Source organism: Bos mutus, chromosome 3, assembly GCF_027580195.1.
Source record: "Bos mutus isolate GX-2022 chromosome 3, NWIPB_WYAK_1.1, whole genome shotgun sequence".
Classification (NCBI taxonomy): Eukaryota; Metazoa; Chordata; class Mammalia; order Artiodactyla; family Bovidae; genus Bos; species Bos mutus.
Window position 1 is genome coordinate 117,046,207 of NC_091619.1, and position 121,896 is coordinate 117,168,102.

The window sequence follows — 121,896 nt, forward strand, 5'->3', positions numbered from 1 at the left end:
ATTTCTGATTCCACCCTAACGGCCATCTGGTGCTTCCCAGTCCCCGGCGCTCTGGAGCAAGGCCAGCATGACCACTAATGCCGTGTGTCCTGGTGCCACTACCTACGCCTCGACGGCTCGGGGGTGCACGGGGGTGGGGGCGGACTCCACGCTGTTAGAACGCCTCCCAGAGCGGCTCCCCCAAGTTTGCACTCAGGGTCTGCAGGTTCCCCTCCTCCCACCGCCGGCCTCGTCTGTGGGGCCTCTTTGCCCACCCGCCACTGCGTCTGGGTTCACTGTGGCTCACACACACCTCCCTGTTTGCTATGAGACCAGGCACGTTTCTGTGAGGCTCATGGCCGTTTGGCGTCCTCTCTGTGAACTGCCGGCCAGGGCTCTGCCTGCTTTTCTGGCCTGTCGCCTGCTGTTTTGTGATTGCTTGGAGAGCGCTCTTTACATATTCTGGACCCAAAGCCTCCTCCGTTCTATATGCTACTAACGCCTTCTTCCATCCGGTGCCTTGTCTTCTTCAGGATCTGGGGACACTTCCTTCCCTTTTCACTCAATCAGTGCTGCTCAGACGTTTGAGGTCTGGTGCCAAGTGGGAGGGCACGGTGCTGCCCCCCAGGACACCGCCAAGCGGAGGTGATGCCGGACAGAGCTGAGCCTGGTGCAGCGGGGAGGGGTCGCCTGCAGGGGTGGGCCTTGAGGAGGGAGAGCATCACATAGACAAGGGGGCCAGATTTTTACCCGCGAGCGGCTGGCGAGCGGTGTGCCCTCTGGAGGGCCTTGGAGCTGCAGCTCCCATGTGGCCTGGCTTCTGCGCAAGAGTGAGAAGACATGGCTGGCTGTCTGTGTGACTTGTCCACAGGGTACGGCCAGGGCTCAGAAGCGAACATCCTTTGGGGAAGCACCCTCTGGATGCCAGGTCCTCGGCTTCCCCCCGCCCCAGCTCCAGGAAGCTGACCCAGCTTGCAGCCAACCCGGGGGGGACAGCGAAGCCAGGAGAGGTAGGGGGCCAGTTTCAGGTGCAGAGGGGTGATGCTGGGCACCCGAGAGCTCAACCAGCCACTCACACAGCAGGCGAATGGAGTCCTCTCTGCATCCGGGGCAGGGGTCCTGGACACACACGGTCCAGCCCACTCTGCTCACAGGAGTGCAGACGGCCTCATGCCTCACGATTGCAGTGTCTCAATTACCACGCCAGGCACCAGAGCTGCAGGGTACAAGGCCACCTCCTTGCCACCTCTCCCGGGGTGCTCAGCCCTCCTCAAAGGCCAGAGCACAGGCTCTCCACCATGACAGCCTTGCACCACGTCAGCTCACCCCAAAATCCCGAGCGCCACCCAGTCCCGCCTCCCAGCCCTGGCCCCTGACAACCACGGCTCTTCCTACTCTCTCCACAGTTGTGCCTTTTCAGAATGCCATCGAGATGGAAAAAGCCCACAGGGAGCCTTTCCAAACTGGCTTCTCCTCTCACTCAGGCACATGCATTCAGGCCTCCTCCGTGTCTTTTCACAGCTTGAAGGCTCATTTCTTTTTAGTGCTGAGTAATATTCCACTGTCTGGATGTGTCATGGTTCATTTATCCAGCACTGAAGGACATCTTGGTTGCTTCCAGTCTTGGCAATTATGAATAAAGCTGCTATAAACATCTATGTGCAGAGACAGCTCATTTTTTAAACGGGCAAAAGACTCAAAAAGGCACTCAGAGAACAGCAAATAAACACGTGGAGAAAAGTGCTCCATATCCTTAGTCATCATGGAAATGCAAATTTAAACCCCGATGATCGCCAGAATGGCTCAGACGAAAAGGTTCTCATGAATGCTGAGCAAGGGGAGTGCTCATATGCTTTCCCTGAAGTGTGAATTGGTACTGTAGTTTAGAAAGCCGGTAGATGGTATTTTCCAAAGTTGGAAATGCTGCGTCCCTGTGATTCCTTTCCCAGAAATGCTTGCATATGTTAACAAAAGGACACTGGCACGGAGGCACAGCAAGGGCATTCATCATGGCCCTGAACTCTCAACATAATCGTCCACTGACAACACTGCAGAGAAACACTTTCAAACAATTCTATAGTCATCCAGGGGGACAGCAGTGAAGAAAGGATAGACCTCTGCCTGTCGTAACCTGGAGGAACTTCACAAATACAATTGGAGCAAAAGAACCACACACGAAAGAGCTGGCACTGTATGAATTCGTTTAGGTAAAACACAAACCCAGACAAAACCCACTGATGGTGACGGAAGTCAGAGAGTGGTAGCCTTTGGCGGGGGAGGATAAGGGAGGGGCACCGAGGGCTGGTGGGAGTCTGTTCGGTGCCTTCGTCTGGGCGTGGTTCCGTGGGTGTGCTCGCTTCTCAAATGCGTCAGGCTGCAAGTTGATAATCTGTGACCTTGTCTGCATACATGTTATTCTTCAGGGAAAAGCTCACTAAAATACCCTGCCCATGAAAACGTATGCGCAGCGTCTGAAGTTCAGGGATAATTTGCTCGCCCCAGACGCCGCTGCAGTCCACAGCAAAGACGGCAACTGCTGAGCCCACAAACCAGCAGCCAGCAGAGACGGCGGCTCCAGGCCCGCCGGAGCAGCCCGCCCGCCCAGGAGCTGCGAGTCTGCGTGCTGCACTCAGGCGTGTCTTCACCAGTCCTCGGAGACAAGGGAGAGGAAGGGCTTGGGAGGCTTCTCACGTGCCGTTCTTGCTTCGCCACTCAGTCGCTCCCTGCCAGGAGGTCAGCTCTGCAACGCAAACCTTGCCGTCCAAGGGTGAAGCTGTCTTTCGGCTCCACGCTCTGATGAACCTGAGCGGGGAATCACTGCTCAAGATCAGAGCGTCCTCCGTGCAGCCCACAGCCAATTCTAGGAGACCCGGTGCTGGACGGGCCCAGGGGCCAGCCCCAAATGGGGTGAGTGGGGGCCTGAGGGCACCTGAGCCAAAGCAGAGCGGCCGGCCGAGGGGGCAGAGGTGCGGGTAGGGGCATAGACGGGCACAGCGCGGCCAGGCTGCCCTGGGGGCCACGTCCTTCACGCCTCTCACCCCCACCACTGGCCAGGCAGCCAAGAGGCCACCAGCAGCCTGCCGGTCACCGCGCGGCCCTCCTCACGGCCAGCCCCTACCTGCACCAGGAAAGGGAGGCCCCCTGGCTGCGCCTGGCTTCCTCCCGGTCTCTCAGCTCAGACTCAAGCCCCGGTGCTGCCCAGCCCCGCCTCCAGAAAGCGCATGCTCACTGCCAGCCCAGGACGTGGGGCTGCAGGGTCAGTGGCGGGACGCCAGGTACCGGGACTCGTCAGAGGGAGTCATCAAGGAGCCCTGAAGGCCGCCAGGAGCACCCACCGCCCCGGGAGGAGCCGCTGCGTCCCAGCCGGGACACTCGGCCCCAGCAGGCTACCCTGGACGTGCTGTCTCACCGTCCCTTCCCTTCTCTTTGCCGTCCTGGTCTCTCGGCTGGCCGTGGGTCCCTGAGGGTGGAGCCCGTCTGGCACCCTAGGCCTGCCGTCAGAGCGCGACACTCACCCGGGTCTCCAGGGGAGTGAGCAAGGGGCTGAAGGGCAGGCCCAGCTCCCGGGTCGGGCCAGCCGGCCGTGAGGTCCTTGCAGGCCGCCCCTGTGAGGAGCAGCGTGCAGGGCCCCGCTGGACACGGCCAACACCTGCGTGTGGCGGCCTCCCCCACCCCCACTGTGCCCCCGCAGGCTGCCTGCCGGGCGGTCCCGGGTGGGCCTTGGGGTCTCCTGGGCCTGGGAGGCCGCTGCTCCCTGTGCTCCGGCCCCAGCATGGGGCCCTCAGTGGGTGCGGGAACAGGTCTGGCGGGGACGCCCTGTCCTCAGGGCTCAGGACACAGCTTGCAGCAGGCCCAGGGTCAGGCCCACCCAGGGGCGCTCCCAGGGCCCACGGGGGAGGGAGCCACGTGAGGACTGGGGCGGGCATTGTTCTAGGGGAAACACCGAGTGAACCAATTCTCAGTACATCAGCTGCGAACACGCCCCTCACAGCAGGCCCAGAGGTGGAAGGAGACGCTGGGTGCTCACTTAAGGACAGGAAATGGGGGTTCCCACAGGACCCCACAGCCTGCCTCACACCCACCGCCAGCCTCAGCCCCACCCCCAGGCCCCTCCACACCGGTCCTGGGCTCCCTTGGGGGCAGGCCCTCAGCTGCACAGCCCGGCCAGGCTCCACGTGGGTTCCGCGATGGCCCGGCTCCAACACACACAGCATGTCCTGCTGTAGGAGCAGGGCTGGGCCGGCCTGTGAACACTGCCCGGCTGGGAAGGCTCACGGCGCCAGGCCAGCCCAGAGGAAGCCTGTCAGCCCTCCCCCAGCCCTCGGGCCGCCGCAGGCCTGGAGAAGCAGGTGGCAACGGGGGTGAAGAGGACTGGGGTTGGGGGGCCTCGGGGCGCCCGAGGGGTCGCCCACCAACAGGGCACCACCACAGGGGTCTGTGGCCCTCCCGGGGGGAGGCACAGGAGTGCGATGACCCCGGGTAGCCCCCCAAGGGCTGTGGGGGACCACTCCAGCCTGGAGACAAGGGGGCAGGAAGGAGACTCCAGTCCTGAAGGGACTGGCAATGGAGGAGCTCTTGGAAGGTCTTTGGAAACTCAGGGGAAGCGGGCAGCCCCAAGGCCAGGTCAACACAAAACGTCCAGGACAGCACGCGTGCAGAGACGGACAGCGGAGGGGTGGTGGCTGGGCCGGGAGGGGCGGCAGGGAGGGACCGCCCCAGTCGCGGGGGCTCCTTCCGGGGTGATGGAGGTGCTCAGGGACTGGATGGTGGCAAACGCTGCACCACTGGGTGTGCACACGTAAAAGCCCCTGAGCTGCACGCTGTATGTGGGTGAGCTACGTGGCGAGTGAATCATTTCTCAAGGAAGCTGCTATTAAAACAACAGGGCGAACGCTTTCCCTGCTCCAGACCTGGATGCGGCCACTTCACCAAAAATCCCTGGGAGTGCCCGTCCGCACAGTGCTGTCCAGACCCACGCGTGGGCACGTGTGCTCAGGCCGTCAGCTGCCTCCGATTCCTGCCTTTTCTGGGCCGTAAGCTGGGAAACACACGTGTTTGAGAAGAAAAAAAGATGAATTCGTCCTGACACAACTCAAGCCTGACAGTCAGGATTTTAACAAACTTCTCTCCTACTGTGTCTCGTCTTTTTCACTAAAACCCTTGGCTCCTCATCACTGAAGCACTCCTCTTGCATTCTTCTACAACAGATATAAACCCTGGAGGAGGAAATGGCAATCCACCCCAGTGTTCTTGCCTGAGAATCCCATAGACAGAGGAGCCTGGCGGGGCTACAGTCCATGGGATCGCAAGAGTTGGACGTGACTGAAGTGACTGAACACACACACACACCAGATATAAAAACGTGCACACACGTGGTAAGCATTCACATAGGGCTTCTAACAATTAAACTAAGATTTCTTTGCAGCTCTGTTATCCTAGAACAGTCAGATAACTTGAAATCACAGATAAACATAATCTTGGCATTTCAATCAGAACATTCATGTTTCAATCGTATCTGAACACTGTGAATAAAAAAGCCTTAATGTCTACCAACACATTTCAAGACTGATGAATCACCGAGCTTTAAAACAGTCGAGTCATGCCATCACAGACGGCTGGATTATAAACCTGACGACTCCTGAGTCATCTTCAACTCCCAAGTCACCACGTCCCCACCCGCAGACCCTCAGGGCTGGAAAGGGCCCCAGAAGTCGTCCCCACGGGAGAAAGCCTGTCTGGAGGCCTCTGGCCAAGGCAGCCCCCACGCTCCCACTGGCCGTGGCCCCACAGGGGGAAGGCAGCAGGAGAGGGGGAGAGGGGGCGGCCCAGAGCAAGAGCCCTGAGAAGCAGCTCCTGACACGCCGCCACTGGGACCCTCTGCAGCCACTGGGGGCCCAGGCCCTGTGCCCACTCTGAACACACAAGAGGAGACTTGCTCAGGCTCAGGGAAAGAGGGGGCGGGTGTAGGCCCTGCCAGGTCAGGAGCACCTGTTCCTCCCATGGAAGTTGGGCCCCACCTGGCAAGGCATGCAGGCCCACCTCCCCTCTCACCGAGCCCGCAGGAGGGTCCTCTCAGACAGAAGACACGCCAAAGGTGGCCAGAGCTGCAGGCCTTCCACAGACCAAACCCGGCACGGCCAGCGCCGTCCACCCCAGACAGCGTCACACAAAACAGGGTTCCAGCCTCCTGGCCGCACATACAGGGAAACGAGGCGGGCAGGGGGGCCAATGCCCCCAGCCGTCCCGCATGGATGTCAGAGCTGTGACTTGCAGTTCAGCCCCGAGCAAGCCGTCCAGAGGGAGGTCCCGCCGCCAGGCCCCAACAAGGACCGTGGGGGCTCACCAGGCCCACGCAGCAGGAAGGCAGGACCCTCGGGGCCCTGAGTGGCCTCCAAAGCCTCCAGCTGGGGTGGGGGATGGCCAGGACATCAGGTGGCCCTGGCCCGGAATACAAAGGGTCAACGCTGGGCTCCATCCCGAGGGTGACCCAAGCCCTGCCGCTCCTGGGGAGGACCTGTCAGGCTGCTGCATGGAGAGGGCCTGTGGCAGGGCCATCCGGGGGCTGAGCAGGGAGCAGAGATGACCAGGCCTACAGAAGGCAGGAGCTGGAGCTGGAGGAGAGGGGATGCTCCTCTGGAGTCCCAGGGAGCCTGGCTTCCCCTGAGGGCGTCTGGGGAGAAATCCCGGCAGTCACCACGGAGAGGTGTTGATGGCCAGGGTTCCCCAGCATCAGGCTGTCCTAGAGGCTGTGGAGAAGGGTGGGCCCGGGAGCTGTGGTTGTCCAGTCGTACAGCCGTGTCTGACCTTTTGCGACCCCATGGACTGCAGCACGCCAGGCTTCCCTGTCCATCACCATCTCCCAGAGCTTGCTCAAACTTATGTCCATTGAGTCAGCGATGCCATCCAACCATCTCATCCTCTGTTGTCCCCTTCTGCTCCTGCCTCAATCTTTTCCAGCACCAGGGTCTTTTCCAATCAGGGTGGCCCAAGAGAGGGGTCCCCAAGTGTGTCCCAGAGGTCAGGCCTGGCTGCCTGATGGCTGTGGACAGCAGGACTACAGAGGCCTCCGTGTGGCCGGGCAAAGGCTTAGGAACAAGCATCCCGCACTTGAGGGACACAGAGCCCCCTGCTTCCTTGGGGGTGCCCATCGGAGCCTCCCAGTCCCCCAGTTGCATTCATGCAAAGGCAGGAGCATGGAGAGCAGACAGTCTCATCTTATAAGATCAAGGCCCAAAGAGCTGGGTGCGGGAGACCCGCCCGGAGCTGCCCAACTTTGTCGGGGTCCAAGAGACGTCCCTCACGCTACGGATTCGGTCTGACTTCGGTGAGCTGCGTGAGGGCTTTGGGTGCGGGCCTGGGGCGGGGCTGTTCCAGCTTGTCTCTGGGGAATGACCTCATCTTCAGGGGTGCTGAGCGGGGTGAGCCAGCCCCCCATCATCCTACCCCGCCAGTCCGCCAGGGCTGGGGACACAGGAGGAAGCAGCCACAGCACGGGAACAGCGCCAGCAGCGAGACCCGCCTCTTAAGTGTCCAGGACAAGCCTGGGCATCCGGGGGCTTCCCGAAGCTTCTGTCTGACTGCGATCACCCCAGGGAGGGCCGCGGGGTCTCCAGGTCCTTGGCCATGGTCCTCCCCTGATCAGAGGCCAAGTCGCCACAGTGAGAAATCACCACAAAAAAAGTCCAAGATGTACAGCGTTTGGTCCCAGATCTCTGAAGCTACTGTCCAGTAGATGGAATGTACTTTATCTAGACATTTATTCTCAAGCAGCTTAGTGGGTTGGAAACTTAGATGGCAGAGCCCAAGATGCCAACCAAGAAAGCACCATCTCCCCTCCAGTTTAGGAACAAACCAAGCTCACAGGAGACCCAGGCCAGCGGTGTGATAGGAAGGGGGCTCCCCAGGGCAAGGCGAGTCCTTCAAGGGGAGAGGGCCCCCGACACCCTCCCGCACCTCATCTGAGGGCCAGTGGGGTCTGTGCTGGACGTGGGATGAGTGCTGGGACTGTGGACTTTCCGGTTTATTTTAGAATCCATGCTGAGCAACCACAGATGCGCTGATGCCTGGGGTCTCGCGTCTCCCCACCAACACTGCCTTCTGCAGCTTCGGTGATGGGGGGTGATGTGCTAGGGGCCCCAGCGCGGGTCCTGGGTCTCCTGACCTTCGGCACCACCATGGGGACACGCAGAGTGACCTGGGCAGTTCACTAATGGAATCACGTCCCCCACCCACAAAGGTGACACAGGGTGTGTGCAGAGCCCAGGGAGCCCCGCACCCCAGGGACCCGGGGGCACGCAGCCAGCTGTGTCCCGAGATGGTGGCCCTGCAGCGGGCCTGTGAGGCCTCTGTAGTGGACGCTGCATTCGCTGCCCAGACACCCCTGCAGGACCGGGGGTGCGTGAGAGGGAAAGGACGCATCCTGCACCTCAACCAGGCCCCGGGGCTCCCACCCAAGGCCACTGGGGGCTCAGCAGGCAGTCCCTCCCAGCGGGTGGTCTCCTTGAAGGAGGCTCCTCCCCAGCCCGGGCTGTGAGCTACCCACTGTCCACCTCCACCTGACAGGCTTGGCCGCCGTGGCCGGGGCAGGAGAACGCCGGAGAATGGCTGCATCTCACCCAAGGGTCTGAGGTGCAGGTGCGGAGCTGTGTCTGTGGAAAGGACACAAAAGCTCCCAGCTGCCTCCTGACCTCAGCCTCATCGCTCGCACCCCAGAGGCGGACCTCTGACCCTGGTTGCACTAGAGAGCCTTGGAGGGGAATCCTGGACTCAGATGTCCAGGGAAGGCGAGGTCTGGCTTCCCTCTGACCCCAGTGAGTTAGGGCTCTCCCAGCTGCCTTGGTTCCGCCCCAAACTGCCCTGCGGCCACACGCCCTCCAGGGCTGAGTGCGGGCTCATGGCTCACCCAGCAGGCCACGGGCTCACGGTTAGGTCTCCATCCCTGAGCTGCTCTGAGACCTCGTCTTCCAGCAAGATGGCTGGTCCAGCCAACATGGGGGCCAGGCCCATACAGACAGGGGCTCAGACACAGGATGTTGGGACAGGGGCCCAGCCAGGCCGGCCCCGTGGGCAGGCAGGGCTCTGTGGAACCAGCTTCCAGATGTGTAAGGCTGGGGTGGGTGCCATGACCCCGCAGAGGGGTCTTGCTTGCAAAGGTAGGGGTGGGTACAACCTGAAGCAACACAGGGCATGCAGGGCTCCCAAACAGGGTCCAACCACCATGTGCGGGGCAGAAACGTGATCAGAAACTCCACACTGCCCCCACCCCCGGACATCAGCTCCAAGCAGGCCAGCCAAGGCCTGGGGTCCTCAGACCTGCCCCCTCGGTCCCGGGGATCGAGGGCGCTCACGCTTGAGCACACCCTGGGGAGCCAGTGAGGAACACCGAGCCCTTCTGCGCGAGAGCAGGGCTCACGGGCCCTCAGGGGAGAGGGGAGTGATTCCCGGCACCCCAGGACACGCCGCCCGGCCCAGGCGGGCAGCACCGCTCTGCGGCTCTGCCCTCGCTCCTTCTGGAAGCAGGGCTGGCAGAGTGCGGAGGCTCAGGGCCGGCCCCAGGAGGCCGTGCTGAGGTCTAGGCCCACCGCCCCTGCCCCAACCACCCCCACTTCCAGAACCAGCCCCACCCTGGGCAGTCCTCCTGAGGTGCCCCCGCACCAGCCAGCAGTCCCCCCGACTTCCTGCAGGCAGGCGGGGGCTGGGGCACCGGCTGGTGGACAGATGTCGTTAGATCGACTTTTCCTCTTCCCTCTGCTCCCAGTTCGACTTCTGCCCCTGACCCAGCCCCAGCCAGAGACCAAGGGGAGAGGCCGCACGCCCTGAGGACCTCGCCCTCCCGAGGAGCTGTGATGCGGTCTTCCCACCTTCACCGGGAGAGGCTGTAGAGAGAGGGTGAGGGCGAGAGGGGCCAGGGTCGTCCCCTCCCCGCCCCGAGTGAGGACATGCCCACCCCTGTGGGGCTCAGAGCCCACCCCCCAGGGCTGTCCTCCACCTACCTGGCCACAGCACTGTCTCTTTCAATGGCACCTTCCTGCCGAGTGAGCGCACGGGCCAGGGTCCCACGGGGAGGAACCCCACCTGAGTGACAGCAACAGCTCAGAGAAGACGGGGCCACACGTGTGATGCAAAAGTGCCTGGCACGAGGCGGGTTTGGGGAACTGGGCAGCGTGAGGGCAGCTGCTGCAAGGACTTCCCAGGGCCCCTCTCCTGGCAGCCCCTCCCCGCCCTGTGCAGCTGGGAAAGTGGCCCATCAGGCGCTGTGGAGGGTTCAGCACATGACCTGGGGTCAGCGCCCTCCGGGGAAGGTGGGGCAGGCGGAGGGGAGCCGCAGTAACTGACAGGCTCCAGGGGAGACCTGAGCACAGTCGGCAGGTCCGGGAAGCCAACCTCCAACCCACAGCCCCAGGAGGGCGCCCCAGGGCGGTCATCACTGCAGCAGGGCCCTCGGCCTGCCAGGAGGGAGCGGGGTCCTGTCTGGACCCACAGGCCCCGCAGACTGGCATTCCCCGCTGCAGGCCCCCAGCCTTGCCCATCCAGGCTCAGAGGCCAGACAGGCCTGGGCCCCTCCACCCACGCCCACGATCCCGCCTTTGTTCCCACATCTTCAAAGCGAGCACAGGAAATGCCGCCCGTGTCCCTCCCTAAGCCTCCTGACATCTTGAACCACTTGGCGGATTCCAGCCCCGCTGTCCACATTCACTCCCTGAAGCCCCAGCTCCCTGGGAGCGGCTGAAACAGGGTGTGACCCGCTGGCCCCGCGTGGGTCCTGGGCCCTGTCCACCGAGGCTGAGGGAGGGGCCTGTGCTGGTCCCCGGTCACCCGCAGGGCAGAGGAAAGGACTCCGGGCGGGGCAGAGGAGCGGCAGTGAGCACCCAACACGGCAGGCCTGCCCCCGCTGAGCTCCTGGGTTTCCTCTCTGCCTTCTGTCTGGAGCCGCGTCTGAGTCTCTTTCACAACAGGCAGGACTGCAGAAATTCACACAGAGCCGCAGCCTTGAAGGGGCACCGCGGGTGGAAGGCTGGCATCGCCTGGGGCCCAGGGGAGGCAGGTCGGGGAGGCTCAGGACGCAGGGCCAGTGCTCCCGTGGGGCATCGAGGAGCTGGGGCAAGATGATGGTTCCCTGAGGGCCAGGCCAGGCCAGCCCCGTCACAGAGCCCCCAGGGGCTGCTCCACGGGCCCCGTGAGGCCTTAGGCAGGAGGGCCAGGGGGGCGGCCCCTCCACTTACGTATGGAGGGTCTCCCGCCAGGCCCTCTAGCTCAGGCCACTTACTTCAATTCAGTTCAGTCGCGTCCAACTCTTTGCGACCCCATGGACTGCAGCACGCCAGGCCTCCCTGTCCACCACCAACTCCCGGAGTCCACCCAACCCATGTCCATTGAGTCAGTGATGCCATCCAACCATCTCATCCTCTGTCGTCCCCTTCTTCTCCTGCCCTCAATCTTTCCCAGCATCAGGGTCTTTTCAAATGAGTCAGCTCTTCACATCAGGTGGCCAAAGTATTGGAGTTTCAGCTTCAGCATCAGTTCCTCCAATGAACACTCAGGACTGATCTCCTTTAGGATGGACTGGTTGGATCTCCTTGCAGTCCAAGGGACTCTCAAGAGTCTTCTCCAACACCACAGTTCAACAGATCAATTCTTCGGCGCTCAGCCTTCTTTATAGTCCAACTCTCACATTCACTCAGGCCACTCAGGCCTCCACAGACCCCAAGAAACCCAGGAGCTGCTATGTGCCCACCTCCACTCAGCCCCCGGGAGCCTGGAGCTCCAGCACGGTCCTGCTCCCATGGAGGGTCATCCCCCCGACCTAGGAGAGGGGACAACAGTGAGTGGGATCCCGAGTGCACCCTCCCCTGACGCCCACTCCCAGGGGCAGGGCTGGGGCATGCCCCACCAGGGTCCCCTCCAAGCCTACGGAGGGCAGGCGCAGCCAGGCGGGGAGGCCGCGGGCATGGTCCCCTAGGGGCAGGGTAAGACCCAGAAGCGGTGTCAAGCCCACTGGGGTGACACCAGCCCATCACTTACCGAGCGGGTCACTCAGGCCGGCAGCTGGACCTCTGAATCTGGTCTGCAGGGTGATGCCCGCTGGCCCGCGGGATCTGGAGAAGACTCAAGGAGCAGCTGTGCAAAAGCTCCGCTTCCCCAGCCGCCACCACCATGACCACTGGCCCCGCAGACCAGGCATCCTGTCCCCCAGATGAAGCCAGGAGTCGGAGGAGGTCCCTGCCCAGGCCCTCTGCCCCCACCCCCCACCCCCATAAGAGGCTCGCCTTCTCTAAGGACAGAGGGCAGTGGGCGGAGGGACCTGAGATCCCAGGAGAGCAGGGTCTGAACTGGGAGGGGGAGGCCCAGCCTGGTACCTGCCGCTGCTGCAGCCCCAGCCCGAAGGCGGGGCCAGCATGCCTGCCCAGGCAGGGCCCGGCCGGGCGGGACCTGGGACACAGACATCAAAGGCGCCAGGCTGCGCCTCGCAGAGCAAGACAGGCTGGAGCATGGAGGGCCACGACGAGCTGGTCCCTGAGAGCCGGGGCGCCCAGCACCCCAGCCCCACCCCGGGTCAAGGCCGCCTGCCAGTGGGGCCTGCCCAGAGACCCTCTCCCTGGGAGGTGCCACCTCGGGGCGCTGAGCTGCTACGGGGGGTGCCCGCTCTCCGAACGGCCTCTCCAAGGAGCACACGCGGGTCCTCAAGCGGATGTTTCAGAGTACAGCCAGGGGCCCCCCTGCCTGCCCCAGAGGTGCCCCATGTGCGTGGACATGGGCACCCCCAGCCCTGACCCCCAACACACACACAGGCACCCACGGGGACAGCCGGTGCATCAGACCGCAGCACCCGAGGGTCTGGGGACCCCCTGCCCGCCTCCCCTCACCTATGGACAGGACGTGAGGGTGCTGGGGTCCCTGGCCGGGCGAGTCGCCTGTCTGACCCCCCAGAACAGGGCTGTCACCTGCGATCCAGACACCCTGCCTTGTGCCCAGCAGGCAGGCCAGAGGCTCCCCCCGGGGGAATGGGTGCCTGGGAGGGAGGGGCCAGCAGGAGGGGCAGCAGGAGGTCTGGGTGCCACCTTCCCAGCCGCCCAGACCCCCAGGTGCCTGGGCAGGAAGCTGATCCAGCCCTTCTACCCCTCGGGGCAACCCCGGCAGACAGCGGCCCATGGGCTCCACACAGGGGCAAGAATGCACTGGGAGCAGCCCCCAGGGATGGCAGAACCCGGTCCACAAGACATCCCCATCCTGAGACTCAGAAACCACGACCGTGTCCCCCCGAGAGAGAGGACACTGCAGGTGGGACTACGTGGAGGCCCCCGAGGTCCCACTGTCCCCACGTGGGGCCTTGTGAGAGGGAGCCCCGAGGGCCAGAGAAGGAATCAGGCCCCGGGTGAGGGGGCCTCGGGTTGCAGGCACCTCCAGGAGCTGGAGGAGGCCAAGAAGGGACCCCATGGCCCCGCAGGTTGTGGACTCTGACCTCTGACCTGGAGAGAAGGCAAGTGCTGCCTCAGCCACTTATCTGGGGGGTCAGCCCCCAGGGGAGGCCGGGGAGGGGCTGGGGGCTGTGCTCTTTGCTCCGCCCACCCCAGGGTAAGTGGGGGCAGGGGCAGGAGTGCCCACCCCCGGGGCCAGGGCGTGTCACCTGGGGAGACTGGCGGGTCTGGAAGGGCTCAGCTATGTGGTCTGGGTGTGTCCCGATTGTGAAAACTCAGCCACCGGACACGTCGATTTCACACTTCAGGAATATCAGGGGTGAGATGGAGGCCAGAGAGGGCTGGGGGGGCAGGGGGCGGACAGGCGGGACGCGGGGGGCTGGCCGCACACCTCCGCTCAGTGCAGGCACCGGCCGTGGACAGGCCCTGGCTCCCACCCTGCGCCCACCGCCAGCCCCCCATGGACCCCTGGACCACGAGCGCCCACCCCGCCTGCGGTCAGCGCCCCCGAGGCTCGCAGCACAGCCGCGGCGGGGAGCTGCTCTGACCCCAGAGTCCGCCCCAGGCCCAGGTGCTCAGTCAGAGCCCAGGGTGGGGGACAAGCCCTTGGACCAGCCCTGGGGGCTCCGCAGAGGCTAGACTCTGCCCCCTACGCCCCAGGGACCCTCCGTGGGCTGGGCATCGCTTCTCTCATCCCCAAAGATAAGGCCCCACCCCGGCCCCACACACCCGCATCTCCTCTCCCGGAACCCCTCACCCAAAAAGCCTTGATTTCCAGCCTGGCACCCCGCTCTCCTCCTCCTCGTTGCCTCCCCGTGGGGCTCTCCCCACGCGTCCACCTCCCCTATCCCCCCACCCGGGTCTTCATGCACCCGCCCCGCAGGTCATGCCCGGCCCTGGAATGGGGGTGCACCCCAGCCTCCGCCAGCCCTCTCACCCCAGCTCCCAGGCAACGGGGCGACGTGAGCGCTGAACGCTCGCTCGGCTCAGCATGTGCAGCCCTGGAGAGCTGGCAGCGTGGACGGAGCACCAGGAGCGTGAGCGCGCACAGCCAGGGCCGGGACGCGCACGTGTCAGATACCGCGCACATGTCAGATCCCGCGCACGTGTCAGATCCCGCCGTGGAGCTGTTTCCAAAACACACAGAGTCAAAGCAACCCTGAGTGATTAAAGCATCTGAGATGTGGGAAACAATTCCACGTATCAAAGACTGAAAAAACCAAGGAGCAAGATTTACAAAAGTTTGTCTTAACACCCAATGTGATCCTTTGCTATGAAACTGTTCTTTTATATCATATGCCGTGCTTTACTTCCTGAATACATTAATCAAAATTCAGACTGGCTACCTACGGCTAACCAACTCATTGGAAAAGACCCTGATGCTGGGAGAGATTGAAGGCGGGAGGAGAAGGGGACGACAGAGGATGAGACGGTTGGATGGCATCACTGACTCAATGGACATAAGTTTGAGTAAACTCAGGGAGATGGTGAAGGACAGGGAGGCCTGGCGTGCTGCAGTCCACGGGGTCACAGAGTCAGACATGACTGAACAACAACAACCCACATTCAGCGTTCGCCCAGAGTGTCCAGCTGTCCTGCAGGCCTCCACATGCTGGGGACTGTGACCAGCTTTTCCTAGAGGACTCCTGGAAACACGTCCAAAGTTAAAACGTGCAGACCTTTGACCCTGCCTTTCTGAGAATTGCTTTTAAGAAAACAATCGTGCAAAGATGTGTATGGCAGGAGCCTTTGCTATAACAATGGAAAAACTGGAAAAAAGCCCCCAGAACCCAGCTGGTGGAGGGAATAAATGGTCTCCCCACAGGGTGGGGTGGGTTCGCTGTGTGCATGTGGCTGGGAAAGCTGCTCCTGGGTTCCAGAAGTTACAGCAAGATCTCAGCTATGTTAGGAGGGAGCTGCAGTTCTCAGCCAGGGACAGGTTCCCACACCACCCCCACCCCCCGGGGACACGGCCACATCTGGAGACGCTGTGGGTGTCACGACTCCTGCGTCTAGTGGGTGGACAGCACCCTCCCATGAAGCACGTCCCCCACAGAGTCAAGGTTGAGAGACCCCAGAACACAGCCTTCGGGGAGTCTGAAAGTCTGCCGGCCACACCATTAACAAAGTTGGAATCCGAGATGCAGGGATGAGAGTGGAGGGTTCGGATGAGACTGACTGTCTACATATTGTTTGAATTTTCAATAAATTACTGTTTTACATGATAGGAGATTTGTCTCCAAAACACTGCTGTGTGTCCATTTCCCTCAAGGCTCCTACTCGGGCACAAAACAGCCTCAAGGCTCCTACTCGGGCATGACGTACTGCTTCACGTGACCCCGACCCCTCCTTCCAAGGCTCGTCTCTGCCCGTTCGGATGAGAAGGCCATGTGCTGAGGCTGTTTCCTTTCCCCCGTTCCACTGGCTTCGCTGGGCTATAATTCACATAACCGTGAAGTCCACTCAACCTAAAGCGCACAGTTTGATGGTTTTAACACCTTCACAGAGTCGTTCAGCCGTCGCCACCATCTCTCTTTAGAACGTCTTCATCGTCCCGAAAAGAAGCTCCGTTCCACATTGCCCGCGGCCCTGGCCAACCACACCTGCTCTGTCTCTTCAGATGCGTCTCCTCTGGATGTTGCGTAAATGGAATCGTACAACCTGTAGCCTCGTGGGACTGGCTTCTTTCACTTAGCATAACGTGTGCTGGGTGCACTCACGTCATAACTCGGATCAGAACTCCAGTCCTTTTTGTGGCCGAATGATATTCCACTGTACGAATAGATGACATTTTGCTTATCCATTCACCCGCCGTCGGACATCTGCCGTTGGGCTGTTTCCTCCTTTCGGCTACGGTGGATGACGCTGCTGTAATCGTCCGCGAACAAGTCTCCGCAGGAACATGTGTTTTCATTTCTCTTGAGCACACGCCCCGGTGGAGTGGTGCTGCCGGGTCACGGGGTGACGCCGTGTTTAACCTTCCAGTGAACCGTTTTCCAAAGCGGCTGCACTAGCAATGCACGGCATCCCCATTTCTCCGCCTCAGACGCGTCCTTCTGCTCTTAAACAGGAACGTTCCAGGAGAGCAGGCGCTTGACAGCAGCCGCCCCACAGACCCTGCGAGGAGAAAGCGCTGGCTACCTTGTCAAATCTGTGGACATAAATGTGGAAAAACTGGATAAAATGGGCACTCTCCTAGGAAACATAATTTACCAAAACTAACAAGAGTGGGGGGAGAGATCTAAACAGAACAATTGCCAGAAGAAAGAGAAATTCATTAAGCAGCAATGTTCCAAAAAGTACGAGACCCAGGCTACGTAACCCAGGAAGGCTACCCGACCCCCACCCGCCTAGAAAAGGATCATTCCGGCATCATTCAGAGTCTTAGAGCGCACAGAAAAGCTCCGGTCACGCCCAAAGCAAGCACGATACCAATGTCAAAATCCAACCTCTTCATAAAGGTGGATCTCTTCTATGAAGATCCACGCAAAAATCCCAAATAAAACGCAAGCAAGCAGGTTCTAACCTGTCTGCACATTTGAAACACCACACTCCATGAGAAGCAGGGCTTACTTCAGGGGCAGTTACTGGCATAGCTCATGGATTTGATGAAGACGTTTGATGAAATGGAACATTCATTCTCATTTAAAGTTTAAAAATGAAATAGAAAAAAACGTTTTAATGAAGTTTTAATGAAACAGGTAGAAACCCCTGTCACATGATAAAGACACCTATCTCAGCCCCACGCCAGCATCGTGCCTGATCGGTCTTTGCCCCCAAGACCTAAGCAAAACAAAGCCACCGTCCGCCCTATGTTTGGTGAGAGAAGCATGCGTGCATGCCCGCATGCTGTTGTGTCCCACTCTTTGTGACCCCATGGACTGCAGCCTACCAGGCTCCTCTGTCCATGGGATTCTCCAGGTAAGAATACTAGAGTGGGGTGCCATTTCCTTCTCCAGGGGATCTTCCCAAACCAGGGATCAAACCCACATCTCTTGCATCTCCTGCACTGGCAGGCAGATTCTTTACCACTGGAAAGCCTGAGAATAGACCAGGGGCATTCAAATTGAAAAGAGAAAGGTACAAGTAGTACTATTTTCAGATTACATGATTGCATACTTGCAGAAATAAATAAAATCAACTAAATATTGTTATAAAACAACGGAGAATCTTGCATGATGACCAAGTCCAAAAATGTATAGGAATCTGTTCAGTTCAGTTCAGTTCAGTCGCTCAGTCGTGTCCAACTCTTCGAGACCCCATGAATCGCAGCACACCAGGCCTCCCTGTCCATCACCAACTCCCGGAGTTCACTCAGACTCACGTCCATCGAGTCAGTGATGCCATCCAGCCATCTCATCCTCTGTCGTCCCCTTCTCCTCCTGCCCCCAATCCCTCCCAGCATCAGAGTCTTTTCCAATGAGTCAACTCTTCGCATGAGGTGGCCAAAGTACTGGAGTTTCAGCTTTAGCATCATTCCTTCCAAAGAAATCCCAGGGCTGATCTCCTTCAGAACGGACTGGTTGGATCTTCCTGCAGTCCAAGGGACTCTCAAGAGTCTTCTCCAACACCACAGTTCAAAAGCATCAATTCTTTGGCGCTCAGCTTTCTTCACAATCCAACTCTCACATCCATACATGACCACAGGAAAAACCATAGCCTTGACTAGATGGACCTTTGTTGGCAAAGTAATGTCTCTGCTTTTCAATATGCTATCTAAGTTGGTCATAACTTTTCTTCCAAGGAGTAAGCGTCTTTTAATTTTATGGCTGCAGTCACCATCTGCAGTGATTTTGGAGCCCAAAAAAATAAAGTCTGACACTGTTTCCACTGTTTCCCCATCTATTTCCCATGAAGTGATGGGACCAGATGCCACGATCTTCGTTTTCTGAATAGGAGTCTGTAGCTTTCATCAATACCCCCAATAAATAATTGTAGAAGATAAAATAGAAGACCCCACTTGAAATATAAGCAACAAAAGTTGATAAAATCCTAAAGAATACACTTATGGAGACACGTACAAATTCTACATGAAGAAAATGTTTAAATACGTCTGGGAGACACAGATATGTTTTGAACAAATAAAAAATCAGTCTGTGCCCTTGTGTAGATATGTTCAACATCATAAAGATGTCTGTTCTCCACGGCTTCATCTAAAACATTAACGTGATTCCAACAAAAACCTCAATAAAACATTTGAAACAAAAAAGGAAAAGTTTAAACTAAGACGTGTCTCAAGGCATCACTTGAAGATCGGGAGGTCCGTCACCCGCCTAACCAAGTAGGTGCTGGACGACGCAGTCTTGGGACCCACCCCAAACACACGTGACCACGTCATGCATGCAGAGATGGGCTGTTCGGCGTGTGACAGGGCATGCTGGGACAGATGGAGCCGGCTGGGGGACGGCTGAGATACGGATCTCACATCTGACACCAGAGAAGTCCCAGACATTAATACAATGAAAGCATGAACATTCAAAGGACCCGTGGGAGAATATTCCATTTCCTCATCTCGGGGTGAGGAAGGCCTTTCTGCACAAGGCAAAATCTGAAGCCACAAAACAAGTGTGGTACAAAGGAACTGCCCAGGGGCCTTTTCTCATTTAGGATAGAAGAGGTGACGGGGAACACCACTCCCCCGAGACATGAATAAGCCTTCAGAATCATCGTTGTGGGGTCCCTGGGCGCAGAGGTGGAGGACAGCCAGGGGAATCCAGAGGACAAGACCACCTCTGGCAGAACAGCCAAGCTGGGAACACCAAACGACTGGCATTTCGGCAAGTTCTGAGGACCCCACAGGGGCTGGCGTCCGTGTGGAAGCCCAGGAGTCCAGACCCAAGGGTGCGTGCGGGGGCGGCCACGCTTTTTTAGGTCCTGGGGTCCGCCCTGGGCTGGAGAGCCGCCCCGCGGGACAGGGCAGGGGGTGTCCAGCCAGCCGGGTGGGGGGTCAGGCTGCGTCTGCTGGCAGGCAGGCATCCTCTGAGGCAGGGGACAGGGACCCTCTTGCCTTCGGGAGCAGGATGGGGTTCAGGTAAACCCTGGCCTGGGTACCCAGGGGTGGGGAAACAGGCAGAGAGCGCCCTGGAGGCCCGGCACGTTCCATCTCAGGCAGCGGGTCCTGTGTCTGCCGTTTAGGTCGGGGGACCACGAAGGCTGAGTGTCAGTGTGGACAGAGGGACTGTCCCGGCATTGTGCGAACAGTCTCCCGGAACTCTCCAGTAGTCAGCACCCACGTGCCGACAAGTTAAACAAACGCCAGCACCGAGGAGCGGCTCCCACGCTGTTCCCCTCCTGCAGCCTCCATCCAGCGCAGCAGAAAAGGCAGCGGTCCTGCCTCTCAGGCGGCGCTGGTGGGAAACAGCCCGCCCGCCAAGGCCACATACACAGGAGGCACGGGTTCCATCCCTGGGTCGGGACGATGTCCTGGAGGAGGGCATGGCTACCCACTCCAATAGTATTCCTGCCTGGAGAATCCCGTGGACAGGGGACCTGGCGGCTACAGTCCAGGGGGTCACAGAGTCAGGCCCGACTGAGCGCTGCTTGCCAGTGGACACCGGCGCACATCCTGGCACGGGCTCTCCCCGCCTGCTGACCCTCGGGCGCTCGGGGCACCAGCCCCCACGACCGCCACCCCTGCCCCCACCCCGCTGCCTCCAAGTTGACAGCTGCATTTCGAGCCCCCGCTCTCTGGTTCTCGCCCTCCCCTCCGCCCAGGTCAACCAGAGACCTTCTCTGCAGACCCCAGAGCTGCACGGGATGTTCCTGGCTGGAAAAGGAGAGGGGGTCCTTCCAGGAGGAGGACGGGCAGGTCAGACACGGGGGAACCAAGGGCCCGCTGGCCCTGCCCTGGGAGCCTGTGGCCTGTTCAGACCTTCTCTCCCTGTCACTGATCCCAGGCCGGCCAGGAGGGTCTGGGGAAGCTGGGCACGTGGCCCCCTGGGGCCTGTGGGCTCCGTGAGACCACAGCAGGACGTGGTGTCCCAACCCTCCCCGCGGTTGCAAGCCCCCAGCTCATCCAGTCAGCACCCCACAGGGCACCCCTGCCATCCTGCCTTCCTTCCCTTCCCATCCCTCACTGGGTACAGTTCCTGAGACCTGAAGCAAAAGCCACCCTGGCTCGTGAGCGCCCTGCCCCCGGGGCCCCAGGCACCTCAGCCTCCAAGTCCTCATTTCTAGGCTGGGGGTGGCTGCTCCTTCCTCCAGGTATTAGGCTGTGGAGGGAGGGGGAGCAGGTGGGGGGTAGAGGGGGGACCCCGGGAGAGGCATCCGCCACGGCTGCACTCACCGCCCCCGCAGCAGGCTGCCCCAGCAGCTCAGGCCCAGCCTCAGCCTCCTGAGGGGCCTGGCCCACCCTCTCGCAGTACAGCCACCCCCGCTTCCCGCCCGGGATGTGGCCGTGTCCCCATCCCCGGCGTCTGGGCAGAGTGGGTGAGGGGGCTTGCTGTGACCTCCCCACTGCAGCTCATCTTTGCCATCCCCACTCCCGAGGGTCCAGGGATCACGAGGTCACAGCAATCATGCCCTCGAGACCTCAGACACGCAGGCGTGGTCCTCCCCCTGCAGTCTCCCCTTCCCACCAAGGGCGCGGCCAGAGAGGAGTGAGACCACCTGCTCCTCACCACCCCCAGGGCGGGAGAATCCCAGGAGGGGCCCAGGCCAGGCCTCGGTCACCGGGTGGATGCTGGCGGGGAGGGTCAGTCCAAGAGGGGAGACGGAGGGCCCCACGGGACACTGTAGGGCCGGGCTCCCATGTGCTCAGTGGGGCGGGCAGCAGCTGGAAGGACACAGGCTGAGTCCAAGCACTGGACCCCAGCCTGGCCCTCCCCCAACCAGCCACATGGCCCAGCCGTGGCCTCATGTGGAAGGTGAGTGGCACAGGCCTCTGCCATAGGATGTCTGCCACGGATGGGGTTTGAGGTTCAGAGCCCCCCAGAGGCCATGGACCTCTGGGTTCAGCGAGGGGTGGGCGGGGGAGAGACTCTCAAAGACGGGTCCTGGGCCTGCGGGGACCTGTGTGGACCTCTGCCTGTCCCGTTCCCTCTCCGCTGTCATCAAGGGGCTGTTGCCCAGTGACAGCCAAGGGTCCTGGAGCAGAGTTGGGTGGGGTGAGGGTCCAGGTCCACTCCTCGGTACAAGCGTGGGGCCAGGGTCTGCCCTGCCCTCCCTCACCAGGCCCAGGGTCTGCCCCACCCTCCCCGGCCCCCACCTTGAGTCCAGGTCCCCAGGGACACCCTGGGGACGGACAGCAGAGGCTCCTGTGGGGGGTCCTGGAGCTCGGAGCCCGGGCGTCCTGGGGGCAGTGATCAGTTCACGTGACCGTTCTGTTAAGCTTTGGTCCCCGTGGTTCAATCACACCGGAACCCAGGTGCTGCTAGGAAGGCATTTGTACGCAGTACCAGCGTCCAAGTCAGCTGACTTCAGTGACCCCCACACTTCTGGGCGGCCCCCAGAAACCCAAAGTTGCTGATAACAGGTGGTCTTGTTTTCATTTCTCTGACACAGCGGGTTTTCAAGGGCAGGGGAGAGCCCCCTTCCGGTGTCACCCCGAAGATCTGCGGGCCTGTCCTCCTTATAGACTGAGTGGGGATCCCGGGGAGTTACTCTTCAATTAAGGCTTCTCTGCTAAAAGCAGAGCTTTCAAGCCACTGATGGAGCCAGACCTCAGCAAGGCCCAGAAGGAGGCCGGGCTGGTCCAGGACAAAGCCAGGCGCGGCACTCCTGCGCAGGTAGCGCGTGGGGAGCCGGCCGTGCGCGCTGAGGTGGGAGAGGGACCCCGCGGAGATCCACCCGCGGCTGCGCCAAGCTGCCCGCCTTCCCCGCTGGCAGGCAGCCCCAGGCCCGTCTTCAGTCCCCAGGGAGGATGGAGCCGCACTTCGGGAGGACTCCACGCCGGCCTGCTTCACTGCTCCCGCTTTCTCCAGAAGGCAGCTGGCGGCCCAGAGCTGCAGGTGGCCCACTCCGTCCCCCACCTGCACTGACCTGGGCGGGGGCTCCAAGCCATTCCCCCCCGGGCCCACCCCACGTTCATCCCGGGGGGTGCATCCAGGGCCTGGGGAGGAGGGATGGCGGTGGTGGCCCCGGGGCTTAGGGGCTGCTGCCCGCCTGCTGCCCGGGAGACAGAGCTGGGCGCTCCACAGCCTGCCCTAGGGACAGGCCAACCCCAGTGCAGTCTGGGGCCCACGGGGGCTTTGAAGCCCCAGCACTCTCACCCCAAGGGGCCTGCTCCCGTTCCCTCTCTGCTCTCCACTCTTCGTCCAGGGAACCCCTGGGAGGGCAGCCCCAGAGAAGGGGTGACCATGGGGAAACACACAAGAGGCAGAGACGCCTCAGAAGAAAGAATGCTGGTCCCAGTGGGTCCCCAGACACCCCCAGGGCCAGCCCGCCTAGCAGAGGCTGTGCCTGCACGCTCGGACGCTCAGTCGTGTCCGACTCTGTGACTCCATGGACTGTAGCCCGCCAGGCTCCTCTGTCCATGGGATTCTCCAGACAAGAGTACTGGAGTGGGCTGCCATTTCCTCCTCCAGGAGATCTTCCTGACCCAGGAATCCAACCCACATCTCCTGCATTGAAGGCATATTCTGTACCACTGAGCCACCAGGGAAGCCCAGCAGAGACTCTGACCTCAGCCAAAACAACCGGCCACTGCCCCCGACTACCAGGAGGTGACCTCTGTGCCCTTTCAGGTTCCACCTGGCGGGGCGCCTTTGTTTACCTGGAGACCTTGGGCCATGCCAGACAGTGCCAGTGGGGTTTGGGGTGCTGCCTTGGGGTCACGTGGTATCAGTTGCCCTCACAAGGGCCTGGACCGTGAGGTCAGCCACTTGGACAGTGAGTCAATGAATGCTCACATAAGGGCCCCAGGAAAAACCTCTGGACTCAGGCTGGGTTGACAGTCCTCCCCCACCATGTCCAGGACCCCCAGGACAGTAGGACAAGTCTTCCGCAGCAGCTCTGGGGGGTGGGGTCCAGGGTTTTACCTGGCACAGGTCGGCAGGACCATCCCTGCAAGACCACTTCTGACATGAGTGGCAGGTTTGTTTTGGGAGTTGGGGCAGTGGCTCGGTTGTTTTGGGCAAAGTCAGATTCTCTGCTGGGCTTCCCAGGTGAGTCAGTGGTAAAGAATCCACCTGAAATACAGGAGATGCGGGCTCAATTCCTGGGTCGGGAAGATCCCCTGGAGGAGGAAATGGCGACCTACTCCAGTCTTCCTGCCTGGGGAATCCCCAGGGACAGAGGGGCCTGGGTGCCAGGAGGCGCGCCATCCCAACTCCAGGAGAGGATCGTGGAGGCTTCCTGTCCGGCATTCTCCTGGGCTCTGCCCCCAGCGTCTGCCCAGGCTGCCTTTAATCTCTGTCCTTTCCTGGGAGGAGCCATAACCCCGAATACAACAGCTTTGCTGAGTTCTGAGTCTTTCTAGAGAATCACAGCACTCCAGGGGGGCCCAGGGACACACACTTGGCACTACTGTCGGGAGCAGCATCATGTGGATGGTTCCCTTCAATCCGTGCCAGGTAAACCCCGGATCCTGGGCTTCCCTGGTGGCTCAGTTGGTAAAGAATCCCGCCTGCTGTGCAGGAGACCATCTGCAACCCAGGAGACTCAGATTCGATCCCTGGATCGGGAGGATCCCCTGGAGGAGGAAACGGCAGCCCACTCCAGTATCCTTGCCTGGAGAATCCCATGGACAGAGGAGCCTGGGGGCTACAGTCCATGGGGTCGCAAAGAGTCAGACACGACTGAGTGACTAACCACCGCCGCCTCCCAGAGCTGCTGCGGGAGACTTGTGCTGCTGTCCCGGGGGTCCCGATCGTGGCAGGGGAGGCCCTGGAGATGGGCCACTTGCTCCCCTGAACACAAGCGCCTGCGTGGTGGGTGGGGTGAAGGTGCAGAGGGGTCTGTAAACACCTGAACGAGCGCTGGCACTGCCCCTCCAGGACTCAGGGTGCCAAGCTGGAGGATGGCACGGGAGGGGAAGGGTGGGGGTCCGCCCACCTAGGCCACCCCCCAGGACACTGCGGTCACACTGGGGGGCCCGGCCCCAGGCTCCACCTCTGCCCGGCGGGCCCATCTGCACAGACCTCAAATATCAAACAGAATCAAAGTCTTCTTAGAGTTTGGGCAAAAATCTTGTGATTTTTTTTTTTTTCAAATAGTTTGGGCTTGGCAACTCCTGAACTAGACTCTGCCAAGTGCTCCTTCCTCCTGTAATTTAAAGAAGAAAAAAAAATAAGAAGCAAAACCACTGTGCATTTCAAGGGAAACGTGGTCTGCGGGCCGGTTCTGCAACGTCATCAAAATCACGGTTTGGAGAATCGGCATTGGGTCCAACTTGTCTCAGAGCCCTTCCCCAGCTTCGTTCGTTTTCTATTTGATAGTTTTAATCCACCAGTGAGGCGCTGTCTCTGCAGGGCATTAGGAGCTGGCCAGGCCGCAGGGAGCCAAGATCCCCTCCTCGGGGCGGCCAGGGAGCCAGCGGGCTGGACCCCAACCCTGGGCGGGGTGGGGACAGCCAGTGAGGGGGTCCTGGGTTGTGAGCAGCCGCCCTCGGTCGGCCTGTCCACTTCAGAGGTCAGGGACCCAACACACACTTTGCTGATCCCCTCCACGTACCGGGTCAGACAAAGACTGGCCGCCACCACCCACGGCGCCCGGAGGGCCCCCAGGGACTCTGCTCAGTGCTCCTGGGGGCAGCAGGAAGGGGCTGGGGAAGGACGGATGAAGGCCATGGGGTCACAGCTGTGCTTGACCTGCATCTTGTCCTCTGAGGCAAATAAAGGCTAGAAGGACAGCCTCCTGGGTAAGCAGGCACCAGGCAGAGAGGCCCGGGGGTCTGGGACCCCAGAGGACTGGTCACCCCTGGAGAGCTGGGACCCCGGAGAGCTGGGACGCCGGGGGGCTGAGACCCCTGGAGAGCTGGGACCCCGGAGGGCTGGGACCCCTGGAGAGCTGGGACCCCAGAGGGCTGGGACCCCTGGAGAGCTGGGACCCTGGAGGACTGGGACCCCTGGCTGAACTTTATTTCAGGATGGTCAGGCAGGGTCCCGAAGATGCCTTCGCTGTCTGGGTTGCCCACCCCGTGCTGCGTGTCCTTCACTGGCAGGTTTTCTGTGGCCCTCGGGGGAGGCGGGACCCGGCAGGCCCCCCGACAGCTGCCGAGAGGCGGGTGCCAGGCCCCAGGGAGCCGCCGAGCTACACGCCCACAGGTAATGACAGGGCACCAGCCCGCTCACAGGTCCAGGAGCCAAGGGTCCCCATCTCTGAGCTGCGGTCTCCAGTCGGATAAGGGTTGAATGGTTTCATTTCCGCCGTGTGGCCCCTTCTGTGGATCTACCCAGGGCGCCGGCCCGCTGGGCACAGCAGGCCCACGAAGCCAGGCGCAGGCCGGCATCCAGACCTCATGAGGGGAGGCCTCCGCCCTCCAGCCCTTGGGCAGCCCTCAGCTGTGCACCCTGCCTTCAGTATTCCAGAGAACCAACTAGGAAGACGCAGGGGGAGAGACCGCAGGCCCCTGGGTCTCAGAGGCTGGGCACGGGAAGGTGGGGGGACTCCGCCCGCTCGGGGTGCCCAAGGCCCTGGACCTGCAGGTCCTCCGCTGGGCTTCTGCTCAGAGACTTGCTCGGTCAGGAGCCCCCCTCCTGAGCAGGCAGGGGACACAGAGTCCCTCCTGCAGGCCTGCACCCGTTTCCAGGCAGTCCCTAGGAAGGCCACGCCAGGCTTCCTGAGGCAGGACGGCCCACCATGAGCACAGACGGTGCTGACCAGGGACACTGAGTGGGCCACGGGAGCCCAGGGCAGGACGGGGTGGGGGTCAGGGCTCTACAGGGCGCATTCCAGACTGGGGGACACTCAGGGCTGGAAGCTGGCTGAGGCAGGCCAGGCCCGACAGCATCCCTCACACCTTGGCCAAACAGCAGCCAGAGGGACACGGGGGACAGAGCCACGGACGCCCACCACCCCCTCCCACCCGACTAGTCCCGGCAGAGTGACCACCTACCCTCAGCCCAGCGAGGAGGGAGAATTCACCCAGACCATCGGAACTGGGGAGCTTCGGGGCTGGCTGCAGCAAGCCACAGCCCCACAGGATGGGGTTGAAAATGCCTGTATTCACATAGGGTTCAGTCCTGGGGTGGAAGGACGCTCAGTATCAGTAAATCTATAAATATAACCCACGAGGCTCAGTGAGGAGGAAAAAAATGACATGATCATCTTGAAGGTGTTGAAAACATTCCAGATCCTTTCCTACCAAAAACTCTGAAAAGAGCTCTCTTAGCAAAAAAAAGAACGCAGTAAACTTGCCCGCCTTGATAAAGATTTCTTCTAGAAACCCTCAGCCAAAGTTGTGATTAACAGGAAAACTTTAAAAGTACCCCCTTAGAGTCAGGGGGAGGGGCGGCTTCCCTGGTGGCTCAGATGGTAAAGGATCCGTCTGCAATGTAGGAGACTCGGGTTCAATCCCTGGGTCGGGAAGATCCCTGGAGAAAGGAGCAGCAACTCGCTCCAGTATTCTTGTCTGGAGAATCCCACAGACAGAGGAGCCTGGCGGGCTACAGTCCATGGGGACGCAGAGTCGGACACAACTGAGTGAGTAACACTTTACAGTCAGGAGAACGGATGAGGGTCTTCACCATTCACGATATTTTTGATACATTTATCTTTTACCAGTATTATACTAGAGGTGAGAGTCAAGGCATTAATAAATGTGCTGTTTTTAAAGAACTGAAAGGCTAAAACGCTTGAAAATAAAAAGACCAAGCCATGACTAACTGAGAAATCAGAAGTGGACCAACTGAAAAGCTGTTAGAACTAATTACATAATTTATTCAAGTTGTGAGATCAAAAAGCAACATTCAATAGTCATTAACTTTCCTGTACAAGTAATGACCAGTGAAAATACACCTTCAAAGCTACTGCTTACCAGAGTCCCCAAAAATCTAAAAATAAATTTAAAAAAATGTAAAAGGCTTCAGTTCAGTTCAGTCACCCAGTCGTGTCCAACTCTTTGTGACCCCATGAACCGCAGCACGCCAGGCCTCCCTGTCCATCACCAACTCCCGGAGTCCACCCAAACCCATGTCCATGGAGTCGGTGATGCCATCCAACCATCTCATCCTCTGTCGTCCGCTTCTCCTCCCACCTTCAGTCTTTCCCAGCATCAGGGTCTTTTCCAGTCAGTCAGCTCTTCATATCAGGTGGCCAAAGTATTGGAGTTTCAGCTTCAGCATCAGTCCTTCCAATGAACACCCAGGACTGATCTCCTTTAGGATGGACTGGTTGGATCTCCTTGCAGTCCAAGGGACTCTCAAGAGTCTTCTCCAACACCACAGTTCAAAAGCATCAATTCTTTGGTGCTCAGCTTAAAAGACTTAGATAGTAAAAATTATAAAACTTCACTGAAAAGCAATTTTGAAAAACTGAATAAAGTGAGAAATTTGCAATACACAGGATTCTCAATTTTGATTAAAAAAAAAAGTCAGTTCTCCCAAAACTAACCTACAAATCCAGGGCAATTGATGAGACTTAACAGGTTGAGCCTTAAGTTCTTACAGAGGATAACATCTGAAAGAAGAACCAAGAAATTTTAAATTTTAAGAAATGTGTGTCCAGGATTCCCCCAGTGGTCCAGTGAGTAAGACCCCATGCTCCCGAGGCAGGGGGCCCAGATTCAGACCCTGCTTGGGGAGCTAAGATCTCACAGGTCACAGTGAAGTCTGTATGCCACAGCAAAGACCCAGCACAGCCAAAATAAACGCTAAAAAAAAAACGAAGCTAAAGAAAAGTGTGTCCATGAAACTGTGATGAGGTCTTGGTGCAGATGGAAATCTGCAGAGACTAGAGGATGGGCGTCTGGGAACGCACGCATGTGGGTCAGAAATTGTCCAGACTAATTCACGTGGGGAGAGGGGGGGTAACTGCCTCCGGGACTCAAGTGAGAGGCTGCATTTTGATCCACGGAGAGCTCCTCAAATATCAATACAGGAAAACAGTCTGGCACCTTCCTAAACACATACAGTTACAGCTCAAATTCTACTTCTAGCTGTTTACTAAGGACAAAACACACGACCACCAAAAGACTCTTGCACGTTTAAGGCAGCTTAACGGGCAAATAATGTAGGTGGCCTCAGTAGATGGATGGATGAACTGTGGTCTGTCCACAATGGAATCCTACTCAGCGATAAAAACGGAATGCTTGCCAGTACACGTAATATATTGGCAGCCACAGTTGAGGGAGAGAAGCCAGACACAGAAGAACACCTAGCAGGAGATTCTGCTTAACATACGCAGAAGCAAAACTAGTCTATGGCATCAGAAACTAGATCAGTGTTTTCCTGGGTCAAGTAAGCTTCGGGGAGGAGATCCACTACAAAGACAGAAGTTTCTGGCATGATGGGAGCTTTCTGTATCACGACCTGGGTGATATTTACATGAGTATATACACTCGTCAAACCTCAACAAGTTGTAAACTTAAAATGTGTAGCAATGATACCTTAATAAATTTGACTACCAAGAAAAAAAATATCAACACAGAAAGACCAACAACGAAGGTGGGAAATGGCAAAGGGCTCGGATATCGGACCCTGGGACACTCTCAGGGTGTGAGATGAGAGCATCTAACCTCCGGTTCCACGGGGAGCACGGACAGATTTACTCGGGAGGATCACCGGTCATCCAGGTTGGCATAGGACAAGGGGCTTCGCCTGGCCCGGCGTTCTGGGGAGACAGTTTGGCCATGTTCATTTAAAATATTAAAACACACACCACGTAACTCAGCGGATGTTTTTCTGATCATTTGTTCTATAGAAGAATTCCTGTGCTCACACAGAGTGCCTGGCGGGTTTTTAATGTCGCTTTGTTTGAAATAACAAAACTCTGGGGCTTAAAATAGAGGGAAGATGCAGCCCTTTTTCGGAAATCAGGCAACAGATGGAAAGGAACAAGGGGGAATCACCAGGACATGAAAGTGAGCGTGGTAGCTGCTCAGTCGTGTCTGAGTCTTCGTGACCCCATGGACTGCATCCCGCCAGGCTCCTCTGTCCATGGGATCCTCCAGGCAAGAATCCTGGAGTGGGTCGCCAGACCCTCCTCCAGGGGATCTTCCCGACCCAGGGATGGAACCCAGGTCTCCTGCATTACAGGCAGGTTCTTTACTGCCTGAGCCACCAGGGGAGGAATCAGTGCTCAGCTAAAAATGCACCAGGACAATGTGCCTAGCAGACCTGAGCTACCAGGGTCTCTCGGCTGCCCAGAGACGACTCACAGAAAGTTCCAGAAGGGCACGCCTGCAGTGTTAACCTCAATACTCTGGGTGGAGTGTGATTTGAGTTGTGAACAGGGACTATTCTTTTTCACACTTCTGAATTTGGAGTTGTAGCAATCACGCATACATTACTACTAGAGACATTTTTTTTAAGTTTTTAGGAAGTTTTAAATTCTGGCTGTTGGTCATGCAAACTGGATCCTGTCTGAGAGCAGCAGCCTTCAGCCTCCTGGGGCCTCCGCCCACTCAGGCAGGGGCTGCAGCAAACACTTCCCCTGCCTGAGACCCTCCTGAGGGTGGTGGACCCTCCTGAGTGGGCAGGCCTGTCACCTGGAAGCCCCAGGGTCCCAGCCCACCTGCCACCCTGCACATGACAGCAGTCTGAGTGTCACCTGGACCCAACCCAGGCAGGGGACACCCTGGCTAACGGCTGTAGGGCTGGGTGGCCAGGCCCCAGGCGAGGGCTCTGGTTTTGAAGTGTATTTTCTACAACTGCAATTTAGTCAAAATACCCCACCTGGACAGTCTGAAGGTGCAGACCAAGAAATGGCCTTTTGGCGAGACTAGTTCCTTCTAGGAAAATCTGCAGTCAGGGTGGGAAGGAGCCTGAGGCTAGCGGTCTCTCTGAGGCAACGAGAGGGTCGGCACGCCTGCTGGCCGGAGACCACGGCTCTGAGCCCCATTCTGAATGACTCTGAGTGGGCGTGTCCCCTCCCCACAGGGGAGGCCCCCGAGGATGCAGAAGCAGGATGTGTGGGGGTTGCCTTCCGGGTCTAGACCAGAGCACAGGGCCCTCGTGCAGGGCGAACGCTCGGGAGAGGGCCAGCCTGTGGGTTCAGGGCAGAGGTGACTGCCCCCCAGGAGCCACCGAGCTGGGGAGCCAGAGCTGGGGTCAGGGTAGGAAAGGAGGGGCTGCAGCCTCGCTCACCTGCGGCTGGAGGAACAGCGGACACATCAGCTCCGCCGCGAGCTCCAGGCCCCCCATGGCCCGTGGCCTGGGAGGGATGGGTCAGCGGCACCCAGGGCGGCCTCTGTGGCTCTAGTCCATTATGCAAGTGTCACTCCATCCCCGGGGGCTGGGAGAGTAAACACTCAGAGTTTGAGAAGCTCTCCTCTTGCCAGGCACTGCCCCTGCCCACCCCGAGCCTCTCTCCATCCAGGGAACCTGCCTTCAGGGGCCCGGGGAGCTTCGAAGTGACAAACGCAGCTCCCCATCAGGGCTGGAGCCACGGTGGACACACTCCCAGCTGCTGTCCCCATCCTGGAAGGTGCTCGTCACAGGGACGCCCTGGGGGATCGCTGACACCAGGCACACCCTCAGGCTTCACAGAAGTTAACCAGATGTACGAAGGACAACAACCCTGGTTTGGGGAGGGCGGGGTGGGTTAAGAAAGCTCACAGAGTATGAATGAACAGTTTTAAAGACTCAGCAGCTTCTGAGGCACTTGCAATGTGGTGCAACCGCCTCCTCCACCTGGTTCTAAAACTCTCTCATCACCCCAACAAGGTCCCCCCAGCTGGCCTCACGAGCAGTCAGCCCACGTCTCAGCCCCAGCCCCTGGCTCCCACCAACCTGTGGGCTGTCACCTGGGATTTCTCTCCTCCAGACGTTTCACGTTAGGAGGGGGTTCCTGTGACCTGCTTCTTTCGCGGAGCCTAACGATCTCGAGGTTCAACCAGGTTGTCGGCTGAGTCAGCACTTCCTTTTTATGGCCGAATACAACTCGCTGGACGGCCAGAGCACACGTGTTTATGCTGTCATTAGCGGGGAGACATCTGGGTTGCTCCCACCTTTCATCTCCTGTGAATGACGCTGCTATAAACAATCGTCTGCGAGGTTTTGCTTAATCACTGTTCTCATCTCTTTGGGGTACGTGTACTTAGGAGCTAGGTCAAACGGTATTTCTGTTCTTCGTTTTAGGACCCGCCAAACTGCTTTCCTAGTGGCTGCACCGTTACACACGCCCATCAGCAACGCATGGCCTTTCCAACTCTGCGCATCCTGGACCACGTCGGTTACCTTCCATCTTTTTTATTACGGTGGGTATGAACAGGTGCCTCATTGTGGTTTTGATTTGTGTTTCCCTAACGGCCTAACTGCGCTGAGTCTCTTTTTATGCACTTTTTGGCTATCTACATATATACGCGTCTATCAAACCTATCTATGTGTTAATTTCTTCATACTATACATACACTAGATCTTTATCAGTGTGAACTGCAGACATTCTCTTCCCCGCCAGGGGCTGTCCTTTCCTTGCTGCATAGAAGTTTCTAGTTCTGACGAAGCCCAGCGCATCCGTGTTTTTCTCTCATCGCCTGTGCTTTTGGCGTCCTGTCTAAGAACCTATGGCCAAATCCAAGGGCATTAAGATTGACCCGTTCTCTTGGGAGTTGTATGGCTTTAGCTCTTCATTTGGACCTGGCTTTTGCGTGTGGTGTGGGGCAGGGGCCTCCCTTCGTTGGCCTAGCCCCACGCGCTGAAGGCACCAGCCTTGCTCTCGGTGAACAGTCTCAGCACCCGTGGGGAAGCCGACTGGCCACAGGCCCCGCGGGCTCCCCCATCTCAGGGGCCTGAGTTTATGCCAGTCTCAGGCTGTTTCATTACTGGCTTTGCAGCACGGTCTGAAGTTGAGAAATGTAACCCCACACACACTCTGTTGCTCTTTTGTAGGTTATTTGGCTGCTTGGGGAACAACCCTGTATTGTGCCCATTTTTCCGAGAAAGTGGAGAAAGCAAAACACATGTCGCCCTCCTGGGCGGCTCAGCTGGTCACTGTCGGTGTTGGGGCCAGCAAGGCTGCAGGGGAGGAAGGAGCGGGCCTGGAGGCCAGGCCAGGGTCTGTGGGGCCAGGAGCTCCTTCGGGGACTGCCTCACCCCAGCTCTGGGCTGCCAGGGCTGAGGCCAAGAGCGCAGCAGACAGGCATCCCTCTCTGCCCTCCCCGGCTCCAGCCCTGGCCTCAGGCCTGGGGAGCACTTGGATCAGGGCCCCTCAGGAAGGGCCAGACTCTCACTGAAGGGCTGGTGTCAGGAGCCACGCATGCTGGTTTAAGCGACCACCCACCTCTGGGGAGGGGACGCTCGACCTCCAGTGCCCCCGCCTCCCAGGAAGGGTGGACCACTGCCCTGTCCCACTCGCCCAGAACCGACCAGGGCTGGGCACTCGGACTGAGCGCGGCCGTAGGGCTGACCCCACGGCCAGTCATGGCACAGGCTGTGGCCCCAGGCCTCCCCTTAAAGTCCAGCAGGTGCCGCTTTACGTGTGGGGATGGCCTGGCTGTGCTGGGGGACAGAGGGGCTGCAGCCTCCCACGAGCAGTGCTGGGGCCGGGACCTCCCACCCTGGGCTGCACCCACGACAGCCCCCTCCCCCAAGACCTGCAGCATAACCTTGACTCTGGAAGCGCCCCGCCTTCCACGGGCTTCAGGGCCTCCGCGTTTCGCCTGCAGCCTGTTCTCCTGGGCCGGGGGACCCAGGCTCAGCATCAGATGCCCCCCCACCCAACTCTGAAGGGCTTTCCTCTTGCACAGTCAGGCCTCAGCAGTCTCAGCAGCAGACCGCGTGGGGCTGGAACCTTCTTGTCTTGCAGCCTCACTTGCCAACGCCTCCCCTCAAGGTCCAGAAGAGCCCTTAGTCTGCACCCAGGTCTCAGCCCTCCTGCTGAGGTTGCAAGACCCTGCTCCTGGGACCCTGCAGAGCAATACCCAACTCCACCCCAGAGAAGGCCCTGCTCTGCCCCCCAGCATCACAGCTGGCAGGCGGTTCTGGGCCCTGACACCACACAGGTGGGGTCCTTCTCAGCCTGGTGTTCAGACCCCCAGTCTGCGGGCTGCCCGCCAAGGCCACCGAGGCCACAGTCACCTCCCACTCGCCAGTCCATGGTGCCTGGCTCCCAACAGGGGGACGGCTCCCCCCATGCCAGCTGACCAGGGCCCCACCCCAGCCCCCTCCCCTGCCCTCCCTGGAGAAGACCCTCAGAAACACGGCCCTGCCCCCACAGCCCCTTCGTACGGAGTGGCAAAGGTGGGGCCAGGTAGCCAGCGTCGGTTCCCAGGCACCTCCCTGCAGCCATGCGGCCCAGCGGAGTCCCCGCATCCCAAGCCCGTCGGCATTTCGCCTGCAGGAGCCCAGGGCACACCTGGGTGAACGAGCAAGTCCCCTCCGGGGGTAAAGGGGATGGCCTATTTCAGACACGGGTTTGTTTCTTCCTACAAATGACGGCTGGGATCCCGGGTCTCCTCCAGCCACATGGTGGGGCTTCTGGGCCAGCTCCGCCCCAGGGTGAGTCCTCCACTGGCTTCTCAGAGGGCACCTTGAACTTGGCCAGGCCCTGGAAACTGCTCTTTGTTTGAGGGATCCAGAGGGCTGTGCACACCCTTTGGGCAACGGTGATGAAGAGACGCCGGGAGACCTCACATTCAGACCGCCTTCACCAAGACCCTCAGGTGCCACCCTGCCTGGACACACACGCCCTGGGCCCCAAACCTCTGGAGCTGGAAGCAACCTCAGACCTGCCTGAGACTGGTGGAAGATTCTGGGGCAAGCCACGGACGCCTGGGGAGGAGAGGCTGGGGAGGAGAGGCTGGCCTGGTTTGGTTCAGTGGGCTGGTTGGCCGGTCGGCCGCGAGGTGAGGAGCAGCTGGGAGCTCTCCGGCATCACTAGCAGGCATGGAGAAGGACTGGAGATGGTGCAGGACGGACAGACAGAAGCCAGGCGGGCAGGGAGGGCTGGCAGGGCCCCAGGAAAGCAGCAGCTCCCATACCGGGCACATCAGGAGGGCTTCCCCCAACATGTCAGACAGTGCCTGGGCGCCTGGGGTCCCAGCTCAGCCCTTCCTCCAGGGCCAGGCCAGGAACCTGGCAAGGAAGGAGGCTCAGGGGAGGCTGTGCCAGGCGGGCCCAGAGCTGAGCACGTGGCCACCTCCTCCTGGGGGTGCGCGGACCCCACACTCAGGCACCCGCCCACAGCTCCTGCCCAGCCCCGCCCGCGTGCCTGAGCCTCGCGAGCTTGGAAGGCCTGCCCAGGTTTCTGGCTGATCAAAGGGCCCCCACGGAGCTAAGCGGGCTGCCAGGATGTCTGCCTGAGGTCCGAGCCCCTGCAGCAGTTGGAGCAAGGGACGGGGGACGGGCAGGACCACCCTTGGGGGATGACGGCACCCCCGTTTCGTCTGACCTGCAAACCCCGTGCTCAGCGTGGGCCTTCTCCACCCTCCCTGCTTCTGAGGGGCGTCCCCCACCCCGGTTTGGAGGAGTAGTTCAGACTCAGAGCCGAGTCAGCCTTCTGGGGGTTGGGGACGAGACCCTCGCTTGCGGGGCCTCCAGGACACTGCTGGGCGGAGCCCAGGCCGGGGCCACACCTTGGGGACTCTGCACTGGGGCGATCCTGGGGCGAGATCTTTTATAAGGACAAGAAACATGTTCCCAAAGGGATGCGTGAGCAACTAGAAGCGTTGGCCCACCTCCCCGTAGAGGCAAGGAGCAAGAGAAAACCAGCAGCAGCCACGAGGCCTGGGAGGGCGCCCCCTTCACCCCCAGGCTCGGGGAGCCGTCAGGGACCCCGATGACGCCTGCCCACAGAAGCCTCTGCTCCGCCAGAGTCCCATTCCTCTCCTCCGGCCACACCCGGGGTGCCCACTCCCTCTCTCAGCCTGCTGCCTGGCGGCCCCCAGCGCCCTACGGAGGTGGGGGTACCCTGTGTCCTCTGCAGACCCCCAGGGCATCACAGCAGCTCTGGGGCCGCAGCAGGTCAGCGGCAGCCCAGCTGTCCTGGGCCCAGCACCCCCTGACCCCGCCCGGTCCTGCCAGCGGGACAGGGTCTTGCTGGGGACATGTCGGGCAAAGACAGTTCTGTGGATGGAGGCGACCTTAACTGCTCAGTCTACCTGGACACTTGCCTTGGGGGTCCCGAAAGGCGCCCACCAGAACACAAACCCCGTTACTCCCCAGCGGCCGCAGGGGGAGCCCCAGCTGTTAGGGCTCCACCGGGGTGGAGCCCTAACAGCTGGCTCCCATGGCTTCTGAGCAACCCTGGCTGCCTGCCCCTCACCGGCCAGAGACAGGAAGTGGGGGGCAGGAAGTGGGCTGCCCTCCAGGACTCGGGGTCACTCCTCGAGGAGACGGAAATGTGGGAGAGCACACGCCCCCTTCTGAGATGACTCTAAATGATCCTTTTCTTCTAAGCCCGCACTCTGTGTCAGCAGAGGGCAAATCCAGCCTCCATCACACACCCACTCGACGGGGATGATGCTGTTTTCTCTTTATGAGCAAACCACTCACGCCTTCCTCCCTTCGCACATCTGTGCCCAAACGTCTGGCAGACCGGGACCCCAGAGCAGAAGATGGCGGTCTTGGCCGGAGCCACAGCAGCCACCTGTGGGCTCATGAGGCCCTCCCCAGTGCAACCTGGCCCTAGATCCTGGAGACCCGGGCTGTGCGTTCTCCTGAGGGGGCGCTCAGTCTGCACAGCAGGCCCAGGGCCATGACTGGGGGCAGGGCACAGGCAGCTGTGTCTTAGGAGCAGTGGACTCCCAGCAGCTGGCACTGGGGTGTTATGACCCCGAATGGGGCCCCTTCCCTCGCCCAGTAAGGGGTGAGCATCTGAACTCAGAGAGCACACCCCTGGGTGGGGCAGCAAGGAGGCAGGCTCTGCAGGCCAGAGAGCGGGAAGGGAAGAGAGGAAGGAACATGGGGGTGCAGATGGCGCCTCCTCTCCAGGCCCCAAGGCCTGTGACCTGCCGCCTTCAGCAGAGCCACCCGGAGCCTCGACCGCCTAGCAGTCAGCTGCCCCTGCGCCTGGCCTCCAGCTCCTGGTCACAAGGCTCCTGGCAGGTGCTGGACCCATCCGGAGCCAGGGGGACAGTCCCCTGCCTCCCCGTGGACACGGGCCAACACCAGGCCCTCCACAGCGTCCCCTGGCCCCGAGGACAGGCCCTGTACCGGGTCTCTGCAGCAGCTCCAAGCCTGCTTGGGCACAGCCAGGCCCCGCCCTCAATCCTCACGAGGAGACACGGAACCTGGTTGAGTACGGTGTCTGCAACCACATGGCCAACGAGTGTGGGGCTGGGACTTGAACTCGGGTCTGCAGCTCTCACTCTGGGATGGAACCAGGGAGCCCGCTGGCGCCGGTGATGAGACAAAGCATGGGCTTTCCCTCCCACCGCTTTCTGTTACCTTCAATCAAAGACCTGGTGATGGAGAGCCGGAAAGATGGTACCTGCGGGAGGCGCGGTGTGCCCCGGGGGACCCTGGTCCTCAGCCCACACCGCACCCTGGCCGCCCTACCACCTCCCCAGGCAGCCCCCCAGCATGGGATGGAGCAACAGGGGCACAGGCAGAGCCCCACGCTCCCAGGAGGTGGGGGGGCCGGCGGCCCTCGCAGCTATCCTCCAGGGGGGACCGTGCCCCTCGCTTGCCTGGCTCGCCCCCACGTCTTGGCAACAAGACGTCAGAACTGCCTGGGTACAGTTCCTCACTAGTGGAAGGACCCTGGTTCTGAAGGGGAAAGAACACAGGACCTTAGGGGCGGTGGTGAGGGCTCCTCTAAGGCATGGAGTCAGCACACACCTGGGAGGAGCCGGGGAGGGACTGTGCCCACGACCACCACATCCGGGAAGCCAGCCGCATGAGAGCGGCCCCCCAGGCTCTGGTGCACTGATCCCACCCTGAGGAATCGCACGGTCTGGCCGACTTGACAGGTGACAGACCCCAGTAACTACAGCGAGGGTGGGTGACCCCACCAAACCAGGTGGGGTCAAGTTTAGCCCTCAGGCCAGGTTTAGCCCCCCACCCCCCTCCTGCCTGATCCGGAAGCAAAGATGGAGGGGGGTCCTGGAGCGGCCGCCCGAGGGCTGCACCCTGAGTCACCCACTGCACAAAGCAGCAGGTGCACGCCGAGAGCTGGAGGCCTGCACACCGCGGGGGCCTCACCCCTGTCTCCACACAGTGACTCGAAGTCTCTGGGTGAGGGGCTAGGAGACACTAGGGCTGCGGCGCCCACCACTCTGGGAGCCCCAGGGGAGGGATGGGCCCCCCTTCCTCCCACAGTGAGCAGGCTTGCTCCTGTGAGATGAGACAGTAAGGCCCCAGGTTCAAGGTCCAGGAGCCTTCCTGGCTCACGGTGGTGATTCGGGGTCCTCTCCCAAGGGTGCGGGTTCATTTGCTTTCACCCCATTTCTGCCCATCAGGCATCTGGGCTTGGAGCCTGGTGGCCTCTGGGTTCGGCGCTCACAAAGCAGGAGAGCAGGAACGCGAAGCGGGGGAGGGCAGCCGCTGGGAAGAAACGAAGGAGCCCTCTGGGTGCCAGTGCCCAGCTTCTGATCTCCCTTCCCGCGCCCCCCACCCCGCCCCTTCTCCCTCTCCCTGCGGCCGACAGCACTGCGAACCCCCAGCGCGCGGTCCCGGCCACCCCCTCGGTCTGCGAGCGCTCCCCCCCCCCCCACCTGATCTGCTCTTGGCCCAACCCCATCCCTTCCCCAAGAGGTCACCTGCCACCACCCGGCGGCCCCAGCCCTCGGACAAGCCTCTGCCCCGCTCTCGCTTCTCGAGCATCCAGAGCATCACGTGGAGGGGACAAAAACCGGCCGACGATCTCCGGCAACTAAGCAGCGGGTTGCCTCTGCGCGTGAAGGCGAGCGGGTGCGGGCTGCACTCTTGGCTCGTTTCCCGCGTACAGCCCCCCACCCTCCTCAAAACAATCAAGACGGGGCTGGAGCCGCGGGCGAGGAGGCTGAAACGGGCGCGAGGGTGAGGGGCTGGTGAAGGGGTGAGGGCCAGGTGCGGACGACGGACACTGGGGGCAGAGGAGGCTGCGGGACCCGGCGCGCGCGGCACGCTGCCAGCAGGGCGCAGGCCGGCAGGGCCGGCGCGGGGCCGAGGGAAGCTGGGAGGGAGGCCGGCGGGGGGCGGGGAGGCCCCTGATAGGCGCGCGGGAGGCGTGACGTCACGTCCGGCGGGGGAAGCCCTGCCTCAGCGCCCCCGCCCCCGCCCCCGCAGGTGGTGTCACCGCCCCGGGCGCCGGGCGTGGGGGGCCCGCCCTGGGGACCCCGGACGCGGCCCCGCGCTCTCCGCCACCCCGCTCTCCTCCAGCTCTTGGCAGATCCGAGCGAGCCGGGCAGGCCCCCGCCCCAGGCCAGGGAGCCGGAGGGGCGCCCCGTGCGCCTGGGATCGCGCCCCCGCGCTGCGCCCCGCCCCGCGCGCCCCGCGCGCCCCGCCCCGCTCGCCCCTCCCCGCGCACCCCTCCCCGCCCCTCTCCCCGCCGCCCAGGGGCCGGGCCCGGACTGCGCGCTCGCCTGCCGCGCTCTGGGGCCGCCCGAGCCAGCGGCCGGACCTCGCGCCCCGCCGGCTTTTGTTGTCTCCGCCTCCCCGGCCGCCGGCGCCTCCGGACCGCCAGCCGAGTGCGCGGGGACCTTGGCTCTGCCCTTCGCGGGCGGGGGCTGCGCGGGCCCGGCCGGGGGCGCCGCCGGCCCCGCCATGGAGCTCCGGGCCCGAGGCTGGTGGCTGCTGTACGCGGCCGCCGTGCTGGTCGCCTGCGCCCGCGGGGACCCTGCCAGCAAGAGTCGGAGCTGCGGGGAAGTGCGCCAGATCTACGGGGCCAAGGGCTTCAGCCTGAGCGATGTGCCCCAGGCGGAGATCTCGGGTGAGTGACCCGTGCGCCCGGAGCGCCGCTGCGCCCCCTCTTCTCTCCCGCCCTGCGACCCCGCGCCCCGCGCCGCCCTCCCTCTGCCCGGGTCTCCTCCACTCCGCCCGGCCTTCCCCGGCCGCCGGCGCGCACACACCGGCCCCTTCCCCACGGAGCTGTCCTCGCCGCGCAGCCAACGGGGCGCTCCCCGACCCGGCGAGTCCTCCAGGGCAGCCTGGGCTGAGCCGCTGGGTCGGCTGTGGGGGCGCAGCCGACCGCGGCCGTGGGCTCGGGACTCCCCCGGGGTCGTGCGGGCCTTCCCCGGAGGCTCCTGGCGTCGGCCCGGTGATTCCTGGGGGTCCCCAGCAGAGACATCCTCGGGGCCCCGGCGAGGCAGGGAGCGAGCTGTGCGCTTGGGGAAGGGCGAGGGCCGGGGCGGACGGGCGCGACCTCGGCCAGCGGGAGCGGAACGCCACCTCGCAGGGACTCCTGCCTGGGGAACTTGTACTCGCCTGGCGCTCCGGGCCGCCTCCGGCGGGGAGTCCAGCTGCAGGTGGTCGGCGCCTTGGATCCCGCCCAGGGGCCGTGCCGTTTCTTTGTAAGAGCAGCGCCGTCGCAGGCGGCCTGGGCCCTGCAGCTGCCCGCAGTCCTGCACACCCTCCCTGCGGGCCTCGGAGGAGCTGTAGGGACCGGAGAGGGGTTGAGAGGGGAGCGCGGAGTCTGCGGAGCTCGCAGACACTCCCCCCACCCCCAGTCTCCTTCCTCAAACTGCAAACGTGTCCAGAGCCGCACCGGGTGTGCACGGCGGTGCAGGGTTCCCGGGACCCAGGGTGGAGGGGGGCGGCCGGGAGCAGAGCTCCAGGCTCCTGTCCTGGGGACGCCTCCCAAGCCGGGGGGAGGGGGGTGGCGGGGAGAGACCACACTCAAGTGGAGACACGGGGACAGGGAAGGACCGCAGCCACAGCAATTCTGAATGAGAGAGGAGCGTGAGGGCCGCGTCCATGGCCGGGCCTGGCTGGGGAACGGGAGGGGGGAAGTCAGCCAGGCCCTTGACCCCTGCCCCCAGGAGGACAGAACCCACAGAACACTGCCTGGGCTCCTTGACAGCCCCCTGCCCAGGGCTCTGGAGATCCCCCCTCTCAAGTCCCCCAGGCAGGCCTTCCTGTGCTTCTGCTGACGGAGCCCTGCCATTGATCGTCAGAGCTGTCTCCTCCCTTGGAGGGGCGATTTTGGTGGGTGCATTTGGGCACCCCGGACCAGCACAAGACCCCCTGCACAGTCGGTTCAGGCTCTCCCCCGACCCTGCCCCATGCAGGGGCCGGGTGCCTGGAAATGCTTGAGCTTTCGGGTGAATCCCCGAGCCCCAGGGTCTCCCAGCCCCAGTCTCGGCTGGCACGCCCCCAAGTCCCCTGGACCCCACAGCCCTGCCTCAGATGTCCACTCCCAAGCGGCCTTTGTGCCCTTGGGGGCCATCCTACTCTGGATCGCATCCACAGGCCTCTGTCCCAGTTAGGCTGAGACACAGAGTGGCGGAGTTTGGGCCGCCGCCAAGGGCTGGGAGCGCGACGGGCAGGCTGGGGAAGGCGAGGCCGGTTGGCGGCCGGGCCGAGTCTCGGCCTCCTTGGGCTGCAGGGTGCAGGGCTTCAGGGCCCAGGACCGGCAAAGCGCGCTGCTGTGCGTGTGATGGGGGACTTTGCAACTGGGGAGCGTGGTGCCAGCCGGGGCTCAGGGTGCCGCCCTCACGGAGCCTTCCTGCCTGGACTCCCTGTGACTCCTCCGCCCCAGCTCCCGGGGGTCCTGTGGCTGCACCCCGCCCCCCTTGAGTGCCCCGCAGGGCCCAGGCACCGAGAGGAGTGCCAGCGCCACGTGGGGTGAAGGAAGCGGGGTGACCTCCCCAGGCAGCGGCCGGCCCTGTACGCTCCTCCTGCTCCGGCAGCTTGGCGCGGCTCCGCGGGCCTGGCGCCCCCTGGTGGCCGCGTGGAGGCACGACGCTCTCCTGGAGCCGGGCCTTCCGTGTAGTCTTGGGGGCCGGTGGGTGGACTCCTCTGGCCTGGGGTTCCCCCGGGGGTGGGCGCCCGAGTTGGCTGGTGGGGTGGAGGCTCCGTGTTTCCCAGGACTGGAGGGGAGGGAGGGCAGCCCTGGGCCTGTGGGCGACCTTTCCAGCCTCCACCTCCCCAGGGGGTAGAAACTCCGTGGGCTCACGAAAGAGGGGCCATCAGAGCACAAGGGGCTTCTGTTCGTGACGTGTGTAGTTTTTTGGAGGGACAGCCAGGCCCAGCCAGGGTGAGGAAAGCAGTCATCCCATTTTACAGGTGGGCCTCCCCCCAGCCAGAGCCCTGCATAGAAAGTGAGAGGGAGCCGCCCCTCAACCTCAATCCGTCTGCAACGGCTGGGAAAAGCCCAGCCCCAGGCTGCATCTCACTCACAGGACATGCACACACTCGTACACACATGCACACACACACATGCACACACGTGTGTGCATACACGTGATGCACATGTACACACACCTGCAGGCCCATGCACACATATATCTGCATCTGTGCACGCGTACACGTGCACACACGTGCATACACATGTACACATACGTATGTATAGGTGCCTGTGGTCTCCCGGCCTTTGCCTAGGGGCTTGCTCCCGGGGCGCCTGCTGGCTCTCCTGACCCTTTGACGCCACGGTTCATCATGATCTCTCTGACCCTTCGCTAGGGTCCTGGGGCAGAGGCGCATCTGTCTGTTGTGTTCTCTGCGGCAGCCGCAGAACCTCGCCCGGTTCCTGGCACGGAGTCGGTTCTCAGTCCACACCCACACACGTCCCACTTTATGCCCGGCCATGGTGGGGGCCGTGGGAGGTGGAGGGCCCAGGCCGAGGAGGAGGGACCTGGCTGCCTGGCTTTGAGGTTGGAGGTCAGAGGGGGAGCCCGGCGCTGTCAGCGGCTCCTTGGCTCCGGGACAGGGGCCACCGCTCAGGCCTCCCAGCAGAAACCATTGCTTCTCCGTGCGGCCTGCCCAAGGCTGTCTCTCGGTCATGGTCAGCGGGCCTCGCAGAGACCACCTGGTGCCCAGCCCAGCCCCAGACCAGACAGTGTGCGCATCCCGCCCCGTTGAGAGGGCAGAGGCCCAGGGGCCTGCCCTGGGTCCCCAGGTGGTCTCCAGCCTCCGCTGAGCTGCTGCTCTGGCCCCTCACCCCCGGAGCCGCTACGGTTTCATCATCCCCAGCCTGAGGACAAGGCTGGAGGGAGGGGGAAGAAGGGTGGGGGCCCAGGGGAGCCAGGAGCCGACAGGGCCACTGCATGATGCAATAGCCTAGGCCCCTGCCGGAGCCCCGGACACACCACCGTGCTCCTCAGAGGGGCAGGGCGTCCTCCCTGGGCCTGGGCGCAAAGGCCAGCCCTGTTGCTTCGCCCGCCCTCTGCCACCTGGGCTTTCTGGCCCCGTTTCTCCACGTGTGACAACGGACATAGGACCGCCCCAAAGGCCGCAGGAGTGGGGAGCGTGCCGACCCTGTGCGCTCTGGGGGCTGCCTCCAGCCCTGGAGCCCATGCAGGCCCTTCCGGCAGTGGTGTCTAGCAGGTGGGAGCTCTGTCCTGCCCTGGACTCGGGGGGTCACTCCCCAGGACCGTCTGGCGGGTGCAGTGAGTGGGGTGTCTGGACCTGACTCAGGGGTCACTCCCTGGGACCGTCCAGTGGGTGGGGGGTCTGGACCTGACTCAGGGGTCACTCCCTGGGACCGTCCAGTGGGTGGGGGGTCTGGGCCTGACTCAGGGGTCACTCCCTGGGACCGTCCCGCAAGTCCAGGGGTGGGGGTCCTGGACTTGACTCAGGGGTGAGTACCCGAGGCCACTGCCACTTCTCCAGCTCCACACGCACCCACTGGGTGCTCAGGTCCAGAGCCCGGTGTGCTGACCCCCAGGCCCATGGCACTGCCGCTGAGCAGTGCTGGGCTCAGGCTTCTGGCTGCCTCATGCCACCCCAGCCTGGAGGCCTGCCGTGGGGCCTCACGGCCCAGGCCTTGCTGGGCTGCCAGCTGCCCTCTCCGCAGCTCCCCCAGTCCTGGCCCACCTCTCATGCCAAGTGGGAAGCCTCTGCACTGACCCCTCCCGGGTGCCTCCCTGCCCCTCCCTCACTGAGCTGACGGCGGCCCGGCCTTCCCAACGGGTGCACTCCTGGCCAGTCCCGGCACCTGGCCAGTGAAGGCCCGCTGCCCCTACCCTGCTCAGGAGGGCTCCTCCAGGGGCATGACCCGAGGGCGGCACAGCTGTGACCCTCGGGGCAGGCCTGGCGTATCCCCAGCACCACAGCAAGCCAGGTCCCCCGGCAGTCATGGGGATGTCCTGTCCACTCTGGAGGGCTGGCCGGCAGTCTCGGTAAACTGGCCCCATGCTGGCCCTAGTTAGGAACAGCATGAGCCTACAGTGGACAGGTCTCCTGGCAGAGGGGTTGGGGCACACTGGCCAGACGGCAGGTGCACCCTGGAGCCAGGGAGGGGAGCACAGAGCGGGTGTGGGTGCACCGGGCCTGTGCTGGGCCCCCCAGAGACACGGGCACAGGTGTCAGCCAGGCCGGGCCAGGCCAGGAGGACAGGCCAGGCCAGGGGAACAGGCCTCGCTGGGTCAGGTCGGGCCCTGGCCAGGACTCGCCCCCTGGAGAGAGGCTGGCCGGCTCTCCCCAAGGCCTCAGCTTATTTCCGGAGCGTTTCAGACCAGGGCTCAGGACCAGGCCCATGCCTGGTGCCCGCCCTGACCACGTCCAGCCACCAGGCTAGTCCTGTGGGGCAGGCCCCTGCCCACGTTCGGGCGGGGCTCCCGTGCAGGGCCACCCACCCTGTACCGGCTGGCGGCCTTCTCATCGCGCGCATCTAGGAACAGGCCTGGGCAGGAGTCCCGAGCTGCCTGCAGCCTTTGGGCAGGGCTGGTTTGGGCGGGGTGGGGGCCGCGGTCGTCCCCTGTCTCCCCCTGTGGGGTAGGGGGTGCTGGCCTGTCCTCCCTGCCGTGGCCTCTGCCCTGGGGGCACAGCCGGGGCCTCCCGCTCTCCTGACTATTCCTGCTCCAGCCGCAGGTGCGGGGGCACCCTGGGTGTGAGGGGTGCGGACCTGCTCTGCTGGCAGAAGCGTGGGAGCCTGGGCAGGTCGGGGAGCCCCTGCGGGGCCAGGCCAGCCTCAGCCCAACCCGCGTCTGCCTGTGGCCTTGGCATCAGCTCCCACTGTCCTAGCACACATGCCCCCTCCCACAGGCCGGCCCCCTGGCCCACCTGCACGGGCATCCCTCGGGGGCGTGGTGCCCGGCGTCCTGAGTGCCCCCCCCACTCTGGGGGCTCTCTGCCCCCCAGGGTGCTCCCCAGACTGGACAGCCTCAGCAGTGAGGTCTCTGGGCACCGGCTGCATGGCGCCGGGCTGGGCTGGGCACTGGGACCCGGGCATGAAGCCGCTTCCCCGGGGCTGCCCATGGAGATGCCCCAGGCTGGGCGGCTCCACGGCAGGGGGCTGCGGTCTTGCAGTGAGGGGGCTGGAAGTCCGAGATCTACGTGGTTCCTCCCAAGACCGTTTGGGAAGACTTGTTCGGGTCTCTGCTTCTGGAGGTGGTGGGCAACCCTTGGTCTGGGGGTCTCTGCTTTGTCTTTACGAGGCCTGTGCCTGCCTGCGTGCAGATTCCACCTTATGGAAATAAGGACACCGGTCCCTTCAAGTTAGGAGCAGAGCACTTACGTCTGCAAAGACCCCACACTCAAACGAGGCCCCATCCTTGGGTCCGAGGGTTTAGGACCCAATGTGTGGACTACAGACAGGATTCAGTCAAGGTCAGGGGCGCTTCCCATCCAGTGAGCAGGGCTCCTGGGCTCTGGGTGTTCCATGGGGGGTGGGGGGCTCCCTGGGCCAGGGCCTCAGTGCAGCTGTGGGGCCTTGTGACGGGGTGAGAGGGTCAGGCCATCCTTAGCTTGCTCCTCACCCCCACTGGCCCACAAGCGTCTCAGGAAGCAGCCGGGGCCCTGCCCCGTGGGCCTGAAAGTCTCCATCAGAGTCGGGTGGGGAGTAGGGAGCAGGGTCCTCTGCCTCTGACCTTCCCTGGCACTCAACCTGCTGAGGTGTCTCCCTGGTGGCAGGGACCACCCAGAACCTGGTGGGCAGTGAGGGCCCGGAGTGAAGACCTCCACAGGAGGCAGGGCCACCGGGCCGGGACCGTCGTGACTCAGTGGTGCCGATTTGCGTGGACAGGCTTGGGGTCCCTGCCGACGCATGGGAGGCCCTGGGAGGGGACACTGTGGCGGGGCGGGAGTGAGTGTGTGTGGGGCGGGGCGGGAGTGAGTGTGGGGGGGCGGGGCGGGAGTGAGAGTGTGTGGGGCTGGGCGGGAGTGAGTGTGGGGGGGGCGGGGCGGGAGTGAGTGTGGGGGCGGGGGCGGGAGGCTGGCTCCTGGCTCCGCATCCTGAGGACCCAGGCTGCTCCTTTGTGCTGAACGCTCCTGGGTTCTGGAGGCTTGGCCGGATGACAGGACAGCTCTGGGGGCTCCCCCACGAGCTGTCCCCCCACCCCCGACCTCAGCCCCCAAGAGGCCCAGAGCCCCACCCACCGCCCCCGCCTCAGCTGGAAGGAGGAGCCCTGGGAAGCTGGCGGGGACGGCCAGAGCTCTGGGAGGCTGTGCTGTGCCAGGCCCCGGGCGCCGCAGGTGGACGGCGTAAGCACAGCCAGGCCTGGGGCCGAGGGGAGGACGGGGCCGGAGCTGGCCATGCAGGAGGCCCTGCGGAAGCACCAGCTCTGGGCCCTGCCTTCCGCAGCCCGTCTTCCCACCAGGTGCCCGTGAGCCAGGCCAGGCCCGGGTTTGTGGCCCTGCCTCCTTCCTCCACGCCCTGGCCTCTGCCTGGCCCTTGCCTGGCAGCCAGCCCCACCCAGCCTTCCGGAGCTGGCAGGTTAGGGGGCTTGCAGGGCAGGCTGAGCGCCACCTGATCCAACTGCTTAGTCGGTCGGGGCAGAAATTGGGTCCCAGCGAGGGGTCCCCGCTGCTCAGGGCCCTGGTCCTGGAGTGGCTGCTCCCCCATGGCCTCCCTGCCCTGGCCTCGCTGTGCCCCCGGTGCCTGGTGTGAGCACCGACGGGGTGCCCCAGAAGGGAGGAGGTCAGGGGCGGGGCCGTCACGCAGGCCCCATGGGGGCGCTGGGGGGCATCCGTGTGGCTCTGTCCATGGGCTCTGGGCACGCGTTCCAGGTTGCGGGGCATGGTCGATCAGAGGATGGAGCTGGGGGTGAGGTCACAGAGCCCCTCGCACTTGCCCGCAGAGATGGGCCCTGGCAGACCCCGAGGACTGACTTCTCCAAGGCTGGGGGGCAGGTGGCGAGTCCCAGGTGGGGCCGGGTGGGGGTGGGGGCCAGGAGAGGAGCGGGGCCCATGAGAGCCCCACGTGGACCTGGGCCACAGGACAGCCTCCTGAAGTCAGAGCCAGTCCTGCTGACAGTGCCTGAGGTTCGAGCCCCACCCACCAGGAAGTTCCAGCAAGAGGCGAGGACCCTCACCCTCCCACCCATCCATCCTTCACTGCTACGCACACACCCGTAAGCCATGGGCCCCCTCCACGAGGTCAGGGTCTAGTGAGAAGCTCAACCAGGGCTGCGAGGCCCCCCAACCCCCACAGTCCAGGGCCTGGCCATCAGCGGCTGTACCACCCGCCTTTGTGCCCAGCTGTTGGCCCCGCGGTGCGTGTGACCACAGTCACACCCTCAGTTAGCCCAGCAGCCTGAGGGGTAGGTCGGCACGTCTCCCTCCCACGTGGGCAGCCAGCCCTGGACAAGTGCCCCTGCGCCTCCCCGGGGGCGACTTTCCTTAGGCTCACTGTCAGCCCCAGAGGCTGTGGGCGCCTGGGGCCCACGCACACCTTGGGGCACCTTCCCCAGCACCAAGGACACTGTCTGACCCTGGCGGTGACCGCCCAGGCTCATCCCTGTGTCTAAACACGTCCTGGGCACCCAGGGCCGCCAGCAGCACTCTGGCCCCGGGGTTGAGCCGCGTGCTGCAGCTGTGTCCTGCAGCAGTGGGGCTCCGGGCGCCCATCCAGGCTCCGGGCCGCAGGGAGTGCCTCCCGCCACCTGTGACCGCCCGCAGACCCCCCGGGACACAGATTACGCCACCCGCTGCAGGGCTGGCTCAGGCGTTCACACCCGACTCCCACCGCCTCGGAGCTCGGGATGCACTGGACCCACAGCCGTATTTTAGAGGCTCTTACAATGTTTAGCCCCACCATCCCCGACCCCCTCCCTTGGCCTGGCAGTGGCTGCCCCCAGGGCAGTCAGGCACCATGGCAACCTCTCTTCAAGTGACCTAATACCCAGGTGACCTCCCTGTCACTGTGTATTTGGGGGCTGGGGGGACACTGGGGCAGCTGCGGGTCAGACGCACAGCTAACCACCCTCCCCCTAGGGTAAAGCGGTGTCCCCAGCCAGGAGCAGTTCCCTGGGGCCATGTTTGGTCATCACAGTGTGCAGGGCAGGGGACAGGGAGACCAGGGGCCCCGTGAAGTGCAGGTCACTCCTGAACAGGTCAAGGGGCGGCTTCCAGAAACACCGGTCGCACCACACGGGAAGCACTTGAACCACAGCTCTAGATGGGACGCAGTCAGCGGCCGGGGGAGCAGGGCGGAGGGGGCGGCCCTCTGCTTGAGGCCAGGACAGGCTTTGGGGTTGGGGGTGGACTCAGCTCTAGAAAGATCGGTGAACTGCGGTGGACAGATTGAGGTGTGAATTTGAGGCTGGGGTCCTTAACCAGGGTGCCCAGGGGAGGCCCAGGCTTAGAAATCCAGGAGTTCGTGAACTCGACTGAGAAAGACAGTACATCTCCTTTTTTGCTCACCTTTAGCCAGAATTTAGCACCTCTTGTCATTATGAACAACGTGGCGATGGCATTCTGGAGTCCAGGGCTCGCTCACCGTGGACCGCTGGGTCCCCATGCCCCTTTACTTCTCGAGCAGATGTCTCCAGGTGCCGCTTCCACTCATGCAGCTTCGCGTTCCCCCTTGCTTGCCCATTTATCACATTTCAAAAGCCGCGTCACCGCACCTGCGGCTTCCTTCACTACACCCCGCACAACCTTTCTTTCCTAAGCGTTATTCTGAGAAAGGGTGTGCTGGCTTCAGTGGACACTCAAGGGCGCAGAGGAAGGAGGCCTCTGCGTGGTGGGCTGGACCCTCAGCCCAGGTCGAGTGCTGGCGGGGCCCTGTCTGCTCCAGGAGAGCCTGTGGGCCAGGGGTGGGGGTGTGGGGCACACAGTCTGAGCCCTTCGGAGTGTCCTTGAGCGCCTACTGCATGCCTGGTGCTGTCCTTGGTGCTGAAACATAGCCACAGTGCTCTCTCTGCAGGCACTGGGCGGCCGTCAGAGGTCTCATAAGCTGCAGCTCTGCCGGCCGTGGTGACCACGTGTTACTTTTGTAAGTTACAAGTAGAGAGAACCCGTGCAGGGTTAGATGGATGCATGTGGTTTACAAGCTTCACAGCTGGCAAAGAACCCACATGCCAATGCAGGAGACAGACCCAGGTTCGATCCTCTGGTGGGAAGCTCCCCTGGAGGAGGGCATGGCAACCCACTCCAGTGTTCTTGCCTGGAGCATCCCATGGACAGAGGAGCCTGGCGGGCTATGGCCCATGGGGTCGCGCAGAGTCAGGTATGACTGAGCGGCTTAGCGTGCACACGTAGTGCACCATCATATATGTGCCCCCACCTTGACTGTAAGCAAAGACCTCTCCCAGCCTGGGGTGGCCCGGGACCCAGCGCTTCATGACCACTCTCGCTGAGACGTGGTCTTCCTGCCCTGTCCTCCCTGGGGACTTGAGATGCTCGTTCGGCCACAGCTACCTCCCAGCCCCAGGGCCCTGCGCTGCCCGTGCAGGACTCTTGCCCTGGGTGGACCACCCACCCCCGGCTGTTGCTGGTGCACGGAGTCCAGCCCCCACCCCCTCTGCTATCTGGAGTTTCCACCTGGAGGCCAGGGGTCGTGGGTGCACTTGGTGTGCAAGGCCAGAGACTGAGGAGGAAGATCCTGAGGCTGTCCCCCACCCAGAGAGGGGGACACAGAGGACCGCTCTGAGGAGGGTGGGCGCTGCCCACAGCGCTCTGAAGGAGGCAGCCTGCTGGGCTAATGGGCAAAGCCCCTCCCCTGGCCCAGAGCCAGGTCTTTCAGATCCAGTGGCCATTCCCAGTGGCCGATGTCTTGGGAAAGAGGTGGGGCCGTAGCAGAGGCTAAAAGCTGGCTGCCCGGACCCAGCCGTCCTGCCAGCATTCAAGCCCAGCTCCCCGCTTGAGCGCTGTGTGACCTTGAGCCAGTACTGAACCTTTCTGAGCCTCAGAATGCCTCTGTATAATGGGGATGGTAGCAGCGCCTGCCCCGTGGAGTGGCTGTGAGACTGGGCTCTCGTGTGGCACGCACAGCACAGGGCAGCCAGGTGCACGTGCGTCGTGGGGGCGTCATGTCAGGGCACACCTGCTGGAAAGGCCGGCCCAGCCCGTGTCCAGAGGCGGGGGACTGCCTGCTGGGGTGAGGGAGATTGGCCAGCCCCAGGGCCCTGCTGGGGGTCGGCAGGGCACGGGCTGGAGGCGGGGGGACTGCCTGCTGGGGGTGAGGGAGATCGGCCAGCCCCGGGGCCCTGCTGGGGGTCTGCGGGGCACGGGCTGGAGGCGGGGGACTGCCCGCCGGGGGTCAGCGGGGCGCGGGCAGGAGGCGGGGGACTGCTTGCTGGGGGTAAGGGAGATCGGCCAGCCCCGGGGCCCTGCTGGGGGTCTGCGGGGCGCGGGCAGGAGGCGGGGGACTGCTTGCTGGGGGTAAGGGAGATCGGCCAGACCCGGGGCCCTGCTGGGGGTCTGTGGGGCAGGAGGCGGGGGACTGCCCGCTGGGGGTCAGCGGGGCACGGGCAGGAGGTGGGGGACTGCCTGCCCTGGCCAGGCCCCGGGGCCACACTGGGGGTCAGCAGGGTGCAGCCTGGAGGCGGGGGACTGCCTGCCGGGGGTCAGTGGGGCGCGGGCAGGAGGCGGGGGACTGCCTGCTGGGGCGGAGATGGGCCAACCCCGGGGCCCTGCTGGGGGTCGGCGGGGCACGGGCTGGAGGTGGGGGACTGCCTGCCGGGGGTCAGCGGGGCGTGGGCAGGAGACGGGGGACTGCCTGCCCTGGCCGGGCTCCAGAGCCACGCTGGGGGTCAGCGGGGTGCAGACTGGAGGCAGGGGACTGCCCGCTGGGGGTCAGTGGGGCGCGGGCAGGAGGCGGGTCTCCCCGTCGCCACCGCCGCGTCCTGGGCGGCGCCATCTCTTGGTGTCTCTGCTCCCACTCGGCTCGTCCAGAGAAGCTGGGAATTTCAAGAAGCATCAGCTCTGGGCCTCCCAGGAGGAGCAGCCCACAGTGTAGGAGGGTCCCTTCTGCCCCCGCTTCCAAGCCCAGGGCCAGCCAGGAGGGCTCCTGGTGCAACCTTGAGAGTGGCAGCTGGCTTTCAGAAAGGAGTCCAGCAGAGTCTCAGAGGGTGCTACAGAGAGATGGGAGGCGATGGGGAGAGGTGCCCACAGGACCCTGCTCATGGTCAGCCCACGGCCAGTCTCGGGCCCTGGCGGCCCACATCAGAGGAAGCCTGTCCTTGCCCAGCTCACTGGGGCCCACCCCTCACTGTCCCTTTGGCCCCTTTTGGGGATGGGGTTGTCTGCCCCAGGAATCCCGGCTGCCCCGGGCGGGGCCATCCTACCTCTGCCTGGTGGACATGGCTGGACAGAGTGGGGACCGAGACACTCACTGGGTGCCTGGGGTTCCAGATTCCCTGCCAACCTAGAGACCGTCTCTGACAGATGCTTCAGCTTGACCATCCCTGAGGAGCTGAGCTGGAGAAGTCAGGAAGCAGGCAGGTCCCACCTTCCCACTTGCCCCCAGGACCCAGAGGAGGCCAGGGTCCCACCTCTGGGGAGCCGGGCAAGCAGCACGTGCTGAGCTCAGCTGGCTGCCCAGAGCTGGGAGCCCTCTGCGTGTCAGCTTTGGGGGCCCTTTCCAGTGGCTGTCCTGGCCCCTGTCCCTCCCGGGTGCAGGTGGGGTGGCTGCTGGCCCTGCACGCTCCTGCCGGTGTCCTCGGTCACTGAAGGGATGGTGCAGCCAGCAGGGTGGCCAGGGCTGTGTCTGGTGAGGCCCACTCTGCCCTCATCTTCCAGGAGGTTGGTGGGCCCCTGAGTGCCCGGGACATTCATCTCCTCCCCGTCAGTGAAGACAGGGAGGCCTGAGGGCCAGTAGAAGGAGGCAGCGTTAGGCAGCAGGTCTGAGCCATCGAGCGAGTCTCAGACGCCTCCAGCCTTAGTCTTCTCATCTGTGAGATGGGGATAATTGTATCCTCCTGTTGACAGAGACGGTGAGGCCCATCATTCTCCAAGGAGGCTGGGGGCTGTGGGAGGGCAGGCCCCCTCTGACGTCCACCTCCCTGCTTCTGCTGCTTGCCTGGGCGGGGTCTGAGGGCCTCAGAAAAGAGTACACACGTGTGCACACCCACACATGGTGGGGAGCATGGGTGACTCAGTCAGGCTTCTCCCCACACCCCACAAGGACTGCCAGATTTAGCAGATAAAACTATCGGAGACCCGTTTAATAAATTGGTATTTCAGGTAGGTAATCATTTGAGGGCATATATCTTGAACACTTAAATTTTGAATAAATGACAAATGCGTTCTTAGGATAAACGTCTCCACGTATGTAGTGCAAGTATGTCCCAGATGTTGGGGAGGGGGTGTGCGTGCATTTTTGTGGTGAAATACACATAATAAAATTTCCCACTGTGGCGATTTTGAGCGTATGCCCGGTGGCACTGCGGCACTGACGCTCGTGCAGCTGACCCCACCATTTGCAGAGCTTTCCTCTTCCCCAACTCCAGCCCCACTGAACACCCCCACGCCCTCTCTCAGTCCCTGGTCATCACCACGCCGCCGTCTGTCTCTAGGGGCCCTCGCTGAAGCAGAATCCTAAGTGTTTGTCGTTTCAGGACTGGCTTTCAGGCTCCACGCTGTCTTTGGGGTTGGTCCACACTGCGGTGGCTCGGCGCTTGGTGACTCCCTAAGGCTGTGTGGCGTCCGGCCCCTTGTCTGGCTGGGCCCCCGTGTCTATCACTTCACCGGACGGTGAAGTGGCCGCTTGAGCTCTTTCCACCATTTGGCCTTCTGCCCAAAGCTGCTGTGCACAGCAGTGGACAAAATCGCATTCAGGTCCTCGCTGTCAATGCTTTGGGGCCAGATACTTTTATTCTGGAAAATAACGCATCGTTAATCTGAAGTGCACGTGTAACTGTGTCCTGACCATATCTGTGCCCCACCCCAGTCGTGCCTTCCAGGCTGGGCTCGGAAGCGCCCACGCGCGGCAGGGAGGTGGGCGATGCTGTGCCTGGAGGTGCTGCCTGGGTGGCGATGCTGAGTCAGCACCGGGGGTGGGGGGCACCCCACCTGCTCCTGCCCGGGGCCCTCCAGGCAGGCGGGCCACGGGTGACCGGCTCGGTGGCAGAGCATGTCGGCTCCTGCCTCGGCCTCCGCCCTCCTGCTCAGGAATTCCCCTGGGACTGGAATCAAGGGCAGCCTTTCGCTGGGAGAGGCGGGGAGGCCTGGGTCCTTCCGGGTCCTGTGCAGCACTCCGGGCTGAGTGCCCTGGGCCCGTGGCTCGAGCTCCCTGAGTGGCTCCAGCAGGAAGAACCGGAGGGGACAATCATGAGTGTGAGAGGACCCTCGGACCATGCGGGCCCCCAGTGCGCTCTGCACCTCGTCGGGGGGTGGCGGGGCCCCTGGAGGAATGAGGGGGTCCTCGTGGGTGGGGGAAGCGCCCCACCACCCCCCTCATACCAGCAGGAAGCAGACCAGCTCTGGGGAGGGGTCAGGTCAGGGGGGTGCTGGCTTTCCAGTGGAGACGCAGGCCCGAGGCTGCAGCTTGCGGCCACGCTGGTGTCCAGCCTTGTCTCCCAGAATGCTGGCACAGCCCAGAGAGTCTCTCTTTGGACACAGGTCCCTGAGCACCAGGTCCAGCTTGGGCCTGGGCAGAGAGGCCCCCACCGGCAGGCCCAGCAGCTCACCGGCTGCCAGGGAGGGTGGCCAGGCAGGAAGCCCCCACTGAGGCCGCTCACGCTCCGAGAGGTCAGAGGCTGCGCAGGCGCTTTGGCTCAGAGGAACCTGGAAGGCTTCCTGGATGAAGGGCTAGACGAGTGGGTCTTGAAAGAAAAAGTAGGGCAAAGGGGAGGGTGCATGCGACCCGGGGGCTGGGGGAAGCAGCAGGTCAGACGGGCGCCAGCAGGGGCGGCTGTGACCTTGGACTTGGCTGCCAAGTTTCCTGGAGCGGCTGGGTTGGGGGGATTGGTGAGGAGCCGAACCCATTTGTCCGCTCTGTCCTCATTACTGGGCATGGCCGGGGACAACTGCTGTCCCCAGAGGCTCCTGCAGTGGCACCGGGGTCTGCTGTGTTCTGGCCCAGCCGGGGCTGTGTCCACTGCCTTTCCGGGGTGGACAGACAGGCCAGCATGGAGACTTTGTGGGGAACCTACCGAGAGGACCCTGGGGCTGCAGCACCCCCTTCTGCTACTCTGGGATCACCCGGGCAGACGCAGCAGAGGTGGGTGGCACCAGTCCATCTCCTGGGCTACTTCCGGCCCAGAGGTGGGGTGGTCAGGCGAGAGAGACGGGAGAGCCGTACGGAGCCCATGTTCCTGGGGGCCCCTGTCAGGGACGGGTCTGCACCATCTCGAGTGAGTGCCCTCTGCAGCCTGGCCTGGGCCAAGGATGAGAGAGCCGCACGGAGCTCACCCTGGTGGGCGAGGCTTCCGAGGGGTACCTCACTCCCGGGCCCCGAAAGGCTCCCTGGGCCTGCGTCCAGGCCCACATCCGGGGGCCCTACCACCTCACCAAGGCAGCCCCCAAGGCCAGTGCCCACTGGCAGGGTGGCCTGCTCAGGGGTCTCTGAGCAGAAAGCAGGCCGCAGGGAGCACCCTTGTGAGCTGCCTGGTGGGGCCCCCTGCTCCTGGACCGTGGGTGCTGCGGGCTGCCTTGGAGAGGCCGCTTTGCTGAGAGCTGCCTGTCCAGCAGGTCTCTTTGCAGGCCAGCCTTGGGGCGGGGGGCGTTCCAGGGCATGCGGCGCTGCGGGGAGGGGGCCTCGGCTGGCAGGCCCTGCAGTGGGTCTGGCTCGTGCTGTGGCAGCCAGGCCCAGAGCTGGGGCTGCGGGGAGTGGCGGGGACGGGGGAGAGCCAGCCATGGTGACCGCCTAAGCGTGTGGGAGGGGGGCCCAGGAGGAGGTGGGTACTGGGCCGGAGCAGGGCGTGGCCAGGCAGGGGCCTTATATTTCGCAGGGGAAGCAGACAGGACGTTAGCATGCAGACCGGGATCACCGACTCAAGACTAGGGGCGGGTAGAGAGTACGGGTGGCTGATGGTGGCCTTTGAGCGCCCAGCGTAGGGCTCTGGTCGTTGTCATGGGGAGAGGGGGCTCGCTGGCGGGGGGCTGCCATGCTCCATGGGGAGCGAGCTGGCGCCCCCCTCGCATCCCCACGCCGGGAGGAGCCCCGTGGGGCAGGAGCCAGGCGGAGGCCCGGGCCGCGGGAAGCTCCGGGGCTGAGTGCGGCCGCCGCGGTTTCCGGGGGAAGGGGACGGCGCGGCGCGCGGCGGGGCGGGGGCTGCGGGAGGAGGCGGCCCCGGACCGTGCGCGCCCGTGCTGCGCAGGGCTGCGCGGGGCGGCGGCCGCCAGTGCGTCCTGCTCTGCTGCGCTTCCGCTCGCCCGCTCCGCAGCCTCTCCCGGGCGGACCCCAGACCTCCATGCACCAGCGCCTGGAGTCGCACGCCGCCTGCCGGGACCGCCGCCGCCGAGAAGGGGGTTCGGGCTAAGCCCGGGGCTGGCATCCAAGCGCGGGGACCCGCCGTCGCCCGCGTCCCTCCGCACTTCCATCCCCGGGCGCGTCACCCCGACCCTTCCTACTGATCTTCCTCGCCGCTCACCCTGTTGCCCCCATCACCACCGCCCAGACCCCACCTTCAGTCCGGCCTACCCCACCTTCGCCCCCAGCGCAAGCCCCTCGCCGTCTCCGTGTGCGCCCCATCGGGCCCCCGTCCTCACCGCGCGCATCCGTCCCCCACCTTCGCCCCGTTCCCACGCCCCACTCGGCTGCCTCCTCGCCACCCATCCGCGTTTATGCCGCAGCCCCCTCCTGCAGCAAGCCCCCCTTCCTCCTCCATCAAGCCCGTTCCCCTCCCCTTCGCTCTCGGCAGCCCCCGTGCGCGCCCCGCCTGCCGCCCCCAGCCAGGCCCGCCTCGCCCACTGCGGCAAGCCCCTTCCCCGCCAATCACAGCGCCCCCGGCCCCCCTCCTGCGGCGCGGCCCCCCTCCCCTCGGCGCTGCCGCGCCCACTGCGCCAGCGCCCGCTCCTCGCTGCGCCAGGAGCGCGGCCGCCTCTCCAGACCGCGCCGGCTGCGGCTCCGCGCGTGCGGCCCTCTGTCCCTGGCCGGCGGCCGCTGAAGCCCGGGCGCTCGGCCTTTGTCCCGCCGCCCGCGCTGCCGCCCCGGGGCGGCGGGGTCCCGGAAGGGCCGGAGGGACGGACCCCTCCCGCCGGGCGCCGGGGTGTCGCAGGCGACACCCCTGGGTTTCGGGTCCCCGCCGGTGACGGAGGCTTGGCGGCGGCTGCGGGCCGGCTCGGTGATGCTGGCAGGTGGCCGGAATGGTGGAGGGGCTTGGGGCCGGCGGTGAGGTGCTCCGAGGGGGCTAGGGGAGCGAGGCGGGGGCGGTTGCGGGGTGTGTTGCCGCGTTAGGAACCGGGGGTGGTGGCGGTTGAAAAGCCCTGTCCGCGGTGGGTCTGTGGCTGCCCCCCGGGTGGACCCCAGCCCTCAGGGCTGACCTGCCGCAGACAGAGGCCAGGCTCAGACGCCTCTCGGGTGGGAGGTGGGGCGGGGTGAGAAGATGCAAAAAGGCGGCCTGGGGATCCCACGGTGGGCGGTGCCCAGGGAACCCGGGGTTGCTTGTCCGGTGCCTCCCCACCCACCACGTCCAGCCTGATGGACATGCCCGGGGGGTCCTGCAGACCATCGGAGCAGGAGTGGGCACGGACAATCGTCCAGAGAAGGATCTGCGGCTCTGGGAAAGCCTCTCCCCACCCCGCCCCTCCACAGGAGGCCGGCGGGGTCCAGGGCAGACTGCAAGGGCGGGGTGGCTAGGGGCCCCTCCCTGCTCTTCCAGCCCCGGCCTCCCCTCTGGTGTTTGGGGGCCCCGGTGCCCGGAGCTGCCCGCATAGCTGTGCTCCGAGGGGTCTGGGGAGGCTGGCTGTCTCCACTGAATTAGCCGGTGCATCCTGGGGGTGGCTGGGGGAGCTGGTGCCTAGCACCCGATCGTGGCTTCAGAGGCTGGTGCCGCAGGCGGTCTGCGTGCTCCTGTGTGAGCCGCAGAAGCTTCTGGAAAGATGGGCTTGGCCTGGCGCCATCTTCCCGCTGCAGTCTCCTTGGGAGGGCTCCCAGGCACCAGTCAGGACTGCTGGGCTGGGCCGGCACAGACGTGCACTCTGTCCAGCCTAGGAGGCGAGGACCACCGCTGGCATGGCGTCTTGGGCTCCAGTGCTGGGGTCACAGAGCTGGTGGGCGTGAGGAGGGCTGTGGCCATGTGCGCAGGTGGCAGGAGGCGTGAGCCTCAAAGATGTTTAAGCTGTAGAGATGGGATCTAGCACCGAGGAGCGGGAGTCTGGGGGGACTCCGGGAGGCCTGAATATGGGGGGGGCTGGCTACGTGGTCTGCTGTCCAGCAAGGGGAGGACCTGCCATGGGGTCAGGAAGCGAGCGCGGGTGTTTTAACCTGGGGAGGGCAACGGGGTGGGGGGGCGGGTTCGGAAACGTGGGGGTGGGGCCCAGAAGTGGGGGAGCAAACCCAGCATGAAACAGCCCTCCCCTCTCACCCCCCCCAAAACCTGCATCACGAAAGAAGGTGTCACAAAGACAGAGGAAAGGGAGAATTCCAGAAGGATCTAGGCGGCTGTGGAAAGAGCAGCAGCTGCTGAGAAAGAAAGGAGGGACTGTTGTGGACCAGCCGTGGACCAGCCGTGGGGTGGGGGGGTCAGTGCAGGTGGGACGGGTCAGCCGGCAGAGGGGGCATGCTGATGCCTCCCAGAGGGGGCGGGAGGGGGAAAGTGGTGATGAGAGGGGTGGACTGGGCCGCTCTAAGGTGGACGGGAAGCCAGCCGTGCCCCCACCTGGCCCAAGGACCCCTCCCTACTCTCCAGGCGTTTAACCGAGAAGAGGTGGGGTTTGGGGATGGAGATTTGAAATGACGGGAAGAGAATTGCATCCGTCCGCCTTGCACACCTCCAGGGACCTGGAGCTCATGCCCTCCTCACACTGGCAGACCCCCCCCCCACTATTTGGCTAAGATGGGGGGAGCAGGCCTGCTGTTCAGGAAGGCGCCCCGCAGAGTCTGCCCTCTGCCCGGGAGGTGTCCCGACCCACAGGTGACCCTGGAGCGCGGGCCCTGACCACCGGCCACGACATCCGCCCCGCAGCGGCTCGGGGCGCCTCGGCCCAGCCCGCCCGGGGCCCCAGGCCGGCGCCCAGGCTCTGGCTCCGTGTCTTCACTCCCGTGTGTGTCCACCGAGGGAGGGAGGGACGGGGGCTGTGCTGGGGCGGCCGGGAGAGCGCGGGCGCCCGGGCGGCTGGACGAGGTGGCGGGGGCGGGGGCCAGAGCGGGCAGCTCCCTCCCAGCTGCGGTGCCCAGGAGCCCCTCCAAGCCGGCCAGAGAGGGCTTCCTGTGTGTCCTGGATCAGGTCGGGGGAGGGGGTCAGGTTCACCAGGGGATCAGGAAGGTTGGGGAGGGGAGACAGGAAGCCTGGGACGCTGCCCCCAAAACCCACCCCATGGCGCAAGTGCTTAGGTGCTGGCAGCCTGCAGCCCCCTGCCCGCCCGCCCCCAGCTTACCCCCCACGGGGCTGGTGGTCCCAAGCAGCAGGGAAGGCGTGCTCCTGGCCCATTGTTGGTGGGGAGGTTCAAACCCATCTGGCTGGGTGCACAGCCTCCAGCACCCCGGAGACGGCCAGTCTCTGCCAGCTGGCCCTGCGGAGACCCCAGGCCCGCTGTCCTGCCCCGCCTGCTGTGAAGGGCCAGGCCCAGGTCAGAGTCAGCAACGGCCGAGAGGAGGCCTCCGGGCGCCTCCTCAGGTCCCAGCCCCTGTGCCGGATGCTGCCTGCTCACCCCTACACCGCTCCCACCCCAGAAGCTCTGCTGGTCAGACCGAGTGCCCAGGCCCCCGACCCCAGCCCCACATGGCCTCCATCCAGGCGGGACCCCTGAGGCCACTCCATTCTGCCCACCCCAGGCCGGCACAGGAGGGAGCCTCCTCCTGCACTGCTCAGACAGGAACTGTGGCTGGTGCGGGGTGGGCTGGGAGTGGGGGGTGGGCTGAGGCGGCCCAGTGGGTGTGGGGCCTGAAATCGGGCAGCCTGAGCCACGTGGCCCTTCACTGTGTAACTTTGGACACGAAAGCTAACCTCAGCCAGCCTGTTTCCTGGTCTGCAAAGTGGGTTCACACTCAAAACCCGGACCAGCACGTTTTGAAAGGTGCGCCCTTCACCACAGGGGCCACCGGGCCAGCCTCAGCGCTGTCCTGGCGCTGCTGTGAGCTGGGCCACTGGGAGCCAGTGCCTGGGCGGCAGCAGGGGACGGTGGAGGCCCTGAGGGGCGCAGGCGTGTCCTACCGAGCGGGGCAGGGCTCACAGCAGGGCCCCACTGGACGTGTGTCCGCTCATCCTGACGAGAGGCCCCTGCATCTGGCCAGCCCAGAGCTATGGGTGGGCAGCCCCCCAGCTTGCAGGGCCTCCTGCCCTTGGTGGGAGCCAGCACCCCAAGCTGCTGTGGGGGAGGCTGGGGCTGTCCTGCCCCTCAGGCGTCCTCTCGTCCCCCTGCCCTCAGCCTGGACGCCGGGGAGGGCTGCCGGCAGTCCTGGACGCCCCTCGCCCTCCTCCATGAACCTGGAGTCTGGCGGGCCCCCACCACCACAGGCCCTGCGGCCTCTGTGCTGAGTTTGGGAGTTGAGCTGAGCCGCTTGGGGCGCCTGGGACACCTCTTCACGTGGATGGGGGCAGGGAGGGGGGCTGGGAGCGGCACCCACACCCTGCCCTGGCTCTCAGGGCCCTGGGAGACGAATTCTGCCGAGGGCAGCGCGGCCCACGTGGGGCCCAGGCCCTTCCCGGGTCTGCCTCCCCTGGGCGGCCCCCCACCCCCACTGTGCCCCCTCCTGGGGCCAGCCCCCCTAGCCCCTCCTCTCCCTCACGCCAGCCCCTCCCCACAGGCGAGCACCTGCGCATCTGCCCCCAGGGCTACACCTGCTGCACCAGTGAGATGGAGGAGAACCTTGCCAACCGCAGCCGCGCTGAGCTGGAGACAGCACTTCTGGAGGGCAGCCGGGCGCTGCAGGCCACGCTGGCCGCCCAGCAGCGGGGCTTTGACGGTGAGCAGGCTCGGGGGCCACGGACACTTGCGGTGGAGGTGGGCACCTGAGGCCTCCCCCGGGGGGCGGGCCAGAGCGGGCGTGGTGGCAGTCGCCTGCGGGCCTCTTCATCTGCTCAAGGAGCCAGCGTGTCTGTCCTGTCAGCCCTTCGGAGGGGACCGTCCACCTCCAGGGGCTCCCCGGCACCCAGAGCTCTCCCAGCGCCTGCCAGGGACTGGCCTGGGGCGGGCCACCCCAGGCTCTGGAGCTGGGAGCTCTGCATGAGGACAACAGGGCGCCGCGAGCGGGGGCCCGTGGCGTGGTCCCGGTGTCTGTGGGTCAGCGGTTCCCTCCGGGCGTGGCTGTCACATCTGGCCCCGGAGCAAGGAGTGGTGGGACGACTTGGTGACGTTTACTGTGGGCCCCTCGGAGGGGGCGGCGGCAGGGGCCCCCGGAAGCGACCGAGCTGTCAGAGCCTGCACGTCACCCACTCAGGACGCTCATCTGTGTTAAAAGCGATTCTTCACCCTCTTCCAGTCCCACCTGGGCCCCCCAACCCTCTGCGTGCCACTTCCCACCCCAGCCCCACCACTGCACCTGGTCCGGCCACCCCAGGTCTCCCAAGCACCCCTCCCCAGGCCGCCCGCACCAGGGGGCCCTGGTCTGAAGTATTCCAGGCCCTGAGCCCAGCGGGCCCATGCTGGCTGTGTTCCAGAACACAGCTCTCCAGCCGCAGTCACCAGGGCTGTCATCTGAGGATGGGGCAGGGGGCTGGGCATGTGCGTGGCGGCCCCATGACCACCCCCTGTGCTGCTGGGCTGGTCGCTGAGCTTTCTGGAGGCCAGGCTGGGGTGGGGACCAGGCCCCTGGGGGGGATGGGAATATGGACTGGCTGCTTCCTCCCACAACCCCCACCCAGGGGGCTGCACGGCTCAGCCAGGGCTGTGCCAGGGTCTCCTGCCCGAGGCCCTGGGTGGGGTAGGTGTGGGCACTGATCCAGGGGCTACAAGCCTGACATCCCCATGGCCTCAGAGCAGAGCTGAGCTGGCCTGGACACCCGAGGGTGGGCCTGGGTGGGGAGGGGTGGCCACAGCTCCTGAGGACGCGTCTGCATGGGCGGGTGGTGTGCCCTGTCCCCTGCAGTCTCCCTGCGAGAGAGGAGGACGATGTGGGGGCCCCGGTTCTCAGCACATAGGGCAGAAGCATTTTCCCCAAAGCCCTGGGGTCTGCTGCCCACGGTCACCCCGCACCTCCACAGCCCTGACTGGACTCTGGACGTGTCCTGAGGGCTGCAGGGGGCCCTCTCCAGACCCCCAGGCAGGCCGGCTTCCAGAACCAGAGGGAGGGCCACGTAGAGAGGCGGGAGGGCAGGAAGCCCAGGAGAGCCTCAGAGACCCGCAGGGTGAAGGGTGGACAGAGACACCCGGGGGGACTGAAGACTCCCCAGGACGGGGGACTGGCTGGGTGACAGTGGGGGTAGAAAGGAGAGCTGCTGGGAAGGAGAGCAGGTGAGGGGCACCTAGGGCCTTCCCCCCAGTGGGTCCCACCCCAACTCTGCCCCTTCCTGCCCTCGGAAGCAGTCCCTTCCAGGTGCTCGTGTGGGGCTCAGGTCAGAAATAGATGCTGGACACTGCAGTCTCCAGGCCGGGAGGGGGAGGGCTCAGGACCCCGTGGGGGCTGGCATCCAGGGCCCCCGCAGGTTCTGATGACTCAGAGCATCGGGGGTGTGGGGGCGTCGCTGGCAGAGCCCCCAGGAATGCCAGTCGGGGCTGCTGCAGCACGTGGGGTGGGCAGGAGCCCCTGAAGGCCTCACGCCCACCTCCCCCCGCTCCCAGATCACTTCCAGCGCCTGTTGAACGACTCGGAACGGGCGCTGCAGGAGGCCTTCCCGGGCGCCTTCGGAGAGCTGTACACGCAGAACGCCAAGGCCTTCCGCGACCTGTACGCCGAGCTGCGCCTCTACTACGGCGGCGCCAACCTGCACCTGCAGGAGACGCTGGCCGAGTTCTGGGCGCGCCTGCTCGAGCGCCTCTTCAGGCAGCTGCACCCGCAGCTGCTGCTGCCTGACGACTACCTGGACTGCCTGGGCAAGCAGGCCGAGCCGCTGCGGCCCTTCGGCGAGGCCCCCCGCGAGCTGCGCCTGCGCGCCACCCGCGCCTTCGTGGCGGCGCGCACCTTCGTGCAGGGCCTGGGCGTGGCCGGCGACGTGGTGCGCAAGGTGGCCAAGGTGCGCGCCCCGCCCCCTGCCCCGCCCCTGCCCGCGGGAGGGGTGGGGGACCTGGGTTGTGAGCTCTGCCCTGGGCAAGGGCCCAGGCCTGTCGGAGCGGGAAGGGGAGGGGCCTGGGGCTGGACGCCCCAGGGGCTCCAGGGGTCAGGTGGACAGGACATGAGAGGGCTGCCCGCTCCCTGGCTGAGCGGTGGAGTGCGGTGTCCGGTGTGGGAGGGCATAAGCGTCAGAGCCCTACGGGGCTGGGTAGAACCCACCTCTCCACCCCCGCACCCCCCCACTCCCCCAGCGAGGGCCCTCAGTAAGTCGCCCCGGCCTCGGGGCCCTCGTCTGCATGGCGGGCAGTGTTCTCGCTTCCCCAAGGAGGTTTCGTGACCACAGTGTTCCCGGGGGAGTCCCAGCACGGTGACCGGACTGGTTGGACTGAGCGTGCTCCTTCACTGCCCGGGGCCGCAGGCCTACTTGGTCATTTGGGAGGACACAGGGCCCCAGTAAAGGCCCCGCCGTGGTGGGGCAGACCTTGGCACCCTGACTCCCGCCCAGCCCCGCCCGGGGCTCTGTGGCTTCGGGGTCAGACTGCCTTGGCCCTCCAGGTGCCCCTGAGCCCCGAGTGCTCGCGGGCTGTCATGAAGCTGGTGTACTGCGCCCACTGCCTTGGGGTGCCTGGCGCCCGGCCCTGCCCCGACTACTGCCGCAACGTGCTCAAGGGCTGCCTAGCCAACCAGGCCGACCTAGACGCAGAGTGGAGGAACCTTCTGGGTGAGCCCCCACTGCGCGACCGCCTGCAGGGGCCTGGCCCTTCGTGGCGGCGCGCACCTTCGTGCAGGGCCAGGGCCACCTCTAGAGTGGGTGGTCCCCGAGGCTGGGGGGCAGGGTTTCCTCTAATCTCCCAACGGAAGGTGCCATGGCCAGCTGCCCGGGAGGGTGCCCTGAGGGTCAGGTTCCTGTCCTTGCCCACTGAGCGAGCACGCCGAGGTGCACGCGTGAGACGCGTGGCAGGGCGACCCGTGCGCGAATTACCGTGTGCACTGCTGCCACGGGTGAGCCGGCTGGCATGTGCAGACGTGAGGTGGGTCACCAGACGCACTCGTGTGTGCATCTGCTCGTGTGAGGTGAGCCAACACGCATCCGTATTGACACCCGTGGTGACACAGGCCAGCACGCATACACGCCCAAACACAGGCTGACATGGACGTGTGATGGCATGATGCGAACACTGTGAGACATGCGGTGACGTGTGCGCACGGTGGGCCGGGTGTGTGTGTGCCGGCAGGCGTACGCTTAGACACACGTGCTCAACCTATACCCGCGTGCCAACACATCAGGAGCGCGTGTAAGAGGGCTGGCCTGCAGTGAGCAGATGTGCAGAAATACTGTCTTGTGCGGGCTGACGTGCCTGCGCGTAGCACAGCCATGAGCCAGTGTGTGTCCATGCAAAGTACCCCATGTTTCTGTTCACGCCTGGGCCAGACTCCATGGTGCTCATCACGGACAAGTTCTGGGGCCCGTCGGGCGCGGAGAGTGTCGTCGGCGGCGTGCACTACTGGCTGGGGAGGCCATCAACGCCCTCCAGGACAACAGTGACACGCTCACAGCCAAGGTGCGGCGGGGGAGCAGTGGGCAGGGGAGGGGCCCCCAATGCGGCCTGGCGCCCGTCAGGACCCCTGCGTGCTCCCCCAGGTCATCCAGGGCTGCGGGAACCCCAAGGTGAACCCCCAGGGCCCCGGCGCTGAGGAGAAGTGGCCCCGGGGCAAGCTGGCGCTGCAGGAGAGGCCGCCCGCGGGCACGCTGCAGAAGCTGGTGAGCGGCCTCTGCCGGGCTGGCCCGGGGTGGAGAGGTGGGGGGAGGTGGGCGGGACAGGCTGGCGGGGGCACCTGGTGGCCTGACCACTGCTCCACAGGTCTCCGAAGCCAAGGCCCAGCTCCGAGACGCTCAGGACTTCTGGATCAGCCTCCCGGGGACGCTGTGCAGTGAGAAGCTGGCCATGAGCTCGGCCAGTGACGAACGCTGCTGGAACGGCATGGCCAAGGGCCGGTGAGTGTCCCGCCACTGCGGCCCCTCAGCGTCTCCGTGGCCCCGGGTGCGTCATGCCCTGCGCCGGGTCTGACGTGGGACACCCCACGGGACCCAGAGCCGGGACGAGGGCCAGATCCCCACCGCATACACAGGTTCAGTGCGTCCACGCTCTGCTGCAGGGGCCCTTGTGGGCTCCTGGCAGCCCTTGAAGTCCTTGGGGGGTTGGGGGGGGTGCTTCAGGCTTGCCACCACCCTGACGGGAGGAGCGGGGGCTGGATGGGTGTTGCTGGGGCCAGGCCCCTTTGTGGGGAGCAGGACAGTGACCCAGGGTTTGTCTCTCTGGCCTCCAGGTACCTCCCCGAGGTGATGGGTGATGGCTTGGCCAATCAGATCAACAACCCCGAGGTGGAGGTGGACATCACCAAGCCCGACATGACCATCCGCCAGCAGATCATGCAGCTGAAGATCATGACCAACCGCCTGCGCGGCGCCTATAACGGCAACGATCTGGACTTCCAGGACGCCAGTGAGGGCGGGCCGGGGGCAGCTGAGTGCCCGGGGTGGGGCCCTGGGGTTGGGGTGGGGATGCCAGGGAGCCCCAGCTGGGGAAGGGTGTTGGGGGAGGGGGCGGCCTCCTATCCCCGGGGCCCAGGTGGCTCTGAAGGCCCGGCTGCTGCCCAGCTGTGGTCCCGGTCCCCCGCCCTATCTCCGACACGGCTGTGAGCCGGCCAGGACGTCCGCCCAGCCTCGGCAGGCTCCAGGAACTGCCGTCCCCAGCGGAGGAGGCCCAGGCAGAGGGTTGTTGCTCTCGGGGTCCCCCAGAGCCTCCTCCCCTTTCCTCCCCAGGCGACGACGGCAGCGGCTCAGGCAGCGGCGAGGGCTGCCCGGATGAGATGTGTGGCCGGAAGGTCGGCAGGAAGAGCGCCAGCTCGCGGACGCCGCTGACGCACGCCCTCCCGGGGCTGTCGGAGCGGGAGGGCCAGCAGACCTCGGCTGCGGCACCCCCAGCCCCACGCCAGTCCTCTGCTGCTCCTGGGGCTCGCCCTGGCCCTTCCGGCAGCTGCGCCCCGGGGGCGGTAACTGCCCCGGCCCCAGGGACCGCGGCCAAGGACCGACTTTGCCAAAACCCGCAGCAGACGATATTTAACTCCCTGGGCCGGGAGGCCCCGGAGCGGGACAGGAGGGGTCGCCGAGGGACCCGGCTTGTGACTGTGCTGGGGATGGGGCGGGGGGCTTCGCCCGGCCCCCCGAGCTTTTACTTTTGTATGGGGCCCTCAGGTCAGCCGGGGACAGTGTCCCCCAAAAGCCATGCGTTTCAGAGACCTCGAGGTGCCGCTGGCCGTCTCTCCCCGGAGCCCCTGCAACACCGGGCCGGGTGAGGAGGCCGCCTGGGCGGTGTCCGGCTGAGCGCGGGCTGTGCCCCCCTCCCCCACCACCGAGCACCTGGGGGTCAGGTGTCTGAAAGCCACGCCCAGTCCTCAGGCCCAAGAACCCCCCAGAGGGTATCAGGGTTCCCGCTGGGGCTGAGCGGGGCCTTTGGGATTATGCATGAGCCCTGACCCCACCCCCAGGACCCTGTCTGGGCCCCCTCTCGGCAGCCGCGTTGGGCTGCGCTCCTGGCCATTGGCGAGGCCCACACGGGGACTTCCAGAGACGCCGCCTGCCCCTGCCCTTCCCCACCCCCACCCAGACCAGGGCCACGTCCCAGCTCAGGACGACGTGAGCCAGGGCCGCAGCCGACCCCTGGCCGCCGCCTGGCCGCGGGGACGCTGGGTGGCTGGGGAAATCTGAGCTCAGGGCCAGCGAGACCCGGCGCCCATGCCAAGGGCCTTCCCTTCCCTGACCTTGCCGGCCGCAGGCCAGGGCGCTCTACAGTTAAGGGCTTTCCTAGCCGCACCTCCTCTACAGGCCTCTCCCGCCCTTCTCACCCAGAGCTGCCTTCTCGGCTTCTCCCCGGAAGCTTCTGAGGGTCCCAGGTGACCTTCCGAAGCCCTGGGGTCTCTGCAGGCTCCTCCCCAGGCCGAGGCCCGCCCTCCTAAGCCCCATCCACTGCAGGGTTTGGGGAGGGGCCACTCCCTGCCAGAGAGGGCTTGGGCCAGGCAGAGTGGTCTCGAGGGTGGGGGATGCTGAGCCACGTGGCCAGGCCGCCCTCCTGACCAGCCCCTGGGCCCCGAGGAGCCTGCTTCCTGCCGCTTTGCTTTTCCTCACGGGGTGGAGGGCTTCGGGCTCTGGGACACGCGGGGTCCAGGGCTGCTCACACAAACACGCCAACCATGTCAGAACCTTGTGCCGGGGCGGGGTCAGGCCAGGGCCTCCCTGCCTGCGGGTGGGAGCCAGCTGGACTCCCAGCCCAGGGGCAGTGTGCCCGGACGGCCACTCGGGCCCGCCCTCCCTTCGTCTCTGGACGGGGCGGCCCTGTGTGGTCAGTGGCCCGGCCAGCTGTGTCTCGGGCTGCACGGCGTCCGCAGGTGACATGTGTTCTTCGAGTCCTCGTATGAATAAAAGGCTGGAGACCGCGCGTCGCAGCAGTGATCCCGCCGTACCCCACCTGGCAGCAGGTGTGCACCATGGGCGTGCCCGGCACGCTGGGCCGGTGGGGAGGTGAGGGCGGGCTTGCACACGGGTCCCGCCTGGTGGGTGGCCCACGGCTGGAGAGTGCCCATCCTGCCCCCCGCCCTGGTCCTTGTGCCGTCCACCCTCCCTCTCCCCGCTCTGGACGCACACAGCTGGGCACGTCCAGGAAACTTCCCATTACCAGTTCCTGCCAAGCAGCCTCAGAGATACCCTGGAGGCCGCAGCGTGGGGGCCCAGCGTCATCCCGTAGCTGGGCCTGGCCTGACATCCTGATGGCCCCGTCAACCCCCAGCACCACAGAGAGAGCCCTGCCTAGCTGGCATCTCTCACCAGAGCAGGGACCCCTGCCCAGCTGCCCTGCCTGCCCAGGCAGAGTCCTGCACAACCCCTGAGTGACGCCACCAGCTGCGCCCTTGCACCCCCATGTGCCCTGCAGCCCCAGTGGGGCAGCCTCTCCAGCCTCATACCGCGTGTGGGCCCCGGACCCCAGCCAGAGGCTGCAGCAGAGGCACGAGCCACTGATGGTCACTTTATTCGGGTGTCGCCGCCCACACTGGCTTGCCGCGCAAGCGTTCAACAAAGCTTCTCGGTCGTCAGGGCCCTGTAGCGCTGAGGGCCCCCAGCCCGGAGAAGGGCCGGGCAGCAGACTCTGGGAGCAGGAGGTGGCTCCTCGGAGGGAGACCTGCAGGGCGCGGCCCAGGCTTCCATGGACCCCGCCGGGCAGCGTGGGGTGCTCACCTGCCCCCCTGCTCGAGTCCTGACAGACCCCGAGCCCACTGGCCCAGCTCCTCCCGGGGCGGAGGTTGCTGTGAAGGCCTTCTTCCCTTGGCAGGCCGGGACAAAGTCTCGGGGTGCTCTGGGAGCCCTGTGTAGTCAGCGGGGCACCCAGACGCTCACTCATGACTGTAGGTGGAGTATGATACGCGGCACCTGGACTTGCGTGACGGCTTCCGGGCCTCAGACCCCTGGGGCTCGTTGCCAAGTTGCTTCAGGGGTTTCTTTATGAACATCATTGGGTACATTTTTCCTGTCGGGAAGGAGGGCACAGGTAAGGCAGCGTCCGGCACAGGACAGCCCCCAGGTCAGGAGGGGAGGGGGCTGTCCTTGTCCCCAGAGGTCTCTCTGCCTTGTCCCTGGAGCACTGGGCCCTCCCTGCCCTGGGTCAGGCCCGGGGCCGCCCTTGAGCTCCCAAGCCCTGCCCACTCCAGGCCAGGTGCCGGTCAGTGAGAGGCTCCCTCCTTGCCTCCTGGTTCCTGTTTGTTTCTCGTGAGGATCCAGAAGTCACAAACATCCTGACCCACACTGATGGGTGCAGAGCAGCCAGCCTCGGAGCCACCTGTGCTTGGACTGGCCATGGGAGACACTCATGCACGCGTGTGTGCACACACACCTGCAGGAATGCACTCTCCACTCCCCTCCAGGTGACACGGCATTCCTTTACCTGGAGACAACCCCTCTGTCTAGAAATGATGGTTATCAAGACAGTGCTGCTGCTCAAATTCTGAGTGGAGAACTGACTCTCCAACCCTAAGTCCCTAGTGAACAGTGGAAGGATTAGAACCAGAGCGTCTGTGTCCCTACGAGAAAGTGAAGACGTGACAAGTCACGTGTCAGAGCCATCAAAGACGAGGCATGTGGGTGGGATCCCAGGGGACCCCCAGCAGGTGCCCCCTGTGCGGCAGGGACTCCCTCCAGAGAGGACCCAGCCCTCTACAGTGACACCTGTGTGCATGCTTAGTCGCTCAGTCGTGCCCGACTCTGACCCCGTGGACTGCAGCCCGCCAGGCTCCTCTGTCCATGGGGACTCTCCAGACAAGAATACTGGAGTGGGTTGCCATTTCCTTCTCCAGGGGATCCTCCAACCCAGGGATCAAACCCAGGTCTCCCACATCGCAGACAGATTTCTTTACCATCTGAGCCACCAGGGAGGCCAAAGTGAGACCTCCATGACCCTACTTCCCTCCTTCCTCTATGTGGCCTAAAAAATAACAAGAACCTTCCCGGTTTCTATTATACCACAAACCTATTTCTATACCCAACCTGGGAAAACAGAGAAAAACACCAGCGAGAAACAGCAAAATTCTCAAAATATGCACCAGCATCTACCTGGGGAATCAGACTGACTGGCCCAAGATGAGAGTATCAAGAAAGAGAGATAAGTATCCAGAAGCGTCTATTTTGAAGAAGTCACAGCAGTATGGTAACTGTTGAAATGACCACCTTCCTCGCAGACACATCAAAATGTTAGGCAAAATCAATATTTATTAATATAAAGTCAACAGCCACCTGAGGTCACAGGGGACCTAAGTCCCACACACTTAAAAAAACCTGTGGGGCCGTAGTGAGTGTGTGCGTGGATATCAGATGCAGCAATAGCTCCTTCAGGGCATCACAGGTGTGGAGCTGGCAGCCCTGTGCAGCCTGGACTGTGGAAGGGACAAAAGGTTCTCCCTATGGGCAGAGGGGCCAGGAAAGCTTTGCTGCCAGGGCTCTGAGCAGAAGCATCTCCCAGCAGCGTGGGCATCCCACTGGTCCTCAGCTGACAGTGGAAAGGAGCAGATATGAAAGAACCCGTAGGCCTCACCTGGTGTCAGGCAGGCAGCATGTGATTCCCTTGGGGGGAGGAGGAATAGAAAATCCCTACTGATAGGAGCTCAGGTTTTAAAATTCCAACATGCCAAAGCATCCCAGCAGAGAGAGCACCCCAAGAACATCAGGTGATGGAAAGTGGCGCGGTGGATACAGAGTGAGGAGCCGCCGACACAGCCTAGAGGACGCGGCCAGGCTCAGTTCAGACCTAGCTCTGCCGCCTAAGCCGCTAGCTCACAGGGCACACGCCCCCACACGAGGACATGCCTCCAAAGTCGGCACAAAGTTTGCATAACCTCGTAGAGACAGACAGAGAAGGCCAAACAAACTGAGGAGACAGAGGAACATGTTCCAAACAAAAGAACAAGATGAAACCCCAGGGGGGAGAAGGACCCTAAAGAAATACAGATAAGTAATTCACCAGATAAAAAGTTCTAAGTAACAGTCCAGAGAAATACTGACCAAACTTGGGGAAAGAATTTAGGGATACAGTGAGAACTTCAACAAAGAATTAGAAAATACAAAAAAAAAAAAAAAAAGAACCAACCAGAGCAAAAGAACTCACTGAGGTGAAATTCACACAACGGGGAGTCAACTGCAGACGAGCTGATACAGAAGAACATACAAGTGACCTGGGAGACACAGTCATGGGGATCACCCAATCAGAACAGTGGGAAGAAAACACTTCTCTTAAAATGAGGACAGTTTAAAAAGCCTCCGAGGCAACATCAAGCATACTAACATTCACACGGTAGGGGCCCCGGGAGGAGAGGAAAAAGGGGGCAGAAAATGCATTCGATAAAATGATGGCTGAAAACACCCCTTTCCTGAAGAAGGAAGCCGGTACCCAGGTAAAGGTCACGAAGGGTCCCAAACAAGATGGCGAAATGTGGGGGTAAAGAGAGAACTTTAAAGGCAGCAAGAGAAAAAGAGTCACAGACGAGGGAGCCTCCATAACGCTACCTGCTGATGCTTCACTAGAGGCTTTGTAGGCCGGAAGGGAGTGACGTGATGTATTTAAAGTATCGAAAGGGAAAACCTACAACCAAAGATGCTCATCATTCAGGACTGAAGCAGCGTTCCCCAGACAAGCAAAAACTAAGAGAGTCTGTCTCCACTGAACTAGCCTCACAAGAAATGTTAAGGGGCCCTCTCTAATCAAAAAAGAAAAGGCCATAAAAAGAAATAAGAAGAAAATCTATGAAGGAAAACTATTTCGCTGGAAAGGCAAATATATAGTAAAGACAGTGGATCGGCCACTTAAAATTTAAGCTAGTACGAAGGTTAAAAGACAAAAATCATAAAATTAACTACATAGAACTACAATAAGGACTTAAGAAATACACATAAAGATGTAAAATGTGACATCAGAGCATAAAATTGTGGAGTGGGGGAGTAAAAAAATGTAGTTTTTACAATGTGTTTGAATTAAAATATGATTATCAGGGTAAAACAAATTAGAGCTATAGATAGATATAGACACAGTTACAGAGAGACGTATGTGTGAACCTCGCAGTAACAGCAAAGCAAAACCTGCAGCAGATGCACACAGAGAAGAGAGGACACCAAACATGACATTAAAGACAGCTATCCAACCACAAGGGGAGAGAAAGACTAAAAGGAGAGATCAGAGAAGAGCCACGGAAACAACTAGGCAGTAAGTAACGGAACGGAGTAAGCACGCACCCGTCACCGATCACTTCCATCAGAAAGACATTACGTAGCTGAATGCGTTTGGTTTGGTTTGTTTAACTATCCATATGCTGCCCGTAAGAGATTCATCTCAGAACTAAAGACACACAGACTGAAAATGAGAGAATGGAAAAGGATATTCCTTGAAGACAGATACAAAAAGAAAGGTGGGGTAGTAATACATATATTAGACAAAACAGAATTTAAAACAAAGTCTGCAACAAAAGACAAAGAAGGGCATCATATAATGATACAGTAATTATCCCAACAACAGGATACAATGTTCATAAACATATATGCTCCTGACACAGGAGCACCTAAAATATATAAAGCAAATATTCAGACAGAAAGAGAAAAGCTTACAGTGACCTGACATACATCAATGGACTGTTCATCCAGACGGAAGATCAATAAGGAAACAAGGGCCTTAAATGACACACTCGGCCAAGAAGACTTGATAGGTGTCTATTGAACATTCCATCCCAGACAGCAGAATACACATTCTCTTCAAGTGCATGGGGAGCATCCTCCAGGAGAGATGACACGCTAGGCCACAAAACAAGTCTCAACAGATGTATGAAGACTGAAATGGTATCAAGCATCTTTTCTGAACACGGTGTTATGAAATTAGTACTCTACCACAGGAAGAAAGTGGGAAAAAACATGAAGACTGACCGATATGCTACTGAAAAAGATAAAGAGTCCATGAAGAAATCAAAGATAAAAAGCACCTCAAAATGAATGAAAATAGAAACATAACTTTCCAAAATCTGTGGAATGAAGCAAAGCAGTTCTAAGAGGGAAATTCATAGCAATATAGGCCTTTGCTGTTCTTCAGGCATTAAGTCCTGTCCAAATCTTTGCAACCCTATGGACTGCAGCACACTAGGCTTCCTGTCCATCATGATCTCCTGGAGTTTGCCCAAACTCTTGTTCATTGAGTTGGTGATGCTATCCAAATACTTCATCCTCTGTCTTATCCCCTTCTCCTCCTGCCCTCAATCTTTCCCGGCATCAGGGTCTTTCCCAATGAGTCAGCTCTTCACATCAGGTAGTCAAGTACTGGAGCTTCAGCATCAGTCCTTCCAACAAATATTCAGGGTTAATTTCCTTTAGGACTGACTGGTTGGATCTCCCTGCTGCCCAAGGGACTCTCAGGAGTCCTTCAGTGCCACAATTCAAAAGCATCAAATCTTCAGGGCTCAGCCCTCTTTATGGTCCAAGTCTCAAATCTGTACATGACTACTGGAAAAACCATAGTTTTGACTAGAAGGACCTTTGTTGGCAAAGTGATACCTCTGCTTTTTAACATGCTGTCTAGGTTGATCACAGCTTTCCTTCCAAGGAGCACCTTTTAATTTCATGGCTGCAGCCACTGTCCACAGTGATTCTGGAGCTGAAGTAAATAAAATCTGTCACTGTTTCCACTTTTCCCCCTCCTATTTGCCATGACTGGATGCCTTGATCTTAGTTTTATAATGTTGCATTTTAAGCTAGCTTTTTCACTCTCCTCTTTCACCATCATCAAGAGGCTCTTAAGTTCCTCTTCATTTTCTGCCATTACAGTGATACTGTCTGCATATCTGAGGTTGCTGATATTTCTCTTGGCAGTCTTGATTCCAGCTTGTGATTCATCCAGCCTGGTATTCTGCATGCTATAATGTGTATATAAGCTAAATAAGCAGGGTGACAACATACAGCCTTGACGTACTCCTTTCCCAGTTTTGACCACTCCATTGCTACATGTCTGGTTCTAACTGCTGCTTCTTATCCTGCAAAGAGGCTTCTCATGAGACAGGTAAAATGGTCTGGTATTCCCATCTCTTTAAGAATTTTCCAGTTTGGTGTGATCCACACAGTCAAATGGAGCAAATGGAGATGTTTTTCTGGAATTCTTTGCTTTCTCTATGATCCAAGGAATGTTGGCAATTTGATTTCTAGTTCCTCTGCCTTTTCTATCTCCAGCTTGTACATCTGGAAGTTCTCAGTTCACATACTGTTGAAGCCTAACTTGAAGGATTTTGAGCATTACCTTGCTAGCATGTGAAATGAGTGCAATCGTGTGGTAGTTTGAACATTCTTTGGTATTGCCCTTCTTTGGGATTGAAATGAAAACTGACCTTTTCCAGTCCTGTGGCCACTGCTGAGTTTTTCAAATTTGCTGGCATATTGAGTGCAGCACTTTAATACCATCATCTTTTTGGATTTTAGGTAGCTCAGCTGGAATTCCATCACCTCCACTAGCTTTGTTTGTAGTACTGTTTCCTAAGACCCACTTGACTTCACACTCCCGGACGTCTGGCACTCGGTGAGTGGTTATCCAGGTCATTAAGACCTTATATATAGTTCTCCTGTGTATTGTTGCCACCTCTTCTTCATCTCTTCTACTTCTGTTAGGTCCTGACCTTTCTGTCCTTTATCGTGCCCATCTTTGCATGCAGTGTTCCCTTGATATCTATCTCCAGTTTTCTTGACGAGATCTCTTTCTCATTCTATTGTTTTCTTCTATTTCTTTGCATTGTTCACTTACAGTTTTCTTCTCTCTCCTTGCTATTCTCTGGAACTCTGCATTCAGTTAGGTATGTCTTTCCCTCTCTCCCTAGGCTTTCACTTCTTTTCTCAGCTATTTGTAAAGCCTCCTCAGACAAACACTTTGCCTCCTTGCATTTCTTTTTTTCTTTGGGATGGTTTTGGTCACTGCCTCCTGTACAATGTTTTGAACCTTTGTCCATAGTCCTTCAGGCATTCTGTCTACCACATCTAATCCCTTGAATCTATTTGTCACCTTCAGTGTATAATCATAAGAGATTTGATTTAGGTCATATCTGAATGGCATAGTGGTGTTCCCTACTTTCTTCAACTTAAGCGTGAATTCTGCAATAGTTCAGTTCAGTCGCTCAGTCGTGTCCGATTCTTTGTGACCCCACGGACGGCAGCACGCCAGGCATCCCTGTCCATCACCAACTCCCAGAGTCTACTCAAACTCATTTCCATTGAGTCGGTGATGCCATCCAACCATCTCATCCTCTGTGCCCCCCTTCTTCTGCCTTCAATCTTTCCCAGCATCAGGGTCTTTTCAAATGAGTCAGCTCTTCGCATCAGGTGGCCAAAGTATTGGAGTTTCAGATTCAACATCAGTCCTCCTAATGAACACCCAGGACTGATCTCCTTTAGGATGGACTGGTTGGATCTCTTTGCAGTCCAAGGGACTCTCAAGAGAATTCTCCAACACCACAGTTCAAAAGCATCAATTCTTCAGCACTCAGCTTTCTTCACAGTCCAACTCTCACATCCATACACGACTACTGGAAAAACCATAGCCTTGACAAGACGGACCTTTGTTGACAAAGTAATGTCTCTGCTTTTTAATATGCTGTCTAGGTTGGTCGTAACTTTCCTTCCAAGGAGTAAGCGTCTTTTAATTTCATGGCTACAGTCACCATCTGCAGTGATTTTGGAGCCCCAAAAAATAAAGTCAGCCACTGTTTCCACTGTTTCCCCATCTATTTGCCATGAACTGATGGGACCGGATGCCATGATCTTAGTTTTCTGAATGTTGAGCTTTAAGCTAACTTTTTCACTCTCCTCTTTCACCTTCATCAAGAGGCTTTTTAGTTCCTCCTCACTTTCTGCCATAAGGGTGGTGTCATCTGCATATCTGAGGTTATTGATATTTCTCCCAGCAATCTTGATTCCAGCTTGTGCTTCTTCCAGCCCAGTGTTTCTCATGATGTACTCTGCATAGAAGTTAAATAAGCAGGGTGACAACATACAGCCTTGACATACTCCTTTTCCTATTTGGAACCAGTCTGTTGTTCCATGTCCAGTTCTAACTGTTGCTTCCTGACCTGCATATAGGTTTCTCAAGAGGCAGGTCAGGTGGTCTGGTATTCCCATCTCTTTCAGAATTTTCCACAGTTTATTGTGATCCACACAGTCAAAGGCTTTGGCATAGTCAATAAAGCAGAAATAGATGTTTTTCTGGAACTCTCTTGCTTTTTCCATGATCCAGTGGATGTTGGCAGTTTGATCTCTGGTTCCTCTGCCTTTTCTAAAACCAGCTTGAACATCTGGAAGTTCACGGTTCACGTATTGCTGAAGCCTGGCTTGGAGAATTTTGAACATTACTAGTGTGTGAGATGAGTGCATTTGGCTGGAGAAGGCAATGGCACCCCACTCCAGTACTCTTGCCTGGAAAATCCCATGGACAGAGGAGCCTGGTAGGCTACAGTCCACGGGGTTGCGAAGAGTTGGACATGACTAAGCGACTTGTCAATGTCAATGTCAGTTGCACATGGATTAGGAGAGTTAATATGTTAAAAATGACCATACAACCCAAAGCAGTCTGCAAAGTCAATGCAATCTCTATCAAATGCCAATGACATTTTTTTCACTGAAATAGAGAAAACGATTCCAGAATGTGTGTGGAACCATAAAAGACTTCAAATAGCCAAAGCAATGTTGAGAAACAAGAAAGAAGGCATCACACGTCTTGACTTCAAACTACATTACAAAGCTACAATAATCAGAGTGGTACTGGCACAAAAACAGACGCATAGACAGTGGAACAGAAGGAGGAGCCCAGAAATAAGCCCACTCACACGTGGTCAATTAATCTACAACAAGGAAGGAAAAAATGTGATGGGGGAAAGACAGACTCTTCAATAAATGGTGTTGGGAAAACCGGGCAGCTACAGGTAAAATCCAGGCTGGACCACTGTGTCACACCACGCACAAAAAGAAGTCAAAATGGACTCGAAGGTTAAGACCTGAAACCACATAACTCCAAGAAGAAAACACAGGCAATATTGTCTCTGATATCATCATCCTTAACAATATTTTTACGGATCCGTCTCTTCAGGCAAAGGCTTTTAAAAAAGCAAAAATAATCAAATGGGACTACATCAGCTAAAAAGCTTTTGCACAGTGAAGGAAACCATCACCAAGTTGAAAAGGCGGCCCGCCGAGCAGGAGGAGATGTTTGTAAATGATACGTCTGATAAGGCCTTACTACCCAAAACATATAAACAACTCATACAAGTCAATATGTTCTAAAAAGCCCAATCTGATTTTAAAATGGGCAGAGGACCTGAATAAGCATGTTTCCAAAGCAGACAGACAGATGGCCAACATACAAATGAAAAGATGTTCAATATCACTAACCATCAGGGAAATTCAAATCAAAAACTCCGTGAGATACTACTTCACACTTGTCAAAACCGCCATCATTAAAAAGACAATAGATACGTGTTGGCAGGGACGTGGAGAAACGGAAGCCTCAGCCACTGTTGGTGGGAATGGAAACTGGTGCAGCCACTGTGGAAAACAGCATGGATTAAAAATTAAAAACAACTATCATACGACCTATCAATCCTGCTTAGCTATTTATAAGCCAAAGAAAAGGAAAACACTAATTTGAAAAGACATGCACCCCAAAGATGCTGGGAAAGATGGAAGGCAAAAGGAGAAGAGGGTGGCAGAGGATGAGATGGTTGGATGGCATCACCAACTCGATGGACATGAGTCTGAGCAAGCTCCAGGAGTTGGTGATGGACAGGGAAGCCTGGCGTGCTGCAGTGCACAGGGTTGCGAAGAGTTGGACACAACTTAGCAACTCAACAATGACAAAACACCCCAATATTCAAAGAAGCAATATTTACAACAGCCAAGATACGGAAGCAATCTAAGTACCCACTGACAGATGAACGTAGAGAAAGTGTGGCCTATTTATACAGTGGAATACTGTTGTTGCTGTTCAGTCACCAAGTGGTGTCCAACTCTTTGCGACTCCATGGACTGCAGCATGCCACACTTACAGCTGGGGGACTCTGTGGCCTGGAAGGACACCTGAAGCTCCAGGATACACAAACCTGTTTTTCGCGTCCTTCCAGAGACTCACCCCGCGCCCCTGCCACCTCTCCAGAACACAGAATGCTGGCTTCTGGGCAGAATCCCGACACCCACAAATTCCAGGCCCTTTATGTCAGCCACCAACGTTCCAGGCCCAATGCCACCGCCCTTGCCCATCCCAAGCTGCCCCCAAGGCTGCGCCCGTCTTGGGTTCCCTGACCGCCCCAGCTCCAGCTCCCCAGCCGTCTCCTCCTGAGGTTCCCCTGACCTTCTCTGGCCCAGGCCCCAGCCTCCAACCCCAGCACCGCCCCTCCCCTCATGCTGAAGACATGGGCTCTGAGTGTAGCGTCCCCGTGGCCCGCCCCCAGCCCCTGACTCCCTTGCTCAAAAGGGACCCATCAACCGCTCCACTTCCCAGAGCTCGCCTGCTCTGGGGCACGCCCACCTCGGGCACCGCCGGCCACCCACCTGCTCGCTGGGCCCTCCGCCTGCAGCCCCGTCTGTCCCCCGTCCTCCCCCACCGTCCTCATGACGGACTCTGAGGGCCACCGCGGCCCCGCGCTCTGCAGTCGCCCACGATCCCCCTGGGACACTGCGCCCTCCGCGGTCCTGCCTTCCGCCTGCCCCGCCTCAGCTGCCTTCGGGCCGGGTCTGGGGCAGTGGACAGGGCTTCTCTTCCCAGCCCGAAGGAGGGCCGGAGTCCAGGTGGGTGGAAGAGAGAAGCCTGGAGGGCAGGGAGGTGAGAGTGAGGGTCCTGGAGGGCGGGGTGAGGGGGCATCGGGCACACACTCGAGCTGGAGTGGGGAGGGGGCCAGGTGGGGGAGGGGAGAGGCGAAGCGCCTTGGACCACTCACTCCCCGCAGACTGACTCTTCAGCAAATGTCTGGAGAGGCGGCCCCAGGGAACCCGGCCCTTCAGCCACTTGGCATGACCCTCTGCACACTGACAGGCACACATGGACACACACTTACACATGCATCCGCCTCAGTTGAACAGGGCAGGAGAAACCCCAACCCACCACGCCCTGTCTCCCCTGTCCCTCCCCCCCCCCTTCCCCCTCCCCCTCCATCAACCCTTCCTCCCCTGCCCCTCCTCTCCCCCCTCCCCCTCCCCACTTTTATCTGCAGCCCCGCCTCCCAGATGCTCCCCACACTGACCATTTCTGCACTGAACTCTGACCCCTGCAACCCCCCTGGCCAAACCGTGACCCCCATCAGTCACTTTGACCCCCGCTTATCACTGCTATGTGGTCCCCACTGCCTGTTGGTGGGCTCGCTCTCTCCTCTCCCTGACGCTCAGCCAAACACTGGAGGGACCAGACCAGGCCAGCTCTCAGCCCAGCCCCCAGCAGGCAGCCTGAGCAGATGGCCCTGAGCACCGCTCCCCAGGGACCCGGCATGTACCCCACCCAACAGCCTCCAGCAGATGACGGACCATCCCCCACGATGATGATGGGGCGGGCCCACAAGGGAGGGTCCACAGGCTCCCCGGGGCCCAGGCCACAGGGGGACAGGTGGGGCCTCCCTGGCCTGCTGGGAGCCCTCCCGCTTGCAGCCTGAGTGACTGCAGCTCCAAGTTCTCAGAGAGCTAAGGGGCCGGGTGGCCAGCCCAGCAGCCAGAGAAGGGAGGCAGGATATGGGCGCCTCTTCTCACTCAGAGGACAGAAGCGGGGAGGGGGAACCTCTGTAAGAGCACAGAACTTTCTGGAAAGGAAGCTTGGCTTTGCAGGAGCCCCAGGGATGAGTGACATCCACTTTGCTCCACGCACACTGGCAGTGCCAGGCCCCTACACAGTCTGAGTCTGTCCACAGGAGAGAGGAGCCCAGCCCGAGCCGTCCACGAATCCGAAATCCCAACTGGCTGCCTGAGGCACTCGGGGCCTGAGGGGGCGGCTGTTGGCTTGGTTGCAACCCCGTTCCAGCGGGAGTCACTGAGGACAGCAACGTGGGAAGGGAGCAGCGGCAGGGAGGACCCTCGGCCCAGAGCTGGGCACGGACGAGGGCTGACGGAGCACACGCTCCCATCACCATGGTGACCCCCAGGGGCGCAGGCAGGAGGCGCTGAGTTTCCAGGAGAGAGAGGGAGGTGAGCTCAGCCCTGGCCTGTGGCCTGAGGGTGGTGGGGCTGGGGAGACAGCGCCCCACCCAAGTGAAAACACACAGGGGTGCGGCACCTGTTCGGGAGCAAGATACCAGAGCAGGGTGCAGCCCACGGGCAGGGGAGATGCGAGCCAGGACGTCTGGCTTCAGTGGGGCAACCACAGGAAGGCAGGCCCTGAGCCCTGCTGTTAAACCAGAGGCCGAGAGCGCTCCCGGGAAGTCACAGAGGGCGCAGCATTCACCGCGGCCTCAACCAGCGGGCCTGGGAAGGGATGGACTGGGCGTCATGGGCCGCAGAGCCCACAGCTGACCACCCAGAGAGCCGGGGACAAGCGGCGGCCACGGCTGCCTGCGCGGCTGCATGCTGGGGGCCTGCGGCCGGGCCCCCAGGGAGGGCACTGGGGCTCGCCGCAGCAGCTGCAGGTCAGCCACAGACACCGCTCCTGCCCTGGCCGAGGCCGGCAGCTGTGGCCTTCTCCACACCAGGCCTCTGCCTCCTGGAATGTGGGCCCTGCGGATCGGGGACCCGTGTCCTTGGCCTTTGCAGGGTCCTGGGAGCCCGGGACACGCTGCAGTGGGGGAGGCACTCAGGGCACAGGTATACCACAGAGGAGTGGCCATTGCCTCGGGGGCGGCAGGGGGCAGGAGGGGACACGGCCGTGGCAGCGTCGGGGAGCCTACAATGAAGGCGGAGCTGAGCAGCGGTGCGAGGTGTGAAAGCGGATGACAGTGATTCCCACGCAACGGAAAGGATTAAACAACGCAACCCGTGGTTGACTGGAAGACAGCACAGGAAAGCGGCCGACTGTCTCCCAGACGAAACACTGAGAATAAGTACAGCCCCCGACAAGACATTCCCGAACCTGACACTCAATCGACTGAGTGAGTACGGACAACAAACGGTGCATCTCAGAGAGCAGGAGCTCTGGTGCGGCTGTGCCTGGGCGGTGGGCCAGCACCCAGGATGGGCAGCAAACGGAAGGGGACACTAGTCACCACTAATCCCGGAAGTGAGCTCCAGCCAGGCGGCTCTCACGCCCTGCACCAAAATGAACTCTAGGCTGACTATACAGTTACACGTTCAGTTCAGTTCAGTCGTTCAGTCGTGTCCGACTCTTTGCAACCCCATAGACCGCAGCACGCCAGGCCTCCCTGTCCATCACCAACTCCCGGAGTTCACTCAGACTCACGTCCATCGAGTCAGTGATGCCATCCAGCCATCTCATCCTCTGTCGTCCCCTTCTCTTCCCACCTTCAATCTTTCCCAGCATCAGGGTCTTTTCCAGTGAGTCAGTTCTTCACATCAGGTGGACAGAGTATTGGAGTTTCAGCTTCAGCATCAGTCCTTCCAATGAATATTCAGGACTGATTTCCTTTAGGATGGACTGGCTGGATCTCCTTGCTGTCCAAGGGACTCTAAAGAGTCTTCTCCAACACCACAGTTCAAAAGCATCAATTCTTTGGCACTCAGCTTTCTTTATGGTCCAACTCTCACATGCATACGTGACTACTGGAAAAACCATACCTTTGACTAGACAGACCTCTGTCAGCAAAGTAATGTCTCTGCTTTTTAATATGCTCTCTAGGTTGGTCATAACTTTTCTTCCAAGGAGGAAGTCTTTTAATTTCACGGCTGCAGTCACCATCTGCAGTGATTCTGGAGCCCAAAAACACAGTCTCTCACCGTTTCCACTGTTTGCCCATCTATTTGCCATGAAGTGATGGGACCAGATGCCATGATCTTAGTTTTCTGAATGTTGAAATTTAAGCCAACTTTTTCACTCTCACTTTCATCAAGAACTTCAGTTCTTCTTCATTTTCTGCTATAAATGTGGTGTCATCTGCATAGCTAAGGTTATTGATATTTCTCCTGGAAATCTAGATTCCAGCTTGTGTTTCATCCAGTCCAGCATTTCTCATAATATACTCTGCATATAAGTTAAATAAGCAGGGTGACAATATACAGCTTTGACGTACTCCTTTTCCTATTTGGAACCAGTCTGTTGTTCCATGTCCAGTTCTAACTGTTGCTTCCTGACCTGCATACAGGTTTCTCAGGAGGCAGCTCAGGTGGTCTGGTATTCCCATCTCTTTAAGAACTTTCCACAGTTTGTTGTGATCCACACAGTCAAAGGCTTTGGCAGAGTCAATAAAGCAGAAGTAGATGTTTTTCTGGAACTCTCTTGCTTTTTTGATGATCCAGCAGATGTTGGCAATTTGACCTCTGGTTCCTCTGCCTTTTCTAAATCCAGCTTGACTATCTGGAAGTTCACAGTTCATGTACTGTTGAAGCCTGGCTTGGAGAACTTTGAGCATTACTTTGCTAGCGTGTGCTGCTGCTGCTGCTGCTAAGTTGCTTTGGTCGTGTCCGACTCTGTGCGACCCCATAGACGGCGGCCCACCAGGCTCCTCCATCCCTGGGATTCTCCAGGCAAGAACATTGGAGTGGGTTGCCATTTCCTTCTCCATTGCTAGTGTGTGAGATGAGTGCAATTGTGCGGTAGTTTGAGCATTCTTTGGCATTGCCTTTCTTTGGGATTGGAATGAAAACTGACCTTTTCCAGTCCTGTGGCCACTGCTGAGTTTTCCATATTTGCTGGCATATTGAGTGCAACACTTTCACAGCATCATCTTTTAGGATCTGAAATAGCTCAACTGGAATTCCATGACCTCCACTAGCTTTGTTCGTAGTGATGCTTTCTAAGGCCCACTTGACTTCACTCTCCAGGATATCTGGCTCTAGGTGAGTGATCACACCATCATGATTATCTGAGTCATGAAGATCTTTTTTGTATAGTTCTTCTGTGTATTCTTGCCACCTCTTCTTAATATCTTCTGCTTCTGTTTGGTCCATACCATTTCTGTCCTTTATCGAGCCCATCTTTGCATGAAATATTCCCTTAGTATCTCTAATTTTCTTGAAGAGATCTCTAGTCTTTCCCATTCTATTGTTTTTCTCTATTTCTTTGTATTGATCACTTTTGCTTCTTTTCATAGCTATTTAAGGCCTCCTCAGACAATCATTTTGCCTTTTAGCATCTCCTTTTCTTGGGGATAGTTTTTATCCCTGTCTCCTGTACAATGTCACGAACCTCTGTCCATAGTTCTTCAGGCACTCTGTCTATCAGATCTAGTCCCTTAAATCTATTTCTCACGTCCACTGTATAATTGTAAGGGATTTGATTTAGGTCATACCTGAATGGTCTAGTGGTTTTCCCTACTTTCTTCAATTTAAGTCCAAATTTGGCAATATGGAGTTCATGATCTGAGCCACAGTCAGCTCCCAGTTTTTTTTTTTTGCTGAATGTATAGAGCTTCTCCATCTTTGGCTGCAAAGAATATAATCAATCTGATTTCACTGTTGACCATCTGGTGATGTCCATGTGTAGAGCCTTCTCTTGTGTTGTTGGAAGAGGGTGTTTGCTATGACCAGTGCATTCTCTTGGCAAAACTCTATTAGCCTTTGCCCTGCTTCATTCTGTACTCCAAGGCCAAATTTGCCTGTTACTCCAGGTATCTCTTGACTTCCTACTTTTGCATTCCATTCCCCTATAATAAAAATCTTTTTGGGGTGTTAGTTCTAGAAGGTCTTGTAGGTCTTCATAGAATCATTCAACTTCAGCTTCTTCAGCATTACTGGTTGGGGCATAGACTTGGATTACTGTGATATTGAATGGTTTGCCTTGGAAACAAACAGAGATCATTCTGTCACTTTTGAGATTACATCCAAGTACTGCATTTCAGACTCTTTTGTTGACTATGATGGCTACTCCATTTCTTCTAAGGGATTCTTGCCCACAGTAGTAGATATAATGGTCATCTGAGTTAAATTGAACCATTCCAGTCCATTTTAGTTTGCTGATTCCTAAAATGTCAGTGTTCACTCTTGCCATCTGCTGTTTGACCACTTCCAATTTGCCTTGATTCATGGACCTAACATTTCAGGTTTCCTATGCAGTATTGCTCTTTACAGCATCAGATTTTACTTCCATCACCAGTCACATCCACAACTGGGTGTTGTTTTTGCATTGGCACCATCTCTTCATTCTTTCTGGAGTTATTTCTCCACTGATCTCACAGCCATTGGAGGGACTGTGAGGAGATACCCCATATCCAAGGGCAAAGGAGAAGCCACAGAGATAGTAGGAGGGGAAAACCGTGTTTGGAATCATCCCCATACCTGCCAGAGACGCTTACAGGGCTCAAACATACCTTGTGCACACGAGGACCCAGAGACCCCACAGATACTGAGTCAGATCTGTCTTTGGGTGTCTCCTGTGGAGGTATGGGTCAGCATGGCCTGCTTGCAGTGGTAGGGGCTCTAGGTACCGCAGACTTGGTGTGACATAAGCCCTCTTGGAGGAGGTTGCCATTAACTCCACCATGGAGCTGCCAGAACTTAGTCAGGAAAGGGGAAACAGACTCCTGGAGGGCACAAACAGAACCTTGTTTGCACCAGGACCCAGGAGAAAGGAGCAGTGACCCCACAGGAGGCTGACTCAGACTTGCCGTGAGTGTTCAGGAGTCTTCGGCAGCGGCGTGGGTCGGCAGTGGCCTGCTGCACGGTCGGGGGCACTGAGGGCAGCAGTGCATCATGGGACCTTTGAAGGAGGTCACCATTATCCTCATCACTTCCACCATAGTTTGGCCTCAGGTCAAATAACAGGGAGGGAACACAGCTCCACCCTTCAACAGAAAATTGGATTAAAGACTTACTGTTCCGTCCATCGGAACAAGACCCAGATTCCCCCTCAGTCAGTCTCTCCCATCAGGAAGCTTCCATAAGCCTCTCATCCTTCTCCATCAGAGGGCAGACAGGATGAAAACCACCATCACAGAAAATGAACCAATCTGACCACATGGACCACAGCCTTGTCTGTCTAAATGAAATTATGAACCATGCCATGTGGGGCCACCCAAGACGGACGGGCCATGGTGGACAGTTCTGACAAAACGTGGTCCACTTCAGCACTCTTGCCTTGTGAACCCCATGAACAGTATGAAAAGGCAAAAAGGTAGGACCCTGAAAGATGAACTCCCCAGGTCAGTAGGTGCCCAACATGCCACTGGAGAAGAGTGGAGAAATAACTCCAGAAAGAATGAAAAGTTACAGGTAAGCAGGTGAAAACCACAGTGTAAGAAAATCGTTTGTAGAATCTGGGCGCAGCCTCGTACAGTCTCATCCAGGGTTGCTTCCTAAGCACGCTAGCAAACTGGGCCCTCAAGGACAGGATGGATGGAGTGGACCGCAGAGTAGACACTTCCACATGGCCAAGTTCAACTGGGAGAAGGCCCTTCCCGTGGCAGCCGGAGGCGGGGTGGGGTGTGCTTTAGGGAGTCCTCACGAGTCAGGGAGAGCAAACCTCCCCAGGAGAAGCAGGCAAGAGGAAAAACAAATGCAGAATCGACGTGTGGAAGTGAGCTGTGAGCTGAGGCGTGCAGCACCCCAGGGACTGGACAGGCCGACACCACCAGAGCCCAGGGCTGGCAGGGCAGGGGAGGGACACGACCAATGACCTCCAGAGGGTGAGCCCTGGACGCAGAACAAAGGTCTGAAGAGCTAATCCCCGTGAATTTAGACAAAGTGGAAAATGGGCCAACAGCGTGCGTGCAGCGGCCTTGCACACATGGACGGTGAGCCTCCAGGCCCATCAAAGGCACGTCGGGCAGACATGCTGGGGTTCCTGCGTGGGAGCAACAGGACCCCACAGGGCGCTAGGACAGCAAGCTGAGGCTCAAAGTGAACCTTTGTTTTGATGGGTGGATGGACAGATGGAGTGCATGGAAAAGCACACGTGTGTGCATGGAGTGCTGGAGGACATGTGTGCACGTGTGCACAGATTAAAATCTAAACACGTTCGGGGCATTATCCTTGAGTAGACTGGGATGCTTTATGCTGAGTTCATCTTGCACAACCAGAATGAAGACTGTCTTCATTTGGGGAAAATGATGTTGCAGATAAATAGCACAGAAAGATGTTCAGGGCCTAGACTACAATATGACCATGCTCCCGCTTTAGATGTGCATGTATGTGCGTGTTGTGCACACGCATTACATATGATGTCTTCTGTTCAGTCGCTAAGTCATGTCAGACTCTTTGAAACCCATGGACTGCAGCACACCAGGCCTCCTTGTCCATCACCAACTCCTGGAGTTTGCTCAGACTCATGTCCATTGAGTCGGTGATGCCATCAACCATCTCATCCTCTGTCGTCCCCTTGTCCTCCTGCCCTCAATCTTTCCCAGCATCAGGGTCTTTTCAAATGAGTCAGCTCTTCACATCAGGTGGCCAAAGTATTGGAGTTTCAGCTTCAACATCAGTCCTTCCAATGAACACCCAGGACTGATCTCCTTTAGGATAGACTGGCTTGGGGACTCTCAAGAGTCCTTTCCAACAGCACAGTTCAAAAGCATCAATTCTTCAGCACTCAGCATTCTTCATGGTCCAACTCTCATATCCATACATGACTACTGGGAAAACCATAGCTTTGACTGTACAGACCTTTGTCAGCAAAGTGATGTGTCTGCTTTTTAATATGTTGTCTAGGTTTGTGATAGCTTTTCTTCCAGGCATCTTTTAGCTTCATGGCTGCAGTCGCCATCCACCGTGACTTTAGAGCCCAAGAAAATAAAGTCTGTCACTGTTCCCACTGGTGTCTATATAGACTCTCAGATGAAATTGGAAGCACACACACCAGTATCGACCATGGTAATTTCCAGGTGCTGGGATAAGTTATTTCCCATTTCTTACTTTTGTGTATACATGTTCTGTAACTTGTAAGAAGTCATCGTTAGGAAGGTTTCCTTCTGGCAGATGTACCAGGAAGGTGCTTCACAGCCACGTTATGTGTCCCAGGGTGGCTTGCAGCCAGAACTGGCTGAGGCAGGTCCAGAGGCCCACCCGCAGCCTCCACGGGGAGCCCCTCTGCACAGCTAGCCCAGCTCCAGGGCGACGGCCAGGCCCTCTCCTCTGCCCAGCTGCCTTCCTCAGCCCTGCCGGGAGCAGCAGATAGGACGGCCCCCAGCGAACTTCCCTCGGGGAAGGAGGGAGCCCCACGAGGGAGCCCGGCCCTCGACAAGACACCCTGGAAATCAGGTCAAACCAGCACGGCTGCAGACACCGCCCTGACCAGCGAAAAGCCTTCTGGGTTGGGGTCCTCCCCTGCTGGGCTGCAACCCCCGCCCCCGACCTCCTCTACCACCTGCTCACCCCGCCCTCCACCATTCTGCTCTCAGCAGCAAGCCCCTCCCTGGAGTACCTCCCACCTTCCTGCTAGAAGATGGGGTCCCCGGCCCTCACGCCTCACCACCCCTCCTCCCGCCCCTCCATGGGGGCAGACGCGCCACCCGGGACCCCCATTCTTGGCTCACGGTCACCCTCTAGTTTCCCCTCCATCTCAACTGGGGGTGATTCCCACATCCACCAGCCCCCCTAGAACAGCCCTGGCAAAGCAGATGTTCAGTAAATGCACGTGGAAGAAATGGATGCCCTGGCCACTAGTGGGCATCTTGGAGCCCGTGGGCAGGAACGGGAGGTGCCGCCCCACCTCCTGTGAGCTGTGATGAGCCCAGACATCCCCACCTCCCGGCAGCACCTCCAGAGCACACTCCAGTCCTGATGTGCACACACCGCCCTCCTCTCCGACAGACAGCCAAGGCCAGGGGGCCAGCGAGACCAGATGCAGAGCCCCTGGCCTGGGTAGGGCTGCATGCATGCCTGCTGTGGCTTCAGTCATGCTGAGTCTTTGGGGTCCCATGGACTGTCGCCCACCGGGCTCCTCTGTCCCTGGGGTTCTCCAGGCAAGAACACTGGAGTGGGCTGCCATGCTCGCCTCCAGGGGATCTTCCCCACCCAGGGATCAAACCTGCGTCTCTTATGTGTCCTGCACTGGCAGGCGGGTTCTTTTACCACCAGAGCCACCTGGGAAGCCAGGTCAGGGTGGAGAGGGTTAAAACCCCTCCAGCGGGGCTGCTTTATTTCAGGGTCAGTGAGCAGAACCCCTGCCCTAGAGTCCTCAGGGCCAGCAGCCCAGAGGCAGCCCCACAGGCGGGTGCCAGCAGAGGGGACCGGCAGCCCAGCCTGCCTGGCCGCAGAGCCCAGCGCTGCTTCTTCACTGAGATCCATCCACCCTCAAGGACTCCTCCTCCTGCTGCTCCCCTGGATAAGAAACTGGCAGGGAGCGGGGAGCCTGGAGGTGAGGGACCGGGACGTCCCTGAGGAGCCCACATGCCCGCACAGGACAGTGGCAGCTGCTGGAAGCACCGCCCAGAGCAGTCTCTGCTCTTGGGCCTCCCCTCTTTCCACCACAGCAGGGGCACCCGGAGCCCAGGGCCCGATGTGGGGTGAGTGCTGCACAGGCACGCTCTGCTCAGAGCTCACACGTGTGCGGGATACACGGTGAGAACCAGGTAACTGCTCCTCAGAGATGAGGCCTCTGTCCTGCAGCCCCTGAGGTGAGGGCGCTGTGGCCAGATCCAGGGTGCCCCCCACAGCAGTCTGTTACTAAAAGACCCATTTCATAGAGTGGGAAATGGAGGGGATGCTCCAGGGGCACGGGCCCAAGGGCAGGGGTCCATCCAGCCTTCACTGGAGCCGAGGACAGGGTCTAAGAAAGAACAGGGCATCCCTGCTTCCCCCCACCCCGACCCCAACAGGGCCCAGGCTGCCTAGCCATGTCCCAGGGGACAGTTCTGCACAGCGCCCCACCCACCAGCGGCCTCGCCGTAGCAGCAGGGCCAGGGAAAGTCATCGCCCTCAGCCCTGGGCTCTCCTCCCTGCGTGCCTCCTGTCCCCACACAGCCCCCTCCCGAGGAATTCCACAAAGTGGCTTGAACTGGGGAGATTTCGGGGCACGACCGGGGTCACCCTGCCAGCCCTGCAGCAGCCCAGCCACCGCCTGGACTCACCGATGGCCGTGAGGGCATTGCAGTCCTTCTTGTGGAAGTCGGACCAGGCCTTGGTCTTGCAGTACTTGCTGCAGGTCAGGATCCCATAGCAGCGGGTGCACGGTGCCAGGCGCACCCCGATGGAGCGGCCGCACTGGTAGCAGAACTTGAAGAAGGGAATCCTGCAAGGGAGTGGGCAGGCAGTCAGGGGGCACCCGGCATGTGTGCCTGAGGCCCAGGGGCCCTGGGACCCGCCACGTCCCGCGCTCAGAGCAGCCGGCTTGTGAGCCCTGGTCTAAGCATGTCCAGCCCAGTGCTACCAAGAACAGGAAACAAACCCCCACCCTGTGCTGGCCAACCCGAGCGGGCAGGAAATGACACCCCCCTACTCGGAGACCCTCACATCATCACCATGGCAAGGGGGTGGAAGGAGTCTGCAGTGGGGGAGCCAGTTCTGGGTGGGCCTGCAGGGGGCATGGGGCAGTGAGCTGGGTGCATGCCCTTCCCCCTCCTGCCCACCCACCCCCACCCTGCCCACCAGGGTTTCCTGGGCAGAAACTATCTGGGATGCCCATGGGGATAACACAGCATTGGGCATCCAGAGACTGCCCCCAACAGCAGGGACGGGGCAGAGCTGAGGCCCAAGGGGGCCAGCAGTGGAGGGGCAGGGAGGGTGTCGGGTGCAGGGCAGCACCTCCGCCTTGACAGGGGTGGGGGGCGTCTCCGAGCAGCAGAGCTGGGCTCACCCCCACTTAGCCACTCCCCCCGCCTGGGGCCATGGAACCCACCCAGAGCCACAGAGGCCAGTCCACAGGTGAGCCTGCAACCCCCCCACCCCCATCCTGGCTTGAGCCATGGCCGGCAGCAGAGCTGGGCCTCTCGGGAGCGACCCTGCCCTGGGCAGGGAGGTCGCGGCGGGCTCAGCAGCACCACCCAGCCGGGCAGCACCCAGCACTTACTGCTCCTGCTCCAGCAGGTCCTGCCCCTTGGGCATACCGCCCCTCCGCTTCAGCCGGAGGCAGGGGGCCAGCTCCGCTGCACCAAGAGAGACCCACGTCAGGCTCCACGGCCCCCGGTCGTGCATGATGCCCACGTGTGGAGGGCGGCACTGTGCTGCCCGCCTCCACCACCCAGTGAGCCCCCTCCCTGGCCCTGCAAGGCAGGCGGGGTGGGCAGCACAGTGCTTGAGCGGCCCCCAGCAGGTCCGAGGGTGCAGAACAGGGTGCATCCGTGAACTCTGCAAGCCTCCTGGCCGTCGGCCCCAGCTCCAGGTTCCCAACTCCACCTTTAATGGCCACAGGGCAGCACCAGGTTCCCTCTGGCCTTGGCCAGCTCACACGCCCCTCTGGTCTAGAGACCCTTGGCTCTGCTCTCTGGCCACTGGCGGCAGGATGCCCAGAGGGCTGGGGGACAGGAGAGCAGCGAGCCCCCCACAGTAATCAGCTGATGCTGAACCACACCCTCTGCTTTCCCGTCCTTAGACAACGCATCAGTCCTCTCAAGGAAGGCCACGCATCCTCCACTCCCCCGGCACCCCTTAACACGAGGAGCCCCACAAAGAAACACCCGTTGGCCAGGAGAGTAGAGAATGTGGGAGACCCTCCTTCCTCGCTCTTCATGCCCCCCAGCCCCCAGGACCACTCCCCATGCCGTTGTGGGGTCCGGAAGCAGCTCTGTGAGTGACAGACTGGGCAGGGCCAACGTAGCCTCCCGAACCAACTGGCACCAGAGTGACGCTTCTGGGGGAGCTGGCGATAAAGCAAGATGTAACTTTAACTCTCCTTTGCAAATCAGATGCCTTTCCTTCATTTTTCTTGTCTAATTGCATAGTTTACAATTCTGGTACAATGTTACATGGAAGGGGGAGAGAACATGTTTCCGTCCTCTTCCCGACCTTGGGGTGAGCGTGTGCCCAGCCTCTCAACACTGACTTGATGTGTGCGGTGGGGGTTTTCTCTCAGGCGCCGTTCATCAGGTTAAAGCAATGCCCTTCTCTCCTTTGTTGTGTTTCATCATGAAAGGATGTTGGATTTTCTACATCAGTTTTCTGTTTTTACATCAATTGAATTTTTTCTTTCATTTTAATAGTGTAGTATATTGCATTGACAATTTTGTTGTTGTTAAACCATCTTTGCATTTCTGGAGTAGATCCCACTCAGTCACGGTAGGCAGTTCTTTGGCACGATGCTGAGTTTGCTTTGCTGCTGTATGTGTATTGCTGGCCACAGTGTGCAGCATGGGGATCTTAGTTGCCCAACCAGGGATGGGCCTTGTGCCCCTGCCTTGGAAGCACAGAGACTTAGCCACTAGACTGTCAGGGAAGTCCCAGTTCATTAGTATTTTGTTGTAGATTTTTGCATTTATATTCATAAAGGATATTGGTCTTTAGTTTTCTTATAATGCTATTGTCTGGCTTTGGAATCAGTAATGAGGCTTCGTAAGTTAGGAAGTGTTCCTTTCTCTTTAATTTTCTCATGAAAAGGATTTGTGCTAATTCCATTTTAAATGTTTGGTATACTTTACCAGTGGAGCCATCTGTGCCTGGGTTTCCCTTTGTTTGGAGGTTTTTTGTTACTTACGCAATCTTTTTAATTGTCATAAATCTGGGCAGATTTTTAATTCCCTCTTTAATGAGTTGGGGTACATGCTATGTTTTCAGCAACTTGTCCGTTTCATTGGTGCTCCAACTCGTTGTCATAAAGTTGTTCATAGTATTCTCTCATAATTCTTTTCACTCCTAAATGTTTGGTAGTAATGTCTACTCTTTTAATTCTGCTTTTAGTAATTTGAGTCTTCATTTTTTTCCTGGTAAATCTAGCCAAATGTATCCGTTTTCCTGATTTTTTCAATGAACCATTTCCAAGGTTTACTGATTTTCTCTATTACTTTTCTATCCTGTATTTCACTAATATTCTCTCTAAAAGACACACATACATTTATCTAGTGGCAAACTAGCTTACTTCAGGTTTAGTGAGCTCTCCTTTTGCAGGTGTTTTAGGGAGCACGGTTAGGTTATTGATTGAGATTTTCCTTTTAATATAAGCATTCATAGCTATACATTCCCTGCAATCACTGCTTTAGCTGCATTCCATGAGTTTTGATATGTTGTCTTCTTCTGCATTCATACCAAAGTACTTTCTAATTGCTTTTTTAATTTCTTCTTTGACCCCCTGGTTATTTAGAAGCATATTGTTTTATGTGATATCTCCAAATGTCTTCCTGTTATACTCATTTCTAATTCCATTCTGTTGTGGCCAGAGTACCTAATTTGCATTCTTTCTATGCCTATAAATGTATTAAGAGTTTGGGGGGGGGGTGTTCTTTTGACCGGGCACATGGTCTGCCCTGAACAACATCCCACATGCACTTGAGAAGAATATGCATCTGAAGCTTGGTGGTTATAGTGTCTGTAAATGAATTAGGTCTCGTGGTCCAATGTGTGTGTGTGTGTGTGTGTGTGTGTGTTCAGTCAACTGAGTCGTGCCCAACTCTTTGTGACCCCATGGACTGTAGCACGCCAGGATTCCCTGTCCTCTCTAGTCTAACAGTATTGCTCAATCTTCTTTTCTCTATAATTTTGTGCCTAGATTTTCTACAAATTATTGAACATCGGAAATTGACATCTCCAACCATTTTATTATTGAATATTTATGTTGCATTTCACGTGTGTCTTTTCTGCTTTGTTTATTTGGGTGTCTGCTGGTAGATGTATATAGGTTTATAATTACTTTATCTCCCTGATTAACTGACTCTTTCATCATTTAAAAATGTCCCTCTTTATTGTCCGTAATATTTTTGCTTTAAAGTCCACTTTTAGGTGACATAAGTGTAGCTACTCCAGCCTTCTCGTGGTTGTGATTTTCATGATGTAAGATTCTGTTTTCATTTTACTTCCAATCTCTTTGCATCACTGAGTCTAAAATATGTCTCCTGTGGGGAGCATGTAAATAGACTTTTCTTATTTTTATTCGTCTAATGGTTTCTGCCTCTTGACTGTATCATTCGGTCCACTCACACTTGGCGTTATCCCTGACACCGCTGGGTTTACTGGTTTCTGCCTCTTGACTGTATCATTCGGTCCACTCACACTTGGCGTTATCCCTGACACCGCTGGGTTTACTGGTTTCTGCCTCTTGACTGTATCATTTGGTCCACTCACACTTGGCGTTATCCCTGACACCGCTGGGTTTACTGGTTTCTGCCTCTTGACTGTATCATTCGGTCCACTCACACTTGGCGTTATCCCTGACACCGCTGGGTTTACTGGTTTCTGCCTCTTGACTGTATCATTCGGTCCACTCACACTTGGCGTTATCCCTGACACCGCTGGGTTTACTGGTTTCTGCCTCTTGACTGTATCATTCGGTCCACTCACACTTGGCGTTATCCCTGACACCGCTGGGTTTACGTTTGCTGTTTCACGTTTTGTTTTCTGCGTGTCTTGTATTTTCGTCCTTCTACTCCTCCTTTATTTACTTTTTGCATTAAGTGAATACTTTTAAATGTAATGTTTAATTTCTTTAATTATTTTAAACTATACTTTTGTTATTTCCTTGAAAGTGAAAGTCACTCAGTAATCTGACTCTTTGCGACTCCATGGACCATACAGCTCATGGAATTCTCCAGGCCAGAATACTGGAGTGGGTAGCCGTTCCCTTCTCCAGGGGATCTTCCCAACCCAGGGATCGAACTCAGGTCTCCCGCATTGCAGATGGATTCTTTACCACCTGAGCCACCAGGATTACAATAAATAAAATCCATACGTATATGCTTATAGTAATGTTTCTATAAAGTGGTTATATATAAATCATGCAAATTTCTTTTTAAACCTGTTAAGAAAACATGCATTTATTTTTTATTTTTACAATTAGCTCTGCGAGTGCTCTTTATGCACATGGGGGACTTGATTTCCATCTGGAGTTACGTGCTTTAGTACTTCCTGTAAAGCAGGACTACGAGGGACAAATTCTCAAGGGTTCCTTCTTCAGGAATGCCTTTCTGTCACCTTCCTCCAGCTTCGCTGGATGTAGGATTCTCAGCTGAAGCTTACCGCTTTGAGCACTTGACTATGACATACCACTGCCTCCTGGCCTTCGTGGCTTCTGACGAGGGGCCAACTGCTGACTTCACTGGGGTCCCCTTGTGACGAATCATTCGGTCTCAGTATTTTAACTGTCGTGTGTCTGTGGGTGTCTGTGTTTATCCTATTGGGAGTTCATTAAGCTCTCTGGGTATATAGGTTGACAATTTTCAACAGATTTTGGGTGTTTTCATCACGGTATCTTCCACTACATGTCCTGCTCCCCTCTCTCCATTACGCCCTCGTGGCTGTGCTCAGCAGTGCCCGCGTTTCACTGGGGACCTGCTCATTTCCCATCATCACGCCCCCTCTGGGGCTGACAGTCGTCATTTGTGTGGTGGGCGGTGTGCAGGTGACAGGGTAGGGGAGGTTTGTGTTTGAGTCGGGGGCAGGGGGGTGTTATGGACACACCTGTATCCTTCCAAGATTAATTTGCTGAAAGCCTAACCCCAACGCCACGAGACTTGGATGGGGGCTTTGGGGTGATGGGGCAGACCCCTCTGGTGGGATTAGTACCCTGTAAAAAGAGGAAGTGCACGCTCTCCCTCCCGTGTCGAGGAGCCAGGAAGCAGCCCTCCCCAGAACCGGCCACGCCTGCTCCCGGAGCTCGGTCTCCAGCCTCCTGAACTGAGCAAACACCCGCTTGTTGTCTAGGCATCCCCCGCCCTGCTGAACTCAGGCCATGGTACCTTCACAGCCCCTGACCCGACGGGACAGGGAGGTCATGTGTGGGCACGCAGCTATGAGGTGGTCGGCGGCCACGAGCTGGTGTGAGGGTGAGTGGACGTGCGTGGCTGTGGGTGGGCTGGTGAGCGTGGGGGTGGGGAGGATTATGATGGATGGTGGGTGTGTATGTGTAACAGGGTGCAAGGCGGTTCTGTGGGGAAGGATGGGATGACTGTGCATGTGGGGAGGAATGGTGTGGGTATGTGGGGGGTGAGGGGGTTGGTTCCTGGGGGCTTGTGTGGGGACTGGGCTGGGGTAGCAGGTGTGTGAGGACAGGGGTGTGAGGGGTGGTGGAGGTGAGCAGTTGGTAGGGATGTGTGTGAGCGTGTAGGTGGGCATCTGGTTAGTAACTATTTGTGGGCTGGGGAACAGGGGTCTTATTTTGTGTGTGCAGGAAGTTTGGATATTGGGGTGTGTGTGCAACAGAGGTGGGTGAGGAGCTGAGGGTGCGTAGGTCTGTGGGGGATTTGGCAGGTTTACGTTAGTGTGTGAGTGTGTATGCAGCAGTGAGGAGTGCTGTGTATGGAAGGTGGGCATCTCGAGGCTGTGGGGTGCAGACAGACGGTGTGTGGAAAGGTGGGTGGGTGTGGGCTTGGAGGTTGTGTGTGTATGGACGTGTGTGGATGGGGGCCTGGCAGGTGGGGGAGGTGGGGAGGCTGGTCCATGTGTGTGTGAGCACACGCATGGGTGGTGGGCAGGCGGCGATGTTGCTGGGGGCCTAGGGGGTGGGGTACGTGTAAGGGAGTCGAGCAGGGCAGAGCATCGGGGTCCCCCCGCCCAGCTGCTCTCTGAGCGCCCCCGGCACCACTTCTGTCTCCCCATCACCTGCTGTGCGGGTTCCGGGCAGCGGACAGGAGCAGAGGTGTGGCTGAGGAGAGGCCACCGGTCCCGGCCCGCCACATAGGCAGCCGTGCCCCAGGCTCGCCGCTCGCCCTACCCCACCCCCCTCTCCTGGAAGGCACAGCCCCTCCCCTGGGCCCATGGGCTTCCCCGGGAGTCCACTCTCTTTCGCCAGCTGAGCCAAGAGACAAGCTCCTCGTCTGTGTGCCATGGGGTTCTGGATCCTTCGCCCACGCCCGAGGACCCGCCTGGCTCTCACTCAAGACTGCAGCTCAGGCTGGCTCTCCATGGGGCTAGAACACGCAGGGCCCTCGGGAGAGGGTGACCCAGGGCTTCACCCCTCGACCAGGCTGTCTACCAGCTCCACCCCCAGGGCGCTGCTCACCAAGCATACCGCAGGGCAGGGTTCCTCACCCCCACCCCCGGTGCAGGCACGTCGCCCCTCCTCAGGTGTCTTATCCCCCACCGTGGCAGCGGGGCCGGCAGGGGCTGGGGCCGGCTGGGACACTGGACAAAGGTGATGCTCCCAGACCTGTGATGGGGCCCCCTAGTTTCTCTTCCCAGGCTCACCTCCCCAGCCCGGGAACCCCCTTCTCAATTCCCCTTGCAGACATCCTTGGCAGAACATGTGAGGGCCAGGTGGACACTGGCCCAGCAGGCATGTCCCTTCCTGGCCCACCCCACACAGCCTCCTGGAGCCAGACCTTCAGGGGATGCCCCACACAGCCTCCTGGAGCCAGCCTTCAGGGGATGCCCCACACAGCCTCCTGGAGCCAGCCTTCAGGGGATGCCCCACACAGCCTCCTGGAGCCAGCCTTCAGGGGATGCAGCCCCTAGCAGAGGGCACCCATGCTCTTCCACGACGCATAAAGCCTGTCACACACGCTCAGGCCAAGGGGGCCTCCGGGTCGGCTCTGAGCTGCCTGAGGAGCCCACTGCAGCTGCCCACCCCGCTGGCAGCCCACCACGCCCACGCCCCCACACTGCCCGAACGCCCGCCACGCCCACCTCTCTTGCTCAGATGCAGCACCTTTGGGTCCCACTGGCACTCCTTGGCAAAGACAGCCTGCCGCAGCTGGAGGCCCATGTATTCCAGGAGCTTCTTCCGGGCCAGAAATGTCTCCCGCTCCGCGGGCATCAGCATGTGGAAGGGGCAGTGGGCTATCTTCCGGTCCTGCAACCCAGCGCCGGTCACCACCTCTGAGTGGGGCACCTGGCCCCCAGGCCACAAGGGGGAGCAGGTCCAGCAGCCCTGGCCCACCGCCGACACGGGGGCACACTGTGGTCGCGGCGATGATTGTGAGGACAGACCGGGATAACGCTCAGAGAGCCGGCACACAGGCAGCCGTGCTGGCAGCACATGCTTGGGGGCCCTGGATTTTCCCTTCTAGGAAGCCAGGGAGGACTTTGGTCAGAGGCACGAGGGACCTTTGGCCCGCCTTGCCCAAGAGTTGCTAAAAGCCCCAGATCCACCCCATCGCCAGTGAGAGACCCAACCCACCTGGAAGAATCTGAAGTAGCCATAGTCAACAGCTGTGCCCACGGCCGTTTTGTCCCCCTGTGAAAGTGTCACAGGGTTCAGGATGTCCGCCCCGTAATTAATGAGCCGGTCAATCTGTGGAGAACAGAGCCCACGTCAAAGGCTCACATTTGCCCCAGCCACCAGGGGGCTCTCACCCCCAGCAGGAGAGCAGGGCCACCCAGCTGGGCACCCTCCCAGGTGTGCGGAGTGTCAGCAAGACAGACAAGACAGACGGACGAGACATTAGGGTGGTGTGTCCTCAGAGCGACCCTCAGAGCAAGGTCCTGGGGTGGCCCTCCCTGACCCAACTGCACCCCCAGGGCACCCTGCTGAGGTCTGGCCCCACTCCGCTAGTTGTAACTGGCAGGAGGGCAAACCCCGAGCCGGCCTGTTTGAGAGACTGGGACCTGGTCCCCTTGCTGCAGTGCTTGCACCTGGACAAACGTCTCCTTCGGAAACAAAACACAAAGAAACCAAATGGACTAAAAATAGCTGGGTGCAGGTGCAGTTGAGGCAGATTATGGACAAGATACAAAAAGACCAGAAACCCAGCTGCCGCTTCTAAAGAGCCAGGGCAAAAGCAGGGTATGCGCACGTACCCTGCGCTCAACACCGCCGAAGGGCGGCAGACCACCTACGCCTCCAGACTGAGCCCTGGACACACCCCCATTCACCCCGTGTAGGAACAAGCTCACCCCGCCTCGGGATGAGCAAGGGAGCCCGTGACTCGTTCTCAGGTTCTGTAGGTTAAAGATGCCAAAAGCCCTAGTCCGCACATGTTCACCATCCATCCAACCACCCGGGGCACTCAGTAAGACCACAGGTACTGTGTGCCTGGTTGCAGAGACCAGCTATGTAAGTGTGTGTGTGAGTGTGTGGTGCTTGCACACGTATTCAGAGGCATGTGGATGTGTGTGCATGCATGTGTGTGGCTGCAGAGAGCAGCTATGTGAGTGTGTAGGGGTGGGTGCTTGCACATGTGTGCACAGGCATGTGGACGTGTGTGTGTGGTTGCAGAGAGCAGCTATGTGAGTGTGTGGTTCATGCAGACGTATGCACAGGTGTGTGGACATGTGTGTGCATGCATGTGTGTGTGGCTGCAGAGAGCAGCTATGTGAGTGTGGGGGGTGCTTGCACACGTATGCACAGGCATGTGATGTGCCTGTGCATGCACATGTGTGTGCATTTGGACCCCTGGCACACCCCGAGGCAAGGTCCTCCGCTCCTGACGCAGCACCAACTGCATTCATAGCAAACAGCATTCAGAGGCGCCCACCCAGACCACGACAAGGAAGGATGCTGTGCTACACAGAGGTTCTTTGGTTTCACAGTTTCATCGAGAAATGCTGACAGAACCACAAACCACAAGGCTCGATGTGACAGACAAGAATCACGCTGTCATCTACAGGAAGTTCAGAAGTCACACTTGCCAAGCAGGCGTCAGCAGGGTCGTTATTTGGGGAGACACAAGGCGGCCTCAATGACTCACCAGCCTCTCATCACTCAACCTTCCTTCTTCACAAACAAAAACCCTGGGTTCTGGGGGCACTGCCAGTGAAGCTTTGCTTCCAGCAGAGAAAGCACCCTGACCCAGGACACAGCTCCCCATCCCCCCCACAGGACACAGCTCCCCATCCCCCACCCAGGACACAGTTCCCCTATCCCCGCCCATGGCACAGCTCCCCCATCTCCCACCCAGGACACAACTCCCCATCCCCCACCCAGGACACAGCTCCCCATCCCCCACTCAGGACACAGCTCCCCCATCCCCCACCCAGGACACAGCTCCCCATCCCCCACTGAGGATACAGCTCCCCCATCCCCTACCCAGGACACAGCTCCCCATCCCCTACCCAGGACACAGCTCCCCCATCCCCCATCCCCCACTCAGAACACAGCTCCCCATCCCCCACTCAGGACACAGCTCTCCCATCCCCCCCCCACCCGGGGCACAGCTCCCCATCCCCCCCGCCCCCCATACAGCTTCTGGATCCCTGCTCATCTGGTTCTGTCACTGAAAACTCTAGAGTCCTGCAGCCAGACCAAAGCCAAGCCCAATGTCTCTCAAGACAAACTAGGGACTCTCGTCTGGCCTTCTGAGTGGGCTTGCCACTAACATATTTTAGGTCTATAAACTATAAAAGGCAAGAATTGTTTGTACTTTCTCAAGTGTTTGGAACATCAAGTCTTGAACACAGAGCAAGAGCCCACGAAGCGCCATGAAGCACCTTGCTGCAAGCAGGGCCAGACAGAGGGTCCAGTGCAGACCCCAGACCCTACCTGCCAGGCCTCCGCCTTTCTACCCTCCCGCCCCAGGGCCAGCACCCCCGCCTCGGCTCACCAGGGCCAGCCTGCTCTCCAGGCTCCTCTGGCTCTCATAGGTGATGTCACAGGCGACGCACAGGGCGCTGCCCAAGCCTTTGGTCAGAAGCATGTTGGGGTCAGCTCCGTAGGACAGCAGCTCCTTCACAATCTGGACACAGACAGGCCTGTCAGCACCCACCGCGCTCCCTCCCGATGAGCGGAGGAAGCGCCTGGAGCCAGGCCATGCAGGGCGGCTTCCCTGCTTCCCACCCCCAGGGGCCGCGGCTCAGATGGCGAGCCTGGGGCAGCCAAGCGGCTGCTCCCTAGCGAGGACTCCCACTACCCAGGGCAGCCCAGGTCCAGGGCTTCCTCAGAACAATATCCAGTTGCTCAGAAGTGGTCCCGGTGCCTCTCTGCTTTCCACCCGGGGACGCAGCCGGATCCTGCCGGGCCTCTCACCCCACAGGGTCAGGCACACGTCCTGCTGGTCCATGTCCCTGGGACCGGCCTGCCTCTACCCGGGGCAGCCGGTCACCGTGATCACCTGAGCACGTGCAGAGGAAGGGGCTCCCTTGCTCCCTGCTGCATCCCCAGTCGCTAGCCCAGGGGCCCCCGGGGAGCCCGGAGTCAGAGCAGCTGCTCCAGACACACGAGACACCGAGCTTGGCCCTCCAGGAGCTTCTGCGCCTGGGGTGAGGCTCTCCTCCAGGCTGCCTGTCCCCCACTCCAGGGCTGGTCATAGAGCAGATGCCCGCGTGACCCGCTGAGTGAATGACTCGGTGCACGAGCCAAGGCAGGAGGCGGAGGGGCCAGCAGAAGGGACACGGGAGCCCCAGCCCCTCACCAACAATGGCTGCCTCAGGCCTCCCCGAAATGCCATCTCACCAGAGAGGCCCTCCCGCCACCCAGCTGAAGGAGCCCCCGTCATTCTCCTCCCCTCACCCATCATCACTTTCTTCATAAACTTACTGCCTGACACTGTCGCACACCGGACTGTGGTCCATCTGCCCCAACTAGAACGTATGATCCCTGACACTTCTGTTTCATTCAACACCTAATGCCTGGAATGGTGCCTGCCTGGTACATAGACCATGCTCAAAAAATAACAGCTAAATGAAAGGATGAATAGGTGGGTGGATTATAGATGGGTAGATATAAAGGAATACCAACAACCTCAGCTATGCAGACCACACTACCCTAATGGCAGAAAGCGAAGTGGGACTAAAGAGCCTCTTGATGAGGGTGAAAGAGGAGAATGAAAAAGCTGGCTTAAAACTCCACACTCAAAAAATGAAGATCACGGCATCTGGTCCCATCACTTTGTGGCAAATAGATGGGGAAAAAACGGAAACAGTGGCAGACTGTATTTTCTTGGGCTCCAAAATCTCTGTGGATGCTGACTGCAGCAATGAAATTAAAACACACTTGCTCCTTGGAAGAAAAGCTATGACAAACCTATACTGTGTATTAAAAAGCAGAGACATTACTTTGCCAACAAAGGTCCGTCTAGTCAAGGCTATGGTTTTTCCAGTGGTCACCTATGGATGTGAGAGTTGGACTACAAAGAAAGCTGAGCGCCGAAGAATTGATGTTTTTGAACTGTGGTGTTGGAGAAGACTCTTGAGAGTCCCTTGGACAGCAAGAAAATCCAACCAGTCCATCCTAAAGGAAATCAGTCCTGAATATTCATCGGAAGGACTCATGCTGAAGCTGAAACTCCAATACTTTGGCCACCTGATGTGAAGACCTGACTCATCTGAAAAGACCCTGATGCTGGGAAAGACTGAGGGCAGGAGGAGAAGGGGACGACAGAGGATGAGATGGTTGGAGGGCATCACTGACTCAATGGACATGAGTTTGAGTGAGCTCTGGGAGTTGGTGATGGACAGGGAGGCCTGGCGTGCTGCAGTTCATGGGGGGGGTTGCAAAGAGCTGGATACGACTGAGCAACTGAACAAGACAGAAGGAGGGATGGATGATGAAGAATGGAGGGGTGGAGGGGTGGGTGGGCAGGTGGATGTGGAGGTGGATAAATGAATGGAAGGAAGGGAAAGTGCAGGACTGGGAGGATGGATAAGTGGGTGACCAAGTGGATGAGTGGATCACTGGGAGGATGGATGGACGGCTGACTGGGTGGAGAGTGGATGACTGGGAGTGTGGAGGGATGGATGGACTGCTGACTGGGAGGATGGATGAGTGGGTGACCGAGTGGATGAGTGGATGACTGGGAGGATGGATGGACTGCTGATTGGGAGGATGGATGAGTGGATGACCGAGTGGATGAGTGGATGACTGGGAGGATGGATGGATGGATGGACTGCTGACTGGGAGGATGGATAAGTGGGTGACCAAGTGGACGAGTGGATGACTGGGAGGATGGATGGACGGCTGACTGGGTGGAGAGTGGATGACTGGGAGTGTGGAGGGATGGATGGACTGCTGACTGGGAGGATGGATGAGTGGGTGACCGAGTGGATGAGTGGATGACTGGGAGGATGGATGGATGGATGGACTGCTGACAGTGGAAGTGGATGAGTGGATGACTGGGAGGATGGATGGATGGATGGACTGCTGACTGGGAGGATGGATGAGTGGGTGACCAAGTGGATGAGTGGATCACTGGGAGGATGGATGGATGGCTGACTGGGTGGAGAGTGGATGACTGGGAGTGTGGAGGGATGGATGGACTGCTGACTGGGAGGATGGATGAGTGGGTGACCGAGTGGATGAGTGGATGACTGGGAGGATGGATGGACTGCTGACTGGGAGGATGGATGAGTGGATGACCGAGTGGATGAGTGGATGACTGGGAGGATGGATGGATGGATGGACTGCTGACTGGGAGGATGGATGAGTGGATGACCAAGTGGATGAGTGGATGACTGGGAGGATGGATGGATGGATGGACTGCTGACTGGGAGGATGGATGAGTGGGTGACCAAGTGGATGAGTGGATGACTGGGAGGACGGATGGACGGCTGACTGGGTGGACGAGTGGATGACTGGGAGGATGGATGGACGGCTGACTGGGTGGACGAGTGGATGACTGGGAGTGTGGAGGGATGGAGGGACCGCTAACTGGGAGGATGGATGAGTGGATGACCGAGTGGATGAGTGGATGACTGGGAGGATGGATGGACGGCTGACTGGGTGGAGAGTGGATGGATGGAGGGATGGAGGGACCGCTAACTGGGAGGATGGATGAGTGGATGACCGAGTGGACGAGTGGATGACTGGGAGGATGGATGGATGGATGGACTGCTGACTGGGAGGATGGATGAGTGGATGACCGAGTGGATGAGTGGATGACTGGGAGGACGGATGGACGGCTGACTGGGTGGAGAGTGGATGACTGGGAGTGTGGAGGGATGGATGGACTGCTGACTGGGAGGATGGATGAGTGGGTGACCGAGTGGATGAGTGGATGACTGGGAGGACGGATGGACGGCTGACTGGGTGGACGAGTGGATGACTGGGAGTGTGGAGGGATGGATGGACTGCTGACTGGGAGGACGGATGGACGGCTGACTGGGTGGAGAGTGGATGCCTGGGTGGGCTAGTCAGGGGGGTGGCTGGATGGGAGGGTGGAAGAACAAACACCTTCCTTGGCAGCTGGGGAAGGTGGGAACCACCCAGGGTGGCCTCCCAGTGCTCTGAGGCTGAGTCAGCACCTCCCGGGTGTGCCCTCACCTTCATGCTCACTTCCTCCCTCCACCCTTCCCTCTGTAGGGCGCACCCCCCGTCCTCGCGGGAGGGGACCCTCCAGCAATCACACCATGCTGTCCCTGGGGCACCTCAAGGACAGCACATCCCAGAGCCTGTGTTGGAGAGGGGGCACGAGACAGACACACGCAGGTACACCAGCAGGGTAGGACTTGCTCACCAGGTCATTGCCACTGGCGATGGACAGGGAGAGCGGGGAGTGGCCGCTCCACAGCGAGCTGGGGTTGGCTCTGTGGGCCAGCAGGAGCCGGACGACGTCCCTGGCGCACTGGGCAGGAGAGAGGCGGGACGGCGGGTTACAGGGGCGCGTCCCCTCCAGGGGAAACTCACACAGCGTGCGGTCAGCCCGGCCACTGACTGCTCCTCCCTTGTACTAGGGCCCTGCCTGGCACACCATGTGCCCTGAACGCTGGATAGTGAATGGTGGGTGGATCCTCAAGCTGAGAAGAGGCTTTCCAAACGTCGATCATTTAAGATGGAAAACAGCGATGTCGGTGATGAGTAAGTTGATTTGAAGAAAAGAGGAGAGTTGGGGCCGCTCTACTACGGCTATTGCAGACTCTAACAGAGCTGTTGCTGCTGTATCGGGACTACTGCAGCTGGGCCGGGCACACGGCAGGTGGGGCAGAGGATGAGCCCTTCACCAGGACACACCAGGAGCAAGGAACGCAGGGGCACTTTCAGCCCTTCGCCCCCAAGGAAGCTATTGGCTTCCCCCTCCTCCTCTCTGGGATGTGCCTGCGGGAGTTGACCTGGACTCTCCTCACCACAGAGCACTCTGCTGAATCCCTGCTGCCCTGCGGACCCCAGGGGCCAGCTGGGCCACCCTGCAAGACCACTCCCTTTGCCAGCCTCACTGGCCAGGCCAAGGGGAGCCCACAGAAGTGTGCCAAGGGGTTCCTGGGAAGCTTCCCTTCTTTTCACTCTCCCTGCTGGAATGCAGGCATGATGGCTGGATGGCTGCAGCCCTCACGTCTTAGAACTAGACTTTACACTATTGATCTGTCCTTGATCTGATGAGGATGTGGCCTATGGTGTCTCCTGACTTTGTTTCCTCTTAACTTTTTTCCAAATCCAAAATCAGTACAAAGGACAAAGACGTGTGAGCTAGAAAGAGCTGTGCTCCAAGTCCAGGGCTCCAATTTGCTGACCATGGGCCTTGGGCAGCCCGCCTTCCTGGAACCTTGCTGTCCCCAGCCTCAGTCTGGGCTCGCCACCCCTCTCTGAGAGGGCAGTGACACATCCCGAGGATGCGCTGGTGAGACAGGGGTGTTCCGGAGCAGGTGGTCCCTTGCCAGCATTGTGTGGGCACCCACCCCCACTCAGGCCCTCACAGCGCCCATCAAGGCGGCACGTGTGACCCTCATCCTGGGCAGTGACAAAGACCTCCTGCCGCAGGCCCACGAGGCCGCTGCTGTCTCATTGTTTAGGCAGGTAAACAGAGGCTCCGTGCATCACGCACTCGGGGGTTCTCTGGTCCGGCTCCCCAGCTCCCCTGAGGCCCCTTGCACCCATCCTCCAAGGGGTTCCTGCACCTGCCGCATGCGAGCTGATCCCCAAGGTGGACAGGAGGCAGCGGCGCCAGACGGGGTCACCGTCCAGGGGGCGATGGGCTCACAGCACAGACGTGTGTGACCGACGCCTGCAGTAAGACAGTGACTTCACGAGGCGACCCGGGCCCCCACGCCCAGGTACACAGGCCTGCATGTGGACGCGTGTCCCCAACACGTGCTCTGAAATAACACATCCGTGCACACGAGTTCTATGATGCTTCGTATCCTATCTCAACACAGCATGTCCCAGCTCACTGACGACCTGACCCAGTCCCCCGAGTCCGGGGCCCACTCAGGGAGGATGACCTGTAGCTGGGGGACCCTGGTCTGGGCCACAGCAGCCAGGGGCAGACACGCCCAGGTCTGCTCGCGTGGCCACGGGGAGGCCTGGCTCAGCCCACCAGGGCCGCGGGCTCCGCACACGGACACACACGCCTGCACACAGACACACGCACACTCATGGACGGGCACTCACGGGTACGCTTCAAGGCGTCCGTGCACACCCCCCGGCCCACCCGGAAGGCCGCCTCACCCTGTGGCTGTCCTCCCGCTCACAGGCCACGTGCAGGGCCGTCCTGCCCCCCTCGTCGGGGACGGACGTGCACTTGCTGTAGTAGATGCTGGGCGGGCCCGCTTCGTTGTTGAGCTTCAGGCTGGAAGGCGGCAGGTTCAGCTGTGGGCAGACAGAGGGGTTGAGGGTCACCCTCGAGCCCGTCCCCCGAGAGTGCAGAGACCCACCATGTGCCGCCCAGGTCCTGTGCCCCCTGCAGGCAGCTGCTCACACCCAGGGCTCCCCCAGGGCCATGCGCAGCGGTGCCCTGTGAGCCACCCTGACTCCTCAACACGGCCCCACGCCCTCGGGCGCTGGGGGCTGAATGAGGCTCGGGTGGATGCTCAAGGGGCTCAGCCTGGAGGAGGAAGGCTGGGAGGGCTGCATGGTGGAGGGGGCCTCGGCATGGCCTTGCTGAGGCAGGGGTGTCACTGCATGTGCCAGGACCAAACTCTGCCTCTCCAGCCCTGCGGCCCAAAACCCCACCCAGAGGGCTCCATGCCCCACCTCTGGCCCCCAGGCCCTTCTGCAGTGTCAGTCACCCACTCGGCAGCCTGCCCCGCCCCCTGAGGGTCCATTCCCCTCCCCATCACGTGTTGGAGCAGGTTGGCAGGGGGCACTGGGCCCTGAGCCCTGGTCTGGGGACACGAGGCTCCCTGAGGGCGGGGCGGACCTGGAGGCTGCCTGAGGAGGCCCACAGTCCGACTCCCCCAGGCACCTCGGGAGCTCAGAGCCCGCAGGGCTCCAGGCCGGCCTTCTCAGATGGCGGCAGCCTAGAGGTGGCCCAGGGGATGGAGGGGCGGCTGGGAGGCAGGAGGGGCAGGAAGACCCGGCCAGGGAGTGCGGCCCTGGGCAGACGTGTCTCCAGGCAGAGGGGCACCCCCGAGTGGAGTGAGACAGAGCTTCCTACAGAATGCCCTCCCGGGGGCCCGGCTACCGTGGCAAGGACCCCCGGGCTTTGTGAGCTGCCTGAAGAAGCAGGTTCTCACTCACATTCATCAAGTGTGCGTGCCTCTCCCACACTACAGGCCTGTGTGCAGAGTGTTCACACTTGGTGCCCAAGCCACACTGCCTCCCTCTGCCCAGACGGGCCCCGGCTCGCACAGATGACTGCGGGTGTGACCAGGCACACGCTGCCCGGATCCAGGCTGGCCTGCGGCTCACAGGGTGCCAGGCACCCTCCTGTGGGGACCTCACAGCGCCTGCAGAGGGACCCCACCCTCCACAGGGCGGACGCCCACCTTGCCCTGCTTGTACACGTCATCCTGGTCGGCCGCCCTGGCATCCACGTCGGTGATGGCGTGGAGCAGCAGCTCTGTTATCTTGACGCCCTCCTCCCCGGGGAGGGCGGCCGCGATGTGGAGAGGGGTCAGGGCCCCCAGCTGCAGAGGAAGCACAGGCGGTAAGGGTGCAGCCCCAGGTCCCTGGGGAGCGACAGCCGGCAGCCCGAGGGTGGGGCTCCGTGTGAACAAGGCCCGTGGGGCCCCCGTCCAGGGTGAGAGCGTGGCCGTCTGCCCCTCGCCTGCCTCGGGTCCCCAAGGCACCACGTTCCCGTCATCCCGGGACATTCAGGACAAGAGGCCCGCCCACAGCGGCCCACAAACACACCGCACGACCCCACCTGTGTGCTCTGACTCATAAGACGCTTTCGTCCGCCAGGGTGACAGACGGGCACCAGGCCCTGGTGCCCCAGCTTCCTATTAGACCAACTGTCCCCGCCCTCCTCCAGGAGGTTTCAAAGATGGAGTCCAATCAGTGAACCCAAAAAGTTCTGTGAGATCCTCCTGGGTCTTCAGTGACACCTGAAATCCCGCTTCCCTGCACCCCTGCACTTACACCCAAGAAAAAAGAGGAAATAAACGACCAGGCTCAGGGGCCCGGAAGGTGAGCAAGTAGCCAGAGCGAGACTGGCAGCCTTTTCAAAAGTCGACACCCTCTGAATATGAGCGGCCTGAGTGACTGACAAGCATCGACACAGCCAGGGAGGAAGAGCAGACGCTGCGGGTGACCGTCGGGTCGGCCCGGCCCCCACCGCCGCTGGCCCCCGGCGCAGCCCACCTCGGGCGGGAACTGGATGTCCGTCCTGGCCCGGTTCTCCAGCAGCAGCCTCACCCCGTCCACATCCCCAGCCTTGACGGCGAAGAAGAGGACCTGCATGGGCGCGCGGCACAGGTTGGGGTCAGCGCCGCGGTGCAGCAGGAGGGTGATGGTCGCCCACCTGCGCCTGTGTCTGGAAGGAGCAGGGAGACCGTCACAGGCTGGCGGAGGGGCACGCGCGGCCCGCAGCCCAGACATGCCCCGGGCCGGAAGGAGACCCCGCCGCGGATGCTGGCAAGGCCTGACGTGGAGCACGCCGACCCCGGGGCCCTGCCTCACCAGACTGCAGCCCTTCTCTGCTCCAGGGCAGCCCACCTCGAGCGGGCCAGCCTGGCCAAGCTCAGGTCCAGCTGCGGCCCTGCCCGACTTCAGCCCTGGTGCTCACTTAGCCTGAGGTCACCTGTGATACGGGCTGGGGGTGGGGGCCAGTCTCCCTCCTGGGGCGGCCGTGAGGGGACGATGTACATTGCCTGGTGCCCATAGGGTCCAAGGTTGTACACACACAGCAGACATGCACATAGGTATGTAAACACACACCTACACACACACAGATACAACGTAGCCTGTAAAATCCCACGGACAGAGGAGCCTGGTGGGCTGCAGTGCATGGGGTCTCGAACAGTCTGACACAACTGAGCGACTTCCCTTTCCCTTTTCACTTTCATGCACTGAAGAAGGAAACAGCAACCCACTCCAGTGTTCTTGCCTGGAGAATCCCAGGACGGGGTAGCCTGGTGGGCTGCCGTCTATGGAGTTGCACAGAATCGGACACGACTGAAGCGACTTAGCAGCAGCAGCTGCAGTGCATACACATGCATAGCACACGGCATGCACACACAGACGACACACATATACACACAGGCACAACACGGCACGTACATACAACCACACGTGTGACACAGTGCACACACGCCTACAACACACACTCACATGGCACACACGTCTCTCACCAGCAGCACAGAGTGGCACACACAGCCTCTTGTGCAGACGCCGTGAGGGCTGGGCGGGTGGGGGCGGCAGGGAGAAGGTCGGGGAGGAGAGCAGGGTGTGTGGAGAGGCCCATCGGGGGCAGGTGGGGGCCCGCCTTCCCGCTGACCGCCGGCAGAGCAGAGGGAGAGAGGAGGCTGGGTCAGTGTAGGGCAGCAGCGCTCAGATGGCTTGCCCTCCGACCCCTCCGCACTTGTACAATCCTTCCAGGCCCCCAAAGGGCTTTATTTACCTGGGTTCTAGCCATCCCTGTCCGCTGTCTTACAAATTAAGACTGAGAAATGTGTTCAAATATTTAGTAACACATTCAAAAAGTAACACTAACCATTGCATATTCACGGAGATAACCAGTTTTTATGAAAAACTTGGCCACCTCAGAGCCCTCGCTGTGAGGCGCCGCTGGCCCTGAAGACATTCTGTGTGTTCAGGACTTGGTGGAGGGGCAGCCCTGCTTCAGTGAGAGGCTCCCCAGGTGTGGTGTGCACGCACATCCACGATGAGTGGCTGTGTGCGGGCAGGTGTGCACGAGAGCACGCGTGTGTCCCTGGGTGACTGAGGGTGAGTGCCCGCCTGTGCGGCTCCGGTGCCAGCGCCCCCATCCCACGCTCGGCCCGAGGGAGGGCGCAGAGGCCAGCCGCTGGGAGCCGCCCCCGGCGTGCAGAACCGCCCTCCCGCGGGAGTGGGGCTCACGGCTCCCCCTGAGGCGCGCCCTGGGCCCGCCACCTACTGGACCATGTCCAGCGCCATCCTCCTCATGATGCCCCGGTCGGCAGGCGCGGGGCCCGGGGTCTGCAGCAGGCTGTGCCCCTGCGCGCTGCACTCCAGCAGCTCCTGCGGCAGGTCGATGCGGAAATGGCGCACGGCCCGGCCGGACTCAAAGTCCGAGTCGTTGCTGCAGGCCGAGCTCCGGCACAGTGTCCCTGACGCCGCGCCCCGAGAGTGCCCCGAGTCGCTGGCGCTGCTCCTCCCCGACGTGGAGCCCCGCTCCCGAGCCCCGCGGCGGCTCTCCTCGATGTTCGGCCTGGCGGAGGACTGCTTCCGCTCCGGGCCTCCAGGAGCCGGGACAGGCTCCTCCAGAACCACTGGCTCTGCGGGCGATTCTGGAATTGACAAGGAACGCTGGGTCGTGGTGATGGGCTTCGAAGCTTCCTTTGGAAAGGACCGAGAAAACGTCTTTAGGACAAAGCAGAGAGTGCTGACCCAAGCAAGCCGCCTCCATCTGCAGGGCCGGCCCACGCCCCCCTTGGCACCCGGACCTGCCGCGCTAAGCAGGCCCCAGCGCGGGGACCAGGCTGGTGCCACGCAGGCTCCAGGCACAGACCCCCCGCATTGTAGGCAAGGCGACTGGAAAATCAATGCCAAATGTCTCCCCATGGGCCGCTATACTGATTACACACCAGAACGGGGAATTCTGGATACATGGGTTAAAGAAATGTCATTATTACAGTGAATCCCACCTGTCCTGCCTTTTTCTCACGTGAGCCCTGAAAACGTCCAAATCCAGCGGCTGCCGGCGGCACGCTCTGCGGCTTGCTGCCGCCCTCCACCCGCCGTCACAGCCTCCTTCTCAGCGGTGGCCCAGGGACGGGCGGCAGCAGCGCCAGAAATGCAGGTTCTCGGGTCCCACCGCGGACCACCCCCAGGCAGAAAGGCTGCGGCTGGGCCCAGCCCTCTGTGACTAACTGCTGCTGAGGGCCCGGCAGTTCCACCCTGAGTACCCGCGCAGAACCACCGGAGCAGGCACCCTGCAAGGCTCAGGGGCGCCCAGCAGTGCCAGTCGCCAGAGGCCAGGGTGGGTCCTGTGCGGGGTCCACGGCGCCCTCTGTCCTGAGGCCCCAGCGGCTGTGCATGGCCTCCTAAAGGACACGTCTGCTGTGTCGTAGCAACAAGCTCAGGGCACCCAGTGACCATGATGATTTCCTCCCATTTCCTGCCTGCCCACCTTAGCGTCAGTTCATCCCATTTGAGCCCGGTCTGCACAAGAAGGCCGGGGAGCTGGGGGACTGGGGGACAGGTAGACAGGTGAGGGACGAGTGGACCAGCGGACAGTCGGACAAGGGAGAGTTGGATGGGTGGATGGGGGATGGGGAGGGGGGAGGGGGGCTGAGGCGGGGGGAGGGGGGTGGATGGCAGGGGATGGGGAGGGGACGGGTAGATGAGTCTGGGGTGCTGGGGGATGGGGTGCTGGGGGACAGGTGGCTGGGGGTGGGGGGGCGGGGAATGGAAGGTAGGCGATGGAGGAGCGGGGACCACTAGATGGGGAGTAGGGGGCTGAGGACGGGGGTGGATGGCAGGGGAGGGGGAGGGGGAGGGGTGGATGGGGGTGGGGGACTGAGGACACAGAGATGGCAGGGGGTGGGGGAAGGGGACAGCTGCATAGGGGACTGGTACCCAGGGATGGGGGTGGGGATGGGCTGGCGCAGACTCTGAGCCAGGGCGCAGCACCCCCAGGCTGACCTGGAGCTCAGGCACCGTCCTCTCAGCGATGTTGGGCTTGAAGGACACGGTTGGGTAGTGGAGGAGGAAGCACATGCTCAGCGGGGTGAGGCCCTCGTCTGTGCGCTTGTTCACGTCAGCCCCGTTGTCCAGCAGGAGGTTGACGATGTCAATGTGACAGTGAACCTGCAGGGAGGGGGCCAGCCTGGCGAGGACAGCGGGCGCTCTCAGCAGGGGCCAGGACCCCAGTGAGGCCCCCCGCCCCAGCCAGCTCAGCCAGGCGAAGGCACCCCGCCCCTCTCCCCGTCCGACCCCGCACGCCCGTCCCACAGGCAGGCTTCAGAGGGGAAGGGGGAGGGCAGCCCCTGCCTACGAGGGGCCACCGCCCAGGGCCCTCCGGGTCAGCGGTCCTGTGAGTGACCCTGCCACCCGCACAAGCACCCTGTGGGGTGGGGCGCTCACAGCAGCGGCGGCGAGCACCGTGTAGCCCTTGGCATCGGCCACGTCGGGGCTGGCGAGGTTGTCCCTCAGGATCCCGTAAATCCAGTCATAATTCCCTTCCTGGGCCTTCAGGATCATCTCCTTGGAGAGCCGCTCCTTGGGCCCACGGCGCGCAAAGCCGCTCCGCCGCCCCTCCAGGATGGTGTCCATGTTCCAGCTGCTGTGAGCCCTCTTGTTCCTGGCAGTCAGGGAGCCTCAGTGGGGGGAGCCCGATTCTGGATGCCAAGCCCTGCCACGAAAGGGGCCCTCCCTCCCGTCCACACTTCCTCTTTCATGCCTCTGCCCAGGACCCCGCCTTCCCCCCCATCACAGTCTGCTCCTAGGACACCCTAAGCCCTAGGCCTGCACGGCTGGCCAGCTGCTGGGGGACACGCTGCCCACAGGTGAAGATGCTATGGCTAAGCAAGCATCTTTCCTCAGCAGGAAGAGCTGTATCACTTTAAAAATAAAAAAATTTATAGGCTCAGCTGATCTTTGCATGATGGATAGATGGAGGGGTGATAGATGGGTGGATGGATAGGTGAAAGGATGGGTGAATAGATGGATGGATGGACAGATAGTGGATTGATGGGTGTGTGGGTGTGTGGGTGGGTGTGTGAGTAAATGGGCGGATGGATATGATAGGTGGATAGATGCATAAGTGGGTGGATGGATGGACGAATAGATGGATGGATAAGTGGATGGAGAGGTGTATGGATATGATAAGTGGGTGGATGGATGGATGGATAGGTGGATGGATATGATAAGTGGGTGGGTGGATGGGTGGATGGATGGATGGATGGGTAGATGGATGGATAGGTAGATGGATGGATAGGTGGGTGGATACACTAAGTGGGTGGATGGATGGATGAATAAATGGATGGATAAGTGGATAGAGAGGTGTATGGATATGATAAGTGGGTGGATGGATGAATGGGTCGATGGATGGATGGATGGATAGGTGGATGGATATGGTAAGTGGTTAGATGGATGGATAAGTGGGTGGATGGATAGGTGGGTGGATATGCTAAGTGGGTGGGTGGATGGATGGATGGATGGATGGATGGGTGAATGGATATGCTAAGTGGGTGGGTGGATGGATGGATGGATGGGTGAATGGATATGATAAGTGGATGGATGGATGGATGGGTGGATGAATAGGTGAATGGATGGGTGGATGGGTAGATGATGCATGCGTAAGTAGCATTTATGTTCACAAAACATGCATTCCAAAATAGTTTACAGATATTTGAGGACAAAGTGTAGGAAAGGGGTTAAAATATTCTTCAAAACTTTAACTTAAAAAATAAGTCTTCCTCAAGTGGCTGCTGACTTCCCCAGGGATGCCGGGGCAGGTGGCGGTGATCTTTGGAGCCCAGCAGAGTGCTCCATCTTTCCCCTGCCATCTGTGGAGAAACCAGAGGCCGAGCCAGCCACCCAGCCTCCTCCTGCCCTGCTCCCCGCCAGCGCTCGGCACTTGGGCAGCACTCAGCACTTGGGCAGCGTGTTCCAGCTCCAGGCACAAGCTCCCCAGCCCTTCATCACTGGGCTGCATTGGTTAGTCAAACAAGACAAGCCTGACAGCCAGCCAGGACAGCCAAGTTGCGGGGCTGGCCGCCAGAGGCCTTCAGGACCCCCGGCCTGAGTGTGCCCCCATCAGAGGACAGGAGCCCTGGGGGTGAGGAGAGAGGACGGGCTGGGTTACCTGAACTTGTAAGCCTGCTTCTGGATTCTGACCATCAGAGGGGTCTCGTTTCTGATAAACCAGGGCTCTCCGTCATCAACAAACGGAGGGATGTCGTTCAGAAAGAGGCGGGCGTCCAGGTCTTTGCGGAAGGAAGAGGTCATGGGCAGGTGGCTGTTGTCGGTCGAGTAGATATAGATTTCCGGAGGCAGAGTGAGGTCGTCATTCAGGAGAAACCGCTTGTAGTCGTAGAAGAATGGGTCCTGCCCCTCCTCTAGGCCCCAGCCCATCTTCTCCTCGTCCGCGAGGGTGACTGTGGCGGGCGTGTGGGTCAGGAAGCCCAAGAACTCGGGGTAGCTGTGGATGGAGAGGCTGTCGGGGATCTCCACGCACAGCTTGAGGAGGTGGTTGTGGAACCACAGCCCCACATCCTGGCTGCCGTCCCGGTAGGTCTCGACGCCTGGCCCGAATCGCTCGTCTGCCTTGTACAGGCCCTGCAGGACGGCACAACGGGGTAGAACAGGTGGCTGGGCAGGGCCTGTGCTCTGCGGCCAGTTTCTTAAATCAGAGGAAGAAAGCATCATCCTAAGAAACATGTTCATTCAATCGACAGTTTGCTGAGGCTTTGGACGCTCCAGGCCCAAAGCACGGGCGTCGGGACAGACGCGTCGTGGGCAGAGGGGCTGCGGGCTCGGGGGCCTTGTGAGGGGAAGCCGGGGATGCTGCGTGCAGACTCATTTCAGGGTGCCCCCGGCTCCTCTAACATGGTGAGCCTGGCCTAGGCACCCATCAGGCTGGGGAGGAGCACGCAGGTAGAGGCGCTGGGCGCCGAGTCAGACACACCCCGGCAGGTGTGAACCGAGGAGGAGCAGTCAGCCTGGCTTGCCTCAAGCCCAGCAGAGCGCAGCCAGCGCCGGGCGGCTCTGATGCTCCTGCTGGCATCGGTGCCCGGGGGTGGGTGTGAGGAGCAGGGAGAGCCAGGAGGGTCTCAGTGAGACACCAAGCAGCAGTGCCTCCCTCAGCGAGGGACCTGGGACAAAGGGGACCTGGGGACCGCAGAGACCCGGCTTCCCGGGGAGGACGGGCTGCATCTTCCCTGAGACGGAGTCACGGGATGATGCCTGGAGGTCGCTGGGCAGGCAGAGGAACCCCAGCAAAAGCACAGAGGCCTGAAACCCCGAGGGCACACACGTCAGTCCCTGGAGCTGCGCCCCCACCCCCTCGTCTGCGAGCCGCACGGCAGCCTCACTCTCGGGAGCTCCCATTGCCCGTGGAGCACCTGTGGCTGCAAGCCTGGGGCTGGGCACTGTGGACGGAAGGCCCTGCCCACAAGAAGCTGGCAGGCCAGACCAGGCGGCAGCAGACGAAATGAGGGAGGGAAAGCGTGTGAGGACCACTGTACAGGCTTGGGCTGGGGCTGCAGCTGTTTCCAAGAGAAGCTGTGAATGGACCGGTGACAGGGCAAGAAACACCATCAGACTCGGTGAAAGTGGCGGGGTGGGGGGACAGTCCCCCAGGAGCTGTGAGCCTGGAAGAAAGCCTTGGGCAGGGAGACAGGTGTCTGGTCAGAAAAGCAGCTGTCCCAGGAGTCCGCTTCTAGGAATCTGTCACAGGAAGTCATCCCAGCTCATCAAAGCTATAATATGTTCACAGCCTTATGCGAACAGCAGACGATGATCCAGGAACCTTGATGGTTCAATAAAGAGGGGCTATCCAGAGGTACTGGCTTTGAAAATTCTTTTCTTAACATGTGTTCACTTTTTAACCAAACAATCCTGCTTCTAGAAATGCATCCCAAAGATCACAGGTGAAAACATGGAATCCTCAGTGAGGAAGGCTGCCTGGAGACGCAGGCCTTCAGGAGCTGCTGGGAGGGGGCAGGGCTCTGGGAGCAGGTGTAATTGCAGGTGGAGCACAGGGAGGACAGGATGCCCTCGGGGGGAGGACCGTGTGTGCCCGTCGCCCATCATTTGTAAATGCAGAGACAGAAGTACAAAGATGATCACCAAGGACCAGGGAGGCTCGAGAAGGAAGCGAAGGGACTCCTGTGGGGGGGACCATATCTGATGGATTTGACTTGGAGAAAGCATCAGATTTTTTCATAATCACAAAATGAAATCAAAACAAGATTTTAAAAATAGAATGCCAAAAATAACAAAAGCAAAATAAAGCAAGTGACTGCAGCTCTGTACCCAGTGGTGGGGGGGAGGCGGTGGGGTGACCACACAGAGAGGAATTATTTCACGTGACTGGACCCAGCCTCCCCAGTGGGGCCACCCCGGGGACAAAAGGACAGCAAAGGAACCTGAGACTGTTTTTAATCATCAGAGGGGCGTTGATGAGGCTCTGCCCTTTTCTGAAACTCGTATACACGTGTTCAGAGATAAAGCAAGCAGGAAATCTTGTTAGAAACCACGATTGTTAAGACGAAGAGAGGCAAACAGCACCACAGCTGTCGAGGGCAAAGCCTGCACCCCTACACTGACGCTGGAGATATCAGTGTGAACTGATGATGCATTTTCTCACTTAAAAAAGTGTACTTTCAAACAAAAAAGGAAGCAGAGACATGGGTACAGATAACGATCTAGTGGTTGCCAGTGGGGAGAGGGACGGGGGAGGGGACGGGGGGGTCACAACAAACGGTCATCCAGGGGTCATACGAAATCATGAGCCCAGGAGAGTGAGGCTGCGGAAGGAGACTGAAGAGCCCAGGTGAAGCTCCGCGGCACTGGAGCAGACGCCCACGAGAGTGAGGCTGTGCAAGGAAAACTGAAGAGCCCAGGTGAAGCACCGCGGCGCTGGAGCAGACGCCCACGAGAGTGAGGCTGTGCAAGGAAACTGAAGAGCCTAGGTGAAGCACCGCGGCGCTGGAGCAGACGCCCAAGAGTCCCCGGGGCTGCAAGGAGGTCAAGCCAGTCAGTCCCACAGGAAATCAACCTTGAATGCTGATGGGAAGGACTGATGCTGAAGCTGAAGCTCTGAAACTCTGGCCACCTGATGTGAAGAGCTGACTCACTGGAAAAGACCCTGATGCTAGGAAAGATTGAAGGTAGGCAAAGAAGGGGACGACAGAGGATGAGATGGTTGGTGGCATCACCAAGTCAATGAACATGAGTTTGAGCAAATCCCAGGAGATGGTGAAGGACAGGGAGGGCTGGCGTGCTGTAGTCCATCGGGTCGCAAAGAGCTCGACACAACTTACCGACTGAACAACAGCAGGATTTTAAAAATTGTTCGATTTTAAAACGCTTTAAAAAAAAAAAAAAAGAAAAAATGTCATAAAATAACGCGTGGAAAAAAAAAGTTTTGAAAGGTGTTTTCAAGATATGCTATTGAAAACACCTAAAAATAAAAACCAACCAGTGCAGCAGTGATGAGCAGCCAAACCGTGGTTTCTAAATACTGCATCCCACTGAAGCAGCCAGGCTCCACCCAAAGCAGGGCAGGAAGCGTCTGAGTGAGGCTGGAGCTCCTTGCAGAGCAGGAAGCAAGAACACGGGAAGCCCTGCAGGGCAGAACCAGGCTGCTGACACCTGCGCCCACCTGTCAGTCCTGACATCGTGTCACGAAAGAACCAGGCAGCTGCCTCCAGATGTGACTTCTGACAAAGAGGAAACGGCTGGGCGGGAGGTAAGTCAGTCTTTCCAGTAGATGGGCTTGGAGCACCCGGACGTCCCCGCGTGGCAGAGGAGGGAGCCTTACTTCCCGTGACACACCAACATTAACGCAAACACAGACGGGCACGTTATGGCAAAACCATAAACACAGAAGAAAACGCAGATGATGATCTCATGACCTGGCAAAATTATAGGCAGAAACGGAACAGCCGGGCACTGGGGGCAGGAGGAGACCTGCTCCAGAGGGACCGGGTGCATGTTCGGGGCTGACGGGACTATTGGGACCCTTGACCGCGGTAGTCATCACACAGCACCATGCTTGTCAAAACTTTCAGCAGGAAAGTCGCTCAGTCGTGTCCGACTCTTTGCAAGTCCATGGAATTCTCCAGCCAGAACACTGGACTGGGCAGCCTTCCCCTTCTCCAGGGGATCTCCCCAACCCAGGGATCGAACCCAGGTCTCCCACATTGCAGGTGGATTCTTTACCAGCTGAGTCACCAAGGAAGCCCGAGAACACTGGAGTAGGCAGTCTATCCCTTCTCCAGAGGATCTTCCCGACCCAGAGATCAAACCAGGGTCTCCTGAATTGCAGCCAGATTCTTTACCAACTGAGCTATAAGGGAAGCCCCAAAACTTTCAGCACGACCTGCTAACGGGGGCGAGTGTTACTGTAATGAGTAAGGCGGGGTTGGGGGAGGAATCTGTATTTGCAAAGGCAGGAATGTTCTCCCAGAAAAAGGGAACTTCCAGAAGAGCATGTGCGCAACGAGCCAGTCTACGTGTAGAAAGGTGAATGTTTCCGCCGAGCTCACTGCTTCATCTACAAGATGCACGGCGGCTTGCTGGAAACCCCGGGCCCAGTCCGGGGAACAGGACAATGACCGGCTCTCATGTCCTCACTGTGCGACATGTCTCATGTCCTCACTCCCCTTCATGCGCCTTATTACTGGCACTATCACATTCCCTTAGACTAAGAAAGCCGCTTCTCGTCAGGCACACCCAGGACCCAGCAGCGCCTGCAGTGCCGGCCAGTGGCCTGGATGCCCAGGCCGACCCCTCACCTGGAAGAGCCTCTCCTTCAGGTACATGGTGCCGTAGCCCTCCCGGGCACTGAGGTAAAACGTGCCCGTGAAGCTGGAGCCATCCGGCCACATGTAGGTGCCGAGGCCGTGCCGGTGGTCCCGGTAGAACTGCCCGTGGTAGGACTGTGAACAGAAAGTGGGGTGACCGGTCTGTCTGAGGAGCAGCCCCTTACTGCCCCAGAACCTTCCAGAACGCCCTCCCAGCTGAGCCTCTGGGCCTGGGCCACATGGAGTGGGGCTCTGGGTCTGCCCTGGGCGCAAGAGGGGAGGTCACCCGACTCACACAGAGCAGGCGCCAGGCACACTTGGCCCCCCGATGGCCATGCCGCCCCCGTCTTGGCTTGGGTGGGGAGGCTGTAGGTGTCTGCACTGCCTGGGCTGGGGCACGACCTGTCTGCATGCGTGAGCCCTGGCCCCGGCTCCGCCCGCACCCCCCAGGCTGGCCCAGGGAGTCGGGGGCTGCCAGCCCAGGGGTCACCACCCTGGCCCTGACTGAAGACTCCTGGCTTCTGAGGCCACGCACTTGGGCTGCTCTGGTCCCGAGCCCCGGGGGGTCTGATGGAGGTGCCCCAGGAGGGAGAAAGGACACAATGTCCATCCCAAGCCCTTCTCAGTCTCCAGCCCTGACTCACGCGTCAGACGGCCACCTTCCAGCCAGAAGCAGGCGGGCCAGGCGCTCACGTGGCCGACGGCTGTGCTCACAGACCCCTCCCCACCCCACCCCCACCAGCAGGCCGGCGACTGCCACCTGCCCAGTGCCCCATCGTCCTCTGGCAATGGAGACAAGTCCCCACAGGTAGGTGGTGCCCTGGCCCCAGCCTCCCTGGCATGAGCGGCCAAGCAGAGGGCTCCCACCCCCAGCCCTGACTTGCGTTTGGCCACAGGACCCATCCCTGAGTCACACCAGTGTCCACGGGGCCTCTTCTCTCTTGTAAGAGGCTGGGACCCCAAAACCGTTCCCCTCTGCCAGGTGGCAGAAGGTCAACCTTGGCCGCCCCCAGGGAGAAGGGAAGAAGTGACCTGATGGAGTCTTGAGAACCCCTGGAACCAGCCAAGCCTGGGGCCCCGGGACCCAGTGACGGGCTTTCCAGGCACCACAGCCAAGAGAGGTGTTTTCTGGCTCATCATTTCACTCCTAGAGAATGGCTGGAGCAGGGACACGGAGAGCAGAGAGACACAGGGCAGGAAACGGCCCATCATCTGCCCACATTCATTTCATTGGGATCATCTGTGGGGCTTACAGAGTTTACCCAACTGAAAGAAGTCCCGAGTTGCAGATCATCTGTGTAGAACTTCAGGAAGAATCTAACCGCTGCTCTTTGGTTCACCCATAGAAGACGGGGTTTCTGTCCACCCAGGAGGATCCTCCTGATCCGTGCTCCACACAGACCGGGAGCTTCATCTGACCAGACCGATGGATGTGCTGGGGCCCGCTCTTCAAAGACGCTGCCCTCAACCCCCTGCGCCCTCTCGCCTTCCTGCTCCCTCTGGTTCCGGAGCCGCTATGGCGGCAGGAGCGTCTGTTCGGTGGACCCAGAGGTCCCCCCAGGCTGGACCAAAGCGGATGCTCCGCCTGCCACCGTCTCCCTGCGCAGGGATGACTAGGGCTGCAGGACCTGTCAGCGGGACGCCACCCCCACAACCAGGAGCTCACAGTGTCTGACCACTGGACCCGTGTTGGGGCAAAGAAAAGCCAACGGAGGACTAAAGAAGCAGATGCCGAACAAAATCAGTGCTGCGTCATCGACAGCAAGGAGCCTCGCGTGCCATGTCAGAAGCTCGGGTCCCGGCCTCTGTCCCCTGCTCTGGGGGTGCAGTCCAAGTGGGACTGGGCTGGAAGCCCCGAAGCTCCGCCTGCGCCTGCAGCTGCTCCTGCCGCCTCGCCCTGCCCGCACCACTCCCCAGGCTCCAGCCCAAGACCCCTGTGCACCTCCTCCCCTCTCCTCCCTGAACCAGGAAAGCTAAGTGCGGGAGGTCAGGGACTGGGTGAGGTACCACAACCAAGCAACCAGGGCCGCCGCGTGGAGGAGGACAGAGCCGGGACCCTCGCAGCCCCTGGGAGGTTGTGCCACCCAGTGCCCGTCTCCCAGCAGGGCTTCGGTGACAGGGGGTCCTGCCCTCTAGGTCCCCAGGGCTTCCCCAGATGCTTTTATAACCCACCAAATGCAGCCCTGCATTGCCTCCAGACGGTTTTTATGACTTGCAAGCAAAGACCAGGGCAAGCAGCGCAGAACCCGCCAGCAGTGCAGATGCGGCGGGAGGGGAGGGGCCCGCACAACGTGGGAAGCCTTGAGAACCCAGCTGCCCGCCGGGGCGGGGGGGGCGCGCAGTAAGCCCGCAGGACACGCACACCCCCAGCTTCGCCTCACACACGGCTGCTTCTCCCCCAGGGACACCAGGTGGCGCCAAGAGCCCTGCCACGGGCCCCTTAGCGTACGCACAGCCCCAAACTCCGCCCACCGCGGGCGCACGGAAACGCGCGTTCACTGTGTCTCTAAGAAGACCCATTTCTTCTGCTCGAGCTTAAATACAAGGCAGTGTCACCACTGCAAATATACAACTCACTGCAGTAGTTGACAATTGAAAAGAAAAAATTTGCCTAGAATAAGAATTTATCTTCTGAAGGCACAGTTTCCCGAGCTGCAGCCTGGGGACACCAGGTGAACCTCGGACGTGATCTCAGGAGTCTCTCTGGGTGCTGCTCACACAGGGACGCTTGCCTAGCCTCCTTCCGGATCCACAAGCTCACAACACAGGCCTCTTCAGAGGGGCCGGCCGGGGCTGGCCGTTACCTCGCCCGTGGGCCAGGAGAACTCTCCGTATCCCAGCTTCATGTCCAGCCCGAACTCCCCCTGGTAGACGCAGCCGTCTTGCCACTCCTGCATGCCCCGGACCAGCTGGATGTAGGCGCCCTTCAGGTCCTGCTCCCTGAGCGGGCCCTCGGCCTCTTCTTCCTCCTCTGGGGCCTCCGGGAGGAGCCTAGGGAGAGGAAGGGGGCGGGGTGGGGAGCGCGTTGCCCACCGAAGGTCTTCAGGGCCACCGAGTCCCGAGAAGCCGTGCTTCAACCCGACAAGCCCCGAGGCCAGACGGGCGGCTGTCCCTGCTCTCCAGGGAGGGGAACGGAGGCACCGGGAGCATGGAGCATGCTCAGGGTCACGCAGGAAGCGGAAAGGGCAGTAAGTGTGCAGCTGTCTGACAAGGCTGAGCACCAGAGCAGGCTGCTTTGTTGTTGCTCTTACTGTCTCAAAGTGCACATCCTGACTTAAAGTGGGCCCGCGCCTGGCCCATCACACACACACCCACCTGTCTCCCAACGCTAAAGGGCTCTCTGGGGTGCTGCAGTGGGGTGTCTCAGGGCTGGCTGGGTGGGGTGCACACACACGGGAGCCCTCAGGCTCTGAGCCCCTCCACCAGCTGGTCCTCAGATGCCAGCCGTGAGCCACGGGCACTTTAACAAAGCACCTGCCCGACTCCGAAGGGCTGCAGCTGCTGTGAACATGAAGGATAGAGACCCTCATGCAACAATGATAAAGTCTGGGGGCTCAAAACTGGTTTGTTTTCCTTTTTCTTACCTGTAGCTGTGGGTTGAATTGTGTTCCTTCCTCGAAATGGCAACTCACTCCAGTGTTCTTGCCTGGAGAATCCCAGGGACGGGGGAGCCTGGTGGGCTGCCGTCTATGGGGTCGCACAGAGTCGGACACGACTGACGCGACTTAGCAGCAGCAGCAGCAGCCACGCACCCCACACCCCAAATTCATATGTCAGAGTTCTAACTCCCAGGGCCTGGCTGTGTGACTGTGTTTGGAGTCAGAATCTTCACAGACGCTGTCTCCAAATAGTCAATTTATGTAAATAATCAAATTAGAGGTCATGAGAATGGGCTCTAGCCCAGTGTGACTGAGGTCCTTATATCAATAAAAGGGGAAGTCTGGAGGCAGGGAAATGCGTGGAGAGAAGATGAAGTGAAGACTCAGAGAAAGGACAGCCGTCTACAAGCCAAGGAGAGGGGCCAGCCCGATTCCACGCCCTCGCGGGAGGGCTCCCACACCTTTTGGCGCCAAGCATGGAGCTCTCCAGTGTCCCGGCGGCCGCAGGCACGCTGCCGCCCTCCTCCACTTGGTTTTCAGAATTCCCAACCTTTGGGACCTCGTCATGTGGGACCAAGGAATAACGATATTCCATGTCTCTCCTCTTTGAACCTGGAAGCAAAGTCGGAGAACCACAGTCTCCCTCGGGGTTCCTGGCGGGCGCCCGGACCGCCGACAGCACCGCGCGCCTCAGAGAAACAAGGACCCCTCCTAAAACGGCGGACGCCCGGATCCTGTTGGAACGCCCCCGCCCCCAACACAGAGAAACCCCCTCCAACGCCTGAGGGTGTCCCTGAAACCAAGGAAGACAGCCTGGGCCACCTCCCGCGACCTTAAATTAGGGCCACGTTTTGGGCGGCAGACAGTAGGCCCCTTCTCCCCCCGAGAGCCTCGGGAGACGGGGCGGCGAGGACGCGGTCCCCACGCAAGCCCGCATATAAAAACAGGCTCTCACGCACGTCGGGCCCCAAACCTCCTCTCCGCCGCTCCCAGGGAGAACGGCGGGCCGGGCCCAGGGGACGTGGGGCCCACGCGCCGATTCCCCACCGCCGCCTCCTCGGAGCTCGGGGATATCCCCGCTTATCCCCCTAACAGGGCCGCACCGAAGCTCAGAGAGGTCTCACTGACCGTACAGGGTCCGCGCAGGGCTGTGGCCAACGCAGCGCAGCCGCGCCTGCCAGCCTGCACTCTGCACCGCTCAGGGTGCAGAAGAGTCAGGTTTCCCTGGAGACCGGGCCACCGCCCATGTGCCCAGGTTCCGCCAATCCCCCCGCCCGGCCCCGCCCCGTCCCTCCAGGGCCACACCCCCTGGCGCCCGGCCCCGCCCCGCCCCTCCAGGGCCACACCCCCTGGCGTCCCGGCGGGGCAGGGCTCCCCTCTGTGACCTCACAGAGACCCCCGCCCCGGCCTCCCACTCCGGCTCCCCGCCGAGACCCTCACCCCCGGCTTGCTGAGCCCAGGCCGGCCGTCCCACTAGGACACCCATCTCGAGGTCAAGCGGGGCACGGTGGGTCGGCCTCTGGGTCAAGCCTCCCGGACTCCAGAGCCGGTTGGTGGCTCTGTTGGTATTTATGGAAGGCGCCGAGCTCACAGCCCGGTAGGGGGACAGGATCGGGGGCAGCCGGGGCCACAGGTGAGCCTTTACGGGGAGAGGATGCCTAGGTATGGTTTCGGGGGATGAGTAGGAGCTCTCAGAACAGAAGCGAGCACATTTCAGGGAACTGGACTAGAAGCAACCGGGAAAAGCGCGAGGGCTTTCCGCGGCTTCCTGGACAGAGGAGGGGTCTCTGGAGGCGCAGACCGCCCCTTCTTAGAACAGCGAAAACAGATGACAACAGCTGATGCCCCGGCCGCCCCCCGCGAGCTGCAGTGGCCGGAAGGCGGCTGTACCCGGACCCCAGGGTTCCGGGGGCGCTCCCCCAACCCTGCAGTCTGTCTCCCAATTCATCTCTTCTCCCCTCGGCCCCTCGGCCCCTCAGCACCACCTCGGCTCCTAGAGCCCTTCTCTACCCCTTAATCCTTCCCCTCACGTCCC

General features: G+C 60.3%; 2 protein-coding genes across 2 annotated transcripts; one reads left to right on the forward strand and one right to left on the reverse strand.

Annotated features, from left to right (window-relative positions):
• Window positions 1-38,689: 38,689 nt before the first annotated feature.
• Window positions 38,690-66,421, forward strand: GPC1 (glypican 1). Its single transcript, XM_070368639.1, is given in 10 exon segments — window positions 38,690-39,281; window positions 59,523-59,681; window positions 61,496-61,887; window positions 62,481-62,646; window positions 63,358-63,435; window positions 63,438-63,487; window positions 63,568-63,687; window positions 63,788-63,921; window positions 64,254-64,429; window positions 64,750-66,421. Coding segments are annotated over 10 exon segments (1,974 nt in total). The 5' UTR covers window positions 38,690-39,115; the 3' UTR covers window positions 65,283-66,421.
• A 691-nt stretch (window positions 66,422-67,112) lies between these two features.
• On the reverse strand, window positions 67,113-121,073 carry ANKMY1 (ankyrin repeat and MYND domain containing 1). The gene is made up of 18 exons (XM_070368632.1): window positions 120,965-121,073; window positions 120,323-120,473; window positions 119,067-119,253; window positions 116,254-116,397; window positions 111,597-112,069; window positions 109,874-110,090; window positions 109,433-109,597; window positions 107,703-108,124; window positions 105,950-106,121; window positions 105,133-105,273; window positions 103,874-104,014; window positions 101,949-102,056; window positions 98,103-98,234; window positions 95,741-95,854; window positions 95,248-95,413; window positions 88,553-88,628; window positions 87,615-87,775; window positions 67,113-67,504 (listed from the first exon to the last, which is right to left on the reverse strand). Exons 2-18 carry the CDS (start codon window positions 120,454-120,456, stop codon window positions 67,371-67,373), a joined length of 3,087 nt encoding a protein of 1,028 aa, XP_070224733.1. The 5' UTR covers window positions 120,457-120,473; window positions 120,965-121,073; the 3' UTR covers window positions 67,113-67,370.
• Between the last annotated feature and the right edge of the window lie 823 nt (window positions 121,074-121,896).

Bases quoted from the DNA above. Each gene is read 5' to 3' on its own strand.
- ANKMY1 (XM_070368632.1), bottom strand. From the start codon at position 120,456: ATGGAATATCGTTATTCCTTGGTCCCACATGACGAGGTCCCAAAGGTT. The intron at 116,398-119,066 runs GTAACGGCCAGC...TTCTGTTCACAG, and splicing joins TCTCCTGGCCCACGGGCGAG to TCCTACCACGGGCAGTTCTA. The intron at 95,855-98,102 runs GTGAGCCGAGGC...TGTTCTCCACAG, and splicing joins TGGAGAGCAGGCTGGCCCTG to ATTGACCGGCTCATTAATTA.